The 144179-nt window shown below is 45.5% G+C and overlaps 1 protein-coding gene across 1 annotated transcript; it reads right to left on the reverse strand.

Moving 5' to 3' along the window:
• Nucleotides 1-13455: 13455 nt before the first annotated feature.
• Nucleotides 13456-56166, reverse strand: RASGEF1B (RasGEF domain family member 1B). Its single transcript, XM_054990128.1, has 14 exons — nt 55810-56166; nt 41040-41222; nt 34501-34623; nt 32523-32660; nt 26323-26535; nt 26122-26196; nt 25186-25281; nt 23324-23426; nt 22762-22841; nt 21785-21880; nt 18357-18452; nt 17591-17714; nt 16848-16920; nt 13456-15101 (listed from the first exon to the last, which is right to left on the reverse strand). The coding sequence occupies exons 2-14, from the start codon at nt 41214-41216 to the stop codon at nt 15077-15079; spliced, it is 1419 nt and encodes a 472-aa protein (XP_054846103.1). The 5' UTR covers nt 41217-41222; nt 55810-56166; the 3' UTR covers nt 13456-15076.
• Nucleotides 56167-144179: the final 88013 nt, after the last annotated feature.

Raw genomic sequence — 144179 nt, forward strand, 5'->3', positions numbered from 1 at the left:
TATACTCTGCTGAATCACAAAGCCAGAGGCTGTCCAGAGCTGTGATACTAGGAGGAGCATAAACATCACCGAAGAGACTTTGACATCCACGATTCGGAAGTGGTAAAAAAAATATCCAGCACTGCAAATTCTGAGCAAGTTCTCAGGGCAGAAAAAAGAATGAGGGTAAGATGGAAAACATCACCTTTGGCTTACTGTGGAAGATTACCTGTGCGGTCTATCGTTTTGCTCTCTAGGCCTTCTGAAAACAAACAGAACCAAACCTGCTGGAAAGAGACTGAAGAATCAGCCAAAGTCAGATTTATGGGGCCAGATGGAATTCCGTTGTTCCTTTGGGTCACCTGAGCACATAGCTGCAGTACCAGCTTCTGGCCATCTTCGTAGTGGGATCCAAAGTGCTTCGCTGAGAGCCAAACTACAAGTGACGTCTTACACAGGTTGGACACTAGTCGGCTTCCCTCAAGTTTTGATGGGAAATGTAGGCACCCTGGTTTTACAGCTTGGCTCTCCATTACAGCTGCAAGACCAGGATGCCTACATTTCCCATCATAACTTGAGGGAAGCCGACTAGTGTCTAACCTGTGTAAGATGTAGTTTGGCTCTGAGAGAGCCAGTAGCTCCCCACTTTGGGGGCACAGAGCAAAAAAAATCTGCTTCTGGATGTCCCTGGTTTGCAATCATTGAAGAGGTCACTGGCCTCTTCAACAGTGGTCACTTCAACCACTGAAGAAAATACACCTTAAATTAAGTAATCACCATTGAATGGCCTTGTTAAGCCAACCAGGTATCATATGCCTTTCCCCCAAAATGTAAGTATTCTAACTCATTGTTGGAGAGTGTCCTCAAGTCGTGGGCGACTTATGGCGATCCTTGCTGGGGTTTTCAAGGCAAAGAGATGAACAGAGGTCCTTCGCTGTTGCTTGCCTCTGCATAGTGATCCTCGCCTTCCTCAGAAATTTCCCATCCGATTACTAACCAAGTCTGACCTTGCCTAGCTTCCAAGATCTGTTTTAAAAGCCAATGAAAGGAGTTGACCTTTCAGCATTGCAAAAAGCTACGGTGGCTTCATAGAAATGGTAGAGCCAGAGGTGCACATCTGCAGAAGATCCAAGTTTTTCATCTTAACCAGATGGTGACTCAAAATTCTTTTATAATTTAATTTCCAGACATCAAGATTTTTTTCTAAGTAGAGTTACACCCATCTAAACCCACTGACTTCAGTGGCCCATGGCTTTGATGAATGACGTTAGCAGCTCATACTTAACAAAATGTTAACAGGGCATTTTTCAGAAGAGAAAAAGGGAGACCAAACAGGGTGCAGGTACCAGGAAATAGGTAAACAGAGACAATTGGAATGTATCTTGAAGAACCATCAAACCTATTCTGGCCAAGGGACCTTGAGAAATTTCTTTCTTGTGTGGCTCTCCAGGCCTCCTGTCGGTTCCCCTGCCTGCATGCTAGGGCTGCCAGCTCCAGGTTGGGAAATTCCTGGAGTTATTTGGGGGTGGAGCTTGGAGTGGGTGGGGTTTGGGGAGAGGAAGGGCCTCAAAGGGATATAATGCCATAGAGTCTACCCTCCAAGCAGCCATTTTCTCCAGGGAAACTGATATCTATTGGCTGGGGATTAGTTGTAATTCTGGGAGATCTCCAGCCACCACCTGGAGGCTGGCAACCCTACTTCATGCAGGGCTGGATAGACACATTTGTGATCCTGGCCTAACTTTGCACAGCATGCTCAAATTTTTGGGACGTTGTCAGCTCTCCACCGCCATTGCTTACGGATGCCAATCTCTAGGCAGGGCCTGGAGACCTCTCAGAACTCATCTCCAGACTACAGAGATCAGTTCCCCTGGAGAAAAATGGCTGTTTTCAAAGGTAGACTGGACGACATTATAGATGTCCCTCTCCTCCCCAACCTTCACCCCCAAATCTCCAGGAATTTCCCAACCAGGAGGTGGGACTCTGCTTGACACTTGACACAAGTTAAAAAGATACCAAATCCACTTCCTGCTACAATCCCCTCCACACACCTCTTTATTGGTTCCTTTCTCCTTTGCACCACAAGATGGCATCATTTGATAATCTATACCAAACATCAGAAACTCAGATTTCAGACCTGGGGACTTAGTCAAACATTTAGGGCTGGAGGGGGCGGGGGCGCAATCAAATCTAGCAGTCAGATAATACAGAGGTTAGTAAGGACCTTATACGTTTGGGTTTTTATTAAGACCGATTGTTCACCTGCTTGCTTTGATAAGCCCGAGCGACATGCCATAAACCATTCCTTGCCCCCCTTTTTAATACATTATCAGTGCAATCCTATGCAGCGTTACTCCAATCTAAACCCATTGACTTCAGCGGGCGTAGACTGGAGTAACTGGAGTAAAGGGGGACTGTGCCTTTAATTTGCAAATAATGTATGCATTGGGTCAGCTTAAAAAGCCGTAGAAACTGTGAGGGAGCACCCCAGGTAGTTGCTACTGGAGTCGCTCTCCAGGTGAATGAATCTGTAATGAATGAATCTGTAAAAGACACGGGTAAGTTGTTGTTATGTATCAATACTGTTTATTGTATATGGGAATGTGCAATGTCTTATGATTTGTGTGACTATTATAGTGCAATACTGACATGCCCCTGAGGAAGTCCTTGAGGACGAAAATCTGCGTGAAAAAGAGCTGGCCCCAGTTTTGGGCATCTGGATTTAATCGCCACCAATCCGCCGGTCATATTGAAAACTGGAAGAAGAAAGAAGAGATTACATATTTAAAGACTATCTGCTGAACTTATTTACCTTGTGCCTTGGAGTCATTACCTGTGGAGACAATTACACGTATGTATTTGCTATGTATTGCTGTATGCACATGAGAAACTGAGCACTTGCCACTTTAATTTAAGTAAATTTCGGATACACTTTTGCCTTGGCGGGGTTCTTTCCTCTTTTGGTTGCTAACCTCCCGGTGGAGGCTGGTGATTTCCCAGAGTTACAAATACAGAAACTTGGAGCAAATGGCTGCTTTGGAGGATGGACTGTATGGCATCACATCTCTGCTGAACACCCACCTTTCTCAAACCCTGTTCTCCCCAGTCCCCCCAAATCTCCATGTCCTCAATGTCCCCCCCCCCATTCTACTGCTAGAGGTGACATACAAATTTAAATAATAATAATAACATTCGATTTATATACCCTTCAGGACAACTTAATGCCCACTCAGAGCGGTTTTCAAAGTATGTCATTATTATCCCCACAACAAAACACCCTGTGAAGTAGGTGGGGCTGAGAGAGCTCCAGAGAGCCATGACTAGCCCAAGGTCACCCAGCTGGCTTCCAGCGGAGAAGTGGGAAAATCAAACCCGGCTCTCCAGATTAGACTCCTGTGCTCTTAACCACTACACCAAACTGGCTCTATATTTTCTAAATAAATAAATAAATGACAAAGGAGGTCTAAAGACAAAAGAGCAAACATTCACTAAATTTCAATCTTAGAAAAATACTTGGCACCTTAAAACTCCTTTCATCCAGATTTTTGAAGTAGCTTGGGAAGGGAAAATTGAGCCTGTGCTCCTAAATTATGATCGGGATAGAAAGGGAACTCCTATGTAAATTCAATTCACTATGTAAAAGCAATTAAAATTATCATTTGCAGTGCGGACACAGAGAAGCATGAAAAATACTTCTTTTTTTAATGCTTTGAGACTTCCTAAACCTACCATAGTTTAGGTTGTAGGCCCTGTATCTTAATGGAGGTGTAACATTACAATACATTCAGTAATGTAGATTTTCCAGGAAAACGTGAATTGAGAAATTTTCTGGAAATTTTTCCAGTTTGAATGATGTTTTAATTTTTTTTAAAAAGCAAAAGATGGTAAATGCACCATGGAATCGCCTGGACCACTTACAAACACTGGAGTTTGTTCGTGATTCATTTCCCAAATTTGGTGCAGTTATCTTGAGTGATTTCTAGCACATCAGATCTGATAACTATAAGCATTCTATATTTACATATGTGGGATGGAAATTTTTCCATGAAAAAGTATATCATTAGAAACAAATTAGAAAAATTTCCACCCCACATTGAGTACATAATATACCTCCCCCCCCCCCAAAAAACTTGGTGTTTATGTGGAAGGTGTCAAAGTGATGTTGCAAATGGAAACATGCAATTATATCCTGGGAATACACACCATGTTTTATCTTTATATGCAGGGCTTTTTTCTGGGAAAAGAGGTGGTGGAACTCAGTGGTGGAACTCAGGACTGCACAATGATGTCACTTTGGGTCAGCTGGAACAAGGAAGGAGTTTTTTAAAAGTTTAAATCGCCCTCAGTGAAAATGGTCACATGGCCAGTGGCCCTGCCCCCTGATCTCCAGGCAGAGGGGAGTTTAGATTGCCCTCCGCGCCTCTGTCTGGAGATCAGGGGGCGGGGCCTCCGGCCATGTGACCATTTTCAAGAGGTGCCGGAAGTCCATTCCACCGCGTTCCAGCTGGAAAAAAGCCCTGCTTATATGTGACTCTGGCAGTTAATTTGTAGTTATTGCATATGGAGCAGGGGGGACTGGGGGCATCAAACAATGTGTCACCTCATCAGACAACAATTCCCAGGATTCCTTGGGGGAAGCCATCAGAGCCCAAGCATGGTGGAGCTGGAAAACAAAAGCACCTCACAAGACTGAAAGCCCAACATCACATTATGGTCTATATCTGACCTTCTAGAAATAAACTTATTTCTTTCATGACTTATGAGATATATGGGAGGTGACTGGGGAAGGCGTGCATTCTACAAGCTTGTACCAGCATAGAGAAATTGTGCATGGCTTTCAAAGCCAGGGATGATTAAACTGGAATAAAAACAAATATAACGATGGCCTGTAGATATACTCTGAGATCTCTTCCCTTTTTTAAAAAAAATGAATACTGTATTTATTCAAATGCAAGACTAAGTTTTTCCCCAGGTATGGCATCAAGGAGAAGAAGAATATGGAGGAGGAGGGGCTGTCTTATAGTCACATATACAGTACAGCAATGTCCAGTAATAGCATTTGTATGTGTGTACAACATTTTTAGGTTGATCATCTTACCTTCTGGGCTGCCTTCCTTTCAAATAAATATGGCAATGCAGCTCTTTCTGATGCATAACATTAGGTGGCGCTAGCGTTCCGATGATGGGCTGGCATCGGCCTCTAAATTATTGCTGCAGAGTGACCTTGCTGGCCCTAGTGTGACTTCTGAGAACCCCTGCAAATTGTTTTGTTTCTCTTCTGGCATCTGCTGAATCAGCCAAAGAACAACTGAGCAATAAAGCAGACGAGCCATAAAACGGCCAAAGGTTCATACCACAAAACTTCTCCTTTTCAACTATTTCACCTACCTTTCAGGGCCAGGAGCAAAATCAAAAAGAGTCCAGTAGCACCTTTAAGACTAACCAATTTTATTGTAGCATAAGCTTTCGAGAATCACAGTTCTCTTCGTCAGATGCATGGAGGGCAAAAAGAAACTGGTCAGATATAGAGGAGGAGAGGGGAGGGCGGAGTAGATGCAAACAGCTCCTTCTGATATGGAGATCAGTTAAGGAAATCAGTTACCTCTGATAATTCAATTACAGGACCCAATGGCATCAACTACACTGTCTCTGGCTCTTACAGCTGCTCATCCTCCAATCTGATATATGCCCTCATGTGCCAACAATGTCCATCTGCTCTGTACATTGGACAAACCAGCCAACCTCTATGCAAAGGAATAAATGGACACAAATCTGACATTAGAAATGGCAACGTCCAGAAACCAGTGGGAGAACACTTCAATCTACCAGGACATTCCATCAAAGACTTAAAGGTCACTGTAGTTCAACAGAAACCTTTCAAAAACAAAATCCAACAGGAAGCTGCTGAATTGGAATTCATATGTAAATTTGACTCTGCCAGGCTGGGACTGAATAGGGACTATGAATGGTTATCTCATTATCAGGGGTAACTGATTTCCTTAACAGAAGCAAACTGATCTCCATATCAGAAGGAGCTGTTTGCATCTACTCCGCCCTCCCCTCTCCTCCTCTATATCTGAGCAGTTTCTTTTTGCCCTCCATGCATCTGACGAAGAGAACTGTGATTTTCGAAAGCTTATGCTACAATAAAGTTGGTTAGTCTTAAAGGTGCTACTGGACTCTTTTTGATTTTGCTACTACAGACTAACACGGCTAACTCCTCTGGATCTATGGCCAGGAACGATGATGTGCTTTTTCTCCTCCTCTTTCTGTGACCTAATTTAGCAGCTTATGTCGGGTTGGAGGGAGGGAAGGCAGCCATGGTATAGGCTGATCTCGTCAGATCTCGGAAGCTAAGCAGGGTCAGTACTTGGATGGGCAGCCACTGAGGAAGACTCTGCAGAGGAAGGCACTGGAAAACCACCTTTGCTTCTCACTTGCCTTGACACCCCCTTGCTGGGATTATCATAAATTCATTGAAATTTGACGGCACATACACACTTTGGATTGGATCCAATAGATCCATGCTGCTAAATGTGGTGCTTTCTTGTGACGTGCGCACCAAAGAAAAGAGCTGCCTTTAACATAACGTATCCTTGTGGGATCCGAGACATTTTCCTCAGACACTCAGAGCACATACACAGAGTTTCAAGGTTTGGAAATGCCACAGAAAGTATCAGCAGCAGAAAGTATCCACGAACTAGGAAACTAAAAGAGGAAGGCAGAATGAGCGGTTTTTAAACTGAGGGTACCTTCTAGTTCCTTCATTTCAGTTGAACTTGCCCACATCGCTTGTGGATTTGTGTTATAAAAGCTCACTGCCATGAATGGCCTGCAGGTAGTTAACCTTTTCTTGGGCTTTTTTTCCCTCAGCAAATGATGGATAAAACCACTCGGGAATTTTCTTCAATTGTGCTCAATAATTCCCAGCTCCTTTGCATACATATGTGTCGCTGACTTCACTCAGCAAAATTAGCAGTCCCCAGTATCTGGTTCTTGCTCCCCGAAGTCGATTTAGAATCTGAATGTGCTTTATTTACCGTGTTAGGCTGCAGGCCGCAACTGATAGGATGGCAGCTCAGGGTCAGTTGATAAGGAAAGCACAGTGGGACACTTTACCAAGGAAAACGGCTAGGATTTTCAACCTCCAGGTGGGGCCTGGAGATCTCCCAGAATTACAACTGATCTCCAGCCTGCCACGGAGATCAGTTCCCCTGCAGGAAATGGCTGCTCTGGAGGGTGGACCCTATGGCATTGTCAGGCCCAGATCTAGGGGGGCAGGGGGGGTTGCTGACAACGAGGGGGCGCCAGGTGTGGCTGCCAGCTGGGAGTGTGTGCCGCAGAGCTGGTGGCGGCAGTACTGGCAGCTGAGTGGGAGGGCTGGGAGGCTGCCCATGTGCCGCCCCGGCCACCAGCTGCATCTAGCTCACAGCTGCTGCACCTGGCCATGAGCACGCTGGCGGCAACAGCATGGGGCAACTGAGCAGGAGGGCTGGGCCTGTGCACTGCCCCAGCTGCCTGCCGCACTGATGAGGTGGCCGGCTTGCAGCTGCTGTCCAGGAGCGCACGGAATTGTGGGCGCACTCCCGGGGCTGGCGTGCCCTGCGTGATGATGTCACTTTCAGGAAGTGACATCGCACAGTCTGAGTGGTCACAGGGGTGCCAACAGCCCTGGAGCTGCCCCCGGGTGCTGGTGATCCTTGCTACGTCACTGGACATTATACCCTGCTGAGGGCCCTTCCTAAACCTCACCATCCCCAAATTCCACTATGCAAATCTCCAGGAATTTCCCAACTGGGAGTTGGCAAGCCTGCCATTGCCTCTGAAAAGGGCCGAGTAGAAACTCTGGGCTCATGTGCTCACCTTACGGTATGGCAAATCACCTCGGAACCCTATTATGTTGCACCGATCCCTGAGACAATGTCCCAGCTTCCAGGGGTACCGGGAAGGAGTGGAGTATGACTTTTATTTTGTTACTTCAATGGGACTTAAGAGTCGTGCTCAGCTTCTTCGTCCAGGGTGTGTGTGTGTGCATGTACAGACAACAGGCTGTCATGATTAATATAGGTGCTACGAGAAGGCATCTCGATCTCGTCAGGGTTTACCATGTACTCACAAAGCTGTCTTCCACTGAAGGCTTCCACCATTGGTCCATCAACGTCAATATTGTCTACTTCGCTTGGTAGCAGCTTTCTGGAGTCTCATGCCGAAGCCTGTCACATCATCTACTGCCTGATCCTTTTTAAAATCCTAGAACTGCCAGGGATTGAGCCAGTGACTTTCTGTGTGCTAAGCAGATGCTCTGCCCCTGAGCCATAGCCTGGAGCCAGCCCTGATCGTGCCTCTCTGCTTGGCTGCAGGTTGGGATCTGGAATTCCATCACAGAAATGTGTCTATTCCATATTTTAAAAAATACATACATGCAATTAATCCCATTTTGGGGGGGTTGTGCACAGGTCACGTTCTTTTTTAACCGAGCCTAGTTAATATTATTGATCTTTTATGCAAGATACTGCAAGGATCAAGCTACAACAGATAAAATATAATCAAATGGAATATTTATTATGTAAAATAGTTAAAAACATAGGCCCTGAATGTCAGATTTATTCTAAGGCAAGTTTTATATAACCTATATTTTGCAATATTTGTTTTGATTGAATCAAGATACTCATTATATTTTTATCTGGTGTAGCCTGACCCTTGCAGTATCTTTAGTATATTTCAGGTTGTGTTTAGGTTCTCCTGCTGTGTTTAGGTTGTGTTTAGGTTCTCCTTTTTTTCTTCTTTTTATCCTTTACACAAGGCCATCTCCATCAGCTGCCATCTTTCTCTGCAAATCTGTGAGGAAGGAAATTCCGTTTTCCACTGATAAGGTGCTTCTGCTATTTAGAAATCCTGCTTCATTTGGTGACCTACATTTGTTTCTGCGGATTTTCAATCTTAAACTCAGTGTATTAGATACTAGAAAACCCTTCTCTTCCCTTCATATACTTTTCTACAAATTAGGCCATACTGCATTTCCCAAGTCTGTCCTCAAAAGGTCTGTATACTAGACCCTCCATCACGTACAGAATTCCCTTGGGGTTGTTTCATTCAACCCACAGTTCTCTGGGTTAATCATGGCATTTTAACAGATTAGATGGGGAACCCAATGGACAGCCAGATGGGCCGATCTGCGCATGGATTTGTTCATTTCCACACTTAAGTCTGACTGTCTGCACTTGAGGCTGGGATCCAAAGAAGTTATACGAGTGAAGAAGTGGGAGGAAAGATGTATGCAGTGTTCAGGCTACCTGTTGGGGTGGATCCGACCCTTATACTACCCCTTCGGTGTGCAAAGTTGAAAGCCTTCCTCCAGACTAAGAAGGTTTCCTCCAATTTATGTCTTTTTCTCCAGCTGCTCCATTGAAGGAAGAGCCACTTAAGATGGGAGGAAGGCTCCTTGGAGGCTGGTTGGACTTGGATTCACTCTGTTGGTTTTATAGCCACAGTTCCTAAGACTGAAGAGCCAAGCTGCTCTCTGGTCTAAAAAGAGGCTTGCCTCTTCGGGCAGTAGCAAAGAAACGCATAAGTCAAAAGAATATGCAAATGTATCTTTCATTTCTTTGGGTCTTGGCCGAGTGCTCTTTCTAATGCACACATCTTACATCCCCAGTCTTCTTCCGTGCAATACATCATTAGTGCATTTGCACAGCAGAATGGGGAAGGAGGAGGACAATGAAGAGAGGGACTTTTACAGTTGCAGTCAGAAGCCAAACTGATTTGCATCCAAAGTGAAGGGCCTGCAGCTTGCCTGAGGAAAGAACATTTGCATCCGCTTTCAAAGCAGGGGATCCCACACTGGCGCATCGGGCAGCACCTGCTGGCCATGTAAATGGTGGCAAGACTGATGCCTTTTCATGCACGCTGCCTGTTTTGGCATGCGCACAAGCCTAGTCAACGTCCTCCATCTCACCCACCGGGCGCAAGACTTGGTTCTATTTTCTTTCTTTTTTTTAAAGCTTCTTTAGCCCAAAGGATTTTGTGCAGGTTTCATAAATGAACCATTGTTTCCTTAGTCAGCAGAGGGACCGAAGTGCAGCAATGGCATAACAACAGCACACAGCTTTTCTAAAACATAATTGTTGGTTACACTTGTTAACACAAAAAAAGTCTCCTGCAGCTGTGATCTGTGTAACTGGTGCAGATGGCAGATAGCATCGCAGCATTCAACCAATTCTCATTCAAGGGGGAAAAAACAGAATGGTGCAATGGTTAGAGTGTTGGACTAGGATCTGGGAGACCAAGGTTCAAATCCCCCCTTTGCCATGGAAGCTTGCTGGGTGACCTTGGGCCAGTCACTGAGGCGAGGTACCAAAGTAAGCAGAAGTTTATGGTAAGTCGTGTTGAGTGGCTTCTCTGGACCATTCCTTCACTGTTCTATGACAGTTTCTAGATCTCAGCTTAACTAGGAGAATCGCTAATATTAATTCTAGATCTCAGTTTAACTAGGAGAATCTCTAACACTAATTGCAGAATCAGAGCATGAATGGGTTAACTACATCCTACTACGTTTGTATCATTTTCTCCCACTCTGCAAAACCCCCAAATAATCAAAATGATCAGACTCGCAGTCACAGAGTCTTTTTGTGCACTCTTTCACAGATGCGCACTATGCATTCCTGTGCATTGGTGGAACAAGTGGCATAGCATGGGGGGACAAGGAGGGTGGTTGCCCCGGGTGCAAAATTTGTGGGGGCACAAGAGACTGCGCTGTGCACTTGGGGAGGCCACCCGTGCGTTGATGGGACGGCTGGCTTGCTGGGCGCCGAGCTGGCTTTCCTGCAGCAGGCTGCACAGGACGCTGCCACCCCCCTCCGCAGCAGCTGCCTGTGCTGCCACAGTGAGCTCAGTCTGCTGCAGGAAGGCTGGCTTGGCACCCAGTGAGCTGGCCACCCCATCAGCACACAGGCAGGGAGGGCGGCCTTTCCAAGGGTGTGGTGCAGTCTCCGCTCCGCAGCTGCCCATGCCGCTGTGCCCTTTGGGGGGCCACTTTTGCCACTTGTGGCTGATAGGACAGCCAGTTCTCAGCGCCCAGTGAGTGCCTAGCAAGCCAGCAGCCCTGTCAGCCGCAAACAGGGAAAGCAGCCTCCCAAAGGGTGTGGGCTGCTGCAGTGGGCAGGGGCGGCCACATCCTGTGCGATGACATCACTGGAAGTGACGTCATCGCATGGGCCTGGGAGTGTGCGCGCTCACTTTGCACACATGTGAGGGCTTCCCTTACCCCGGGCCCTCTAGAGGCACGCTACACCACTGGGTGGAACACCAGAACAAAAGCCGTATTATGACATTTTATGTATGCACAATCATATCATGACAGAAAAGAGGACTTCTGATATATCGGCTCCACCTCAGAAACAAGAGCAGGAAGTGGTGGGTCAAGATCTTTTGCTGCTGTCCCCCTAGTCGCTGCTGCTGCTGCTGCAACCACCCGTTTAATTTCCAGAGGGGAGGGGAGGTGGCATGGTGTAGCTTGATCTTGTCAAATCTCAGCAGGGTCAGTACTTGGATGGGTGATCGCCACAGAAAACTCTGCAGAGGAAGGCAACGGCAAGCCACCTCTGCTTCTCACTTGGCTTGAAAGCCCCTTGCTGGGGTTGGCACATAAGCATGCCATCTCCAGAGAGTTCAGAAAGCTCTACAGGACATGAACGGTTTGTAGAGATTCTGGAGATTACCTCCTCTCCCAAGCCACCCTTTTGTTTCACTGGGCACCGGGCAACCATTCATTGTGGCCAAATTTCCACAAGATGGAATCTTGCAGAAGTTCCGGAAATGGCCACGGACAGTCTTAAGAGAGCTGGGAGAGTTTGGAAACCAAGTGAGTTCTCTCTTCCAGCTTCTGGGCAGGGACTGTCATTGGGAGGCAGGGAGCGGATGGAAGACTGGTGGCAGGTGGGGGAGGGGGTTGCTTCTGCTTTGCAACGTGTGCCACCTGAGGAGCCAACACAATACATTTGGCCACGAGTCAGGTTGAAGCTCTCCTGATCTGACTCAGTTTCCCTGTAGCCACACAGCAGCTGCAGGGAACTTACTTTACTTCAGATTGTGACTGAGGCATGGGTGGAAGAGGGGCCTTGGCCTCTCCAGCCCTTCCGTGACCTTTTCTCCAAGCTGAAACAGCTCCGGGGGGCACTTAGCAGGGCAAAAAGTGTAGTTTGGCCCTCATTATAATGGCAGCCCTGAGACCTGGACTGGGGAGAAATTCAGAGACTTATCAGAATCAACAAGAGGGGTGGAACTAGTTAGAATATGTCTTTAGTGTGTTTTTTCTTCCAAATCCCTAAGGGTCTAGTTTATGAAAGAGCACAGAGGAGGACAGAAAACTCCAGAAGGCCATTGGATACTCAGCAAATTTCTTCAGACTGTAAATAAAAGGTACTCTTGCCCTCAAGGTTGCCACTTCTCTGCCAACCTAAGAAATACCTGGGATATTCAAGACTAAAATGACAGAAAAGTAGAGTTCCTTTTAGAATATGTGTTACTAGTAACAAAGCCCATTGTGGGAAAAAATGCAACAGGCTCTAGAAAGAAAGGGCAGGCAGGCAGGTAATGCCTCCCCCTCTGTGGCTGATCCCAGCCAGGTGAAGATGGGAGGTGGCATTGCCACCATCTCCACGCCCGATACTGGCTGGATGAAGAGGACGCAGTCATTACAACCTGCTCCGCGCCTGATTCCAGTTGGGTGAAGGCGGTGGGTGGGCATTGCCACCTGTTCTGCTCCTGATCCTGGGCGGGTGAAGGGAGAGTGGGCATTGCCACCTGCTCCGTGCCTGATCCCAGCATGATGAAGGCAGGGGGAAGGCATTGCCGCCTGCTCTGTGCCTGGTCCTAGCTTGGGCTTCCCGCCATGGCACGCTCTCTGAAGGGATAGGCTGCCTTGTTAGGGCTTCCCTCCATGGCAGCGCCCTCTGGAGGCACACCAGGGTAGGAGGTGAGTTGTCAGGAATACGGGTTGCCTTTTATATAGTAGGATTATGCAGCATAAATAAAAACCAACTACAGCAATACCAGCAGCACTTCTGGTCATCTTTTTAAGTTACTTGCTAATTTTTCTCTCTCATGAGACTCACTATTTTGTAATGCTGGAGACAATATTCCCAGGAAGAGTGCCCATCGAGTACGGCAACAGGAATAGTGACCGATGAAAGAAAAGTCCATTAGTTTTGTTCTGGTAGTCCCCTTGACGCTTGCACCTACTGAGCAATCGAGATTGATTCTGAAGCTCATAAGATCACTGATTTGCTTCATTCTCAGACAGAGGCACAGTTTTTTCTCACTATAGTTGTGATGACGGGGGAAAACTCTCATGTAGCTTCCTGCGAAGCCCTTAAGGAAGTAAAAGCCCTCCCTTTCAAAATAGGGAATGCTTTACTTAAAGACGAACCACATATGCCTTTTCAAATCCACATGAATACAGGGCAAAAAGAAGGGCATAGTTTTTATTTCTTTTCCATTTTGAACAGTGGCACCCATTACATACATGCCCCATTGTTTACAGGACGATTTGTCTGCAGCGACTGAGGGACGCTTGAATTTGCTCAAATTTCCTACAATACAGGGGCTAAGCATTCAGAGCTACTATAGATTTCAGAGGAGGTGTAACAAAGTGACTTCTTCCACAGTCAAAACAATACCCATAAACCTATGAAGCAAGAGACAGAAGGAAGGAAGGAGGTTGTTTCCAATTCCCAGCTGCAATGGGCGCGAAACCTTGGTCGTCTGTCTGTAGGGCTTCACAGGTCTAGCTAGTGTCCAGGGATCGGGTACAATGCAGTCATTTCCTCGAGCGTATCTACTCAAAGTCTGACCTGTGTTTTCCCAAGTTGAAAAAGTCAAATTGCTCAGCCGCTGATGCTAATGGGAGAGGGGAAGGCAGCTAAGTAAGGATATTTGGGGCACATCTACACACCCGCTTCAGAGCTTTTAATTGTTCTTGCTCCCCAACCAAGGGGCTCTGGGAAACTGTTGCTGAGTTCCCAGAGTATTCCATGGCAGAGGGGGAAGACACCTAGTTTATTCATGAACTACAGTTCGCAGAGTACCCTGAGCTAAGCTAAGTGTCTCCTTAATGCTCCAGCATGACAATTCCCAACTTTTTTTATAGAAAGCCAGGAAGTTAAACTGGTTTCATATGCAGATGTACCCTGAAAACAAACACAAATTCTTGGGTGGGTGTGTCACAGAATCAAAGAGTTGGAAGAGGCCTTATAGACCATCTAGTTCAACCCCCTTGCCTAATGCAGGAACAGCCTAAAGCATACCTGACGAATATTCGTTGGGGTGTTCGCTTTTCTACACAATCTAGCTACATTTCGTTATGCTTCCTTCAAGGGCCTGCTTTTCCTATCACAACACTCGATCTCATTATTAGTTTGAGTTTTTAAATAATATGTAAGATGAGTTTGCCAACCAGCAGCTAACTCCAGCCAAAGGGGGAAAAAATCCCCCAAAGAATATCAGAGTAATAATTAATCCTCTTTCCATGATAAATAGTGGAGAAAACAAAAAATATGGAAGTCCATTTCAATTCCGTACGAGCCTTTTCTTTTCCTGAAGGAGGAAAGCCAAGTTCCTAGATGAGTTTCAGCAGATGTCTTTGTGTTCCTTGCCGGACACAGGAAAGAGTTTAAATTAGAATTCCAAGCACTGATGTGGAAGTTTGTTAGAGAATCCAGCTTTCACACTGGAAAACGCAAGTAGCAGCAAGCCGTCAGACATCAAAGGAGCAACGGGGGAGAGGGCAGGGCAGGGAACCTCATCCAGGTGTTTCAAAAGGGCTCAGAAAAGGAAAGTCAGATCTTCAAAAGGGCCTCCTTGCAGTCTTTGATCAATCAGCCATAACAAAAAAAACTTGAAAAAATCTGATGCTCTGACAAGTTTGAGAAGTCGTTCTCTTTGTTCATCTGACATGTCTCATCCGGCAGCGGAGTCTTCACAACTCAAAAGTCACTTGGTTGAAAAGGAGGGGGAAGGAAATAAATAAGGGACAAAAATAACGGCCCCTTCATCGTAATCCCTGTAACAGCAGCAGCAGGAGCAGAAAGCCAGTCACAATTTAAACCCTTCCCAGAAGCGTTGACCTAGAGAAAGATAGAGAGGGAGGAACATTTGTTAAGATACTGAAAATGGCTTCAGACAGTCATGTTTTGCTAGCCTTCCCTCTACAGTCATAGAACTGTAAAGTTGGAAGGGGCTTTACAGACCATCTAGTTGAATCCCTCCTTGATACAGGCAATCCAAATGAGACTCTTCCTAACTGATGGCTGCTTGGACAAGACAGAGCCAACCCAACCTCTAGGTAACGGTTCTGTTATCAAACCAGTCTCAGTGCGAGTAAGTTTCTCTTAATGTTCAACTAAGAACAACCCTCCTGCAACGTAAGCCCATTAGATCTAGCCTCATGCTATGGAGCAGGAGAAGACAAGTCTTTGTCCACTTCTAGGGGAAAGCCCATCAGCTATTTGAAGACTGCTGTTCTCCACCCCCATCAGTCTTCTGTTTTCCAGGCTAAACATTAGAGATGAGCACGAACTGGAAAAAAACTGAACCATGTGGTTCGTCAAATTTCACAAACCATGAACTTTCACGAATCTGCCCCTGGTTTGTGAACCGGTTTGGTTCGCGAAAATGCCACATCCAGGTCACAAAACCATCACTTCCGGGTCAGCAGAAGGTCACTTCCGGGTCAGCAAAAGGTCTGCAGGAAGTCCATCCCGTTGCCTAGGAAACTGATTGATTGGCACCAGGCTGTCTGTAGTGACGAACCAAACGAACCAACCTAAAGTTCATGACTGTTTGTCAGAAATGGGATCTGACAAACCGCTGGTTCCCGAACCATGAACCGGCCTGGTTTGTACTTGATTTTGGTTCGTATTTTGGTTCATGCACATCTCTAGTGAACGTACCTAGTTCCTTCAGCCTTGATCCTTGTTTTCCAGATTCTCTACCTCCTTTGCTGCTTTCCTCTAAACCTGTACCAGATGCTCTAATCAGTCAGTCTAACTTAAGTTGGCCTACCATCCTTTTTTGGAAACTCCCATCTTACTGGGAGATAAAATTGGCTTCTATAAGCCTTTTTAGCAGTGAGAACCTTTGGATTAGGTACTCCAACGAGGAATAAAAAGGCCTTCATTCCACAAGTTATGCAAGGCAGGTTTGTTCTAGCAAATATTTGGCTGAATCCTAAAGATCTGAGGCCTTTCTTTTTTGGTAGCGAATGCCTGTGATCTGCCGTTGATTTTATTTTTTACCTCTTTGATCACTTATTCGAAAAATATGGATTTTGATGTTTTGATTGTAGCTGTGGGATGTTTTATGATGGTTTTTAAGTAATCAATCACAAGTGAAGTAAAAAGAGAATTAAAAAATAACCACCAGCCTCTTGTTCCATCTCTCTGTGCCTCAGTTTCCCAGCTACACAAAGGCTATAAAACAGTGCTTTAATGCTTTCATTGATGCACTCAAATCAATGAAAGCTTCAGTTGCAGACTTGGGGGAGCATACACGATTAACTAGAAAGCCAATTCTTCAAAAAAGGGGGAGAACAAAGAAAAATGTGGATGGGCAGAAATATGCAGTTGATTTTTTAAAGAAGACAGCAGACTAGTTACTAACACACTTGTGGGTGGGTGGGTAGGTGGGGGGAAGATGAAACAGCTTGCATTAATTCTTCCCGAAAGACCAGAAATTAAGCGATAGTTTTTAAAGTTCACACTGTGTTCATCTGTTGAGGCATGCCACAGAACATTTGGCGTGTAAAGATGCCTGACGCCAGAGTGCGTTTGCAGTCTGTTGATTTATTGATGGCAACCCCCTTTGACACTGACCTTAGAGTCTTCCATCTGTCCTTTTCGATGTGATTCTCAGGCCCTTCGCTCTCATAGGAAGCCAAGTAGAGCGCTGCCATTGGAGGAAACAAAACACACGTCTGTCAATAGGCATTTCCCAACCTGCTCTCGCATCACTTTTCCCCGGCAGCATTTTGTAAAGGTCTTTTGCAACAGTTCTGAACGTAAATCAGCTGAGGATGGTAGCAACCCCACCCCCCACTCTCTTATGCAGTTTAAAAGATTAGAATATCTCAGGATAGATGTGTTTAAAATGAACTCATAACGAGCTTCCCTACTTTACAATCAAAGCAGTAGCTAAACATGCTATCAAGTCAAATACAGAAACAAACGGCCATCCTTTTCGCTCCCTCCCGTGGCCCAGCTGGCATGACTGTTTTTAAGTGCCATATATACGTTTATGTTCATCCTGCTCTCAATATTAGAAAAGGGTGGAAAATATTGTGGTGATGTAATGGGAACTAACCAATCAGTGCAGACCCTATCGGGCTTTTCCTTTCAACTTGCAGAACTGTGTATCTTCCCCCCCACCCACACACTTATTTGAACCCAAGAAAAGATGCGCCTGTCCGGAATGTGGGAAGGCCGCTTGCAAATCAGCTCCATCACTCTAAAATATTACACCTGTTTTCAGCCTACGCAGCAACAGCAAATAAAGAAGGGTCAATCACTTCCATTTGAACAAAAAATCAATGGTAACAACAAAAAGGCAAGGCTCTTACCATCTTCGCTGAAGACTGGGACGGTGAGCAGATACTGAAGAATTTTCCGGTCTCTCTCAAAAGGGCACTCCACTTGTTTCCATGTCATAAATTCACTCACTTGTTTAGCCAGTTCCCAAAATTTCTGTAAACCAATGCGGAGAAAGCAGAAGCGCATAAGCAAAAACTACACACAATCCAGTCAGATTCAAGTGAACAAGATTCACAGTGTAAATTCTAAACTTAAGTTCTACACATTTCTGATTGTCAAAGCACACTTTGTTATTCAAAATTTGAACTCTCCTTTAAGCATTAGGCCAGAACAGATATATATATATATTTTAAAAAAACAGGCTATTAATTGAGGGATTCCATCCTTTTTTTAGCTGGCTTCATGGCCTGCTTCTAACCCGAAGATTGCTTTATGGATATCGCCTTTGGCTGCTGAGAGCTGTTTTATACTGCTGAGGGTAAGGTACTCTGTACATACTAGGAATTTGGCTTTCCTTTAACAAAGAAATAAAGAACAGAGCTACTGTTCTCCCCTAAAGACTGCAGTTTGCGCTCTCTCTCTCTCTCTCTCTCTCACACACACACACACACACACACACACACAAAATTGGTGGCAGGATCCTGTGGGCCCAAGGCTACCACTGAGGCCTAATCTTGCTCTCCATTTAGCATCAAGAGAGGAGGCAATAACCCACAGGCGAAGTGTACGGCTCCCTTTGCCAATTGAAGAGCTTGGCAGTTAAACATCAGGAAATTCCGAGATCGCTCTACTTACCTCGAAATTGACATGGCCACTGGGAAGGCGGTTGGCACAGCCCTCGTTGAGGAAGTAAATGTCCTTGATTAGCAGGCTGAAGAAAGGGATCACAATCTAAGGAAGAAGAAAAAAAGAATAGAATTCCAGATCCTGCAGTGGTGATACAGGAAAGATCAAGACAAAAATCCTGAGAAACTACAAGTTTCATGGTGCCCAGAAACTATATTTTCCAGAGAATAGAAGTCAATGCAGACAAGACCCTCACTATTCATAGAGTGTATTGTGATTTCTGATAAGCAGAGTTGGCAGGTTTTCTGCTCTCCAATAAAACCCCATTTGACTGGAGCCAGCTGTGGAATACGAGGGGCGGTATCCAGCCGCTTTCCTTAGCAGAGCTGGAAGCCTTCCTCCTAATCAGTCTAATGAGCCTTCCTCTGGTGTAAGAAACACAGAAATTGAAAGACGCCTCCTTAGGCTGGGGGAAAGTGTCCACCTTTGTTAAGCAGAGTGGTAGGATACAGGCTAAAGAATTCACCTGTGTATTGTAGACAACCATACTGCAATCGTACCCATTAAAATAAGAATTTTAAAAATCCAATGCCCTAGATTGTACCCTGCAGATCGGTTCCACTAATGGTGGGACTTTCCTCCAGTGTATGGAGCCTTCCGCTCATGCAAGAGGCCGAACAACAAAAATCTCCTTGTGCTGGAGAGAAACACTGTTGTTAGCAGAGAGACCATTAGACAGCCAGTGCAGTGCTGTAGTTGGAGTGCCGAATTGGGACACTCAAGTTCAAATCCCCACTTTGCTGGCTGGGTGACCTTGGACCAATCACACACACTCAGCCTAGCCTACTACACAGGGTTGTTGTGAAGATAAAATGGGAAAGGGGAGTAGTGTTGTAAGCCACTTTGGGTCTCCAAAGTGGGGTCTAAATGAAACAAACAATATAACAGCTCTGTGGGATCCATCCCCCGTATCTAGAATCTCAAAGGATGAACAAATATGCCTATTTGTTCCAGGATTAATACTGATAAACTGGATTTTGCTGTAGAAAATCTTAACTGGCTTTAAGACCTCTTCCAACTTTCAGCACGACTCACTAGGGGAGGCAAGAGTCCTGATGAAAAACCAGCAGCCCAGAAAAGCTCTTGAAATAAAGATTTGGGGGTGGAGGATCGCTGAGCCCCCAGGATATACAGCTCCGCTGGAAGGCACCACAAAGAATGTAGGTATTTCAGATTTCTTTGGCCAAGGGGCAGCCTCCGAAAAACCTGCTCTATTTGTTTTTCATCTTTATGCTTTTCGTCCAAAGAGCTTCTTGCTCTTTACAGTTGGCTCTATACCATTTCTGCAGGCAGGCTTTAGAGGGTAAAAAAAAAAACACTTGGAAATGAATTCTTTGTGAAATAACGCAAGACTGGAAGAGGGAAGGGAATAGGGGGAAAAACCCCAACATTTTTATCGGATTGACTGCATGAAATAGGAAGAGAAAGACATAATTAGGACTCTAGCTTTATTCTTCTGCATTACAACAACGAAGGAGAAAAAGCAGCTTTAAAGTTAGAGTGGAGGCTGTCTTCCACTCCTGAGCTGTTATCAATTCTTGCAGGGTTTCCTACTTATCATGCCAGACATTTGTGCTCTGCCTTTTCAAGACGCCCCAAGATGGCCTCCTTTGCAGACAGGACGCTGGTCCTGGAAGTACCTTCCAACTAAAAGTAACCATACAATTGCTGTCTTTGAACGAAAGGTGCCAATCTCATGCATGGAGACTTAAGGTGCAGGTTCAAAGCCACACTTTGGCGTGTCTCTAAAGCTTCAGGTTCACCTTTCAAAGATTTAGATTTCACTTGGTATGTCCGCGGATGAGCCGTCTGCACTCCTCGGACTTACCGCAGCCACAGCACAGCAGGCTCAGTAGGGAGCCGGGTGTGGAGAGTGTAGGAGTGGATGGAGAGAGAGGGAGGGGAGGGAGATGTAGCAAGGAGCAGAGGAGGGAGTGGAGGCAAGTGAAGTAGGCCCAAAAGTAGCTGAGAGGGTGCAAGGGTGGTATCTACCCCTCCTCCTTCCACTAGATGGGAGCCTACGCAGAACCTGGACGTCTCTGGGACTATCCCCTCGGCAGCTCAGGCGCCGGGCACTGCTGCGCCCACGGCAGAACATGACATGGTAAAATTCCATTTTAGCTCTACAGGGGCACAGTAAGGGCAAATGGGTAGATGATGCCACAAGCCCAGGAACCTTACAACGCATTAGAGAAGGTGGCATGCATCAAAGCTTTGTTGCCCTAGGTGAGACAACTTCATTAAGGCATTTCCCTTTGATTTGTCTAGATATATCCACCTCTTCTCCCACAAGGGCTTCAACATCATTCTCCCCACTTCCACTTTATCCTCAGAACAACAACCTTATGAGGTAGGTTAGGCTGAGAGCGAGTGACTGGTCCAAGGCAAGGACCTTCCATAGAAGAGTGGGGATTCGAACTCGGGTCTCCCAGATCTTAATTTGACACTAATCACTAGTTTTTGCATTAACTGCTTCTGCATGACAAGTTCATCCCACATGTTGGATGCTCTGATATGAATGTGTTTGCACAGTCACCATATTCTAGTATAAGGAGGGCTTATGTCTAAGCTTATTGTAGCTTGGAGTGCAAGAAAAACAGGAGTACGACACTGTGCACAGAAGGCAACCTTCTGAGAATCTCAGCTTGCATTTTAAAAGCTATGCTTCTAGTCCTTTTGACTGCAAAGATAGGCCTGAAAGCATGTGGGGGGAGGGCACAGCATGCTAACATCAGGAGCCTGACAGATTTCAGGGATCAGGGCAAAGTATTAGTACCCTGAAAAGGTTGAATCCAGCCAACTTTTTCAATCAACCCAGGCTGTACAGCCCTTGTCCCACATGGCTTTTGTCCATGGATGTCCCATGATCCCTAGTACAGTCTTTTGGGTGGTCAAAGCTGACTCCCTCCAACTTTTTTCACCAATGAAAAATGTGGTTGGATCCAATTTATAGCCCCTCCCTATAACTAGCAAGAACAGAATGATGCAAACGAAGAAATGTTAAGAGCAATAGTCCAGTAGCACCTATAAGCCTATCGCTCTTTTCCACTGCTACAGACAGTCTAACACGGCTACCCATCTTGATCTAAGAGATGTTAGTTAGATGACTTTGCACAATTTATTCAGATTGCAGAATGGAACTTTTCTTAGTACAGAATTTGGATTACCTTCGGCGGGCTCATAATATATCAGTGCAGAACACACAACCCCCTACATAATTACATAAGCTGGACAGCAGGTTTCTCTAGGGCAAAAGCAGTGCTCGTCAACCAGCGGGATGTATTTTTTAAAAGTCTGTTTGTTTGAGCAGCCTAGGAGATGACTTGGTGTACAGATTAACAAACACTCTATGGCTGCAGCGCTATTTACAACCCTACCTTCTCTCTGTTGCTGTGAGCTGTCAAGGACCTTTGAGCTGCTCCGCGTAGAGCTGTGCGGTAATTGTAGAAATTGCTGGAAGGATCCATTTGATGCTAGAGAGAGAGAAGGGTGGAAACGTAGATAACAAGCTTCATGCTATACATACTAAGAAACCTCGTTACTGATGCCTTAAAAATCCAGCATTTAATTCAGCAGGACAGAGTCCAACACCAAGCAGAAATCTGTTTTTTTTTTTAGGGGGGGGGGGGAAATGCATCAACAATAAGCAAAGCATACTAAGAAAAGCGTATTGAGACTACAAGTCGGCCAGAGGCGTACATCAGAGTAACCCATTTTCACTCTTGCTTTATCAGGCTTCCAGTTAGTGAAATTATTGAATGCAGAGCTTGGAATATCAAAATGGTTAACACCAGGGCTTTTTTTCTGGGAAAAGAGGTAGTGGAACTCAGTGGGTTGCCCTCGGAGAAAATGGTCACATGGCTGGTGGCCCCGCCCCCTGATCTCCAGACAGAGGGGAGTTTAGATTGTCCTCCGCGCCACTGGAGCGGTGCAGAGGGCAATCTCAACTCCCCTCTGTCTGGAGATCAGGGGGTGGGGCCACCAGCCATGTGACCATTTTCAAGAGGTTCCGGAACTCCGTTCCACCGCGTTCCTGCTGAAAAAAAGCCCTGGTTAACACAAAGGCCAGATCTTGACAACTTCTGTTTTAATTATTGGCACAAAGAAAAAGTAGGTTACTACAGTTTTCTTGTGGACGAATAACTTTTCTCCTCACTTACTCTGCGATGAACTTATTTCATTCCCTTCCCGCTTCTTTAGCACAAGTAACATTTGGGTACATAATCAACAAAGAACAGTTATACTGGGCAGGTACATTTGCACAAAGAGGTTGGGCTGAAGAAAAGCCCAAGTAAAGATTTCTCTCTCTTCTACCCCATGCAGTTCAATAAACAAGAGCATCAATGAGATTTACCTCAAGAATGTCAAATTTGGCTGTCTTGACTTTCGACCAGGTTTTCTTCAATCGAGAGACAGGACTCATGTTCATTCCGGCTTTTAATTCGGAGGGGGGGAAGGGCAGGAGAAAGGGAGACAAAACAGCACATGAGTATTTGAGTCAAAACACAAGTAAAACGAGGAAACCTTTAGTTAACAGTGTGAAGACAATCCCCACCAGCTGGCACCATAGAAGCAGGCAGGAACAGATCATAACATTCTGGCTTTCCTACAGGACTATGAGAAAGCTGCAGGACTGCCGGGGAAAGCAGCAACCCTGTGTCTCTTCCCTCGCTGCCCCTGGTGTCCTCTCACCTCTGAGCTCTCCTGCCTAGCAAAGTGAAGCAGGGATGGAGAAAGCTCGTAAGACTGAGACGTCACATTATGTATGTGATAGTAGTGGAGAACGGGGAGAAGGAAAATTAGGAGACACGTGGCTCCCGTTTTTGCAAGCAGCCATGCGGCTTGCAAAATGAGCAAGTATCCTTTATGTCAATAATTGAAACAAAAATGAATAGCGGTCTTCTTGTTATACTCACAAATGATGGCCATTAAAGAGTTGAAGTTGCCAATGTTAAAACACTCCCGGGCCACATCGATGAAAAACTCTATCATCCTTGCTCTGTGTTTCTTCTTGACAGGCTGCCAGAAATCAAAGATAAGAGGGAATAATCATTTGCTCTGCTTCTTGCTGGAAACTGAGGGAAAGGTGAGCATTCAGGAAGAAGACACACAAGCATCCTCAGCCACATGGTGCTTGCTCAGCATCTCATTCCCCCTGGGCTGCTTTGATGTGCAAAGCTGCTACATGTGCAATGTTAGCATGCCACAGATCTGCAGATGGGGCTGGCACTGAACAGGTGTGCCAATGGCACACAAGGAGCGACTTTCCACACATGTACAGCCAAGTTTAAATGAGATGTTGAGCAGGAGCAATGGTGCTTGAGTCAGTTCTTCTTGCCTGCCAGCAACACAGAGAATCTGGACCTAAGTGTATGGTGATCCAATGCAGAGAAACAAGGTGTAAAGCATCCTTTAATATGACGAAAACTTGCAGCCATGACAGCCAATGTAGTGTAGTCGTTAGGCTCAGACCAGACAGGTGGGGTTCAGATCCCCACCTAGTTCTGAAACTTACTGGGAACCTTGGGGCATTTTCTATCGGTCTAACCTATCAGAGAGGCTACTTGGAAGGGAAGAACTATAAACATCACCCTGGGCTATTTGGAGGAAGGGCAGGATAAAATATGTACTAAATAAATAAATGACCAAAAGCAAGTAAGTTTCAGCTATTTAGTTTGATTTAAAAAACAACAGTTTTTCTTAGAAGATAGTTTCAGTCGGGTAGCCTTTAGAGGCAGGCACGAACCGAAATATAAACCAAAGTTCATCACGAACTGGCCCGGTTCATGGGTCACAAACCACTGGTTCGTGGAAGCTCATTTCTCATGAACTGCAGCAAATTTTAGCTCAGTTTGTTTGGTTCGTACTTTGGTTCATTACTGCAGACAGCCAGGCACCGATCAATTAGTTTCCTAGGCAACAGTGTGTGGGGGGGTATGGGCTCTCTGCAGACCTTCTGCTGACCCGGAAGTGATGCTTTCACAAACCAAATGTACTGGCAAACCGGGGCAAGCTTGTGAAAGTTCGTGGTTCATGAAACACAACAAACCATGAACTGCACAGTTCAGAATTTTCCCAGTTCGTGCCCATCTCTAGTAGCCATGTTAATCTGCAGTCAGAGAGCAACATCTGGGTCCAATAGCACCTTAAAGACCAACTAGATTTCCATGTTATGAGCTTTGAAGAGTCAAAGCTCCATTCATCAAACAGGGAGCTTTGATTCTTGAAAGCTCTTACCCTGGAAATCTAGTTAGTCTTTAAGGTGCTATTGGACCCAAATCTTTCCCTAGAAAGTATGCTGGAAAGGATACACCACTTCAGACGGCAGATTGTTTTTTAAAAATGCTTCATCTTTTTAAAAAACCCCACACAACAAAGCTCACTGCATGGAGTAAACTAGCGCTTCAGAGAAAGACTTAGGGTGCTCTTCTCCATTATGCGAAGCTAGTCGATTATAGAAACAGGGAGATTTTTATTGAGGAGAAGCATTAAAATATATGCCACTCCTTGAAGTCTGATGAACAATAGTCCAGAACTCTGTAATGGCAGTTTACCACCTCGCTGTGCATCTCACAAAGACTGTCTCTTAAGCCTAAGAATTCTGAACACTTACAGAGAGAAAAACAAAATTTAGACGTGTGAGTGCGCGCACACACATGCGCACATGTGCAAGCAAGCAAGCAAGCAAGCAAGCAAGCAAGCAAGCAAGCAAGCAAGCAAGCAAGCAAGCAAGCAAGCAAGCAAGCAAGCAAGCAAGCAAGCAAGAGAATAGGCTCACCATGCAGATTTCTGTAGCCACCAAGTAACTCAGTCTATTGAACCATTCCACATAGGCTTCCAGGTTCCGAGTCTTCTTCCGATCACCGTAGCAGCTCTACAAGGTTAAGAAGAAAGGACAAAGTATTTCCCATACCTCTTTTCGGGGTGTGTGTGTGTGTGGAATATTCTAATTCTGCAGCTGTGCGGCTGACTAAACTGGATGCTCCAAAGTGTAGCTTAGAGGAGGAGGTTCAGATGTACTCTGTAGTGGAAAATGCCACTAAGGAGAGAAGATGCAGCAAATCCAACTAGCGAAGACTTCAGCCTGCAGAACTCCTGCTGCTTGTGTTCATGCCCCAAGCACCCTCCCAAACTGCCATTTCCTTCATAGGAACTGATTTCTGTACTCTGGAGATTAGCTGTAATTCTGGGAGAACTCCAGTCCCCACCTGGTGGTTGGGAACACAGGAATCTACCTTATACTGAATCGGACCATCAGGGTCAATATTGTTATTCAGCCTGGCAGCAGCTCTCCAGGGCCTCAGGCAGAGGTCTTTCACATCCCCTACTACCTGGTCTGGAGATGCCGGGGATTGAACCTGGGACCTTCAGCATGCAAAGCAGATGCTCTGCCACTGAGCCACAGCCCTTCCCCCTACTTATAACGCATAACCTTACAGGAAGACGCCATTTACTGCTGGGGCCAGCAGACAGAGCCATCCAAATACCCGCGACTTGCTTATACATTGCACCTTTGTATGGAACTGTATCAAGTTACAAGCCCTCGGTCCCTAGCACCAGCTTCATGCCCCCCTTTTTATTTAACTTCTTTGCAAGTGGAACAATGGATTTTGACACATGCTCTGTTTTCCAGCCATGGGACGTGACTTTAACTGGCGACTAACGGGAAGTTGGCACTTGCTTTAAGATTTCCCACAAACCCCTGCTTATTCACCTTATCGTTATCCAATGGATCCTTTTGTACAAATGCTTGGACAAATTCTTGTGGTCCTATGTAAGTGAGTCTCTCCTAAAGGAAAAAAGAAAGAGTTATTCAGTGGCAGATTCCAAGCACAGAGTCACACACAAAACCCATTCCCCAAAAAGAATGCCACTCGGTTTGGGGTTGGGCAAGAGCAAGGGACTCTTTACTCACAAGCTCTATGTGGGTCAACTGCTGAGCCACCATATAGGGGTCACTGCAGATGGTGACGATGTCCCGCTGGATGGCCTGGGGTTTGGTCTTCAGCACAGTTAGCCTGTCCGTTGAGCTGGCAGTGATCTTCGCAAGCACTTCCTCGTACTGGCTAAGCGAGGCCAACTTCCGAATTAGACTTTGGATGACTTGCTGTACGTTCTTCCGGTACATCTGCCCAAGGGAACAGAGCCAAGTATAAATATTTCGCATTTATATCTAGTGTTCTGGGTGGTCACATATTTGCTGCTATTCCGTTAGATTGCTCTAATTTCAGTTCAGGCAACTGGGAAGAGAAGCCAAGGTTGCTTCTAGCCATTAACTGAGTATCGGGCCTTGTGAAAACCTATTCCCATGGTCAATGTGAAATCTATAATGTGAAAGAAGCAGTTCCAGCCACAACACAATTCTGCAATAACCCAATCTCGACAAGACTTCGAGGCCACAGAAAACTTGAGAGCTGATCTAAATTTGGGCATCGACCTTTTCATTTTCTCATCTGCTCCAGCTCCCAAATCAAAATCTAATAGAAATAATGCACTCTTTTATAAAAAGAAAAAGATGTGGAAACGAAAGCTGCAAAAGCTCAATTGGAGGATGTCTTAACCAACTGGCCAGTGAAGGAAAACACGTTCTTTTTCCAGTAAAAGCCACAGACATAATTCTCCCTCTTCCTTTGGTTTAACCTCTTCCTCAAAGTCAATCAGTTTGTGGTTGTGAGGGTAAACTGCTGGGGCACAGCCTGATGCCAACATAAGCAGTTTCTGGACAGTTTTGATGCCGTGAAGCACAGTGAGCATACCAGAAGTCACGCAACAGAATTTAACTGAAACACTCAATTATTTGCAGGGCGGGGGAGAGGAGACAGCATGGGCCACGCAGCCAGTTCTCTTATAGAAACCTGAGGGGGTTACTTTTTTGCCTTTTAGCCTTCGAGTTAAAGGGCTGGACTAAGCTTTTCTGAAGGGACCATATGACAACTTCTAAGACTAAGAGAAAGTCAACTTTTGGTCATGACTAGAGATGGGCACGAACTAGGAAAATATCGAACCATGCGGTTTGTAGTTCGTTGCATTTCACTAACTACAAACTTTCACAAACTTGCCCCAGTTCGCAAACCGGTTCATTTGGTTTGTGAAAACGTCACTTTCGGGGCAGCAGAAGGTCACTTCTGGAGCTGCAGAAAGCCCATCCCCCCCATTGCTGCCTAGGAAACTGATAGATTGGCACCAGGTTGTCTGCAGTGACAAACCAAAAAATGAACCAAACGAACCGACCTAAAGTTCGTGGCAGATCATCATAAATGGGTTTTGACGAACCACCAGTTCATGAACCATGAACCAGCCTGGTTCGTGAAGAACTTTGGTTCGTATTTCGGTTCATGCCCGTCTCTAGTCCTGACTGCAATGGAGAGTTACATAAAGAGCAACCTATAAGGCAAAATAAGGCCATGTCAAATGGTAAGTCTAGCACCAAGGAACAGTCAGTGCAAGGCGGCCGTGCATAAAATATGCACAGAGGCCTACAGCTATAGTGTTACTGGTTTTGCTATATAGCTCATCCTCTTGATCTCTGGGTAAGTAAAAGCAAATCACATGTTTAGGTACACATATTAAAAAATGGAATATATTAAAAAAACAAACATATTCATAATATACAAGTAACACTTGTATATAATATACAAGTAACACTGCAATTGGTTGCTGCAGCTTCCCTGTTAAGCGTACACTTTGTGGCAAACACAGGTTTGCCTGTGTATGTGTGAAATACCTATCAGCATGGGGGCTGAGAAAGGAGAATATAACTTAGTAAAGCAGCAGCTATTTTATTGCACAAACCAGGAAGCTGGGATTTAGCATATTATTTGCCTACACTTAGCCATGTGGGTGTGGATTTAAAATCCCAGAATTGTTCAGTCCCAGAGGGAGGGGAATTCCTCCTCACTTCTGAGAACACTGTTGCTTTCCAATGGACTTTTTGAAGGGACAACTTCCGCATATGAATCTGAAAGAAGATTTATGAATTGAGTTCCTGCTCTCTGACAGGCATACACAACGGACATGCATTTGAACACATGTATCTGCCCTATTTCTGCATTATGCGCTTAGGCCTATTTATTTATTTATTTATTTGATTTTTATTCTGCTCTCCCTACACAGGCAGGCTCAGGGCGGATTACAACCAATAAAAACATTGATAATAAGTTTATGCTTTAAAACTGTTAGAAAACCAGACAGTAACAACAATATAAAATAAATATTTAAAATTCACAAGGTGGCAGCAATCAACTAGTAGGAGGCAGTCAATCCAGCATTTAGAATTATCACTTAAAACTGGGAAAGAAAACTAGATGGTGGAAACCTCTAATCTTTCTTTCTCTCCTCTATTGAGGCCAGTGGGAGGCCTAGCTTGGCCTCAACCATACGCCTGGCAGAACATCTCTGTCTTACAAGCCCGGCGAAAGGATAATAAATCCTGCCGGGCCCTGGTCCAATTAGACAGGGAGTTCCACCAGGTTGGAGCCAGGACCGAAAAGGCCCTGGTTCTGGCCGAGGCCAGATGGGCCTTTAAACATTTAAAATGTTTGACAGGTTGCAAACAAACAAACAAGCAAGCAACCGCGCACATGCATATGCGCGCATGCATGCAGCAGAGTGAGCAATCCAAAAAATTAAACCAAGAACTGCAGACCATACAGCATTTGGACTGTCTTCAAGGGCCAGCTTCCTCAACTGTCACCTTGTTTCCAGTATGGCAGTTATCATTACAGGATGGGGTTGCCAGCTCTGGATTGGGAAATTCCTGGAGATTTGGGGAGTGGAGCCTGGGAAAGGCAGTTTGGGGAAGGGAGGAACCTCAGTGAAGTCTTGTGCCATAGAGTGCACCCTCCAAAGCAGCTATTTTTTCCAGGGGAACTGATCTGTGTTGCTGGGAGATCAGTTGTCATTCCAGGAAACCTCCAGCCACCACCTGGAGGTTGACAACCCTGTTATGGGATGGGATGGCCACTTTGCCACATTACAGTGATTAGGTTATGGGGGAGGACAACAAAATAGTGGCTGTTCTGCCACCTCCGGTAGAAAGAGAGGGCTTAAACCAACAAACTTGTTGGTAGTTATCTTGAGTTCCTCGGTAGGTATCGGTGTGCAGATCTGCAATGCACCACATCAGAAGCAAGGGCACTACAGTCTGCCTTTGTCCTTCCAAGAGAATTACTAGCCAATATAACTCATAATTTACGAGGCCCAGAAGCGTATTGCAACGTTGGCTTTCCCAAGCGTTTTTCCTTTCAAAATGCAATCAAAGACATCACTGACAGGGATCGGAGGTCTCTCCGACACCCAACTGCAAAAATGTGGAAGCCTTTGGGCTGCTCTCCCTAGTGATGATGTGGTGGGGGGGGGGGCACAGACTGGAAGTCACCCACCATCTCTCTCTCAACAACACTCAGCCTCTCCCTTTTAACCCAGTTCTCCTGTCTTTTATCTCGGCAGCGCTCCACCTTATTTCTTTCCCTCAGACATTTCACAGATGAAAATCGGGACATTCCTGATCCAAAGAAAGGTAGCCCTCTTTCCCGGTCCTCTTTTCTGAGGCCTCTCCTCGGAAATGCCCCGGAATAGTAAAATTGACTGAAGTGTTTTTATTTATTTTTTCCCTGAAGAAACTTTTGGAAAATACTTGAGTGACACATTGTCACTCAAATAGCTGAGCTTTGCTTGCTGCCTCGGACAGAGTTGGGAATTGTAGTTCTATTTATAGTAATTCTGTGTAAATTTACACCTATGAATGAGAAGTAGCATACACCAATTCTGTCCTCCCCGCATTTTGTCCTCTCTTTTTTTGGTCACCTTCAGATGTCTACCATAGTACTTGGATTGATTCTGGTAGGTCTGAGAAGCCTGTATCAAGGCCCAAAGTGGGTAATACTAGTCTGGCTAGTTCCTGCCTACCAAAGTGGCTGCTGTAATTTGAACATGTTCTGAAGCAGCTATAGAACAATATTTTAAAGTCTTTAAGCAGAGAATCCTAGGCCATAGAGCGCAGCTGCTACTCAGGGTAGGGTAGGCAATATTGACAGTTACTGCCAGTCAGAATGGACAGTGTCAGGTCAGACAAACTGATCACCGAAAGCGATCGCAACTTACACAGCCTCCAGTTCCCACAGTTTTTCAAGGTGAGAACCATTTGTCAACCACGTGCCTCACGGGGGAAGTGCCTTGCCCACTTTCCTGAAACATGGGGCACGTGCCCAAATGGAAATTTGGTTTTAAAAGCAAAATTCTTACCCTCAAGAAATCTTTTAGACAACAATATATCTAAATCCCTAAACCACTGCCATGAACCTCCATTCAAGTGAAGTTTTGGGGCATACACAACGGGGGCCTCTCAGAACATGCTGGCCAAATGCCAAGCACATTAGGGCCCTTCACGGTTCCCCTCATCAGCATTTCCACTTTACCCTGAAAGCCACCCCTTCCTGAAAAATTATACAGTTATTTTAAAAAAATATGCTTCTGAATGGAGCATAACCCATCCAGGGCCCCATGAATAGGGTGGGATATAAAGCTCCGCTAAGTAAGAGACAGACGGATCTAAGCATCTGTGTTTCCTCAGGCTATCTGACAGGCACCAGCTGGTGAACAGGTGGCTTGCTGAAGGAGATGCAGGCAGCAGGCTGGGGCGGGTGGGACAGAAGGCCCGAAAGAATGTTAGAAGCCGATCAAACAGTGAGCAGAGAAACTGGGAGTGTGGGAAGAGAGCAGTCTGCAAAAAGAGAAAAAGACGCACACAAAAGGCTTCGAGGACGTGATCTGCAAAGCTCATCCACTGATAAAAACAACCTGAGCACTGAAAGGGCAGCATCTCGTGCACGTTTTATATCAGAGGTGCCCCCCCAATAAACTCAGGCATCGTCTACTGTTATAGATAAAGATACAAATCAATTTTCCTAGGATCAGCTCCCGGAACAACATGAAGGCATCTCGAAAATATAGGACGTTTAATGTGACTGCTCCTTAGCAATTAAGAGTGCTATCGCCTGAACGCACAGGGGATAAAGTGTCAGAATACGATTCTGGGAGACCCTGGTTCTCTACCACGGAAGCTCACTGGGTGATCTGCTTGGGCCGGTCACCTTCTCTCAGCCTCACAGGTTTGCAGTTGCAAGGATAAAACGGAGGAGCGGAGAACAATACTCTAAGCCATTTCAGGTTCCCATTGGTGAGAAAAATAAGATATAAATGCAAATGCATACTCTGTAGCATGTGCCTTACAATACCCCTGTAAAGTAGGCCAGTACTAATACTATCATAGTATAGGGTGAGAAATGGGGTCTGATAGATTGTACCTTACCAAAGGCCACCGAGTAAGTTCATGGCAGACTTAAGATTTGGACCAGGAGTCTTCACAAGAGCTACTAGGGCAGAGGGAGTGGGGCGGAGGTGGAGAGCAGGGCTTCTTCCCTGTTCATGAAGTTAGAAGGAAGATGTTGCGGCTGCTTTTCCTTCCTCCAAGACACACTTCCAGCACTTGATTTGGGGTGGGGAAGTGCCCAGCTAGAGCTATCATGGAATAAAACTGTTTACACTAGAGGATCGTATTGGCTTATTTATTTCCTCCATGTTTAATTTGATTGTGGGGTGCAGAAGTAAAGAAGGGAAGACTTTTTCTGGGCTCTAGTCCTCACGGGGACCTAAGGGTGATCTTGGGCCAGTCATTTTCAGGTTACCCTACCTTACAAGGTTGTTGTGATGAAAACAATGGTATTACCCTACCATGCACTCTATGCTGAGCTCCCAATTATATAACCCAATACAAAATCTAACTGTTCAAATCTTCTACATGAGTTTTAATCTTTCTTTGCCTTTTCTGCTGGAAACCTATTGTTCCAAAACTCAATAAAAAGAGGCCTTCACTGAATAAAGTAATGCTGTGATTTGAACTCAGGTCTCCCTGATCAACCACTACAGCACAATGTTTGGAATTATTTGCAAGGCTCAAAAATGCATGTCTCTTGCTCTCTTCTGGCATTAGGGTTCATACATGTGCACAGATAGGAAGAGAGCGCATCAAGCATCACATGTGCAAATGATCTAAGGTAGCTGGCAATATAATGAAACGGAGCAAAGTTACTCCTGTGGCCCACTCAAGAGACTTACCTCATCTCCACTCGCTATTCGATGGGCCAGCTCTTTCAAATTCCTCATCATTCGCTCATCTCGAAAATCATACGGAAACGTCTCTGTCCACTCTGTTAACAACTGCAGAATTTTGGGGGCGATTTTCCGTAACCGACTCTGGGGAGAGAAAAACTATTATCAGAGCAGCTTTGGGAACCTCCAAAGGTCAAAGCTACTGCAGTATATACATGTTTAATACAGCACATTAATTGGCGTACATGACACCACATTCCTATAACTATCAGGTGACAACCGCTTAAAATGGATGTGATCAAGTAAAGATCATCTATAGCCTCCAGCTACAAGCAGAATCTGGGAGAACCTCCCATGACAGCACTGAATACCATTTTCCCGGGGTGGGGGTGGGGGGCACAGATTATCTTCCATGTGGCTTCAAGATGCTGGAATGCTGGGGTTAAGAGGAGACGGAGAACAGATGGTCTGCTGTGCGGCCTCAATACAAGGCTGTGTCTTGAAGTGATGATGTCACGCATTCAAATTTTGCTCCCTGCTGTTTAGGAAAGCCTTTCTGGCAAGCTTGACAAAGTTGAGATCAGGACTGTTAGTAGGCTTACCAGGCCTCCTGCTAGGGCAACCGTGATGCTGCCACATCATTTTACCATAGAGTTTCCAGTGATTCCTAGAGCTACCCTTTATCACTTCCAAGCTGTACCCAGAAGTGATGTGGCAACAGCGGTGATGGGACACACACACCCTTGTCTCTGCTTGTTGCCAGGCTTGCCCAAGCAACACTAACCATTTGAGATGGGGTTCTCCAAGAGTTATGCCTGGAATGCACTTTCAGTGCTAGTGCCTTGACAGTGAGTGAAGAGTGCCTTCAAGTCATAGCTGATTTATGGCAGCCCCTGCCAGGGTTTTCATAGTGAGACTAACAGAGGTGGTTTGCTATTGCCTGCCTCTGCTCGAGGTCTCTCATCCAACTACGAACCAAGCCCGACCCTGCTTAGCTTCTGAGATCTGCCAAGATCAGGCTCAGCTGGGCAATCCAGGTCAGGGCAGTGCCTTGACAACATGGGAAGAAATAAATGACGAACTTGTATAGCTATCTACGTAGTATGGAAAGGGCAATCTTCTTATCATCAAGGGCTGGTTCACACATGCCAGGACATCACTTGATGATTCACATTGCTTTAGCACAGAGGTGATTTCTTTTTTTATCTGCTTGCCTGCCATCAAACCCTATCTTTGGTAGGCAGTAGTTCGCGTAGTGCTTTAAGACTATTGCAATATACCTACTACAGATAATTTTTTAAAACCCTGGTGGTGGAAAGGAAATAATAGGTGGAGGAGGAACTGGCACCAGGTGTGGGCAGAGAGGTGTAGAAATGCACACCTTTCCCACCACACTTTCCCCAAGCTTGCTCTGGGTACAGTTTTTTTTTTTAAAAAAGGAAAGATGGTACCAAAGCAGGTTTGGGAAGAGCTGTGGCACAGCAGATGGGAGGTGGCCACAAGCCCCATGAAGATCTGCTGCAGCCTGGGAGGCAGCGGGCAACCTCAGAGCCAAGCTACATGTGACACCTGACACAGGTTGGACACTTGTCAGCTTCCCTCAAGTTTTGGCGGGAAATGTAGGCAGCTTGGTGGAATGTTGGACAAGTGACAGTTGAAAAGTCCATTGGACAGCAGCCGGGGAGCCAAGCTGCAAGACCAGGATGCCTACATTTCCCATCAAAACTTGAGGGAAGCTGACAAGTGTCCAACCTGTGTCAGGCGTCACTTGTAGCTTGGCTCTCAGTCAAGTGGGCAAGCAAACTCTGTTGGAAAAAGAGGTGCGAGCGAATAGTGGGGAATACAAAAATTCTTCATTCTTCAGTTCTGGGCCAAGGTTTCTAGTTAAGCTCAATTCCCAGCAGTTCACGGTTTTCTCTCTCTCTCGTTCTCGTAAATCAAGCTTGGCACAACACTAAATTCAATTCATTAGCCAGGCACTTACTTTATCAGCTGCAGGCTCCACAAGCCTCTGCTTCTCGGTACACAAATGGCAAACTTTTGCCATTAACTCGTAAGGGTGCACGAAGAGCCGAGAGCTGAGGAGGAAGGTGAATATGTAGGTTCTCTGCGGAGAGAGGGAAACACAAATTAGATTCATCTCTCACCCTTATCTTGGCCGTTCAAAACCAGCAGCGTGCTCGTCCTTTAATGCAATAACTGGTCATATCGTTTTCCGAGACAGCTCAGTGCTGCAGAGGTAAGCATTCAAAACTTAATTGCTCTCAATGTCTCTGTCCGGATATCTGGCCTTGGGCAGCAATCAGGGCAGGAAGATGCACCTAGGGTTGCCAACTCCGGATTGTGAGATTCCTGGAGAATTTGAGGGTACAGCCTGGAGTGGGTGGAGTTTAGGAGGGGAGGGACCTCAGTGGGTATAATGCCACAAAGTCCACCCTTCAAAGGAGCCATTTTCTCCCAGGGAACTGATCTCTGTCACTTGGAGATCAGTTTTAGTTCCAGGAGCTCTCCAGCCAACACCTGGAGGTTGGCAACCCTAGCTGAGCCACTTCTCTCATCTTATACGCATGCAAGAATTCACTGCTTGAGAACTGCCCTGGTGTGCTGTTTGAGCGCACCTCCCCTCCCCAAGTCTTTGTAGCCTGATGGCTCAGAGACACTTGCCTCTGCTCCAAACTGCAAGTGGCCTTGGGCAAACTGGGACTCCTAACTAACAACAATAGGAGGACAAACTACAAAAGCAACATCCCTTATGGGGTCTATGTAAAGATTACTGAGATATTGTATCAGGTGTGCTTTGAACATTATAAAGCACGGCACAAACAAGAGTGTAAGACCAAGACACCACCAAGGCGGCACGTACAAGCATGATTGCTGCTGTGTCTCCCCGGTGTGTCTGAGTACACATACAAGCCTTCTGTCCACACTGTCTCTCTTGTGTGTTTACCAGATGCAGAAATAAGGTCCATGCCCTTGCAGGTTATGCAAATACACACCTGGAAGATAAACCCAGTGGCCAAAAGCTATCCTCGGATCCACGTGGGAGAAATGACAGAGGGAAGAGCAACCATGCTAGTAAAGGGGCTTTAAGTACAGCACCCAGCAGCAAACTAGAATGATTGAATACAAACAAGAAAGTGGTTTTGGAGAACCCACTGAAGCTACCTTCACACACTGAAAAATCCAGTTGCAAACGATTCCCGAAGTGCACATTAGAAAGTGCATCATCTAATGTGTGTGAAAGCAGCCCGGGTGCATTAGGGTTGGCTGTGTATTTCTCGCGAACCACTGGACGAGCCCTCTTGCTCAACGTTAGCAACTGAATCTGCAGTAGTCGAGCATTCAATGACTGTCACAGGACGTAGCAAGTTTTCTGCCATTTTTCTTGGGGAGGCTTGAATGATGATCTTGTTGTCTCCAGAAACAGTTATTTGCACTATTTCTGCCCTTGCAAAAAGTTGGGCAAAATGCTCTTTTCAAATGCTGCATTATCAGCAATGCCTTACTCAATGCTAAGGAAGAGGAGCTTCCTCTTCTCCAGTGTACATCTATGAGACACATTTGCACAGATGTGCTTGTAAATTGGCTCTAACAGCAACTGAAAGAAAAGCCATATAGTTGCAAATGAATTTACAGCTGAAATTCAAGTGCAAAGGATACTGTTGTTTGTATTGACCTCCCCGCCACCACCAAATACCTTTCGATAAACAGATATACCAATTAAAACACTGCATTTATAAAGTTATTTCTGTTATCCTTAAATATTACCATTGATTCCCAGACTATGATTTCTATATTCTTGCATGCAAGACCAACTTTCCTTCCAGACTTCGACCCGCCACTCCATTACTGTTCTCTCTATCACTATCCTTTTTCCCAGGATTGCAAGCTATTCACCTGATCCCCTGTGGTGAGTCAGAACTGACTCCAGGTGATTACGGAGAGAAGTGCCTGAGTGCACATCACCCAAGCTGGCTTTGAGCACTGGAATATGCAGTGAAAAGCAGAGGAATATGTGCTCTTTTGGATTCTGCTGCAGGGTTCACCTTTTCCATAAAAGAGAAATACAAGTGAAAGATTTGCTGAAAGATTTGCTGCAGTGTGACATTTATTTGAAAGTAAGCTCTGCTGAAATAGGAGAGGCAGCCAGTGGTTGCGTTCCTAGGCTCAAAGGACAAGCTTTGGCAGCTCATAATGTTTCCCTTCAATATGAAAGGGAACATCACAACTCTGAATTTCTCCCTGGCTCAGGTTATATATTCAGTCCAGAGGAATAATCCCTTCCCTCGTCTAGTCCCAAAGACTACATTTCCCAGGTTGCCTTGGACATACTGTGGACATTTCCTAAACTTTGGGAGGGGAGATAGAGATGGATCGAGGAAAGAAACTTTCTACTTGTCTGTCAGCCAACCAGCAACAGTGGCTAGTGCCACGGCCTCAAAATAAATGGGGAACAGGAGTGGAAAGAGCACAACAGGTGAATTCCTCTTCTAGGCCTTTCAAATTTTGGAACAGGGCAGAAAAGGCTGGAACGTTTATTATTACTTTGACAATCGTTTTGGCTTCCTTGAGCCCTGCTCTGATACTATCTTATGGGGACAAACCTCATCTCTTTTACTGAAAGCAGCAGAACTTGGTTCAAATTAAACGAGGCAAGGAATCCTCCTGCCAAGGAAATGGGTTCTTTCTGTATAACGGCAACAAGCCCCTTGTGGCCAATAGCAAGAATACAGAATCTCACTCTAGAAGACTTCAATGGAGACAGAGGGGCAGATTCTTCGGTGCAAATTTACCCCCCTCCCCCTCCCCAAACGTATACCAATGTGGACAAAACACTGAGTTTACCTTGAAAAGATATACTTAAATGATACATTCAATTTTTAAATTTGTAGACCCTGGTTAGACTGCAAGGTAGCAATTTGTACCCCATTGTCCTGCGCTCTGCAGGCTGACCTGGACTCCTCTGAAGTAGGGCCACTGGCTTGACTGGCTAAGCTCAAGCGTGGCAGTTGGCCTATGCTGGGAGCTGGACACCTGGAGTACAGAGCTTGTGCCTAGCGGAGCAGCTGATCCAGCAATGCAGCCTTCTCAAGCCTCGGCCTAAATAGGCTGAGCAGTGATCCAGCTCAGCTGCATCTGCTAGCGGGTTAGGATTGACAGGTCCCCTCACCCACCCGGCAGGAGGTGGAGGACCTGGCACTTATCTCGATAATGTCTTCAGGCGTGTGCAAAGTACGCACACACTTCCGCCACAGCGTGATGACATTGTGCAGGCCCCGGGAGTGTTCCCAGGCTTTGCACGGGGCTGATTTGGGTCCCAAGTGGGCCGATACTTTAAGAATTGCCTTTCCATGGAGGCTGGGAGCACTCCTGAGGCCTGCACGATGATGTCACTCCTGGGAGTGATGTCATCACACCACACCAGGAGTGCTCCCCAGGAGGCCCCTCCCTGCGCCATTTCCCCCTGCTGGCCAGGTGAGTAGGGGCAGAGGCTGGGAGCAGGGGATCCCCTGACCCCACCGGGCGACTGGCAACCCTATGGCCAGTGTTGAGGCTCTTGAGGCAGTGCTAGGTATTGGCCAGATGGCAGGATCCTGCGAGGAATTACCACTCCCGTGTTCTGCTCTGGCTCTACAGGGAGGGGGCATGCAGCCAGCCTGGCACTTCACCTTCTCTTTACCATCTCAGCCTATGCCACTACCACTCCTTCCAAGTAGAAGAGAGTCCTGGGGGTGTGTGGGCCTGGGCTTGTGTTGTGTCTGGTAGATGCCTAGTGGTTATCTCAGGGGCAGCAGCTGTGGCTTGCTTGCAGGTTCTGGAAGGTCAGCCTCTGGCATTGCTGGAGTATGATCATCAGGTTCTTCTGCAGCATCAGGCTCTCCTTGACTCCACTGGTCTTCCTGGATCCCCAGCCTTGGCTCCTCAGTGCCTTTCACTTTTCCTAGCATTATTGACTTTTCCAGAGAGTCTTGTCTTCTCATGATGTGACCAAAGTACGATAGCTTTAGTCTTGTCATTTTAGCTTCTAGGGAGAATTCAGGCTTGATTTGATCTAGAACCCACTTATTTGTCTTTTTGGCCGTCCACGGGATCCGCAAAACTCTCCTCCAGCACCACATTTCAAATGAATCAATTTCCTTCCTGTCAGCTTTCTTCACCATCACCTTGTGCAGATTGTCACCATCTACACTTACTTTGCCTATCTCCCCACATCTCCCCACGATGGGGACCCAAAGCAGCTTACTGCACCTTCTGCCCTCCTCCACCTTATTCGCACAACCACGATCCTGAGAGATTTCGATGGTGCCTAAGCCACCCAGCCAACTTCCATGGCACAACACAAAACTACAAAAGAAGGGGGTCTCTGTAAGAAAATAAAATAACAATAGGAGGACACCTCCACTGGAGACTAGATAAATTAACTCAATATATCTTTGACAAATTTGTATCTATAAAGTGCAGGAGCTATAAGTACATGTTACAACGTAAGTACAAATATCTACATACAGGGGCGGCACCAGGGTTTTCGGCACTCGCGGCCGGCCAGCTGCCCCCCCCAGCGTGCACCGGCCTGCGTGACGACGTCACATGTGACGTCATCACAGGAGCGTGCGTGCCGCCGCCGGCCCAATCGCTGCGGCGAGCGGCTGTGACGGTGCTCGGGTGGCCTCTGAGCTCTCCTGCTCAGTTGCCTGCACCGCCACAGACGCCTGCCTGCGGCTGCTGCGCCTGGCCGGGGGCATGTGCTGGCGGTGGCGGCACGGGGCTGGAGGGATAGGAGGCTGCAGCTCTGTGGCGCGCACTACCACCCCCCGCGCCTCCTCTGGCGCTCCCTCCAGCACCCCGCGCCTGAGGCCACCACCTTCCTGGCCTCAATGGGCGCGCCGGCCCTGTCTATATAGCTTGCATAATAAAAAAACCCATTTCCATTACTGAACATAATGCACCATCAATAAATCCTGTTTTCCTTAGTTATAGATGATGCATTCCTTTCAGTAATGAAAACGGGATTTTTTGTTATGCAAACTATATAGAGATTTGCACTTATACCACTTCCACTTTGTTAAAGATATATTGAGTTAACTTCTATGGCACAGCAGGGATTCAAACCTGGTTTTCCTAGTCCAACACTCTTAACCACTATATCACAGTGGCTACGTCAAAGCGTGATGACCTACCAGCAAGCAACACGACAGCCCACTCACAGGCAAATGGATCTCATCAGTGTATTTGGAAATCCCTGTACCAAATGCTTTGAATCTATCTTACTAAACATAAATCTGAGGTCCAGACAGTATATTATAACTATTTTTGTTTCTTTTCGGCACAGAATGCCTGTTGTTAATATTGCTCTCAACCAGCCAATCATGGGATGGAAAACTCCACATAGCTTCAAGAGTCAGCAATTCCCATGTGAGTTTACATCAAGTCATTGGGTCTATTAAACAGCTTCCATGCATGACTATCAAGCACTCATAAAATATGGCATGGAAGTGTCGGAAGCTGTGGAAAAAGAGGTCCAGGACTGTACATTTAGGCCATGTGTTGAATGGACCCAATGCCAGCTTGGCTTGAATTGGGGAATGTTATTTTTCTTATGCAAAGCATCTCAGGAATTTCAAGGAGAAACTAGAAGAACTCTGATAAGACTCTGAAATACTCTTAGGGGAGTCCCTCTCATTCCCTTGATATCAGTCTAAGGAATTGTCACATGTGATGTGGCCTTGCATGATTAACACATACACAGTATGCCGCCTACGTTGTTTAACTTCCCTTCTAATCCTCTAAACCATCTATGGTAATCAATGAGAATGTTAAGGGACCAAAAGCCACCATATCTTAACTCAGCCCACTGTGGCAAAATTAGCCACCTACCAGTCGATGGAAAATCCATTTATTTAACATTTTTACATCACCTTTCCACCCCAAAACCCTTAATAGTGGTTATTTACATGATCTCCACCAGAGTACGCTACAAGGTGTGCCAATGCACTGAGCACAGCTGCACATTTTTCCTACCAAGGTAATCATACAGACCCCACTTTTGGGAACTGAACATAAGCAGACACCACAAAGGGTATCCCATTACTGGGGTACCCCAATAATGAGACAGCCTCAACTTTTCTGATGAATAGCCTACACTATACCGAATGCATAGTCAACGCCAGATTAAAGTAAGTGGTAATGAAAGAAAGGAGACTTTTCAGACTCTCAATCCACAAGATGACCCTTTTGTGATTTTTTATCAATAAACTTTGATAGTCCGCAACATTGCAGGGATTTGGTAAAATGGAAAAGTACAGCAAACAGCACTCTACGGCCAAATTCGTTTTTAAGAGGCCCTGAATTCAAGCTTGACAAGAAAAACAGCTTACGTGATGGCTGGCAGCTATTCACCCTCACCCCAGGACAGGCCGTTCCCTATAAAACGCACAGTCTACCTTGCTGAGCTCGCCCAATCCCTCCAATTTGGAGGCCGATAAGCCAAGCCAATTTAATTTGTAAATGGTCAAGAAGACTTACATCGGGGTAGTAATCAATGGTGGGCACTAAGTGCTGGATGAGGGCTTCCAAGGATCCCGAAAGCAAGTTGTTGTCATGGTAACACAGTCCTCCGCAGCTATCCTCTTTGGACTGATACAGGTTTCGGTTGTAACCGCTGCTGTCAAACATCGCTGCAAAGGGAGGCGTCTGTGGCATGTTTTCCTGAGGGAACAGAGAATAATACTACAGTCAGCACTGAATGAGTAAAATCTTCCTCAATCTCCACAAGGATCTTTGGTGGGTGGGGAGGGGGTCATATTACAGTGAGATTATTAGGAAACTGGCTGGACCATAGAGACTTGCCCAGAATTACACCACTAGTCCACACCAAAGAGCCAGAACCTGAGCCTAAGTCTGCAGGTCAATCTGTTGAGGAGCTTCACCGTGGTATGGTAGGTTTTTTATAAAGAATGTGTAGGATTGCTCATTTCCCTTGTTTTCCCTCAAGATCCAGCCAGCTTTTTCACATGGTTTCTGTCCATACAAGTCTCCTGTAATCCCCAGCGTTTCATTCAAGTGGTCAAAGGGGCCCTGCTCCTCCCCTCTTCACCAAAATGGTTGGATCCAACCCATGGTCATCTTCCTGAGGTCAGACTGATTACTTAAGTTCACCTTTTATTAGTTGTCTAATGATTTAATAGTTTTATGATTACTGAATTGTGGATCTCTCAGGTGCTGTACACCACTTTGAAAAGTGGCTAATGAGTGGACCAAACAAAACACAGCACTCTGCATAGGCTCAGAGATCTGTTGCTACTATTTGCTATTCCCCAAGAAGAATTCAGTGCCACGGATGCACTAACTGATGTTAAGTACTGCTCAGCCTCCGAGTTCTTCAGTGGCTATACAGTGGGCCCAACACTCTAGAAATATATACATATTAGGGGGAGGGTGTCATACATATATTATTTCTTTATTTGCTTCATGATTACAAGTGACAAAAGCCATCTACTCGCATCCAATCTTAATTCCTCCCTGTGGCACAATTGAGCCTGGTCTGTGATCATCCAGCTGTTATACATATGCATTTCTTTATTTATGTCCCACTTTTCTGCCTAGCAGGATCGCAAAGTGTAACATCCAGGCCGCCAGACTCCACCTACAATCTGCTCATTCATGTACCACAGCATTCCCATTTTTATCTGTGAAATACTGGAAGGCACGGGAGTGTCCTCTGTTCTTCCCGAGATTTCCGCCCAGGCTATAACAGGAAGAGGTAGTGAATGCTTTATTGAACCAGGGTAGGGGGCCAGGGTTTGCATGTAGGCCACCAAGAAATATGTAATTCATTAAAGACTCACAAATTTTCTTGCATTGTTTGTACAGTCATTATAGGCCAGGCTAGGGCAGTTACTCCAAATCAGAGATGGGCATGAACCAGGAAGATGCCACGAACCACGGTTCGTTGTTCATTCCATTTCACAAACCGCGAACTTTCACAAACTTGCCCTGGTTCGTGAACCAGTTTGTTTGGTTCGTGGTTCGTCACTTCCGAGGGCTATAGAACGGCCCCCTTGACAGTCAGAGATACCAAACTCACAGGGAGTCTTCAGCAGGCTCTCCTGCAGCCCCCCACCAAGTGGCTGCAGCCCCCCACCATGAACCACCGGTTCACGAACCATGAACTGGCCTGGTTCATCATGAACTTTGCTTTGGATTTCAGTTCGTGCCCATCTCTGCTCCAAATGCAAGTCACCCATCTCTGCAGAAGTTGATCCGTAAGTGCTATTCTTTGCCCACTCAGTGAATACCATAGAAATATACCAGACAATAAACCAGGGTCTTTTCTGCAGTAGCACCCTGCTTGCAAAATGTTTATTTATTTATTTACATCATTTATAGTCTGCATTCCTCATTGAGACTCAAGGCGGATTACACAGAGTGAGCCAGTACAGACAATATCAAAGACATTTGATATTGATATCAAAGAATACCCTCCGAGAGAAGCAGAATGGGTACCAACTTTTTCTTCTTTTAGGTACCATGAACACCTTTCTGTTTCCCTAACCACTGGGATGCTTTACCACCTGTGTTTTGAAGAATGCCTCTGTTGTTTTATCTTTAATTATGGATTTTATGCTCCTTATAAAGGTTTTTGCAGGTGCCATCCTACAATAGGGTTGCCAACTCTGGGTTGGAAAACTCCAGGAAATGTGGGAATAGAGCCTGGGGAGGGACCTTAACAGGGTATTTATCTATATACAAGGGAAACCATGTTCCCGACGATCAGGGCTTTTTTTCTGGGAAAAGAGGTGGTGGAACTCAGTGAGTTGCCCTTGGAGAAAATGGTCACATGGCTGCTGGCCCCACCCCCTGATCTCCAGACGGAGGGGAGTTTAGATTGCCCTCCATGCTGCAGTGCGGAGGGCAATCTAAACTCTCCTCTGTCTGGAAATCAGGGGGCAGGGCCAGCAGCCTTGTTCCAGAACTCCATTCCACTTTGTTCCAGCTGAAAAAAAGCCCTGCCGACGATGCATTTTTATCTTGGTGCACCTGCACAGGAGTACCAGGATAAAAAGTGCATCCTGGCCAATGCGACCTCCAGAGGGAATAGCTGCTGCAGGATGGCCAGGCGAGCTCGCCTGCCTGCCCCTCTGGAGGGAGCCGCCGCCACGGGAAGCCCACCATTCCCGGGTTTTCTAGGGCCCGGTTTTTTTTTTTTTTTTTAGAACGAGCTCTGTTGCTAGTAATGCCATAAAGTGCATAATCCAAAGCAGTCATTTGTTCCAGGGAACCTGACCTCTGTCATCTGGAGATCATTTGGGATTCTGAGAGATCTCTAGGTCTCAACAGGAGGTTGGCAACCAGGTAAGATCAACAACTGCCCATACCAAAGATTCTTTGCTCTGCCCCATCCCCCACCTAATGAAATCAGGAAGGCTCCCATAGAACTATCATTCTATTACAGTTTTAATGTCCATGGAAGTTTTCTAGATAGCTTTTCTTGTATTGTTGTTTAAACCATGTAAACCACATTAAGGCCCTGCAAGAAAGGAGGGCTATAAATTAAACCAATACTCATTTTTAGTATTTGATTACTTTGTTTTTTAAACCACCCTAAAGACTTTTAATAGGGAAGTGGCAAGATGCAAAGTGTTCAAAAGACAAATGTGAATTGGGGGGGGGGATTTTTAAAAAAGAAAATGAGCAAAAGGAGAACAGCTGAGACCACTGCCCTGAATGCCCCGAAATAGAAGCAGGAAGAACTTCCATGTAAATGAACCTCAAGTTACAGTCACCTTAAACTGGATCGCATGTCCAGGATTTATCGAAACTTCATTAAGTTGCATCCCAATTTGAAATGAAAGGCACTGCATTAAAAAAATATTATCCCACAGATTAGATTCCGCTGTGCAATTATGCAGGGTAGGAGATCCAAATTGCAGGGCTAATTCATGCCAGCCAGACGCCGCACAAGCATGTCGGCATTCTGCAAGTGCCCATGAAAAGCTTCAGAGCTATCGCTGAAAGGACAGATGCCGTTGCTTCCCTCTCCGTATTGTGCATCAAATCCTCTTAAAGAAAGCCTCCTCTTTAAAAATAAATGCACGGGCCTCCTCTCAAAAAACACCTGATCCCGGAGTCCAAACTGTACAGGCTGTGGATAAGCAGGCTCTTTCCCTCCCTCCATCTGTGCATTCTGCCACCCCTAACAAAGCACGCTTTTTTTCTCTAGAGGGAGATGAGAAGCTATTAAGTTATTAGCTGGATTCCTGGGGACAAAAAAAGAAAACGCACTGCGCACACCACGAGCCAAGAGGCTCGCTTGCTTCTGGCAGCAGGTCAGGACAATGAAGGCATTCAAAAAGGCTCGCACAAGACTAGAGGATGCGGAGAGCCAACAATAAAAGGGAGCAAAAACTTGCTGTTCACCCCCTCCCCCGGCTCGTAAATGGAGGGGTCTGCTGAGCAAAGGCTCCCTGGCCTACATGACCCCTCCATGCTAATCCCTCTTTTCAAGATGCCAAAGGAGATTTGCATCAAAATAAGGCAGGGTGGCAGGCTCAGCCTCCGAAAAGTCACATTCGTCCCTCCGAGCAGCTGTTCGGGCAGGCATTGGATTCCACTCAGCACAGAGAAAGAATCGGAGCAATCCACGTGCCGCAGCAGAAGGGAGAGAAACGTGCCGGACTCCAGCAAAACAAGGAGCTGTTGTGACCGTAGCCCAGCAGGTGAAACTCCGACGGCATGAGAATGCCACATGCTGCTCCGAAGGGAAAGGAAAAAGGGCCCCTTTGTTTTCGCATCTGATCATCAGGTCAACAGTTGGAAAACGAATAAGAAGCTGAAGGGAAAAGGGGGCGACTGGACGCTTAAGACTGGATGGCATTCCTTATTCCTTCTGTTTTCCAGTAACCCTTCCTATCAACATTTCATGCCAAACTTTGCAGCCGGAATTCCCATACCATTTCACATCACAAAAATAAAGGGTGAATGTTAGCGTAAGCCTGCACCGGCACTCCTTGGTTCCAGTCTCCCCACCCGTTTCTGTTTTGCCCTGCCACCAATATTTGTATGTCTTCCCCTTTTGGGATAGCAAGGTTGTTTTTTTTTTTTTAAAGCTTTTAATATGCTCTTGCACCATACACAAACATTCTAGAAAAATGGCAGTGGTAGTGGTGGGGAGATCTTGGGCATATTGCAGAACTGAGCTATCGCCAGGTCTGTGCAAGTTGAAACACGAGAAGCCTCTTGCTGCCTGAAGTGGTTGCAGAATCCCTAATCCTAGCCATCGAGTCTCCTTGCTTGTGATCCTAAACAAACACGGCTGCCATAACCAGAGGTCCTTTGATGACTAACAGACTCACAACAAAAGAAAGCTCAACGACAGTCCCAACATTCATAGAACAAACAACATTTTTCAAAGCAGCACAGGGAGAGCAGGCAGGCGGGGCCTCAATATCAGTACTGTAATCTTATTTCTAAAAGAAACCACTTTTAAAAATGGACATAGATTCAGAAGAGTTAGCCATGTTAGTGTCTGTAGTTGCAAAATAGTAAAGCGTCCAGTAGCACCTTTAAGACTAACCAACTTTATTGCAGAATAAGCTTTCGAGAACCACAGCTCTCTTTGTCAGATGCATCTGCTACTGGACTCTTTACCCTTTTAAAAAGATAGGGAAGGAGGGAGTGATCACAGAATCACAGAGTTGGAAGGGGCCATATAGACCTTCTAGTCCACTCCAACCCCCTGCTCAATGCAGGATGAGCCTAAAGCATCCCTGACAAAAATTCATCCAGCCTCTTCTTGAAAACTGCCAGTGAAGGGAAGCTCACCACCTCCCTAGGCAACTGGTTCCACCTTTGAACTACTCTGACTGTGAAAAGGTTTTTCCTAATGTCCAGCCAGTACCTTTCTGCATGTAATTTAAGCCCCTTGCATTCGGTCCTGTCCTCTGCTGCCAACTGGAACAGCTCCCTGCCCTCCTCCCAATGACAGCCTTTCAAATACTTAAAGAGAGCAATCATGTCCCCCCTCAATCCCCTCTTCTCCAAACTAAACATTCCCAAGGCCCTCAGCCTTTCCTCGTAGGGCTCAGTCTCCAGACCCCTGATCATCCTTGTCGCTTTCTTTTGCACCCTCTCGATTTTGTCCACAAAATGGGAATGGAGCGATAATCCATTCCCATTTTGATTTTTTAACAACATGCATCCAGTGATGCTACAGCAGCACAACCCATCTGCTAGAACCAGAGTTGTGCCAAGCAACCGCAAAATGGGGGCAGGAGGATTTAAAGACAGAAGGGCCAGGTGGCAGGCGGGAATACTAAAGCCTTCCTCCACTTGTACCCTCCAAATGCTCCTCCATTATATTCTTAGCAAGGCGGAGAGCAGCACACACTCTTGATGTTGCCCTCTACCCAGTCAGGCCTCTGGCCTAGCAAGGTCCATATTGCCTGCCCGGACTAGCATCAGCTCTCCAGGGTCTCAGGAAAAGGTTTTTCAAATTGCCTACTATTACCATTTTAGTGAGAGATGCTGGGGGGCAGGGTTTGAACCTGGGACTTTCTGCATGCAAAGCAGAGGCTCTTACAGTGAACCCCTCCCCAGAAGTACCTCCTAGCAAGAGGAAATTGGCTAGAAAGAAACTTTCTTTGCAGAGATGGGAAAGGTTCAACCACCACTTCCTCTGGCTTCAGTGCCTAAATTCCACCCAGACACAAAAGAGGGGATGTGGCCGAGTGGCAAAGCACATGTTCTACACACAGGAGGCCTCAAGATCTGTCCCAGAGTGTCCGTTTAAAGGAGATAATGAAGAAATTATTGAAAAAGTTCTCTCTCAATCCTTGAGACCAGGGAGTGGAGTTGCCAACTCCAGGCTGGGAAATCTCTGGAGATTTGGGAGGCGGAACCTGGAGATGGTGGGGTTTGGAGAAAGGAGGGACCTCAGCAGAGTATAATGCCATGGAGTCCACCCTCCAAAGCAGCCGTTTTCTCCAAGGGAACTGATTTCTGTTGACTGGAGATCAGTATTCATTCCGGAAGATCTCTAGGCACCACCTGGAGTTTGGCTATCCTACCCCGGAGAGGTGCTGCCAGTCCGAGTAGACAATGCTGAGCTAAGAGGGCCAGGAGTCTGACTCCACCTACATCAGTTATACACATTCATTGCCACCCCATCTATAACTCCTAATTCGTCCCTGTGTGACTTCAGAGGAGAGAGAGTTTTACGTTGTTTCATTCACCCTCGCCAAAGATCACATGAGCTGAAGCACTGGGCATTTTTACAAGTGTAACTATACAAAAAACCCTTATGACCACCGCAAGAATTGAACATGCCACATTTAGAATACCGAGCGCGAGCTTATTTAGACTATTACCTACTTCATCAGATGTCAGAGGAGCTGTTAGTACAAGCTAGGGAAATCAGCATCTGATGAAGTGGGTATTAGCTTGCAGAAGCAAACGTTTTGTAAATAAAACATTAGTCAGGCTTTAAAAGGTGCAGCTGGATTTTCTTATTATTATTGTCAATCAAGGAAATAACACAGCCGCACTTGAATAACAAGCCAGGATGCATTCCAAGAGGATAGCTGGTCTGCTGCAGCCAAAACAAAGAGTTTTGTAACAGTTGAAAGACAAGACAATTTATTGCGGCAGTAACTTCTGAAGATCCCAAGCTCGGATCACACCAGGAATGGACCTGGACGGAAAGACGTGTTTCGTCTGTTCCAAAGAGACATCCTGCCATTTCAGTGGGACACCTGGATACACATCTTCACATGCCGCACAGGTGCAGCATTAATGTAAAAACAAGAATAACACCTGTGCAATACTTTTTATAGGGGCCAACCAAACTGGCACAAAAACACTGTGCAAGCTTTGAAGCTCACCAGAGCTCTTCACCAGGGTGGATGTTACAACATTTAAAAAGACAGAAAGATAGAAGGTAGAATCGTCAGGCCAAGATCTTAAGGTCTGGTCTTACAGGTATCCTTCTTGAGATGCCTGCAGGCGGTTGGCTTCTTCGCTTTGTTGCCAAGGTGCAGAGTTACAGTGGGGTCTCTAGGAGCCTGCATTCATTCAATGTCCATCCAAGACTAGTGTGAAACACAAAACGAGATGCACTGTTCCCTCACAGGCCAAGAACCACGGGAAAGCACTTATAGGCAAAGTGGCATGGTCTGTCGCACAACTTAAATAATGCACAGCTTCTGTGGAATGGAAAGCAAGGGGAAGATCACTCAAAGTCATTTGTTTAGACTATGGCAAATGGTCAGGCCTGATGATTGAGGGAGATGCACGATATACTGCCCAAAGGACAGCCAACATGGAAGCAAGAAGGGGACCAATACAGACTGCCTATTGAGGGCTTCAACTAACACTTACCAGAAAGAGCAGGTGGGGGAAACTGTACATAGTCTTCCAAATACTCCGCTTGTTAGGCTTATTCAAGACAACGGGCCTCCACAAGGCATTTGACAGCAGGAACAAGATTTTGGAACAAAAAGATGTGCAAAGAAAGCAGAGTAGAAGACAGGGAGAAGCATAAAGTTATGACAGGGAGAAGCATAAAGTTTATGAAAGTTATGCAAGAGCTCTGTCTTATAATCAGATGGGGAGTAGAGATGGGCATGAAATTGGGAGGGGGGAGAAATGAGTGTTTCGTGTTTTGTCGCATTCCACGAATCACGAATCATGAACTTTCACGAAACTGTTCCGTTTCAGGAAACGATTTGTTCGTTTCGTGATTCATCAGAACCCAGTGCACTTCAATGGCCCCCTTGATACACAGATATGCCAAACTCGCAGGGAGACTTCAGCAGGCTCTCCTCTACCCACCCTCACCCAACAAGAACAAATGTTCTAAATAAGAATATAAGCAAAGAAAATTAAAGAAAAAAAAGGTAGGCCTCAGTCAAGCTAGGCCCCAGAGCCAGGCAATGCATTGAGACTGGGGTTGGGTGGGGTGGAGGAAAGAAGGCACCCTCACCCAACAACCTTCCCAGCACGGCCAAGAGCTGAAAATAAGAAAGAGGCTTTTCAGTCTCTTTTAAAGCAGCAGCAGATCCAACTAAAAGCTCCCAATCCCACTCTCTCACTCCAAATCCCAGCAACAGGTCCTCCCTCTTCCTCTGTCTACTGGAACTGAAAAGCACGAGGCAGAGCTGTGCTTTATATAAGAAATGCTCACATAGAGCAGAATAGGAGGTCTCTGGTTGGCAGACGGACCTGCCTAACAGGGCTTGGAGGGATGAGAATGGTGTTCCCATGGCAACAGAAGGCCCATCTCCTCAGTTGCCTAGGGGATTAACCCTCCTGCTCTTTGCTGTATAGGGCCTAATGAAAGCTCTCCAGCTGGCAGGGAGAGCTGCCAATCAAGGTTATGTGCGCTAAGATTGGGGTTTCTGATGGCAACAAAAGGTCTGCTGACATTCTGGGCCTATGCTGCCTAGGGAATCAATGGATCGGCACCAGCCTGTCTAGCGTCATGAATCATTCATGAATCGAACGAATTGGCCTAAAAAGTCGTGACTTTTGTGAATAGAAACAAAAGCTCCCTAAAATTCAGTATAAATCAATATATAATCAGTATGTAAAGTGCTCTGTGCTCAATATAAATATTACATCAAGGTATCATCAATACAATCAATACAGTATGTCAAGAATATTGAGTGCAAACAATCAATAAAGGTACAATTCATTCACAACATCTAAGGTGTGTCCGGTAATCAATTTAAAGTACAGTCCGCGTGAGGTCTAATAGTCATTCCTTATTGCACTAGCCCGTTATTCTCCCATAGCTTCCCAGCAGCTGGATTAATTAAAGAAGAGCTCCATGGCAGAATTATTCCGTTGTCCAGCCAAGCAGTCTCCGTGGGAAGTTAACGGTTCCAAACTAGCCCGACAAACTGCTAGCTCGGTTTGTTTCACACACACACACACAAGATTTTTCAAGGGCGATGGGAATCGTATACAAACGTATTTCAAGCACAGGACGTACTCTTTTCACATTCCGACGGACGACATTTCCGCCAAACGCGGCCCCACGAAATGTGTTTTGCGAAACACGTATCGGCTCAATTCGTCACGAAATTTGATTCATATTTTGATTCGTGCCCATGTCTAATGAGGAATGGCTGATATGCTGCCCTCTAGAGTTTCTCTTTGCTACCCCCTGTGCTTTACTTGGAAAGAAAGGCAACATTCCAAATATTCCATAAGGCCCAGAGCCCTCTCTTCCAAAAGTGAACTAACACAGGCCCTGGAATTTCTTGCTTGTCAGGGAAGCAGGTCGCATGGAACAATACAGAAGTCCTTGCCCACCTTTGCTCCAGTGTGCTAAAAATGCCTAGGCATTCCTTAGCCATATCCATTTATGTTACCTATTTATGTGACATTCTCTTCCATTTTATCCTCATAACAACCCTGTGAGGTAGGTTAAGCTGAAAGAGCATGACTGACCCAAGGTCATCTAGCAATCTCCATGGCAGAGTGGAGTTTTGAACCAAGGCGTAACAGATCCTACTTCGATTCTCTAGTCACTAAACTTACCCTGGAAGAATGCTTTTGTTCCCTCTATACAATTCTGCCTCCACACAGAGATCTTTTTTGCTCCCTTATAAATGTTAAAAAAAATAATGCTTTGGACCACTGAGATCTAAGCCAGTGTATACGCCTCGGATTAGCAGGCCAATAATTACTGAGGTGATGACATATTATGATCCACCGAAGACCCTGGAAAAGTTCAGCCTGCTGCCCATTCTGTCGCAGGGAAAGCGTGGGTGATTTATGGAATGAATTAATTTGAAAGGCATGCATAATAGACCGCAGCTAGTCTAAGCACGCAATAAAATACTGCCCTTTCCCTATGAAGCAGGCGGCCATTTGAGGCAAAAGACGGTGCCCTGCATGTCATTATTTATGATCAAGCAGCTGGAAGACAGAGAAGAAAGCGCTTTTAGACAAAGGCCCATCTAAAACGTGGGGACAGGTAGGCTGCCTTTTGCTTCCACGTAGAGATGTCCCCACGTGCATCAGAAATGGATTTCTGGCTAAGTGTTTTGCAAGGATCTCCCAGCATCATAGCCATCTGTGAGCTCTCTCCTTTAGCCTACTTTGTTCTTTTGAACCTGAGCAGTCAACGTGTCTTAAAGAACATATTTAAGTAGGTAGAGCCCATGCATTGGAAGCAGGGAGTCCAAAGTTCACCCCACCCTCCTCTCCTCTGCATCCCTTAGGTAGCAGGTCTGGGAAACACCCTTGGCCTCAGGTCCTTGGAGAGCATTACCTGCCAGTGTCGAGAATACTGGACTAGACAGATCAAGGGTCTGAGTCAGAGAATATATATATATATATATTATGAATTCAGACCATCTGGGCAGGTATAAAATGCCACAACAGACAAGATCTCCGTATCAGAAGCTACTGTTTGCATCTACTCCACCCTCCCCTCTCCACCTATATATCTGACCAGTTTCTTCTTGCCCTCCATGCATCTGACGAAGAGAGCTGTGATACTCGAAAGCTTATGCTACAATAAAGTTGGTTAGTCTTAAAGGTGCTACTGGACTCTTCTTGATTTTACAACCGACAAGGACATCACAGTCTGCCACCTATTCCAAAAGGTCATTTGACTGTTGTTTCAGCCTTTGAAAAACAAAAACGAACCGCAAATGGTTTCTTTGCTACGGTGTTGATACCTTAATACAATCCTTTGAGGAGACATGGAATTTGGGGACAAAATGCAAAAGTAATAAAGAAGGAAAACAGGTTTGTGCCACTGAAAATGCATTGGCAGGGACCCACTGCTAATTGCATTATCTAGGGAACATATACGATGCAATGCACATACAAGTGTTCTCCCCACCATACACTCGTTCCTACGGTACATTTTTATGTCCATACGTCAGACGCTTTACAGGTCAATGTCTGAAAGAGCTGCAGTTGTTGAGAGAAGAAGGAAAAGCACACGGTAGAGGTTGGGAAACAACGAGTGATAGAAATGCGCAAACCTAAGTCGTCCTGGCTCAATGGAATCTCATCCGGTTAAAGGCATGCTAATTTCTTCCAATGGAACTCAGTAGAAAGAGGGAGGGGAAGAATCAGTTACGCCACTCAGTATCTGTTGGATTATTTCTGCTGCCAGCAATTCTCCTGCTGAACAGAAGGTGGAACTTGATTCTAAACCCAGGGATCAAAGTCTCAGCGCTTCGAAACGATCACGCCTATGAAGTCAACAGGCTAAAAGATTTCTAAACAAACGAAAGGCAAAGTTGATGGGAGCAAGGAGCTGCTCATCTCCACAGAGGATATTTTTAAGTTTATGGGAAAGGGTGAAATTTTTATAAGGGAGGGGGAAGGGGAAGCACTGATCTGAGATGAATAAGAGTCTTAAGTATGTCTGCATAACGAGGTCAAAAGTTAAGACACCTACACGTTTCTTAGGAACACTAGCAAACAAAATTCCTTATGGCAAATAAAGCAGAATAGATCTGAGTCACTCCAGGGCCTTGCAAAATATCTCTGGACCCTGCTTTCATTCGGCCAATTTTTGTTAAACATTAAATTGGACAGGCGTGCACAGAAGTCCACATATGGACTCACCAGGATTTAGTTCTCTATCTCACAGCAAACAATTAAAAAGGAGAATTTTACAGCATCTTGCAGCTACAGGTAAGAGACTTTCTGCATGGAGGACAGGAAGAGAGCTGCTCTGACAAAGAATTCTGTATTACTCTTCATGCCCTTTCACTGGCAGAATTTGGCTAAGAAGATATTTTGTCTCTCTGAAAGTCAAAATTAAAAAAATCTCCAAACAAACACCTCTCTCTTGCTCCCAGTTATTCTGAAAAGTTATACATGCCCAGCTATTAAATCCTGCTTCTACTGGCATGTAAAATGTCTTATTTATCAATGTGAACACTGGGGCAGTCTTAATCCAGACATCAGGTGCAACAATGACCTTTCAAGTTAATTTCAGGTGGGTGGCTGTGTTGGTCTGTAGCAGAAGAGCAAGATTTGGGTCCAGTAGCACCCACCTAGATGTCCAGGGTATTAGCTTTTGAAGGGAACTTTGACTCTCGAAAACTCATACCCTGGAAAGCTAGTTGGTCTTTAAGGTCCTACTGGACCTGAATCTTTCCAGTTAAGCTACTCACATGGGCTAAGGGCATAAAGCAAGGGGTGCTGAATAGCTTGGATACTCGGTCCCTTTGTCAAAGGCATATTTTATTCCTATATTCTTCTGGAAGTCTCTTTCTATGTAAGCAAATCTTACCCCTATGCCAACACACCTTTGGGGAAACTACCTGTCACTTACAGGTAAATGCAATGAAAACACACATGGAAATTCGGCAGTATGTTACTCAAAAGTTACCCACGAAGGCCAAAGGTGCTAATTTCCCGGACTGCACAATCATCTGAGATACACTGATGGTTTTTTTTTTAATTTTCACTGAAATCAACAGGACCTACTTTAAAGAAAACACAAGACCGTATTGCCAATGCCTAAGTATTTCCCATATACCATAATTGCTGAATGTTGGACAGTACAACTTCTTTCTGCATTGATACTTCCCCCTTTTTGAGATGTTCCTTTTGCCCACCAACAGCTGTATCACGCACCCATATATAAATCATTACACGCTGTTTGCAGAGGAACAAACAATCACTAGTTCATCTCTCACTTGCCAGATCACCATCCTATGACCAAAGCAAGGCAGTCGCTTCGCCCGTTCTCCCTCCTCTCCTCCCCTGTCCAGAGATTTCTCTCTGACTCTTTTCCCCCTCCCTATCAGCTTTCTTTGGTCTGTCTCATCCGAGCCTAAATTTAGAGGGCTTAGCACATGGGATGAGGTCGCTGCATCACTGAACTTGGCAAAGCCAGCCAAAACAAACCCATTAACACCGATTCAGAGCTATAGGGAATTATTTACTGGCTCAACCCACTCAGCAGAGCAGCCTGCGGGGTTTTCATTTCTGACAAATAAAAGGGGTAGGTCCTGTCCCAGGCTCCTCCACTCCTTGCAGGTCGTGCTAGTCTGGGTTCTTCTATTAAGGAAGGGAGTCTGTTAGGATCCTCTGTAATATACGTGGCCCTAACTTTGTAGGGTCATTCTAGAGGGCTTTCTGGTGGCTTCAGATTTTGATTTACTACTTATTTTATGTAATAGAGTGAAAGAGAAGAGAAGCTGGGATGAATCAGACCAAAGGCTGGTATTGCATTAGCATCTCTGGAAGAATCAGGTCAAAGGTTCTCCTAAGTTGTATGTTCCCAATATTGCAAGGTAGACTGCCTCCAGACATGGAGGTTCTAGAATGGATAACAGCTGCCAGCGTAACTCATGTTGTCAGGAATTCACCCAGCCCTGATCTTAAAGCTTTATTAGTTTCTAATTTTCAATTAAGAGATGTGCTGATAAACTTTGAGGCTGCGGTTCCAAACATTTGGCAGTCGACCAGCGGAATTTAATTCTGAGCAAACATCAGCTTGCAACTCTACTCCAGTCTCGTTCTCCACCAAGCAGCCAACAAACAGATTTAAAGCACCTAGTAAACTTGGCTCAGCACATGTGACATTTTACACGCATCACAGGGGAGGGGAACGCGCCCTAAGTCATGGCTGTGGGTGACCTTCGTATTCAGCTCTGGTTTACAGACACTTCATGGGCACCTTGAACCTCCCTGTTCGCCTCTATTTACAGAAAACGCCAGCCCAGTTCTGGAGGAAGTCATGGCCAGTATAGATGCTGAATAAAACACTTTCAGCCCACTTTCAATGCGCTTTAGTGATCGTTTGCAAGCGGATTTTCCCATTTGGCACACTAAAATCCAGTTGCAAAGTACACTGGAAGCAGATTGAAAGCGTATTAGTCAGCATGTGTGAAAGCAGCTCTTTAAAGCAAAAATGCAGAAGCAAGGCAACCGCGCCAGCTTTGCTAACGGGCAGCGTGTTCCGATTCAACCGGGGTCCTTAAACCAGTTGAGGCCAACCGCAATCACAGGCGAGTTCTAGTTCGGCTCCGCCGCGTTGAATCGGGACGAAAGAGAAGCACGCAGGACGCATCAGCTCCGGAGCAAGTGCGTTCGCGACGCTCCAGCGATGAGAAGACCCGAAGACCAGGAGACCCCGGGCAGTGTCTCGCGAGTAGAGGCGGCTTGCAGAGCCAAACGCACACCTTCTGCCTAATCCACAACCAAGCAGCCTGGCCAATCAAAGCACGACCCCAGGCAGGAGTCCCGAGGAAACGAAACCACTCAGGAGAAAGAAAAAGAAATCGCAGCCCCAAACGCCCAAGAGGTTTACCTGGCCCGAAGCACGCAGGACGCCCCGCTTTGGGCAAGCCCTCGCAGTTCGACCTGATTCTTCTTAGCGCTGCAAGGGCTGGGCAAAGATCGGTGGGACGAAAGTCCCACGTTCCCTCCTTCCCGCGTTGAAAACAACTCCGATCCCGTCCTCCTCGGGAGCAAGCCGCAGCCCCGACCCAGCGCCGCTCAACAGCCCAGCGCTTCTACCAGCTCTTCTGCAACAGCCGCGGCAACCGCGCGCGTTGCCAGGAGCGCTCAGCGCCGCCCTCTAGTGTACGTTTTCGGACGCGTAAAGTTGCAATCAAGAGAAGGAACCGGCGCCGGCTGGGTGGAGCTGCGCGCAGCCAAGAGCGGCTTCTTGGTCACAACTGCTGCGCTCCTTTTTCTCGCCGCTCCGCTACTAGCCCGCGCGCCCCCTTCTGCTCCGCCCTTCTAGGGGTCTCACCAATCGCAGGACAGAGACGGCTGGGGGGCGTGGAAGGGGGGGGGGGTTAAGCAAGGAGGGAAGAGTGCTGGGGAAGAGCCTGCTGCGTTTCCGCGCTCGGTCCATTTCTCCTCTGGCTGTTTTGTGAGACACCATCCAGGACGCGTAGGAAGAATGGGGACGGGGTTTAGCAACGCATTAGGGGAGGGCTGTGGGTCGGTGGAGCAACTTTGCCCGCAGCTTCACACGGTTGCCAACCTCCTGGTGGGGTGTGGCGACCTCCTGGGATTAAAATTGATCTCCAGATCACTTCTCCTGGAGGAAATGGCTGCTTTGGAGGGGGGACTCTGTGGTGTTGCCTGACCCTTTCCACTTGTACGATCTGCATTTTATGGTTTTCTGTACAGCCCCTGATATGAATACTGATGTCTTACTGATTTTTATCTGTTTTAATGTGTATTTTTAACTGTGTATTTGAATGTTTGCTGTGAGCTGCCCTGAACCTGCTTGCGAGGAGGGTGGGATACAAGTCTAATAAACGTAACTATCTAGTGTGCTCCTGCCTCAAACCCTGCCTTCCCCAAGCACCACCCCAAATCTCCACGAATTTTCCAACCCAGGGCTGGCAACCCAAAGATTCAATCTTGAGATAAATGATGTCAACTAAATTTTACCACCAGACAACAATGGTGCGAGTCATCTTAAGGCATCTTCATGTGAGCTAGGGAGGCCTTAAATCCCAGAGGCCCTGAATGCCCACCAAGTCATCTTTTGGGCCAGTCAGTCTCTCAGCTTAACCTACCTCAAAAGGATTGTTGTTCTGGTGAGGATAAAGCCGGAGCTCTTACTCTGTTGTTTTCTGCTACTGCAGTTCCATGTTCTGCTTTGTTTGACATAATGCCCGATACTTTTTGGGCAGTTTCTAATTTTTTAATCCTAGTCCTGTTGCATGGCTTACTAGATGGCTCATACTGTTTGCACTGTTTTATACCGCCTTGAGTCTCAGTGAGAAAGGCAGGTTATAGATAAAGTCAGTAAAATGAAATAAATATACACCACCCTGATTTCTGTGAAAGGAGAGCAGGATAAAAAAAGCAAGATTCGGGTCCAGGAGCATCTTAAAGACCAACGAGACTTCCAGGATATGAGCTTTTGAGAGGTGAAGCTCCCTTCATCAGATACAAGGAGTGGAAAAAGAGTCCTTAAAGAGCAACGCGACTATCCATCTGAAACTATCTTCAGGATAAAAAATGTGATTGATGACTTCACTAAAATTTTCCCCTCAAAACATCCACCCTATGTTTATCATTCCTGGCTGAAGCTGAGAGCTAATGGCTAGCCCAAGGCCATAGGACAAGGCCATTTATCTGGTATTTGCCTTAGCTGTTGGTGGCATTTCCTAATCTTGTAGCAAACATGGAATATGAATCACTGACACTAAACCCTTGTGTACAGGGCACCAAGGAGTGCCCCCCCCCCCCAGTCAAAGCTCTAAGGCACAGATACATGGTGCAAACAGCAGACACTATGGTACGTGTTTTCTGTGGGTACCTTGGTATTACTTTGGGGTTTCTTTGGTATTTTTGGTATTTGTTATTTCCCGAATACCTGAACAAACCAGAACAACATGTGAAGAGTGATATTTGTGCAACTTAAGGAAAGCCATTGGCATTTAGCCTCAGTTTGCTATCTTTAAAACAGAAATAGTTTAGAAATCCCGTCCCACCTCCCAAATTCTCCCACCAGAATTCTCAAAAATTTCAGGACCTTCAGAGAAGTGCTTTCTTCTCCCCCCCCCTTTCCCCATGATCTAACACAAAGCTGCCCTCATCAGTCTAACCTTCCCTGGGCATAGTTAAGCCACAGATAATTTTTAAAGGTTCATTTGATCTGTTTACAGAATCCTTTTATATATATATAGGGACCGTAAACTTTTATTTATTTTGGTAGACTTCATCACTATATTGCCTTACATATTATCTGTGGCTTTAAATATGTACTCCTATGTACCACCTGTTCTCCATGTTGTCTAATGTCAGTCCTAGAATTGATTATGTCCTGTTTCAGTATTTTTTCTACTCTGTATTGGATTCTTGCTAACACTATGTCTTTTAAACTTGTGTCTGTTTACCCTATGGCATTGTTTGTGGAAATGTCCTTGATACTGTATTGAAATGTCCTTGATACTGACTGTACTAATCTCATACTGTGTAATCCGCCTTGAGTCTCAGTGAGAAAGGCGGACTATAAATGACACATAAATAAATATATCTGGACAGTCCATTGAGTATATAAAGACCTCTACATTTTCTGATTGTTCAGTTTCCCCATCCGTACCACAGCCAGCCAGTTTGCTGTCATAGAGTGATTGTTATGGATGTGTTGTGAGGGAAACAGGTTCTACATAAATAATCCATAGGAGCAGGGCTCATTTTGAGGGGGAACGCGCAGGAACGCAGTTCTGGTAGTTCTCCAAAGAGGTCACATGTCAGGTGGCCCCGCCCATCTGATTTTTGGCCATTTTGGGCCTGTTTTGACCTGAGTTGGGCCCAAAATGGCCAGAATCGGGCCTAAAACAGCCAGGATTGGTTCCAAAATGGCCAGGATTGGGCCTCTGGCAGGTGGTGGATTACTCTTCCGCTCAGCAGCTGCCCAATTCTGACAATTTTGGGCCCCTTTTCAGCCATTTTCAGCCCCTTTTTGCCATTTTGGGCCCAATTTTGGCCCTGAATGGCCAGGATTGGGTCCAAAACAGCCAGGATAGGTGAGGTCAGGGGGTGTGGCATATGCAAATCAGTTCTGCTAATGACACACTTCTGGTGCTGGCAAGGGCGTGGCGTATGCTAATGTGTTATGCTAATGAGTTCCTGCAGCTCTTTCTCTATGGAATGACGCCTGCATAGGAGTAACCAGGATTCTGTATGACTTGAGAGCTAATGTATGCAATCACACACAACTCTTAAGGAGGACGGGGAAGATTGCCAGCTTTTTCCATCCACAATCCTTCTGTGCAAAGAAAATCTTCATCTGTCAGCACAATGACTAGGGGCCACTGGTTTCTGAGATATTTGTGCATCAGATGATAAGCTTACATGTATCTCAGCATTTCTATACAGTAGGTCAACCATGCGAGAAGGATCTTTGATGTATCTCAATGGCTGATTCCACACACGTTGGATAATGCACTTTCAATGCACTTTATCAGTTGTTTGAGGTGGATTTTTTGTTCCGCACACATAAAAAATCCGTTCCAAATGATCTATAAAGAGGATTGGAAGTGCATTATCCAACGTGTGCGGAATCATTACTGCACCAATTGAAAACATATTTTCACAGGAACTTCCAGGAGCCAATTGGTTGTATTTTAAGCCTTAATGTATCCTAGCTGTATTCTAGCTAAACAACAGCAGAAGGATGAGAGGCAATTCTTCCTCTTTTTCGACTTCAATGGCATGGCATTTTTGGACCCTTCAGTTTAGCGCTGATCTGTACATTTCAAAAAACATACGTTAACTTAAGTCTTAAAGCACCACTGCATTTATATGATGGTTTGGAAGTAAAAATCCTTTGCAATGACACGGTCGGCAAAAGGGGATGGGTTGAAACGGGTCTTTCTGGAAACCTGTTGCTGTTAAAATAAGAGGAGACAGTCCAGTAGGCAAGCCATTAACCCCAGTCTTTAAAAGGCAGAAATTTAGCAGATGCCATCTCTTTTGCCCTGGAAAAGGAGTGATGAGGAGTTGCTTTACCTGCTAAAATTTTTGCCAGGTGTTAAAAAGACAGGGAATGATAACTCATGAACTTGATGACTTCTGGCGTTCACATTATCTAGGGCAGCTGCCATCGCCTCCTGGTTGGCCCTCCTCGTGATAAGAAATGCAGAATGGCTTTCTTAAGAGAAAGCGGTTGTAGGAAAAAGCTGCAGGTGCTATCCTTGTGCTGCGAATAATATGTGTATTGTGAGTTAGCCATGCTGCCTAAGAATTGCATACAAATGCTGCAGTAATGCTGAACAGATCAGAATATCATTCTGTGGTTCCCACGCCTGCGTGGTGAGAAGTTCCAGGCGCTGCGTTGATGGGTTTTGCTACATTGGGATGAGAGAGCACTACAGACGCACAGTCTCCCTGTCATAGTTACTAATATGCAAACAGAGCAGAGTCCTGCAAGCAGACAATGCACTCATCCCGCGTCAGGTCCCCAAAGAAAACAATGGCACCCCTAGGAGACTTCAGTTAACTCTCAGCATTCTCATGTACCCAAACACTGCGATTGCCAGTCTGCTTTTCTTGGCGATGCTTCAGACCCTGTTGAAGTAACGGATATAGCCTAGAGTGCCCGGGAGACAGTTGGGGAAAAAGGAAAATTAAAAGACGCTTTGGGAACTAGAAAGAAGTAACCAGATTCTAAGCCTGTGGCCAGAATCACGTTGGTTTTAACCGCTGCGCCGCACCCAGAACATCACAGACACACTTATAAATATTAGATGAGATGGGGATCGTAGAAGAATGAAGATTCCCAAGGTCGCACTGAGATTGTCAAGGTGAAAAGATGCTATCCCGCCTGCAGATGAGAATGTCACTTCCAAATGGCACTTGCTGCTATATGTGAGCCCACCCCGCAAAACCTGTGTGTCCCTCCATTTCTGAACTATTTTTATCCATATACAAATTGATGTACAATGACTCAAGGTGGTTTATTAAAATTCAAAATAACTGAGGCTAATATTCCTTTAATCAGACAACAGGATATTCAGATTCTGTTTTTGTTTGTTCTGACCTCAGAACTGAACAAAGATGGTTGCAACCCAGAGCAACCAATCTGGTCCACGTGATTTGGTGGTGCCCCAGAATTGCAAATTTCTGACAAGACGTTTTATCTAGGGTTAATCTCACACTATCCACCAAATTATGTCTCTCGGCCAATAATCTAAATCCTAGGCACAGAATGGTAAACTGCAGTACTGCAGCCCAAGCTCTGCTCACAACCTGAGTTTGATCCTGGCAGAAGCCGGGTTCAGGTAGCTCAAGACTGACTCAGCCTTCCATCCTTCCGAGGTCAGTAAAATGAGTGACCAGTTTCCTGAGGGTGAAGTGTAGATGACTGGGGAAGGCAATGGCAAACTACCTCGTAAAAAGTCTGCCAAGAAAACGTCGTGATGTGACGTCCCCCCATGGGTCAGTAATGACTCGGTGCTTGCACAGGAGACTACCTTTACCTTTATATGGGCACTTCCCAACCATCAAGTGCTATGGACTCAAAAGGCAGCCTTGGTAGCCAAGCCCTGGAAATCTGTTCCTCCCTTTGTGGATGATTGTTAGATCTCTGTACAAGGAAAGGAATTGCATTCAACAGATGAAAAACTTCTGAGACCTTCACTTCCATCTGGCAAAACTTCCTGTATATCTTTGAGCAGTGATGCCTCAACTTCTCCACTCCTTGCTCAGCTGGGACCATATTACTGCCTCTCACCTGCCCCCCACCCGTTCTCATTCCCCCCATGGAGATGGGGAAAGGGTGGAACTGAACAGCAGAGCCAGGACATGCATGAGGTCAGGGGTCCCAGCAAAATTCCAGCACCTGAAATGCCAGCAGAAGAAAATTGGGGGGGGGGAGATTGGGGAGTCATGGCATGACTTCCAGTAAAAATGGACACTCCTTTTTTCAAAAACTCCATGGTTTTACCATAGATTTTGGAAATCCTAGAGCATCCGGTGATGTCTCTTTGGGGTTTTACTAGCCCCTGCCCCCATTTTTCTCCTGGAGGTCGCCAGCTACAGCCTGGTTACGTTGCCTGGGCCATTTCTACGAACAAGTCAAAAAGGGTCCATATGACCAGGGCTTTTTTTCTGGGAAAAGAGGTGGTGGAACTCAGCGATGGAACTCAGGACCGCACAATGATGTCACTTTGGGTCAGCTGGAATGAGGGGGAAGTTTTTTAAAGTTTAAATCACCCTTGGCGAAAATGGTCACATGGCCGGTGGCCCCGCCCCTAATATCCAGACAGGGGAGTTTAGATTGCCCCTGTATCTAAACTCCCCTGTATCTGGAGATTGGGGGGGGGGGGCACCAGCCATGTGACCATTTTCAAGAGGTGCCGGAACTCCATTCCACTGCATTCCTGCTGAAAAAAAGCCCTGCATAAGACCATACAGAACAGCTATCATTGGTGATAACACGCTAACTAGTTATTTCAAGAGACTGAACACCTGCGGCGGCTCTTTGAAATAAATTTGAATCCAGCAGTTTCTCACCGGAGGAACTTTGGCCACCCTGCTACAGGCAGACAGACACCTCTGATTCAGAGGGTAGACTTCAGCGGTTGCTCATGTGCCCCAAGGCTCTGATAGGTGAGGTAATTTGAAAAAGCTCTGTTGGGTTGAGAATTCACATCCAAAAGTGTATTTGGTAAGACTGTCGGTGGAGGGAAATGAGGCGTAGCAAGCTACAACGTCAGCGTCTGAAGTGCAACAGCCAATCACACTGCCTCCTCACAGCTGTGATTCTGGACAAACTACAAGATGATGAACCAAGCAGCACTGACGAAACATAGACATCCAAGTGGAAGGTGAAGAAGAGCAGAACGGACAAGGAAGGCACACTCTGTCTTGCATTCATGTCTTCTAAGGGATACACGTGTAGAAAGTTCATTTGCTCCGGTAACAGTTTCACGTCTGGCTTTGGGCTGCTCTGCTAACAGATATTTGCCCTCTTGAACAATGCTGATGTGATCTCCAGCCACAAATGCTTGCAGCCATATCACTGAAATGGACTATTTCACACATAAGCAATCAGGACTAATTAGGATTGCCAAATCCAAGCTGGGAAATTCCTGGAGATTTGGGGGCTGGAGCCTGGATTGGCAGGGTATGGAGAATGGAGGGAACTTAGCAGGGTATAATACCATAGGATCCCCCTTCCAAAGCAGCCATTTTCTCCCAGGGAACTGAGCTCTGTGGGCTGGAGAATAGTTGTAATGCTGGGAGATCTCTAGCCACCACCTGGAGGTTGGCAACCTGAGGAGCAATCCTGGACAAAATGGCACCCCATATGATAAGAGCCTTGGGACCTTCCTCCAACTTTTGAAGACCTTACTGTTTTATTCCAGAGGTATGCCTGAGTTAGTCTGCTGCAGCCGAAATGCCTTCTGCCTGCCCCATTCCTCCATTTGTAGCCAGCTGGGAGACCTTGGGTGCATCCTTGGATTCGTGCAGTGAAGTTACTTGAAATGTCAAAATCACGTGATCTTCAAAATGGGAACAGAGGGGAGTGCGATCGGGCTGCACGATCAGCTTCAGGGGAATGAAAGTAAAAGTAAATTCTAGTGGGAGTGGATTGGCACAGGAGAAACACGCTTCAATTGTGTTCACATATACGGGGGGGGGAAAGAGGCAAGAAACCCATCCGAAATAGGAAGCGGAAGAATGGATAGGATTTTGCGGAACATGCACGAGATGATCACGAAGAGGTGTGGAAAAACCAGCAAATGATGAGACACGGACGATAGCATGACGTGACGATAAGGTAGTGTGAAAACAGCCAATGACATTGGGTCAGTCACAGCTCTCTCAGAGCTCAGCCCCAACCCACCTCACAGGGTGATTGTCATGAGGATAATAATAACACACTTTGTAAACTACTCTGAGTGGGCATTAAGTTGTCCTGAAGGGAGGTATGTAAATCAAATTTGTTGTTGTTGTTGTTACAACTGGCACATTTATTGCAGCCGAACCTTTCATGAGCCAGACTCCACCTCATCAGACTGGCCTCTGACATAGTGGGCTCTGGTTCATGAAAGCATATAAGGTACCAGTGTGGTGTAGTGGTTAGAGATTCAGACCAGGATCTGGGAGACCCAGGTTCGAATCCCCATTCTGCCATGAACAGAGACAACTTCGAGCTTTCCTGCATAAGGCAAATTATTCACATCCTTTCCAGTCTGGTTATGGGATTGAAAAAGCCTTGGTCTCCCTGGTGGATGACCTGTGCTGGGAGATGGAAAAAGGCAGTAATAAGGCCAGGGCTTTTTTTCTGGGAAAAGTGGTGGTGGAACTCATTGGGATGACCTCGGAGAAAATGGTCACATGGCTGGTGGCCCCGCCCCCTGATCTCCAGGCAGAGGGGAGTTTAGATTGCAGCGCGGAGGGCAATCTAAACTCCCCTCTGTCTGGAGATCAGGGGGCGGGACCACAGCCATGTGACCATTTTCAAGAGGTTCTGGAACTCTGTTCCACCGCGTTCCCACTCAAAAAAAGCCCTGAATAAGGCTATATTAGAACGAAATACTTCAGGAAGGTGCTTTTTACAAGCAAGACTGTGGACTAAGCCGCTATATATAGTATGCAGTACTTGTTTGCTGCAATCCTACTTTCATTGCTTACGCAGTAGTATTTTCTGCACTGTCTCACATATCAGGTCTAATAGGTTTTGCTTTGTTTTCCGTTTTGGTAATCCTAGTCCAATTACGTTGTTTATTAGATGTCACATCCTATTGATTTACACTGTGTAATCTGTTGAGTCCCCGTGAAAAAGGTGAGCTATAAATAAAGTAAATAAATAAATATATAAACGTGGTGGCCTTTTGATTTCAAATGCTGAGGGCAGTAAATGTTTCCCCAGGTTCAACTCAGGCGGAGGCAGAGGATGAAAAGGGTGAATTTATTTACAGGAATTTCCTCTCACCCCCCCCCCCCCAAATATTAACCCATGGCCAAAATAAAACCTTTAGAATTTGCATAAGAACGTTCCTATTTCTAGAACTGTGACCAATTTCCCTTTTTCTGTTCCTGCATTGCAACCCTAAACAGACTTACACCCTCGAAGTCAACGAGCTTAGAAGAGCGCAAGTTCTGTTTAGGACTGAAGCCCTCGAGTGCATAATAATTGAGAGGAAGTATCGGACCCCGTTTCTGGGCAGGGTGGCTGCGTAATAGCTAAATTTAAGTTCTGCAGTGTCTAAGAATGTCACTGTCCAAAGGAGAAAACTGTCTTGTGGTTTCATTTAAATCCTGTGTTTAACTGGGATTGCTGACCGTACTACAAATAGATTGCTAATTATTTAAGAACTGCTAAATACTGTCCAAAGCAACGACCGGTCTTTAGAAGAGCCCCTTGGAGAAAATGGTTTTATAACCCCTAGTGCACCTTAGGGAGCGTTTGTTAATGTAAGCAGCCTATTAAACAGAGCAAAAGTTTCAACTAATCTGTTAGAATACTATTAAAAGATGATTTTATAAAGATGGCAAATAATTTTTAAAATACAAAGCATCTAAAATGAAGCTTTTCCAATCTTTTGGCTACGCCAGAATAGAATTCTGTCCTGGAGCAGGTCTGAGCAAGCAAGTTGTCCCAGCAAGTTCCACCTGTGAGTAGCTACTAATAATTCTAGCTAGCTAGTGTTAGTTGTTAGAAGCAACTGCTTGGGTGGGGGCAGGGGTTACTAATCCTCTTAATTAGTAATTTCCAGGTCCATTTGGCTGAGAACATGTAAAAGCAATACTATAGATGAGGCTATAGTTAAGGAGAGGTCATAGCTGCATTATAGAAAAATTGTTTTTGGTATATAAACCAAACCCCCTTGTGACTGTGTGTGTCTCTCTCCTCCCTTTCTAAATCCACTCACACTCATTTTTCTCGCTCATCCACAGTCAAGTGCTTTTATTTCCTTTGTCAAGCTATTTCTATGTCCATGAAGGCTGCCCTCCCCTTAAGATTCACTTCTGGATCACCAACATCAAGTTGGAAGCTGGAGTTCTCCTGGAATTATTACTGATCTCCAGATTTCGGGGATTAGTTTCCCTGGAAGAAATGGCAGCTTTGGAGGGCAGACGCTATGGTATACCGTAGAGTCTAGGAGAAATGGAAGTCCTAGAATGTCATCACATCCCTCTGAGATCCCTCCCCTCCTCCAATTCCATCTTCTTGAAGCACTTTCTCCAAATCTCTAGGAATTTCCCAAGCCAGAGTTGGAAACCCTGTTCACTACATAAATTGTTTGTGAAAACATCTGTGTTGTGCCAAAAATTATGTCATTGGCCAGTGGTACAGGAGCATGCAGGAATACGTGCTAGGTAAGCACCAGCCACCCCACCGCCCCTTCCTGCTCTATTCCCAGTTTGGTCCCCAGGGGACTTGGCAACCCTACATGGAGGATGAAGAAGACAGGGCATGACGTACTTTTTGTTTCACACAGCTAGTGTTTTATCTGAAAAAAAAAGAACTTATGGAGGGGAGACATGTACGCCGTGCCATATTTGGCAGTTGCATGTCTTCCTTATGCTAATTTCTAAAAGATACATTGGCTAAGACCAGGGCGTTTTTTCTGGGAAAAGAGGTGGTGGAACTTAAGACTGCACAATGATGTCACTTTGGGTCAGCTGGAACAAGGGGGGAGTTTTTTAAAGTTTAAATCGCCCTCGGTGAAAATGGTCACATGGCTGGTGGCCCCGCCCCCTGATCTCCAGACAGAGGGGAATTTAGCGCTGAAGGAAATCTAAACTCCCCTCTGTCTGGTGATCAGGGGGCGGGGCCACCGGCCATGTGACCATTTTCAAGAGGTGCCGGAACTCCGTTCCACCGCATTCCCGCTGAAAAAAAGCCCTGGCTAAGACACACAAATTACTTGCATCTCCTCTCTCCTCATATCATCCAGGTAGCTTATAAAACTAGCCATCACCCATGTCTGCCTGCTCTTCTAATCTTGTCTGTCAGCGCAGTCAGTTGCAGCCATGTAACTTCTATCTTCTCTGGATAACACATCAATGATATTAGACAACAGCTAAGCTGGCAATGGGAATAATGGAGCTATTAAACTGTAGGGTTCGGATGGAGACCTAGTATAATGTATAGAATGCTGAAAGCGAATGGACCAAGATCACCCAGCAAGTCAGCATGGCAGAACTGGGATTTGAACCCAGGACTCCCAGATCCGTGACTGACACTCTAACCACTACACAACACTGGCCTCCATGCCTTGATTGTGGGCTTTATTTATTTATTACGAGCATTTTCAGACTGTCTCTCTGAAACTGGACTCAAGGCAGGTTACAATGAAGAGATGGATAGACAGACAGACAGACACATGTAAATAAAGGCAAGGTGGAATTGTCCAAAGACCTCCTGAAAAGCTCACCTTACACAATTTGTGGAATCTTTCTGGTGGACATCTGGTTAGCTTTTTTTGTGAAACAGGAAACTAGATAAGATGGGCCATTGGCCAGACCCAGTGTGGTTGCTTTTATATTCTTATGATTAAAATAAATACTTCCCCCCCTCCCCCCAAAAAAACAGGCTGTTGATCTAAATGAGCACATGAAGCTGCTTATACCGAGTCAGGCACTTGCAGTGAAATCCTAAGCAGAGTTACTCCAGTCTAAGCCCATTGATTTCAATGGACTTCGACTGGAGTAACTCTGCTTAGGATTTCACTGTTCGTCTCTAGCAGGTGGAAGCTTGACTCCAGCGGAGTTTGGGGGCGGTTTGCTGGCTTTGGCCTCTGTGGTTTGCTGTTGTGAATTCCGCAGATGGCTCCAGATCGTTTTAACACCAAATGTCTGCCAAAAAAAAAAAAAAACCATCGGAAGCAGGAAGGCTAGGAAAGGATTCTTGTTCCTCTTTAGCTCTTGATTTATGGTGGACATGGCTAGAGCCCACCCTTCCTTTCAGCCCTCCCTCGTTCAAAACCTTGCAGCCCTTCCTCCCTTCCCGGCAGCTTTCTCCTTTCTGTCTGACAGCCGAGCTCAAATGCTGCCTGACAGACTGCAACAATCACTTCATGAATGGTAAGTAATTTCCTCACTGACAGGCTCCCACTTACCCTGACATCTGCCGGCTCTCACTGACACTTGAATAAGCATTAAGACATTAACAGTCTGCCACAGGTTTAAGAACACGAATAATAATATTCTGTGGACTCAGAAGGAAGCGGAGGGAGCAGAAATCCTACAGCATCACCAGGATCAAGTGACTTCCACTTTGCTGTCTGTCCGCTTGGGAGACCCTGATGATGAGCTTTTAGACAACTTTTTAGAGTGTTTTCAGTCACCAAAACGAAACACCTAGACCGTTATTAATCCCGGTTTCTTTATCGGTTGCATTTTAGCTACACTTCTTCACCAAAGAGGCTAGCTGCTTATAAAATGTTCTCATTCCATGCTAGGGTTGCTAGGTCTCCTACTAGAGCAGGAGAGCTCCTACTGGCAATCTGCTCTGATGGGAGAAAAATCAACAACAACAAATTCATAGCTGGACAGATGGTTTTACCATAGAGTTTCTGGTGATTCCTAGAGGGGTGTGCCATCATTTCCAGGTTTTCCCTGGAAGTGACGGCACTTTGTTGCTGGCGGTACTTTCCAACCTCCACCCCTTCAAAAGCCCGCCAGCTGCCAGACCATGCCTAGCAACCCTATTCCATGCTCACAACAACTCTACAAAGTTGTTGTTTGGTGGAGTGGTTAAGGATGGAGTGGTTAAGTGTTGCCAGTTTGGTGCAGTGGTTAAGAGTGCGGGACTCTAATCTGGAGAACCAAGTTTGATTCCCCACTCCTCCGCTTGAAGCTAGCTGGGTGACCTTGGGTCGGTCACAGCTGTTCCAGAGCTCTCTCAGCCCCACCCACCTCACAGGGTGTTTTGTTGTGGGGATAATAATAACATACTTTGTAAACTGCTCTGAGTGAGTGCTAAGTCATCCTGAAGGGTGGTATATAAATCAAATGTTGTTGTTGTTAAAGTAGATTAGATCAAGGCCAAGGCTGACAGTATTTCCCCCCACCCATGGCTGTACCTCAAAATTCCAGTCAGTGATCCCCAATGCACTCATCTCCTCCTTCCCTAAAACTTCTCTTCCTCAAAACAAAGTGCTGCCCCTCATTTTCTTCCACCTCATTGGAGTGGGATGTCCTTCAGAAGACCCCAGGAGGTGTCACCTTTGTGTATGCTGGGACCACTCATTGGAAAACAGCTCTTTCCACCACAGGGGGCTGCTTGACTCAGAAGCACCCACTATTTTTATGACTGGCCTTCCTCCCATGGCTAGGCTTGCCCCCACTTGCTTCCCTCACGGCCCAGGGGAAAAGACATGGAGGGGGGGAGAGAAGTGCATGCATGCACTTCTGTGATCCCCTTTGCGCCATCAATGGAGGAGCTACGGTGTGCACTGAAGCCCAGGAGGGTAAAAATCACCCCCTAACGGGCAATTTTTACTGAACTGGGCTTCAGCAAACCCGCATCTCCCACATCATGACAGAAATGGCACCATTTTCCAACACGACAGGGGAAGCTGTGGGTGCACTGAAGCTGAGCTCAGTGGAAATGGCCCATTTGGAGACAATTTTGCTCAACGGGGCTTTAGCATGCTGCTCGGCTCCTCTGTTGCACCCGAAGACGATGTCATTTTTTGGAGTGATGAGGGAGTGCTGGAGTGCACATGTGCAACCCCTATGAGGTAATTGTTTCAGGCCAGTAGGGCGGAGCCAGTAGCTAGAGCCAGAACATGCAAATGATGTAGATACTCTGAAGGGGCTTCTTTAGTATGTTGATAAGTCTCATAAAACTTTGCTGTCAGTTCAGAAACAGGGACACTATTGCCATATGCAGTTTCTAGTATTGCAAAACATTCTTCTGCACTAGCTTTCCCCCCTGCTCCTAAAGCTACATGCAAAGCTGGTGGAAGCAAACTGTCTATAATTTTTCTCCTTTTTATATTTGCAGGAATGTTTTCTAATAACTCTCTTGCATGTACTTTCCAAACACAATAACCTATTTCTCCAGTAGGTTTAGGTGTAACTCCTGAAAAAGTCTTTGGCTACACTCTTAGAGGTCTGCTGGTGCACAAGCACTTTGTGCATGTTTAGTAGCTGGGTACACCACTGCCCCCCTGCTCCTGCACCCCCACTTTGGCCCCTGGGGGTCCTGACAACCCTACCCAGGTCAGCCATTTTGTGGTTGGTTACCTCTTCCTAGCAACCATTTTGTGGTGGTGCTCACTCAATGACCTCAAGATTCGCACAGCGCCCACAAGTTCAACCAGTTGGGCACCCCTGGGTCATTGTAATTGACTGAATGCATTGATGATGTTGCCTAGGTGGGTGGGATCAGCAGAAGACCAAATTAGATAAGATAGAAGCAGACCTGGGGCAAACCTACCGATTATGTTGGGAAACCCATGGCCAGATCTCCCAACATGGATTTAGCTTTTAAAAAGCAGTGGAGTGGAGGGGCTGAGTCAGGATGACCCTGACCCTGAAGAAGAATTCCCTGGATTAATCCCTGGATTTCTCTACCAGCCCTGCTGAGACTGATTTTATTTATTTATTTATTTATAACACATCTGTACAGCCTCCCCACTGAATGGAATGTGCAAACCAACAGCTGTACAAAATCCACCCAACAAATCAGCAGTTTAAACCAAATTAAGGCCACCCAACCCACAGAGACTGTTGAAAATGACAAAACAACAGTCACAAATAGTCACAAACGAAAGCAAAAACCAACCAATCCACCTCAAAGGACCTGAAACAGAAAAGGCTTTGAGCCTCTCTACACGAGACGCCTCGGTGCGTGTTTGTCCAGTCGTGTAGAGAGACTCTTTGGTGCCCAAAGGTGTCCAAAAAAGGCCCAGAGTACAGGGAGAGGGAGAGTGGGAGGGCACTCCAGAGCTAGCCAGGGAGACGTGATTTTGCGCAAAACTCCTACATAACAGCGTCTTCCTGGCATGATTTCGCACGAGAAGACACTGTCTTCCGGGTCTTTCGCAGCCGCTAAGTTCTCCACCCCTCAAAGCCAAGGAGGAGATCAAGAAGCATTCCTGGCATGATGTGGAAGCAACAGATTGTAAGAAACCAGCCCCCAATCTCGTTTTGGCCCATTCCCTGTGTCTCTCCTGCCCCCAGCAAGGTGAGAAGGGGCAAGGATCGGAAGCTGGAAGCAAGGGGTCTCCCGCCCCAATGGGGGCTGGTAACCCTAACAGGGACGGGTGTCTGTTTTCCTTCCATTTCCCTCCCCCAGACCAATCCTGAAGCCTGGAAGGTTCCTGTTGGAAAACCTACACAGTGCCCCAGGCTTTGTGGAATGGAGGCTTCCCCATGGTCTACAGGCCGCTCCTTCTTCAGCCTTAGGCCCAGAATAATAACAATTGGATGAAGAATACTTACTTTCCCTTAAGGAGAAGCTTGTACCTCTCGGGAAGGTACCTGGGCATAGCCAGGTATAAAGAATTGGCGTAAGATGGGAGGGGATGATGCTGAATGGGCATGGCTGAAGGAAAAGGGAGGGGCTATGAGATCAATATCAACAGTACTTGCAAGAAATCTGTACCACTGGCGTCTTTCTCCGTTTGTACCTTAGAGTCTCTCTACACAAGACGCCTATTCGTCAAGTGTAGGAAACGCAACGTTAGCTGGGAAGCGTAATTTAAAAAGACCAAGCCGGTGGAGGTCTTTCCTCAGAGGGTTTGTTAATGTCATCTTGGCCTCCCCGAAGGCTCTGTCAATTTCACCTCTCCAGTCTAATTCTGTGTGGGATAGCAACCAGAAGGCAACCAGGAATGGAAATGGGCTGGAGCTGCCTTCCAGAGCCGGGCTTGGACCTGGAGTGGTTCTAATGGGCTGAAGTTTCTCTTCTGGCCTTTCACAGCCCCTTCACACAGCTCCAGGGTATAGCAAAGCCATCGGCTCTGTCTTTTTAAACTACTCTTCTCGGTTACCATTGCATCTCCTGACACATGTTCTTCGGCTGTCTCGTGTAGAGAGACTCTCCGTCTTCATGCTGTATAAGCTGAAGAAGAGTTCAAGTGAATTCTTTGTTTCCCCGTTACAGAGCATGTCTTCTTGGGAAAGAAGACTAGGGATATGAGTTCATTCACACTCCGCTAAATTCCATGGGATTTCCAAAGAAATGTCTCTAATCAAGATGTCCCTGACGTTACTCATGCAATGGAATCCAAATTTAGGACAAGAGCCTTCACATTCCTGGAATTTCTGCTCTTATTAGGATTGCCAGCTCTGGGTTCAGGAATTCCTGGACATTTGGGGAGTGGGGCCTGGGTATGGCAGGTTTTGGTGAGAGGAGAGACTTCAATGGGGCATAATGCCATAGAGTTCACCTTCCAAAACAGGCATCTCCCCTAGGGGAACTGATCTGTCACCTGGAGATCAGTTGTAATTCCAGGAGATCTCCAGGTACCACCTGGAGGTTGGCAATCCTAGCTCTTACAGAGTTATGAGAATTCTCTTTGGGTCCACTCTTTGCCTGGTTTTACATACAAAGCTACCTTTCCCACAGTTATCGTAATACAGAAGTATTCCGCAGTTATCCTTAGGCCACACACAACATCTCTGTGCTCCGAGTTATGGTTTGTATAGCCTTTGAACGCTGTGTGCCTTTGAGGGTGGAATCGACTGAAGTGCATCCAGAAAGAACTTTCAGAAGGCATGGAGATATTTAATAAACATCTGGGAGGAATATTAGGTTTCCTGGAAGTAATATAGAACAGAATTCACTTCCTTAGTTCTGCCTTTTGAAATCCAGCTAGGGAGTTTTCCCTTTCCAGGCCGCCAAAGTGGACTTATTACATTGAGGAGTCTTGCCAACAGCCCTCTTGTATGGGTCAGAGGTCACCTCTGTCATTGGGTTGACCTCCACAGCACAAAAGTCCAAACTGGAGCCCCTGCTGTGGAAGGGGTTCCCTTAATAAAAGGATATAACATGGGCACATTTGAGTCAGGTAAAAGCTGCCTTGGCAAGGCTTGTCCAAGTCTATGTGCAGGTAATTAAGAGGGATTTCAAAGCCTAAAGGGAAATTCAAAGGCCATTATGGGCAGCTTTCACTTATCCACTTTTATTGCAGTTTAAGCACCGCACATTTGTCCTGCAATCAGGTGAGAAGGATGCTGGACGAGCAGCTCTGCACAACCCATGGGATCCTCATGTCCAACCAAAGTCTTGCGCTTCCATGTCCAGGTTTTTAAATCTGTCTTTGGATACCAGAGGCTTTAGAAGCCAAAGGCTGGCTCACGCAGAGGGATTTCCAAAGCTACCAATGAAAGAGATCTCCACCTCAAAATCAGGGTGGCATAGGGAAGAAAGGAGGGGAAATATTGGGAACATGTCTGCCAGGAAATAAGATCCGGGCTGAGCTGTTTCCCTCCCGTTGCAAGTATTTAAGCTTTAGTAACTTTTAATCTGTTTTTTTTTAAAAGATCCCTCCTCTTTTTGGAATCAAGCATATATACAGTACCACTTTAAGTAGAGTTATACACTTCTAAGGCTTAAATATGTGTTATAATATTCCTTAAACATAAAAGGTGAGCTGTATTCCCGACGACTCACCTTTTATGTGGCACAGGCACAGTCTGTGCGCCTGTGGGAAGGATGCCCCCCCCAGCCCTTCACCACCGCGATAGGCTGGTGGAGGGAATGGACTGCCTACCTGCAAAGTCTCCGTGCCCGGATTGGGGTGGGCAGGAGCCAGATGGACAGGTGCGCCTCCAAGTCTGCCACCAGTTGATCCCAGTGGTCGAGGGAAAGGCTTGCCCACCTGCTAAGCCGCTGACCCCAGATCGGGGTGGCCAGGCTGCTGGACAGGCAGGCATGCCTCCCAGCCCTTCCCCACCATGATTGGCCGGTACCAACAGCAGAAAAGCCAGCCCGCCTGCACAGCTGATTGGTGGTGAAGAGGTGGCGGGCAATCCAGCAGCCTCCCTCCCCAGCTGATCAGCCATCAGAGGGAAGGGCCCACCGGCCTGCCTTGCCTGGGTTGCCTCAGGGCGAGGAGGTGGCAGGATGGGCAGTTGCGCCTCCCAGGGCTTCCCCACTGTGATCGGGGCGTTAGGGAGGGGGCATTGCCCAGCCCCACAGCCCTGCCCTTTCTAGAACCCATTGTATTTTTTGCCACAGTGGGCTTTGTTGCTAACAACAACAACAACAACAACAACAACAACAACAACAACAACAACAATCAATTCATATACCGCCCTTCAGGACAACTTAACACCCACTTAGGGTCGTTTACAAAGTATGTCATTATTATCCCCACAAAAATCACCCTGTGAGGTGGGTGTGGCTGTGAGAGCTCTGAGAGAGCTGTGACTGATTCAAGATTACCCAGCTGGCTTCAAGTGGAAGAGTGGGGAATCAAACCCAGTTCTCCAGATTAGAGTCCTGCTGCTCTTAACCACTATACCAAACTGGCTTAAATTTGCCCTGTTCGTTGTCCCCCATTCAAGTGCTTAAGATTCGCAGGTTAACACAGAGCCAATCTGTTCATTACTCCAACCTGGATGGAAGCCCAATCTCATAAGATCTTGGAAAATAAGCAGAGTCGGCCATGGTTAGTACTTGAATAGGAGACCACCAAGGAAGTTCAAGTGAGCAATGGCAAACCACCTCTGTCAGTCACTTACCCTGGGGGGGGGGAGTGTCCACCATAACTTGTCTGTGACTTGACAGCACTTTACACACATGCAATTTGCCTGTCTGGGATGGGGGGGGCATTGTCCCCCTCCCAAAGCTTCTCTTTCTCCTTTGCAGAGGTGCTAAGATACACACACTTATGGACACAATCGGAACGGTTCTATTTCTTTTCCCTTTCTGAATTGTTAGGAGACAGGGAATAACTTGGGGTGGGGTTTATATATTGTTATGATCTGAGAATGTAGGAAAATGAAATATTTATAGAAAACTCTTGTTCTTTTTAGCTGCAGTTGACTTCTGCTGTGAAAACGGCTTAGCGGATGTTGCCCTGACTGGGAGGTGATCCGTGTTGCCAAAGCAATTTCATAATTACGTGGATGGCAGGTTTGATATTCCATTTTTTTAAAAATCCTCCCACCTGCACCAATTTCTGAAGGTTAGAAGAACATTATTATGTACTTTCCCAAAGCAAGCGACTCTCTGTGTTTTATAGCACAGAAACTTCCCGTAGGCAGGAAGCCATGCAATTTATCAGCATTTATTTTACAAGGTACAACAGATTCTCTTAAGAACATGAAGCAACAATTAGCAGCAGACAGGCCAGAGAGGAGAGTTTGGTTTGGTTATGCCTGGAGGTTTAGCCCTCCGATATTTTAATGAGCCAGTGTGGTTTACGCGTGGCAGACGGTCACAGCTGAGAGCCAAGCTTCAAGTGACGCCTGACACAGGTTGGACACTTGTCAGCTTCCCTCAAGTTTTGATGGGAAATGTAGGCGTCCTGGTCTTGCAGCTGTAATGGAGAGCCAAGCTGTAAAACCAGGACGCCTACATTTCCCATCAAAACTTGAGGTAAGCTGACAAGCGTCCAACCTGTGTAAGGCATCACTTGTAGCTTGGCTCTAGGTTAAAAGAAGTGGGCACCCCCTGTGGGAGGTAGGGATGGGACAGCAGGAGCAAGCCAACCATCAACCATCACTCTCTTCCCTCTCAGGCTAAATTTGGGCTCAATTACATATCATGATATCTTCTGTGATTACTTTAAGCCTTTTTTTCTTTTGCAAATGGGGCTGTCAGAATTGCTTTATCAAGGACAACAGCCTTGAGGGAAAGGGAAAAACACTAGGAGGCAATCACAACATGATTGCCTCTTGGAGCACTTCACACAGGAACGTGGGGAAGGTCTGAACCACTAGAGATATTGCCCAAGAAGAAGACGTGGTACGAAACCGGAATTGGAGAATCGTGCCTGCACCATCCCGTCGGCAATTCTGCCTCTTGGCATTATATTCACCTAGTGGAGACCAGCGAGTCAGAATTCCATCCCCCTTACTTCCTGGTGCTCTCTGTGATTACAAAACATTTCAGAACTTTTGAAATTCATTGGACAGACAAACAAGAACTGATTTTGCATAGCAATATTTACTGATATATTTATTGATATATTTATTGTATTTATTGAATGCATTGTATTGCACTTTTGCACTTTAACACATTCTAAATATATTAATTGAAGAGTTTTTGACTGCACTGTATATCCCTGCTGTTCTTTAGTCTACCTTGGGGGAAAGGGAAGCAACTGTTTCCTCCTCAACCATTTTCTCAATGGAAATAAGACACCAAGCTGCATTTGTTTGCTTGCTTGCTTCGTTTATACGCCGCCTTTCTCCCCAACGGGGACTCAAAGCAGCTGACGTCGTCCTCCTCTCACCCATTTTATCCTCACAGTGACCCTGTGAGGTAGGTTAGGCTGAGGGTGTGTGACTGGCCCAAGGTCGCCATGGCAGACTGGGGACTCGAACCTGGGTCTCCCAGATTTTATTCTGACACGCTAACTACTACAGCATACTGGTACCCTGTCTGGAGGAAGAATAGGGGTATCTGTAAGTTTTCCCCAGCAGGAATAAATGTAGGTTGGGGTACATTTTTCCAGAGAGAAAACAGCCAAGGAGGAAAAGTTAAAGCTTCCCACCCTTCTTCCTTCTTCCCCACATTGAGTGATTCTGCACATGTTGAATAATGCACTTCCAATCCTCTTTATAGATCATTTGGAATGGATTTTTTTGTGTGCGGAACAAATAATCCACCTGCTTTATCCAACGTGTGCAGAATCAGCCATTGTTTTCCTCCTTGGTAAAACAATACCGAATTTGCAAAAGGAAAAAATTCAAAATATACACCGAAGAAAACTTAAAAGTTCAGCTGACCTTTAAGTAACTGGGATTTATATATTCTCCTCAACCCTACTTTTGAAGCCAGCAGCCGTGGACTGAGTCCATTCCATAAACGCCTAACCGTCCCATTCCCTTTGAGAGGTGAATCTCAAATGCTGTGGCGGTTCAGAGGAGCAGATGTCAGGAATGCAGCCTCAGGGCCAAGCTACAAGTGACGCCTTGCACAGGTTGGACACTTGTCAGCTTCCCTCAAGTTTTGATGGGAAATGTAGGCAGCTTGGTGGAATGTTGGACAAGTGACAGTTGAAAAGTCCATTGGACAGCAGTCGGGGAGCCAAGCTGCAAGACCAGGATGCCTACATTTCCCATCAAAACTTGAGGGAAGCTGACAAGTGTCCAAACTGTGTCATTCGTCACTTGTAGCTTGGCCCTCAGTGAGCGCACAATCTGTTCTGAAGATGGTGGAGCAATGCTGAGTGCAGAGATACATCACAGAGATTTGAGTAAGCAGCGCCGTTGGGAAATGCTACCTGTCAGATTTTGTATCACGGAAGCAGTTTATGTTATTGGCTGCCATGACATTGGAAGTTGAGAAATGGGTGGCCTGCTAGGCCCACCCAAATTGGTTTGACCCGTCTTTCTCCTGAAATCATACCATACATGTATTTTGGAGAATTTCAACTTAATTCTGCCGTGGTTTTCATCTGGAGAATTATTTTTATTTGTTTTATTGTGGTTGCTTCGGTTATTCTAAATTTATACACGGAACTTAAAGTTGCCCGCTGTCAAGATTTGGCCTCAACACTCAAATTTTGGGGCTTGTTCTCTGGACATCAAGGCCGCTGGTTGACATCTTAGGGCCATCAGGTAATTCGCACGCCAGATGGTTTCTTCTGTGCATGCCAGCTGATGGTAACCATTACACGTGTAGATTAGGAGGCACTCACTGCTCAGCTACATTTTTCTTTAGCGCACAGTGCTATATGACATCATCAGGTTCCACCCCATGACATCATCAGGTCCTGCCCCATTTGTCAGCCCTATTGAGCCACTTTGACAACGTCAATAAGCAAACAAGGAAGGACAGTCTCAGCTGCTGCAGTTTCAGCTCTTTCCAAACTAATAAGCTTGCATTGGGGTTGAGCTGCTAGATTTCCAGAGGATCTGAGCAAAACTGCAATAGAAAACTTCCCAAAGGGATGAACTGCGTTGGAAAGAGAGAGAGAGAGAGATCCATCTAGCAAACTTAGTTCTTGGGCAGGTTAATGAGAGAGACTGTTTAGGAAAATTCATTGAAAATGAAGCTTGCAGAAGAAAGGAAAGGGGGGGATCAGGAAGCAGGAAGGAGATCATCATAAAATTGGATTAATTATCTGCTCCCAGATCGAAGTGCAAGAATTAAATTATTTGGATGTGTTCCACATGGGACTGAGTCTCATTTTGCTGCAACCGGGACTCTAAGGTTAAATCAGCAGCCGAAGAGCGGGACCGAGCCTGAAGACCTGTCTCGGGATTACACGTGTGCAGGCCTCAAAGCATCCCTCAAGGCTCGGAAGGGAATGCGCACGGATGCAAGATCGGTCCATTCAATTGACAGGCAGGCTGAAGCCTCTGGAATTGGCCAGGCCTGGTATAAAGGCACTTGCCAGGTCAACAGAGCAGAACCACCTGAGTTCTGCACCTAAACCCTTTCACGATGCCCGGCAACGGACCTCAAGGGCCCTGGGCTGGAAGATAACCACATCTGAGGTATGAATATGGGTAGGACCATCCATAGCTAGCCTGGCCATTTCCTCTTTAGCACTGACACTTAAAAGTTCTGGGCTGGATCCAGCCAGCTTTTTCACAAATCCGCTGCTTCTTGCAGCCACATGGCTTTTGTTCAGTATTGCTTTTTGGGTGGTCCAAGAGGACCCGATTTTTCCTTTCTCACTACTGGAAAAATTGGTGGGATGCAACCCTCTGTTTAAACCCTGGATCATCAGATGAGCTCGCAGCATTTGGTGAATCAAGGCAAGCTGCTACCACAAATCTGGACCGTGCAAAAAACTGGCAAGGGGAACGGGATGATCTCGGGTCGGATGATATCTTTCCCTCCCCCTTCACAGACCAATGCTCGAAACCGTGCTCTTAGGCGTCCCATTTGCAAACACTGGATTTGCCAAGGGTCTCTGCGAATAATTTAGCACAGGTGGTTCGTAGGTTCAGCCTTTGCAAATGAGGCTTGCTGCGTAAACAGCGAGTGGAGGAGGGTGTTTCATCATTTCTGGAGAACTATTAATGCTGCGCTCACATTATCGCTCATTGTGACTAATGCTGCCGTGAAGAAGATTTCTACGATAGCAATTCAATTTGCTGTTTCTCTACACTGATGGATTGCATTACAGATAAAGTCAACGTTGCTCACTGTTTTGATTTGTCTCTCAGAAGCTGGCCCAGAATATGTTCTCTCTTCGTGTGTGGTTTGGCACACCAGCTCTTTCCCCCACAACTCCCCACCCCAAGATAGCTTTTAGGAATAAAGTCCCAAGCGGGACAGCTCCAAACTGCCCAAAACAGGACAAGAGCCTGGCGATTAGTGACTTCCATTCATTCATTGCTTACAGTCCAAAAAGATGCTTCCGTTTCTTGTTTGCATAAGAAAACATATTCAAAACTAAGCCAAACATATGGGGAGGGAATACCAACCACACAAGAAATTCATTAACTGGGGGATCATCTATCAGTATCACATTATTATTCCACTCTAACTCCAAAAAGCTCAGCACTATGAACACGGTTCTTTATACTCACAAAAAACCTGTGTCATGGACCAACCTGGCCCAGCAGAGCAGAGAGACTCAGAGCCAAGCTACAAGTGACGCCTGACACAGGTTGGACACTTGTCAGCTTCCCTCAAGTTTTGATGGGAAATGTAGGCATCCTGGTCTTGCAGCTGTAATGGAGAGCCAAACTGTAAAACCAGGACGCCTACATTTCCCATCAAAACTTGAGGGAAGCTGACAAGTGTCCAACCTGTGTCAGGTGTCGCTTGTAGCTTGGCTCTCAGAGGACTCTTCTGAGGGAGAGGCAGCTGGCAAACCTATCCCAGATCCACAGCCAGTGGCAGAGGCACCGCAGGAGGAGGCAGTTTCTGAACGCTCAGATATAGATCCACAGCCAGGTCCCAGCACATCGGTCCCTCGGCTTCCCAGCCCGGGACCAGCAGCAGAGAGCCGGGCACCAGCCAGCTCTCCCCCTCAGCTTCCCAGCCCTGGGCTGGCAACAGAAAGCCAGGTGCAGGCCAGCTCTCCCCCTTCATCACCAGAGCCTCGGGAGCACTGTCAGAGGAGGGCTAGGAGAGCCCTCCAAGCCAGAAGGCGCAGTGCCAGGCTAGCAGCACAGCACCGGCCCAGTATCATTAGTGATGAGGACTGCTTGCAGGAGCAGGACTGAGACAGCGGGCAGGTACTTGCTGTAGCACAGGCAGCTGAGCACTGTGAGGGTTAAAAGCAGCTGAAAAGGGAGTGGCTGTCTGGAAGCAACCTGTCCCGCTTACTACTGACCTTGCTGCTGTGTTTGGAACTGAGTCTCTTGTCGCTGACCTTGGCCTGTTCATGTGGACGTGTTTCCGGAATACCCCTTTGGACTCGAAGCTGTGGGTGTTGCCCAGTTGGTGCCTGAACTTTGGAACTGTGCTTTGCCCTGCTCAGACAATTTGGGAGTTTTCCCTTGCCTGCTGCCTGTGTGAGTCTTCAATCGGGACACCCTGTGAGTTCGGTTAGGCAGAGATTCCCCCTAAGGTCACCTTGGGAGTTTCATGGCAGAGACCCAGGCAGGCTTTTTTTCTGGGAAAAGAGGCAGTGGAACTCAGTGGGTTGCCCTCGGAGAAAATGGTCACATGGCTGGTGGCCCCGCCCCCTGATCTCCAGACAGAGGGGAGGTTAGAATGATTGCCCTCCCTGCGAGCGGCACGGAGGGCAATCTAAACACCCCTCTGTCTGGAGATCAGGGGGCGGGGCCACCAGCCATGTGACCATTTTCATTGAGGGCAATTTAAATTTTAAAAAACTCCCCCCTTGTTCCAGCTGACCCAAAGTGACGTCATTGTGAGGTCTTGAGTTCCACCACTGAGTTTCACCACCTCTTTTCCCAGAAAAAAAGCCCTGGCTAGAACCTATCTAAATTCAATGTGCAGAACCACGATTTCCTTATCTTCCTTTCCAGCTGCAGCCCCAAATGCTACTCCTTGGAGATGGTGGCTCCCAGAAGCAGCAGGAAGGGAGCGTTTGAGAGCTACCGGGGTGCACACGCATGCGCATGGGCGTATGTGTGGAGAAAACTGCACTCCACCGTGTATGTGCAGATCTTTTGACAGGAATGAACCCATTGCGCCGAAGAGTCAGTGGAGGAGTGGGGCTTGGCCAGTGCACTCAGTTGAAATGCTTAGCACTTAAGAGGAAGCAAAAATGCACCTTTGAAAATGCTTGGTTAGCTGCATTACTCTGCAAAAGTGCTTAAAGAATTGGAGTGTTTTTTCCCTCCTTTGCTCAGTCAAGATGGCATGTTTATACTTAACTGAAAACAGCCTGAGCAGCCCGGCTACTAAAGTTTTATTGCAGCCCTGGAGGGGGGGAAAGACAACATAATGTTTGTTGCTTTTGGAATCCGGTCCTTGAGAGGGGCACACACATGTGTTCTTCGTGTGGGGCACACACATGAAGTGAGAATTTTCAGGCAGAAGGAGAAAGGATGCCAGACAAGGCAAATACCGCCTGCAGCCAGCAAAAGCAGGTTGCAGGGTTGCCCACCAATGGGCAAGCCAGAACTGCAAGCTTTGATTGGATTCCGCTACTGTGTAAGCACATGTGGAAGGATCTGTGCAGGGGACAATGTCAAAAGGTTGGCACGAGTAGGGAGAGAACCCAGCACCAGGCAGAGATGCTTGGCTTATCCATTCGTACCACAAAATGACAGATCTATCAGTTCCATGTTTATCTCTCCCTCCTTCTTCCAAGGGCAGCAAACATGGCTTTCCCTGCCTCTCTTTTATTCTTACACAACAGCCCTGCAAGGTAGGTTAGGCTGACAGAGAGTGACTGAAAGTCCAGGGCCTAGAGGAATTTTCATTGTCTTTCTGGCCCCAGTCCTAGTTCTAGTCCAACACTACAGGCCGAAATACACAAGACACGTGACACAGCTTGGGACAAAGGTGTCCAACTGACTCATTGCCATTTATGGGGTCGGTGTAACTCATCTCTAAAGCTTTGTGTTGCTTTGTGCGGCTCCAGACACTGTGATGGGGGGATGAGAGGCTTCCGTCCTGGATTCTTTTTGCCAGTGGAAGGGGCAAACGGCCCCCTCCCCACAGCCATTTCTGCTGGCGAAAACTATGGAAAGGGAAGCCCCTGCTCCTCTCTTACAGCATTTGGCAGCACATGGAGCCACACAACGCTTTCAAGGTAAGCTGCACCAATCTCACAAGTGACAAGGAGTCAGATCAGGCATCCGTTCCTGACTCACATCATGTGTATCATGTATTTTAGCCCTACATCATGCTCGTTCTCTGGGATTATGGCAGATGCTCCTGTGAGCTCTCAGTGATCTCTGCGATGATCTCCCATTTCTCAGATAGAGATTTGCTGGTGGGAATGGAGCAGTGAGGGGCTTCTAGCTGGAGGGGCTGTGGCTCAGAAATAGCCAGTTTGGTGTAGTGGTTAAGAGCAGTAGGACTCTAATCTGGAAAACCGGGTTTGATTCCCAGTTCCTCCACTTGAAGCCAGCCAGGTAACCTTGGGTCAGTCACAGCTTCTCGGAGCACCCTCAGCTCTGAGAAGCTGGGGATAATTATAACACACTTTGTAACTGCTCTGAGTGGGCATTAAGTTGTCCTGAAGGGTGGTATATAATCAAATGTTATGACTATGACTGTGGTTGTGGTTATGGTCAGGGCTTTTTTTCTGGGAAAAGAGGTGGTGGAACGCAGTGGTGGAACTCAAGACCGCATAATGACGTCACTTTGGGTCAGTTGGAACAAGGGGGGATTTTTTAAAAGTTTAAATCGCCCTCAGCGAAAATGGTCACATGGCTGGTGGCCCCACCCCTGATCTCCAGACAGAGGGGAGTTTAGATTGCCCTCTACGCTGCCGAGCGGCATGGAGGGCAATCTAAACTCCCCTCTGTCTGGAGATCAGGGGGTGGGGCCACCAGCCATGTGACCATTTTTAAGAGGTTCCAGAACTCCGTTCTACCGTGTTCCAGCTGAAAAAAAGCCATGGTTATGGTTATGGTTACGGTTACGGTTATGGTTGTGAAGATTACTACAGCATCTACTTTACATGCAGAAGGTCCCATGTTTAACTCAAGTAAAACAATCAGGTACGAGGTGATGTGTAAGACCTCAGCCTCAGACCTTGGAGAGCTGCTGCCGGTCAGAGTAGGCAATACTGACCTTGCTAGACTAAGGGTCTGGCTTAATATAAGGAAGTTCCATGTGTTTGTGTGTAGCATCCTCTAGTCCTGCTGGTACTGACCATTTAAGTGTTGTGCCCATGTGGAAGGACGGAGCAGTGGCACACTCGGTAGTGCCTGGAGACACTAACAGGTTGTCTCTTTTCACTGCACCACCAGCAATGGTATGCTTAGTAGGAGAAAGAAGTCCCTAAAGCGTCCAAGCATCTTGTTCATAGCCTCCGGGAGCCATCCTTGCACGTTCCTCTGATGATATGCACACATTGGCTGCTGAGGGGTGTGTGAAGCAGCCCTTCGAAAGCAGCCGAAGGCCTTTTCCAGAGAGCCTCCTAGCCCACTCCAAAACTACATGGCAATCAAACAATGTACATTGTCTACTGAGCCAGCAATCTGGAAATGACTAAGAGCCAAGCTACAAGAGACAAATTACACGAGGAGGAGCATGTGAAGGGAGTCGCAATGTTAGCAGGGAGGCTGAGTTTTAAAAGAGATCGGAAGGTTTTGTCAATTTTCCCTCTCTACAGAGCCAGGGAAGATCACTCCTCAGAGGGTTTGCTAATTTCCTCTTTGCCTCCAGAAGGCTCTATCAGTTTCACCTCCCCTTCTAAGAGGCAAAGAGGAAATAAACCTTCTGAGCAGGGATCTGTAGAGAGGGGAAATTGACAAAGCCTTCCAATCTCTTTAAAACTCAGCTTCCCGGCTAACATTGCAACTCCCTTCACGTGCTCCTCCTCTTGTAATCCGTCTCTTGTAGCTTAGTTCTTAGAAGAGCTGACATGCAGATGTGTGGGAATATTGAATGTAGTTTCCAGAAAAGCCCTCTGTGAAATTTATGACTTCGAGAATTTACTTGAAGTTATCTTGCTTGTTTTTCATGTGCTCTTCCTGAGAAACACTGTTCAAGTAGGACCTGAAGAAGTCTTACCAGACATTTATTTGAAAGAGATTTATATTTCAAAAAATGTTGTCCCATGTTATTTCTGAACTCTCTTGTTCCATGCACAACGAATGTACTATGCACATTTGCAAAACATTACCAGCAACATTGTTAACACATGGATTTCTCCTCCAACGTTCATAACTAGCAGCCAGGCATGGATGTGTTTGGTAGCCTGGTTGAGAAAAGAAAACTCTTTTTATTGTCCAGTTCTCACCTGCTGGACAGAGCCCTAACAAATTTTTCCTGTGCTGTGCTCCACGTTCTCTTGATCTTGACAATGGCAAGATTGCTTGAATTGCATCTATTTGCAGCTAAGTATGCATATTTAGATCCTAACAATATGCAAAGTAATCTCCTATTATCCTTCTACTGCATCAGTCCGTTTATTTCAATAGGTACATAGGAACTCTCCCTTATGCTCTAGTTGTTCCTATCTGCCAGGGGTGATCCCAGTTTTCTAACATCCATCCTTAGTAAGTCACTACCCTGAATTTTGTTTTCATTTTAGCTTGGGTTGCCAAATTCCTGCAGACTTGGGGGTGGATCCTGGGGAAGGTGGGGTTTGGGGAAGGGAAGGACCTCAGTAAGAGATTATGTCATAGTCGGGGCTCATTTTGAGGGGGAACGCGCAGGAATGCAGTTCCGGCAGTTCTCCCAAGAGGTCACGTGTCAGGTGGCCCGGCCCACCTGATTTTGGGCCATTTTGGTCCCATTTTGGCCTGGATTGGGGCTGAAATAGCCCAGATCGGGCCTCTTACGGGTGGTGGATCACTCTCCTGCTCAGCAGTGGCCTGATCTTGACCATTTTAGGCCCATTTTCAGCCATTTTCAGCCCCTTTTTGCCATTTTGAGCCCAATTTCGGCCCAGAATAGCCAGGATCGGGTCTAAAACAGCCAGGATAGGTGATGCCAGGGGGTGTGGCACATGCAAATCAGTTATGCGAATGACACACTTCCGGTGATGTCAAGGGGCATGGCATATGCTAATGAGTTATGCTAATGAGTTCCTGCAGCTCTTTTTCTATGAAATGACCCCTGGCCGATGGTGATTTAAACTTTTAAAAACTCCCCCCCCCCTTGTTCCAGCTGACCCAAGTGACGTCATTGGCCCTGGGAGCATGCGTGCACTTTGCACGCACACATGTGGTACCAGAGGCACCACCTCCCACCAAGAGTTGCCCCCTGTGCTGGCAACCCACTGAGTTCCACCACCTCTTTTCCCAGAAAAAAGCCCTGCTTATTAGGGTACGCTTCATGGTGCTTGGCTTGTTGTCCCTATTCCAGGATTCTTGGTCTTGGCCATAGCACCAGCAAGGTTATTACTCTGGGTCCCCCTTCCTGTCATGTGACTCTGACATCACATAACTGGCTTGCAGCTCAGTAAGTCCCATGCTCAGTAGACATTGGGGCTGAAAAGCCTGAAGGGTGCCAGTATAGAGCCAGATTGTATAAAACACGTGCACAGTTACACATCCACACATGCACCCTGCCTAGGGATTGGAGGCGGGTCGTCCCCATATATGTACACCAAGTTTAACGCTGAGGTATAAACATCTCTTTGCCGCATCATGCCCTTTGCACACACGTCAGGTGACACAGGTTCCCAGTATTGCTATGCGCTGCTGTTAATGTACATTAGTGATTCAGCCACAAGCGCATTTCTGAAAACCACTTTCCTAGTAGGTTAGTCTTTTATTGGAAAGCGTGAACGAAGCAGAACGGGGAAAGGGAAAAGAAGGCAACAGGAGGGAGACTGTTGTTTTCTTTAAAGCTAATTGAGTGGAAAGTGGGAAAATGTGTTTCTATCAGGAGGGGTTCCGTAGCCGAGGCTATGTGCTCCTGGCCGAGAAACTAGGACACTGGTGTGCAGCAAATCGAAGACTGTTTGCCCACATCTCCTCCTGGCTTCCTTCATTAGTTTCTTCCTGCGTGGTTCCCACATGCTTTATTAATAGATGAGATTGGAACCCATGGAGAATAATTCACTCCACTTCATGCCAGCATTAAAATTCAACTAGAAAGCCACCCACAGAAGATGAAGAAGAAGAAAATGCCAACAATAATTATGAGATTTCTGTCCCGCACTCCACTTTGTGGCACGGCTGTAACAATGCCTGTTATTCTTAATACTGAGCTATCGAGCAATTATTGTGGAATGTTCCCATTTTAGAAAGTGCTTGCGCTTGTCATAATGTACCATTTAAGAAAACACTGGTGTGCCATGGGAAGAAATAACAAGGTACTGAAGGGTGGGGGGACGAGACAAGAACTGCTATCCAAGGGCCCGTTTCCCTTCTTATTTCTAGATGATTGATCTGATTTTAAATGTCTTTTCGCAAAAACATAACTGAGTGTCTCATTATTATTCTCTTATGTTGAATGAGAAGGGTTGAATTGCACAAAATGGAAATAATGTCAACAGGTTTGGAATTTTTCTCACCAGTGAATTCAGAAGTGTGCATTCATTTTTATGAACCATTTTCGTCTAATAACCCTTTCAGTTTCAGCTACCACAATGAGGAGTCAAAAACGGGGAGCCTGCACATCAGCAATGAAAATTCATGGGATCCTTTTATACCTGAACATAATATTAACATTACAACTTAATGAAGTTCAGTTCTCAGTGGGGACAATGAAAGCCAGTGGGGTCTAGTGATTAGACTTTGGAACCAGGATCTGGGAGATGAAGGTTCAAATTCCCACTCTACTGCAGAAGCTTACTGGGTGATCTTGGGCTAGTTGCACCTGGTCAGCCTAACCTACCTCACGGGGTTGTTGTGAGGACAAAAGGCAGGAGACTAGAATGATGTGAGCTGTTTTGGGTTCCCATTTTGTCAAACAAAATGTATTGAGCAGAGTGAGCGGGGGAAGGTATAATTAGAAAACGGGTCACATACAAACCTGAGCAAATGTTCAGATTGTTCTGAAATGATTCCATTCCAATACTATAACAGTAACAACAACGATAATGATATTAATAACAACAATAACATACACCGCCCTTCAGGACAAATTAACACTCCCTCAGAGTGGTTTACAAAGCATGTTATTATTATCCCCACAACAAAATACCCTGTGAGGTGGGAGGAGCTGAGAGAGTTCTGAGAGAGCTGTGACTGACCCAAGGTCACCCAGCTGGCTTCAAGGGGAGGAGCGGGGAATCAAACCCGGTTCTCCAGATTACAGTCCTGCCACTCTTAACCACTACACCAAACTGGCTCTCTAGGAAGGCATGTAGCCTTTACCAAATGTGGAATCCAACCCCAATATTGAAGTCCCATTTAATTTTAACCAACAATGTGCTTTCTATGTCCACTTTATCGTTCTCTCCCCACCCCAAAAAGGTAAAAAAAAGCAAAAGGAAATGGGAGCTTCAGATGAATAGCCATGTTGGTCTGCAATAGAACAGCAAGATTCAAGAATGGTGGCATCTTAAAAACTAACAGGATTTCCAGCATATAAAATGCCAAGAGTCAAGCTTCCTTCGTCAAATACAAAATACAAATGTCTCTGAGATGACCCATCGCAGGGCAGGGCATGACATATAGCCCATGCAATTACAGTAGTACTTGTCAATCACAACCCACAAAAAAACCCCAGTTATTTAGGCCAACCCTGAACTGCTGGAAGCTCTGATTGCTTTGGGAAATCACAGTGCAGTCCTACGAAGAGTTACTCCACACAGTTTCCAAGGTCCACCTTTCCAGAATGGTTTTTAACAAGCTGAGGTCAACCTAGGATGCTTTTTTGAATAATGGGCTCTGTCAGATGCGCCCTGCTTATCTGCCTTGTGTGCCTATTATACTCTGTATTATATTCTGAGAATGTGAGTGATTCCACACACGTTGGATAATGCACTTCCAATCCTCTTTATAGATCATTTGGAACAGATTTTTTTGTGTGCAGAACAAAAAATCCACCTTAAACGATTGATAATGTGCATTGAAAGTGCATTATCCAACGTGTGTGGAATCAGCCTGTGTAAAGAAATATCTGCGTAGCTGTCTAACTCTGTAGCTGTGAATCACTTATCTTGCAGGCGCCTACTTTCACTTTCTTGACTGGCATGGGAAAATGTCCTTGAAGTGCCGGTCGGAGAGTATCTCCTTGAGACATGAAGTGAGCTCATCCTTGCCTTCCCCTTCCCTACCCCCTCCAACCTTCTAGGCCCTGCGTGCCTAAATTCTAACGGTCCTTATCCCAGGGCGGGAACCTTGCCCTATAACTAACACTGCTTTTCCCCTTTACGTCACTTCTGCCAATGCTGTTGTCTGAGTGCACTGATACTGATGGATCTCTAATAAAGAAACTTTAACTGGACTCTTGAAGTGTCTGCAGTGAAGTGACTGGGGATCTAACTGGCAGAGCCTGACAGGCTCCACGCTGAACCAATCTCACAGATGGCTCTACCACGTCTATATAGCAAGTCTGCATTCAGCTTGGTTTCAGGATGGTTTAACATGTGACCTGAACCTTTTACAAGAGCAACCAAAATTGTGAAAGTACACACACACACACACACACACACACACACAAAATTAACTTGTGTAGATTTCAATGTGTTAAAAGAGCTGAAAAAGTCTGCCCTGAAATGTACTCAGACCCTTTTCTTCTTTACAGTAGGGTTGGTATTTGATACTGTTGTCTCTTTCCCATGTGGCTACCATCTGCGTGCATTCAACTTCCTCTGCCTGAGGTTTACCACCAAATTACCAGGCTCTCTTTGACAGAGCTTTTGCACTGACTTCAGGCAGCTCAATTATCCCAAATTCTGCACCCAGTACGCTGAAACATTTCTACATCAGGAGTGCTCGGAAACCTTTCTGCCGATTCCTTCTTTGCAGTCTGTTACTAGATCAAACTGGGGCTTCAGTTCTGTGCCAAAACGTAGCTCTCGAACACTGCTCACGCAGCAAAGAATAACAGAACCAACCAATACCAAAATCAGGACCATCCGTCCTTATTGTTTTGCAGACCCCCCATCAGCTCCTTCATTGCCTCTACCAGCCTTGGGACATAAACATTTCCCAACCATGAAGGGCCATTGAGGAGATATCTACGATCATTGAAAAGCATTACCGTTCCTTGGCCATTTCCACACGCCCTTAAAGGGACGGCTCACTCACTGAACGCTGGTGGCTTTCCCCCAGGAATCCAGACGTCTCTGTTTGCAAAACGGTTGCGGTCCATTTGGCTTTCATTTTTGGGTGCCTTTTCTGGGAACGCACTTTCTGCAGTCACAGGAAAGGCACCAAAAAAAGGAAAGCGAAACAGCCACCCTAGAATCATAGGTCATCGAGTCCAACCCCCTGCACAATGCAGGAAATTCACAGTTACCTCTCCGCCCCCCACACACGTAGTGACTCTGTCTGCATGCCCAGAAGATGGCAAAACCTCCAAAGAAGGAGAGCCCACCACCTCCCGAGGAAGCCTGTTCCACTGAGGGACTGCTCTGTCAGGAAGTTCTTCCTAATGTTGAGCTGAAAACTTGTTTCCTTTAATTTCAACCCATTGGTTCTGGTCTGACCTTTTGGGGCAATGGAAAACAACTCTGCATCGGCCTCTATATGGCAGCCCTTCAAGTACTTGAAAATGGTTATATCACCTCTCAGTTGTCTCCACTCCAGGCTAAACATACCGAGCTCCTTCAACCTTTCCTCATAGGACTTGGTGTCCAGACCTTTCACCATCTTTGTTGCCCTCCTCTGGACACATTCCAGCTTGTCTATATCCTTCTGAAATTTTGATGCCCCAAACTGAACACAATACTCTAGGTGAGGTCAAACCAGAACAGAGTAGAGCAATACCATCAGTTCGCATGATCTGGACACTGTACTTCTGTTGATACAGCGCAAAATCGCATTTGCCTTTTTAGCTACCTCTCAAATGTTTTGCAAACAGAGACGTCACCAGTGTTCTGTTAGTGTGCCGCCCCTTTAAGGGCATGTGGAAATGGCCTGTGTTAAAAGCAAGCAATAAGTAGGTAAAATATTCATAGTATACTTACATACATACATGTTACCCGCTGAGCAAAAAGACCAAGGCTACTCAGCGCAGCATTGGACTAAGTTGGTGTAGTGGTTAAGAGCACAAGACTCTAATCTAGAGAGCTGGGTTTGATTCCCCACTCCTCCACTTGAAGCCAGCTGGGTGACCTTGGGTCAGTCACAGCTCTTCCAGAGCTCTCTCAGCCCCACCCACCTCGCAGGGTGTTTTGTTGTGGGGATTATAATAACACACTTTGTAAACCGCTCTGAGTGGGTGTTAAGTCATCCTGAAGGGCGGTATATAAATCGAATGTTGTTGTTAAGTAAGGGTATGCTCCAGCAGAAAGTTAAGCACTTTTCAGCCCCACTGATTTCAATGGAAAAGATTTAAACGTGCTTAATGCATCCACAGAAATTGGCGGGACATAAAAGTACTTTCACTTTGTTTGCATGGTGCCCTCAGATGTTTAGCAATAGCAGCAACGGTGTTAGTAGAGCTAGCAGTAATGAAACCCAGATGAGTAGCCAGTAGCAGCAAAATCAAATTGCAGACAAAGCAATTTATCTGATGATCCTTTATTTATTTATGGTTTTCTACCCATCACGTTTGCCTTCTGGGACTCATAACACTGTCCAGGAGGGAGGTCAGTTTCAATTGGCAAAACTGCATGGGTCGTGGAGGGGTTAAGCTCTGCCTCCTCCGGCATGGGTGCTGCTTAGCTTGAAAAAAGAATGGGAAGATCTGGTTAAGGACCTCCCTTCCAGCATCTCCTTTAGCAAGGCCCAAAGGCTACAGCCGTGTCAGATACATGCAAATTAACAACAGCAATAGCACTAAAGAAACCAACCTTCATGCTACAGGAGAAGGAAAAACAAATTAACTCCCCGCCCAAGCAGCGTTTCTGAAAAATTCTGAGCATCTCAAAATCAAATATCTTTTGCTACGTGATCGAGTGGAGGGAAAGTGGAGCGCAAGTGAACAGGGAGGAATACATGTGAGTCTGTTCACTTGCCATTCAAGTGTCATTCGTCACTTGTAGCTTGGCCCTGAGTATCTTTCCCCTAGTTATTTGCCCTTGATTTCTTTTCTTCCAGCTTCATAGCAGATGTCCGCTTCAAAAACATTCAGTTACAGCTGTTAAATATTCACCAAGTTCAGTGGAAAAATTGGCAGTTTCAGTGGAGTAGATATTTTTCCCTGAACGACACTTTGATTGTATGAATATTTTATCTTTCGCAAATCCTACTTGGTGCCCTGGTTTTCCCTGGCAGCTGCTGCTTCCTTATCTTTCTAGGGTTGGTCACATAGGCAATCCATCTAATCAGGGATCAATACAGTGAATTGTATAGCTTCATGACTCTATGTAACAAATCAAGTTTGGCTATGTGCCCTGAGAGCACAGTTGAACAGCTATAACAACAACAACAACAGAATTGCAAAAGACAGTGTTACTTAGAACAGCATACATATTGCACCAATACCTGGCTGATAGTTAAGGTCTCTGGCGGAAACTTGTATCAGCTCAGCAAGGCCAATCAACGATAACATGTGATCTTTATTTATTATTGATGGTGTTGTGTGTAATTTGAATAATAGTAGTAGTAGTAGTAGTAGTAGTAGTAGTAGTAGTAGTAGTAGTAGTAACAATATTCAATTTATATACTGCCCTTCAGCACAACTTAACACTCACTCAGAGCAGTTTATAAAAGTGTGTTATTATTATCCTCCTGACAATCACCCTGTGAGGTGGGTGGGGCTGAAAGAGCTCTGAGAGAGCTGTGACTGACCCTAAGGTCACCCAGCTGGCTTCAAGCAGAGGAGTAGGGAATCTAACCTGGTTCTCCAGTTTAGAGTCCCACTGCTCTTAACCACTACACCAAACTTTGTAAAACACTCTGAGTGGGTGTTTAGTTGTCCTGAAGAGTGGTATATAAATCGAGTGTTGTTGTTGTTATAGTATTGGAACAGAATAGTTTCAGAACAATCGGAACATTTAGGGTCACCTAGTTGGCTTCAACTGGAGGAGTGGGGAATCAAACCTGGCTCTCTAGATTAGAGTCCTGCCGTTCCTAACAGCTGATGGTATAGTGGCTTGAGTATCAGACTAGCAGCTGGAGAACCCAAGTTCAAATCTCTATTTAGCTATGGAGATTGTTACTTCCTTTCAGCATAACATATCTCACATGGCTGCTGTGGAGGCAAAATGGAAGAGCAGAAAACTATGTTCAGAACCTTGAGCTCCTTGGAAGAAGGGCGGGGTAAAAATGTGATTAATAGATAATGCCCTGACCTGGATAGTCCAGGGTAGCTTAGTCTCATCAGATCTTGGAAGCTAAGCTCTGGGTTGGCCCTGATTATTACTTGGAAGGGAAACCATCAAGGAAGGCCAGGGTTGCTACACAGAGGCAGGCAATGGCAAACCACTTCTGATTGTCTCTTGCCTTAAAAACCCCAGCAGGGGTTGCTATAAATTACCTGCTGCTTGATGGCACTTTACACACATGCACCGACAAATAACATTTTCACATCGAGAGCTGAAAATTGGCTAAAATTAGAGACAGGGTTTTTTGGCACTGTTAAAAATATTTGCAAAAAAAAAAGCTTTAGTGACTTGGGTTCAGCTCTATATTCAGCTTTTTTCATTGTGCTTAAATTCTGCCTGACCTTTTGGCACTCCGGCAGTCTTCCCACACATAAGAGAAAGAGACCAAACATCCTCCTTTGGAAAAGCCAACAGATAACCTTCCCCAGTGACCCTACTGGTAGCCACAAGGTTTATAAGAACAAAAGAAATACATAATCCTTCTTTCTCTGTTCCCAGAAAGTAGGAGTTTTATTTTCCTTGCTTCTGAGTCAGACCACTGAATTACCCCGAGAGCAGTCTGAGCTCTTAAGAACAACACATAATGCACATAATTATTAAAAAGGCCAAGGAAAACCAAATTAAGGCAAAAGCAAATAGGCCAAAATAGCTTCCCTCCTACTGAGTGCAGTCATTTAATTCAAAGCGTATATACACGGAGCCTGGGTTTTTCCAATCATGTGGACTTTTTTTGAAGGACTGTTTCCAAGTAGTAGTTTCTCCCGTGGAAGGCATGGGGGAGAGAGGACGTTAAAACCATGCAAACACGGACTGGGATGACGCATAACGTTGCATAGCGCCCTGGTGAGAGCTGAAACGCATGAAGTAGGTACTAAAAAGGATTATTTTCCATATCATCTCAAAACAAATGTCTGGGAAAAAGTACAAATGGGAAACCATTTGTCTCTTTCTATTGGAAAGTTGGTGAATTGTATTGGAGGAAAGGTGGAAGAAAAATGCAGAAAGAGAGAAATGCACCACAATCTTAAATTACAGTTTGGTGTAGTGGTTAAGAGCAGCAGGACTCTAATCTGGAGAGCCGGGTTTGATTCCCCACTCCTCTGCTTGAAGCCAGCTGGGTGACCTTGGGTCAGTCACAGCTCTCTCAGAGCTCTCTCAGCCCCACCCACCTCACAGGGTGATTGTCGTGAGGATAATAATAACACACTTTGTAAACTGCTCTGAGTGGGCGTTAAGTTGTCTTGAAGAGTGGTATATAAATCAAATATTATGATGCTCTTATTAATTTAGCTATCATGGCTTTTTCTGATGGAATTATCAGACAACCTAAAGAGTAGAGTTTCCAACTCCGGATTGGGAATTTCCTGGATACTTGGAGGTAGATCTTGAGGATGGCAGGGTCGGAGGAAGGAAGAGACCTCAGCCGAATATAACGCTATAGTGTCCACGCTCCAAAGCAGCCATTTTATTCAGGGGAACTGATCTCTCTGGTCTAATTCCAGGACACCTCCAGACTTCTCTAGAAAGTAGCATCAGTTCCAGGGTTCTTTAGAGGAAAGCTGTAACAGTTACATGGGTACAGCCTATATATACTTCTCAGAAAATGTGACCCTGCATCAACACATCAGAGTTTTCATGTGAAGACTGCTTAAAACCCTTCCCATGCCATCCACATGTGGAACCACTTTGTGTGATGCAGCTCACACAAAACGGATCAAACACTTTCTTCAATACCACCACAAAGTCGTCTTTTTTGGGCAACTGTGAGGGCACAGTGAAAATTGCCAGTCCTCATAGCGAGCCTCTCCCATGAACTGAGGTAGTGATTTCTGCCAGATGAAGCAATAATATAAGATCCATATGGCCTAACAGTTTACATGTCCTCCTACCATTTCCTTCAACTTCTCTGCATTGCCTACAAAGTAAGGTTTCTGTTTCTCAAGCAACTCCATATCTCTGAAGTATTTTGAAAAACAGCTGAAGTCTTTTCAGTCCAACCTGAGCGTGGGCCATAACATCTCTGAAGTATTCTTTCATAAGAGAGGCTAAGGACACTAATGTTGTCTATAATGTGTTTTTTGCCTCCCTGGAACTGCGCAAATAATTAATCTGGTACCTAACTCAGGAAAATCAGATGCAAATTCTTTGAAACAACATTCTTACTTTTAATACTCTGATGGGTGACAATCAGAAATCATACAAAATTGTATCTTACTTCTACTACGCTTGGTTTCTGAAACCAGGTCACAAAGCAATTGCTCAAATTCTTGTTTGCTTTGACAAAGGCAAGCTTCATTCCTTTGTCAATTCTTGCCCAAATATCAGTGTGTTGCCTGCATCCCCTGGCGATGCCCTGATGTCACTGCTGAGGGCACGGGGAGTGATGTCAATGCGGCACTGGCAATGTAATGTTGCCAGTGAGCCCCCCACAATCTGGTAAGTCATCCTACCAACCCCCCCCCAGTGGTTGCCAGAAGAGACCTATCTGTCCTAGCTTTGCTTGTTCATCATTGTTTCAGAATGAATGCCATATGTTCTCGGTGGGTATGTGTTTCTTGTTACTGAGCCATATGTGCATGCAAAAAAATAGTTATCTATAATAATAATAATATTTGATTTATGTATCGCCCTTCAGGACAACTGAATACCCACTCAGAGCAGTTCAATGTGTTGTTATTATCCTCACAACAACAATCACCCTGTGAGGTGGGTGGGGCTGAGAGAGCTGTGACTGACCCAAGGTCACCCAGTTGGCTTCAAGAGGAGGAGTAGGGAATCAAACTCCATTCTCCAGATTAGAGTCCCACGCTCTTAACCATTAATAATAATATAATAATAACATTCAATTTACATACCACCCTTCAGGATGACTTAACATCCACTCAGAGCGGTTTACAAAGTATGTCATTATCATTCCCTACAATAACAATCTCCCTGTGAGGTGGGTGGGGCTGAGAGAGCTCTGAGAAGCTGTGACTGACCCAAGGTCACCCAGCTGGCTTCAAATGGAGGAGTGGGGAATCCAACCCAGTTCTCCAGATTAGAGTCCCATGCTCTTAATCACTACACCAAACTGGCTCCAGTCACACATGATGATGTACACGTAAGTAAATGTACCCTTCATGTTCAGGAGTAGTATATCTCTGAACAGGGCTCATTTCGTAGAAAAAGAGCGGGAGAAATAATTAGCATAACTCATTAGCATATGCCATGCCCCCTGACATCGCTGGACGTGTGTCATTAGCACAACTGATTTGCATATGCCACACCCCCTGACATTACCTATCCTGGCTCTTTTGGACCCAATCCTGGCCATTCAGGGCCGAAGTTGGGCCCAAATTGGCAAAAAGGGGCTGAAAATGGCCAAAAAGGGGGCCAAAGTGGTCAGGATCAGGCCACTGCTGAGTGGGAGAGTGATCCACCACCCATCAGAGGCCCGATCTGGGCTGTTTCAGCCCGAATCCAGGCCGAAACGGGCCCCAAATGGCCGAGAGTCAGGTGGGCGGTGCCACCTGCCATGTGACCTCTTTGGGGAACTGCCGGAACTGCGTTCCTGCGTGTTCCCCCTCGAAATGAGCCCTGTCTCTGAATATCAATGCAGACATCCGTATAGGGGAGAACAGTTGCCTTCATGCTCTGTTTGAGGCACTACAAGAAGCAACTGACTGTGGCCGCTACTAGAAACAAGATACTGGACAGAATGAACCCATTTTATGATCTTATTTGCAGCCCCTGAAATCCCTGTAAAATATTTTGTCTCGTGTAAAACAGTTCTGAATTCGAGCTAGGAGGAGAAGAGAGAAATTTCTTTTAGCACCATAGAATAGCACAGCTTGTTTCTTCCTTTGTAAAGATAAGAGAAAAACTTAACATAGGCGTTGCTTTTTAAAACAGCGAAGCATTTCTGCGCTATTCCATAACTGCAATCAAGAACAGATTAATCTTATTAGTCTTCATGAAATAGTATTAGCGTGCATAAGAGGCCTCAAATAGATTTTGATAACATCTACTGGCTGGTGCCCTCACCAAGACTGCTGTTTCATCACAAAGGTTTGGGGCTTTGCAATTTAATAAATGGATAGCAAAGGCTAAATCATTAGTATCTGTGCAAATAAATTCTCATTATCTGTCTTACATCTTTTCCCTAGGCATCAAGGTAAAGCGAAAATGAGAGAGACGATCTGTGACTGTGGCCAAAGGCAAAATGATAAATCCGAAACCCGGTACAGTTTGGGGGATAGGCCTTGATACGAATCCTTATAGTTATAGACCACCCAGAGACAAACTGTATTGCCCCAATAGGTAGGATTTCTATCCATCCCCAGAGTTTCCTGAAACTTTCAACTTTACAGTTTCCACGCATAGAAAACAATAACCAGAAGTGGAAGGAACTCTAGATCTCTGAGAGTCTCTCTACACAAGGTGCCTCCGGGCATGCTCGTCAAGTGTAGGGAAATACAATGTTAGCTGGGAAGCATAGTTTAAAAAGACAGAACCAGTGGAGATCGCTCCTCAGAAGGTTTGTTAATTTCTTTTCCGCCTCCTGGAAGTCTCTGTCAATTTCACCTTTCCCACTTGTGATGGATTGTAATTAGAGGGCAGAGAAGAATGGAAATGGGTTGGTGCTGCCTTCCACAGTCGGGCTTGGTCTTGGAGAGGATATAATGGGCTGAAGTTTCCCTACTGGCATCTCACAGCCCCTTCACACAGTTCCAGTGTATAGCAAAGCCTTTGCCCTGCGCCAGCCCTGTCTTTTTAAACTACCCTTCCCGGCTAACGTCGCATCTCCCGATACATGTTCTTCACGTGTCAGATGTCTCGTGTAGAGAGACTTTGACTCACCAATAGATCTGTTCCTCAGCACTGAATCTTCTCACATGTCAAATTGCTTGATAAGATGCACAAAGTGTATGTCCATTGGTGGTTACATTTATACGTAAAGCTACAAACAACCAACATAAGTGTACATCTCATGCATGCAAGCTCTGACTCATGAAAGCTTTTCCTGAATTAAATTTTGTTAGTCTCCAATGGGCCAGGGGTTTTAATGTGACGGAAGGCATCGGGGAGGGGGGAAGGAAGGGAAAATGGCCCTGGAAAGGGTCCTCAGCTGGGCATAATGGCAAAGAGTCCACCCTATAAAGGAGCCATTTTATCCCGGGGAACTGATGTACGCCACCTGGAGATCAGTTGCAATTCCAAGAGATCTCTATCCACCACCTCTTACCTCTGCTTCGCCTGTGCTCTCTGCTCCATATCAGGTATTGTGTGGGAAATGTGAGGATGAGTATACCGTATTTCCCATCACAATGCATCCTCAAATTATTAGCTAAACAACCCCTTTCTCCATCACTTCATCTAACTGTGTCCAGGCCTCAGCTTCCAGGGTTGTGCTGTGGTTCATTAACCCACGTCTCACCCCAAGCCCCCCAGAGTCCTCCGGGGCCCACTCCCACTGTGAGCCCTCCGTCTTTCTTTCTTCACGGCCTTCTCCTTCTAGCAGTTGTTTCTCACTTGCTGAGTTGCCAACCTCCAGGTGGGACCTGGATTTTCCCCAGAATTACAACTGTGTTCTCTAGGCATCATATCCCTGCTGAGCTCCCCAAACTCTGCTCTCTCCAGACAATGTCCCCCAATTCCCAGGAATTTCCCAATGCACATTTTTTGAAGCAAGAGGATTGCTGAACCTCACTGCATCCACATCAGACCACTGGGAGCTTAGGCCAGGGCTCATTTTGAGGGGGAACGCTCCGGAACACTGTTCCAGCAGTTCCCCCAACAGGTCACATGTCAAGTGGCCCTACCCACCTAACTTTTGGCCATTTTGGGCCATTTTGGCCTGGATTGGGGCCAAAACGGCTCTGATTGGGCCACTGCCAGGTGGGGGAACACTCCCCCGTCTGGCAGCAGCCAAATCCTGGCCATTTTGGACCGAATCAAATCAATTATGCTAATATCACACTTCTGGTGATGGCAAGGGGTGTGGCATATGCTAATGAGTTATGCTAATGAGTTGTGCTAATGAGTTCCAGCAGCTCTTTTTCTACAAAATGACCCCTGGCTTATGCTGCCTCTACATGTCTAACCCAAAACCATGGCTTTGCCTGTTTCTAATCTCTGCTGTTCCCTCGTTGCTCCTGTCCTTCCATTTGTAATGGCAAGCAAACTACTCCAGTTGAATCCCAAGAGGCTTTGAGGTGGACTGAACCAGAACTAGAGTTATGTTTGTAAATACACACTACCTTTGTACAGTGTGAGGCCTGGCCAGAACAGCTTATCAAGAGGAATCCTTATGAAACTAGAAAGGATGGTGTCAAGGAAGAACAAGGAAGCAAATAGCACAGTCCTTGGATATGTAATAAATAAGAAGAAACACCATGGAGCAGAAACTCTTGACCAGCTGTCGAGTCTTTTTCTGCCTTTGATAAGAACAAATGGAATAGATGTGACAGATACAAAAAAATTGAGGGTTTTTCTTTTCCTTTTGAAAACAAGGAGTCCATGCTCCTTAGGGGTTCATCTGCTTCAAAATATCACAAATGCCATCATATCTCTTATAAGACTAACAAAATTTGTGGTAGGGTATGAGCTTTTGTGAGCTGTGACTCATAAATACTCTACCACAAATTTTGTTAGTCTTATAGTGCTACTGGATTCTTGCTACTGGACAGACTAACACAACTACCCATCTTGTCACATCTCTTGACATGCTTCTTGGCTACATTCTATGTAGACTATCAGGCATGTTTGAATAGACAAAATGGTGCTGGGTGGAGCTGGTACTTGGTTGGACCTTTGGCCTTTGGGAAGGGAGCAACCACAGGACACTCCCACTGAAAATATAAAAACTGGGCTTTTATCAAACGCCTCTGTAACACCAAATGAAATGTACAGGTTTCTGAAAAGGTTAACAGCAGAGAGGGAATTGTGGTCGTTGTTATTACAACTATAGTGGATGTTCATTTTAGATGATGTATTTGGTAAAGGAATATGCATGCACTCCCAAAATCAATTTAAGAAGCATATTTATGAATGCAAAACATGATGTCCCGGTTGACTGAATGGCCAATTTTTTCTTTTATCTTTCTACAAGGCTGTAGCAACTGAGGGCAAGAGGGCAAAATGCCTTTCATACATTCAAGGTCAGAGGAATTATACTGGGAAAATTCTCAGCTCCCGACTGCAACGAGCATCTGCTCCTGAGCTTTTCCTCATTCTCAGCCAACCACCAAATGAGCTTTCAGAATGCAAATTGGGTACTCTAATAGCCAATTCTAATCATAGCCCCCCACTAATCCCCCTACTGCACATACCACAGCAGGTGGGATAGAGTGGCAGAATTAATATAGAATGATACAGAGAAAAATTTCATTGCGCTATGAAGTCAAGGATTGCAGGTCTTCAGAGGAGACAGCTGGAGCTGTCACTGGTCCCCGAGAAGAAGAAATAGCCAAAGCATTAGGATGACCTTTTACTGAACAGCTGCATTTGAAATATGGAAGCATTCATGTAACCCAGAACTCTAGCTGATGAAAGATTAAGAGTCTTGTGTAGCATGAAAGCTTGTGTAGTTCTTTGCCAATGCAAGCTAATCCAAGGCTGCGTCCACATGGTGATGATTCTTCATGTAGCTGTTGTTGCCGATGCAAATGCAGAGGCATTCACAGTGTCAATGGAGCAGCCAAAGAGCACTTTCCCTGACACTTCCCTTGCCTTGGCCGCCACCCCCACCCACGACTGCCATTCTCCACTCACACAGCTGTATGGCTATTTCTTAAAAATCAGAAACTGCTACATTATATATAATGTTTTAACAATCTATTGTCATGATCCAGTAGCTCTTCTGAATTCCCAGCCTTCATTTTAAAAGTCCCTAGCACTTTTTAAAGTAAAGATGTAAGAGCATCATCTTTCCCCTTATCTCTCTGCAACAAAATGGGCTATATACGTTAAAAAAACCCAAAAACTGGGAATTCACAGGAACTAGTAGGTTGTAGCAATGGATCATTACAATGTTAATATGTTACAGTGATGTAGTAATTGCCAATCTTTTAAAAAGTCAAAGAAAGGAAAGAATGGTGGCTATGGGGACTGAGGTAAGGAGAATGGTGCCAATATGGGTAGGACCTTCAAAAATGCATACCTTCTCATCCACATGGTATGCAAATGAGTTTTGTTTGATATCTTTCCAAAAAGATCCTATCTGGCCAGATTTAGGAAATATCACATCCAAGCAGAGAAAAATCCAGAAGAATGGAGGGTTGGAGGATGATATTTTGTCCAATAAATAAGTAAATAAGCAAATAAATAAATAAATAAAAATCTGACACCTGTTTGGATGACAAACCAGAGCAAAAACCTCATTGTGGAAGCAACCCAAGACTAGAAAATGTACTGCTACCTAATTTGAACTTCCTGGCAGGCAATTTAGGAGCACGCCTGTCAGATGGCAAATTGTGCAGGACCGTCTAGCTAAATAGTTGATCAGCCCTGAGCTCACAAAACAGCTTAGGAAACTGGGCGCGACCTAGTATGCAAGTTAGCTCTTTTCAACAAGAATTAAATGCAATTAACTGCGTATGCCCCAATTGCACAAACAAATCAAATCGTAGCTTGAGGGGTAGCAACATTGTTAGGAGCGCCAATAAAGCAGCATGAAAGCAGAGAGCGAGGGAGAGCTGCTCCAAGAGCTCTTGAAATGTTACAGAAGATGTTGGGACGGGACAGAGTGAAACTTCTTTGTTTCTTCTCTTTTTTACCATGGGATACCACATATCGTTCTGCACTCATTCTGAAATAATGAAGAGAGCTAACATATGGATGTGGGTAAGCAGATGGTGTTCATTTCCTTGGGGCTTCAATCAAATCTGAGCCACGAAGGTTAACATCCGAGGTCAAATAGCAGAGGCAAGAAGAAGGCTGGCGAAAGGTCGTGGATAGCTATGTACTTCAATTACTTCCAATTACACTAGAAACAGAGTAACAGCTCCCCAGGGGAGTCCATCTGCCTGTCCCCTCTGTTCCCAATCGTGTCACCCAACTCGGTTCAGACACATTTACAAGGTAACCCTAGAGCGGTATTGATTGAGCGACAGAATGGCTGAACAGCACTGTTTCGATCATCTCTCACTAAATAAGACTAGGATTGGCTGATCCTCTTACTGGAGAGGATTTCGTAAAGTGTAAAATCAATGCAGCTTGTTTTCCCGATGAGATCTTGGGTGGCACCCGGCCCCACCCAACCCATCACACTCCTGAGGAGCCACCCAAGATCTCATGGGGAAAACAACCTGCGTTAATTTTACACCTTATGAACTCAGTCCCAATTAGGCTGGTGCTGAACCAATTCAAGTCTTATTAGATGGCAGGCAACCACAGCCGTGCTCTTTAGCCATTCTGTCAGCCCAGTGATGCCACTTGGGGGATAATTCCCTTGCAAAAGTGTCTGGCTAGAGTTGAGATCCGGTGATGGATTTCGCATGTCTCCGCCACATCTCCCACTCTTGGCTTGACCTACTGCCTACTAGACATGGGCACGAACCAAAATACGAACCAAAGTTCATGATGAACCGGGCTGGTTCGTGGTTCATGAACCGGTGATTTGTCAGAGCCCATTTCTGACAAACCACCATGAACTTTAGGCTGGTTCATTTGGTTTGTTTTTTGGTTCATCACTGCAGACAGCCTGACGCCAATCAATCAATTTCCTAGGCAACAGGGGATGGACTTCCTGCAGACCTTCTGCTGACCTGGAAGTGACAATTTGCTGACCTGTATGTGACGTTTTCACAAACCAAACAAACTGGTTCGTGAACCGGGGGAGGTTCATGAAAGTTCATAGTTCGTGGTTTGTGAAATGCGAAAAAACAACAAACCACACGGTTCGTGTTTTTTCCGGTTCGTGCCCATCTCTACGGCCTAACAATGCCTGCGTCGTTTTGGATGATAGGTCATGCCCAGAAAGCACAATGAAACAATGTAACAGCAATTGGAAAATGCATGTATACCATTTCATCTCCCAAGAATAGAGGAGACATTTATCCTGTCAAGGCTACATATTTGCTTTCTTGTGTGTGTGTGTGTGTGTGCTATATACCATAAAGTTGACTCTGACCTATGGCAACCCTATGAACGAAAGACCTCCAAAACATCCTATCATTAACAGACTTGCTCAGAACCTGCAAACTGGAGGACGTGGCTTCTTTTATTGAGTCAAGTCATCTCATTTTAGGTCTCCCTCTTTTCCTACTGCCTTCTACTTTTCCTAGCATCATTGACTTTTCCAGAGAATCTTGTCTTCTCATGATATGACCAAAGTACGATAGCCTCAGTTTCGTCATTTTAGCTTCTAGGGAGAATTCGCTTATTTGTTTTTTTTGCCATCTATGGTATCCACAAAACTTTCCTTTGCTTTCTTAAAGAAATGGAATTTTATATTCCCTTCATTGTATCCAGAATGTGGCTGTACATGTAAGATGCTGAAACGGGGGACAACAGGATTTGGGGACAGAATAGAGGCTGTTTCAAGGGCCTTAGCCAGATATTTTGTATAGGTGGAAAGAAATCGTAAATTAGCAGTTCTGTGTGCGTGTGTGTGTGTGTGAGAGAGAGAGAGAGGGGGGGAGGGGGAGAGGGAGGGGAGGAGGAGAGGGAGAGAGGGGGGGAGGGAGGGAGAGGGAGAGAGAGGAGAATACAGCCAGGGATGTTAAATGCAGGGAGTACAGGGTGAAATATAATTATGTAAAAGTCACATGCAATCAAGAACAGTACAGAGACTATTCCCAATAGCAGTCAATGGCAATTTCCCTGGTTTTACTGTACTTATAATGCACTGAGTGAGCTTAAATACAATCACTTTATTTATTTGTACAGCTGAATAGCTACCAAGAATGGCTTCAGTTCACAGCAAAACAGGAAAAAGTGTGGCCAGTTGCCTAATGGCTGCATGTAAGCCTGGGTTAAGGAGCAGGTGACCCCAGCTATAGCCCGTGGCATGCGGATTGGCCACTAAAAAGCTGTACAAAATAGTCCAAACAAGTCATCTTTATTTGTCAAGTTGGCAATATTGACCTATGTTACTTGCACTGTGCCAACATGCAGGGTTGTTGGTTAAATAGGCAGGAAAATGTACAAACTATCCCTCAAAGGATGTGCTTGGGAGCAATTGTGAGATTACCAATATGTTCGAAACAACCGTTTACCGTGAAGTTATGTAAGTATCCAGTGCAAAAACACTTCTTCTTGTGTTCTTATATATGACATGAATGAATACTCACTAGAGAAGCTGGTGGGCAAATTTATTGTCTTATACAGCAGAGATAAATCTTGCATGCAAATTGCACGTCAAAGGTGTGAAATGGTCTACAAATGAAATAAAGCAGAAAATATTCAGAAGCAGAAAAAGTGGAAAGGAGGTGCTGAAGATGTTCCTTAAAGGGAGTGTAGCGGCTCGTTGGTGGAGCATCTGCCTTGCCTACCAGGGACTCAGGCAGAAGGTCCCCAGTTCAACCCCAGCCTCAGGTTAAACCCCAGGATCAAATTGTAGGTAACATGAAAGACTTCTGCCTGAGTCCCTGGACTGCTGCTGCCAGTGGGACTGAGCATCAGGCAGCTTCATGAGTTCCTGTTCTCCTTGACTGGGGTGCTGTTTGGTCTAAGGCCAGCCTCGGATGGATGTCTGCTTGCCTCTGTGGAGCACCATGCAAAGAAGATACTGCATCTGCTCTGAAGTTGATTTTGCTGCTGCTTCATTGGTTGTGAACTTCATTGTGGTCCCATTGTCAATGTGAAAGCATAGCCCAGGCACCATCGCCAACAGAAATTAGAATGGTGGCACTGGAAATGTCCCTGACCTGGGCCGTTTTCACACGGCCTTATTGTAGCGCAAAACTAGCGCATCCTATCGCTGTTCTTCCGCTTAACCCCATGAATATCTGTATTATCCCGTAATCGTTTATTCCGCTTAGTGACGCTTATTTAGTGGTTTTGTTGCGTTGGTGGGAACGCCTGGAAACGATTGGCAACGATTGGAAATGGTTCCTTCCCACTTAGCCCATTCCCCTTTTTCCCTTCCTGAATCATTGGAAGTGATTTTTGCACCCACGACCAGGAGTCCCGCAAGCCTTTGCGGGCTCCCAGACATAGTCACGCCCCCCTTTTTTCTAACGTTGCTTTTGATTACATTCAAGTTCTGTACATTTACTGTTTGCTGTTAATTATGCACTAAGCAAAAGAGAACCACCACTTCCTTTTTAAAAAAGCACAATTGTCTTTTTAAAATCACTGTTAATTATGCACTAAGCAAAAGAGAACCACCACTTCCTTTTTTAAAAAACACAATTTCTCTGGGAGACAGTGCAATAGCGCAAATCTGCAGAGACGGCAGGGGCAGCCCGGTGTTTGGCGCCTTTCCTGAATCTTCCACATCAGGCTGCTTTCATTGGTGCAAATGCGCTAGCAGCAAGCTCTGCAGACACTGGAGGAAGCCCCCTAGAAGAGCATCGCTTTGGGTGTCTCCCCCCCAGCTACTTTGCTTTGTCATACACCCCTTCCTCTTCCTTCTGCCCCCCCCCCATCATGTGTGTGCTTTGTTGTAAGGCAAGGAGAGGCAACCGTCTTGGAGGTAGCAAGGAGGACAGTGAAGATGACAGGTGCCTCCAAAGTTCAGAGCACTCTTTCCAACGGGGGTGGGTGGGGGAAAGCGAGTCGGGATGGATGTGAGGAAGGAAGCCGGGAAAGCCTTTTCCAGCCCCCAAAGCCTTGGTCGGTTCCCCCCCCCCCCGAAAGTTAAAGGAGCCTGGCGCGTCAGGCTGCTGCCCTCCACTGCCTTTGTGCACTGGGTTCCAACATGTACGGTCCGGGCTAGCGGCATTCGTGTGTGTTTGTCTCCCCCCCCCCCCCGCCTTTCGCTAATTGCACAGAAATAACTTTACGATTCCCGGTGGCTGTGAGGGAATCAGAAGCGGTTTGGTGGAGGTTGGCGCGCAGTAGGACGGTGCTTCACTGTTATTGCGATATTGCGCAAATCTTGCAGCCTTTTAAAAAAAAAGGTGAAAGTGGGCAGTAAGGTGCTGTTGTCAACTGTGATGCGCACACATAGACCGCCCACTATTGTGCAATTTCTACAGAATGTGAACTTCTGAAAGTGCAAGGAAGCGCAACGAGGCAGAACAAGGCGAGGCAATGCGGGATCGCAGTAACGGAATCATGGCACAAGACTGGCGGAATATTTGGATGTGTGAAAACGGAAAGCTCAGGCTAGCCTGTTCTCGTCAGATATCAGAAGTTAAGCAGGGTTGGCCCTGGTTAATATACGGTTGGGAGACCACCAAGAAAGACCACAGTTGGTACGAAGAGGCAGGCAATGGCAAATTACCTCTGATTGTTTCTTGCCTTGAAAACCTCAGCAGGGGTCAGTATAAATTGTCTACGGCTTGATGACACTTTGCATACACACACACACAGAGAGAGAGAGAGAGAGAGAGAGAGAGAGAGAGAGAGAGAGAGAGCTAGGAAGATGGTGGTAGTGAGTGTGACAGCAAAAGGAGGTACAGACACTTATCAATGGCCAGGAAGACCTAATCTTCTTAGAGTATTCTTGAATTTTCTAAGTGAGAGAGGAAGTCACCCATGGATACCCCTCCTTTAGAAGAGAGAGAGATTGTGGGAAGATGGCTGCCAGCTGTAGAAAATCAGGGCTGAGCACTTGTCTCCCTTCCTGGTTGAGGCATTGTGCCTGGCAGGAGGCACAGTCTTTTTGCATAAACTGAAGGTCAAGTGCCAAACAACTCTTGGCCCTCGGCTTCTAGCCCAGAGCTCACAGCTTGTGGCTTTGACTGGGCCTACTCAATGGAGTCTAAACCAGCTTTGGAATGAACTGCCCATTTTTTTCTTTCACTGATTGTTTGCTTAATCCTATTTGTGTCTTTATGTAAATATCATCTGATGCCTTCTTGGTCTTCGTTGGAGGTCTCCCATCCAATTACTAACCAAGGCCGACCCTGCTCAGCTTCTGAGATCTGACGAGATCAGGCTCACCTGGGCTCTCCTGGTCAAAAGTGGCACAGAAATATTCGAATTTTAAAAAGGCTGTGTCCCAAAGTCCACACTGATTAACTTCAGATCCCTGTGGAATAATGTTACGAGATTTCTTGCAATGCAGCTATTAGGGATCCTTGTACCAGTATTATTACCAGTTGTAGATCAGGGCATAAATTTCTTCTGCGAAAAAAAAACCATGAGAAAACCTAAACATTTTATTATTTATTTATTTTATTCAATTTATATTCTGCTCTCCCTGCAAGCTGGCTCAGAGCGAATCACAAAAGGCAATGAATACAGTAAAAACATGGTAGAGTGATTTAAATCTTCAGTCAATCAATAAAAGCTATCTAAGACAGTCGCGCACATATTGCACATCCACCAGACATTAAACAAGCGTCCACAAAGCAAATTTCTTAGCAGATTTGTATGTGTATGTGTTAAAATCTCACCAGGCGTTCAGGATAGCATTATCATTTCTCTCTCGCCACTTTGTCTGTTTCTATGATGTTTTTTTATTGCTATATATTGTTCTTTGTGGTGGAAAAGGTGGGTTAGGGAGGCCCCCCTGATATTAAAATAATAAATAAAATCACCAAGTCGTTTTCTCAGAATTTATTGGTTTTAAATGTCACAAAATCACCACTGAGAGTGAGCACCCAAATGCTGGCCAATTTATTGTTATGTGAAAAACTTACGCTTGGATGCTAATTACAATTGCATAATAAAATCAAATCCCCCAGGGTTTCTCTGTTGACATCCACCATCTCCTACATAATATTTTAGCAATAAACATTGTCTTTGCTTTTGGCAGGAAAATTGTTTTGCTTTTAGGGTTTCAAAGGAAGGTTTCTGTTTTTTTAAAAAAAAACATTCTCAGAATTAATACCAGTGTACAAGACATCCAGACAGACTGAACCAGGAGCAAAGGGCTAACTATAGTCCATCATGATGTTAGCCTTCTAATTAATAACCAAGGATTTTTTAAAAGGGAAATATAATTTTACAATTAATTTAAAAGAAAATATCTGTCTGGTAGTAGACCAGCTCCCAGTATTATTTCAGGCACTGAAACATGATCACAAACTATCCTTGCCAGGTTCCCTCCAACGATGGGTAATCTCCCGGAGATTGTAGCCTCTGCCCACCAATCACTGGTGATTGGTGGGAGGAGACAGGCTGCCTGGAGATTGCCACCATTGGTGGAAGTTGGGAGTCCAGTCAGGGAAACGAGCATGAATGCACCTGCGTCCCCAGCTGATGATGTCATTTCTGGTGTGACGTGGAAGTGAATGCGTTGCACCGGAGCTGATTCTTTAGGAGTTAGCCCGAAACATATGTTTTGGCCTGATTTCTAAAGAATCATCCCAGTGTGAGGCCATCGCTTCCAGGTTGCACCAGAAGTGGCATCGACACCACAGAGTGCTTGTGTGCAAGGACAGGAAACAGCAGCCCACTCAGCTACCCCCCCAACCTCCACCTTCTGTCAGTTCTTTGTTTAGCTAAACTGTCTGAAAGTGAGGCCTCTGAAACGATATCCCATGATTTATTTACTTACAGCTCTTATAATCCATCTTTCTCTGCAATGGGGAGCCAAAGCAGCTTTCATCATTCTCCTTTCCTCCATTTTATCCTTACAACGACCCTATGAGATAAGTTAGGCTGAAAGTGTGTGTGTGACTAGGCCAATGTCATCATCAAGCTTCTATCGCAGAGTGAGGACTCGAACCTGAGTCTCTCAGATCCTAGTTTGACACTCTATCGCTGACATCATGCTAGCTATTGATTAGTCAATTGGCTTATCAGGTTGCTTCTATGGCAGGAAACCTCCCGGCCTTACAGTTCCAAACTCCATTGCCAGTTGATGCAGCAGCAGAAGGTTAACAGCAGTGGGATTCTAACCTGGAGAACCAGGTTTGATTCCCCAATCCTACACTTGAAGCCAGCTGGATGACCTTGGGTAAGTCACAGCTTCCCGGAGCTCTCTCAGCCCCACCCACCTCACAGGGTGTTTGTTGTGGGGATAACAATAACATACTTTGTAAACCACTCTGAGTGGGTATTAAGTTGCCTTGAAGAGCGGTATATAAATCGAATGTTATTATTGCTCAGCCAGTGATGTCACTTCCAGGTGAAGACCTGGAAATGATTCCACCACATTAGGAGACATTCTAGGAATTCACACAATCTTTGTGGTAAGCTCCAGGAATTTTAATCTATCATCTCACCAGCCTGTCTGTGCTAAAGGGGACAGGAACTGAGTCTTACTTTCTCATCTAGCACACTGTCTCAGCCGCTGTAGCCAGCAGACATGCATACGTTGTCGTATCATCTGATTTGCACAAATAAACTCTGTATGACTGGTAGAAATACTCCTTGATTTAATCCAATATCTAACTGCCCTTACAAAACCACTGGCTTGGGAAATTCTTGGGGATTTGGGAAGAGTGCCTAGGGAGGAGCTTACATTTCTCCTAAATTCTATGGCAGGGATCTCCAACCTTTTGAGCCTGTGGGCACCTTCAACATTCTAGCACATGGTGGTGGACACAACCACAATATGGTTGCAATGAGAGGCAGAGCCAACCACAAAATGACCACCATGGGAGGTGGAGCCACGCAAATACATAGAGGAAACCTGTATGCAGGAGACAGGAAGAATAATTTTTAACAATACACAGGGAAAGAGAAGTAGGAAAGAGAATAAAACCAACCCTGTAGGGGCAGCCGCCACCAAAACAACATTATTTTAATCTGCAGAGCCAATCAGATTGCCAGTGGCCAATCTGAAGCTCTGCTGTTTCCATCCACTTTCTAAGAATGACTTGGTAGGCATCAGGAAAAGTGTTGGCAGATGCCATCGCTCCCACAGGTGCCACATTGGGGACCCCTGCTCTATGGTATACCATAGAGTCCACACTCCAAAGCTGCCATTTTCTCCAGGGGAACTGCTCTCCGTACTCCAGAGATTGGCTGTGATTCCATCAGAACTCCAGGCACACATGGACGTTCATACCCTAGAACCACCATGCACTAAATAGGATGAGATGTGATTATCTGGTGGTGGAGAATGCCCTCAAGTCATAGCAGACTTATACCCCTGGTGGGGTTTCTATGGCAAGAGACTAACAGAGGTGGTTTGTCATTTCCTGCCTCTGCAACTCTGGTCTTCGTTGGAGGTCTCCCATCCAATTACTGACCAAGGCTGACTCTTCTTAGCTTTTGAGATCTGATAAGGTCAGGCTCACCTGGTCAGGTTATGTGATTATCTACAGCCAGTGTTCTCCCAATGGACTCAAGGTTTGTTACATTCTCAATAATCAAATAAAAATATGGGGAAATAACAATAACACCACAAGACAAGATAAAAACAAATCACCTTCCAGGGTCACACATGAAGGTACCTTCCAATGTTGGAGCCTGGGCTGGTGTAGTATTAGGGGAAAAGCTTTCTGTCATATTTTGTCCCTAAATGTGACTCAATATGCTCACTTAATTCTCCAAATGCTCACTGAGCAGTCACTGAAGCCCTTTGTCCTTTTGTTGCCTGTAATGGGAGTCATATTAATCATGATTTTGCTAACATTACACTGGCATAGCAGGTGAACATAAGACATGCTTCCTCCCCTGGCCCCTTCACGCTGCCGTATTCTCCAAACTGGTCTAGTATTTTGCCCTGCTTAACTTGTCTTCCTTGTCCAATTCCTTGATCACTTCATGATGTGTCAAGTTAAGTTTCACAAGCACCTAGGAAAGAAGACAGAAAGAGAAGCAAACGAAAGGAGAAGAAAACCAGAAATAAAGAAGCCAGGATGCAAACACGAGCCGTCTTGGTGCCCGGGCACTGTAATTTTCTTTCGAGCTGTGGTATTGGCTGTGTTCCACTCCACTTTGCTCAAAGTGACCAGCAGTAACCTTTGCCTGACAAAACTAAGCTATCCAGAAAGTATGCAAAAGTTTATGGATGAGCCCTCGGAACACTGTGCTACCATGGATGGAAAAACACCAAGGAGCAAATGCCCTTCCCTGCTTCTCCAGAGAAAACACAAAAACACTTCCAAAGAGATTCCGGGTCCCTTATCCTTTCTGGTCTTATTTAAAGAAACATTTATACTCCAGGTTGTTAAGTCAGATGTACAGGAAAAGCTTTCAGGTTGGACAACAAATGCCGCAGGTTCCTTTAAATGAGATTACTAAAATCTAATAGAAACAGTTTCCGATACACAGTAATTTTTTAAAACCACTTAGGCAGGCTTAAAGCTCATTTTGTATGTGTCATTTATACATCAGCCTCTGAGGAGTTAGTCAAAACATGCATATGCTCATCCCCCTTTGGAGTTCTTTACGAGTGCTTTTCTGGAGCACATCGGGTCCTTTAGTGTACACAAACCCAACCCACACTCTTACTTCCTGAGTCATTCCCCATCCTACTCCATGTGATAAAACATGTAAATGTGTTGTTTGGATGACCATGAAGTTTCTCTGCACTGGAATTTATATCTCACTGCTGAATGTCAGAACCTGTGGGAGGAGGACCAGAGCTCCTGGGTATTTAAGATTACAAGCTGGAGGCCTGCAAGGAAGAGAAGAGCCAATGAGGAAATCACTTCCCACAGCCCAAACTGGAAAGCCAGTTTGGTGTAGTGGTTAAGAGTAGACATGGGCATGAATGGGGGAAAAAACCCTGAACATGGTGTTCATTGTTCATTGCCATCCACGAACAACGAACAACGAACATTGACGAACATGACCTGTTCACGAACATGTTCGTTGTTCGTGGGGGCTAGCAGGCTCTCCTCCAGCCATCAAGATCCCTACCACACCACTCCCAGAACCCCTACCTGAGCAGGCAGCAGGAAATGTACCAATAATAAATAATAGCTTGGCCCCAGAGCCTGGCAGCAGCCCTGGAACCTAAAGGGGTAGATCCCTACCGGACCACTCCCAGAAACCTTACCTGAGCAGGCAGCAGGAAAGGTATCAGTAATAAATAATAGCTTGGCCCAGAGCCTGGCAGCAGCCCTGGAACTTGAAGAGGTAGATCCCTATCCTACCACACACAAAGAAAATTCAAGCTCCAATGCACTCTCCCTGTCTCTCTCTCAAAATGCCAACAGCAACCGTCTCTCCCTCACTGTCTGCAAAACCAGAGCTGGGAGCCTCCCTCCCCCCTGCTCTTTGCTTCCTTGAAACAAATTTGGAGCTCCACACTTGAAAAGAAGACCTGCCTATCAAGCTCAGTTGGGCTTAGATTGGGATTTCCAGGGCAACAGCAGGAGTTCAGACAGAGTTCAGGCAGTCCCTGCCTCTGGTTGCCAAGGGAATTGATTGCAAGTGCCAGACTGTCTGGCTTGACGAACAGCAAGGAACAGCAACGAACAAGGCTTGCAACAGCCACCTGTTCATTTAGAATGGGGCCTCACGAACAGCTTGTTCGCGAACAGCTGATTGAGCTGTTCGTGGCTTTTTTTTAGTTCATATTGCTGTTCGTGCCCATCTCTAGTTAATAGCGGTGGGACTCTAATCTGGAGAACAGAGTTTGATTCCCCGCTCCTCTGCTTGAAGCTAGCTGGGTGACCTTGGGTCAGTCACAGCTCTCCGGAGCTCTCTCAGCCCCACCCACCTCACAGGGTCGGGGGATAATAATATACTTGGTAGACCACTCTGAGTGGATATTAAGTTGTTCTGAAGGGCAGTACATAAATTGAACATTATTACTATCACTATTACTATGACTATTACAAAAGCTAACCTTCCCCTCCAGGATCCTTTAGCCCTGAGGCTTCTCAACAAGATGAATTCTCCCACCCCTTTTTATTCCTTTCCATGACTTGCAGCAGCTGTCACACACGAAGCTGCCTTACGCTGCGTCAGACCATCAGTCCATCAAAGAGAGTACTGTCTACTCAGCAGCTCTCCAGGGTCTCTGGTGAAGATCTTTCACCTCCCCTACAGACTAGTCCTTTTAAGTGAAGATGCTGGGGGCTGAGCCTGGAACCTGCAAGCAAAGCAGAGGCTCTTCCATTAAGCCACAGCCCCTCAACATTCCATCACTTAGGGAGAGTTTTCTGTCCTCATCTGGACATTATTAACATTTTGTTTTCTTTTTCTTTCGGTTAATTTGCAATCATATTTTGGCATGTGGATGGCTCTGCTGTGCAGCTTTCATTATCCATGCAGGCCAGCCATTGAGTGATTATGGTTTTAACCAGTGTGGTACCCTTTTACACTCACACACTCATCACGCTTACTCCTTTGCCTGGCAACAGGGATCTCTTAGCTGCTCTAAGCATTAAGGTAATGAGGGGACAGGAACTGTTATGCAAAAGTAATAACCAGCACCTTGAATTGAACTTGGAAACTAACATGCATAGGGTTGCCAGCTGCTGTCCCCAGCTGCTGCCCCTTGGTCATCACTTCCCTGGCCGCTGGCAAGGGGAAGGTGTGGGGAGGCAGGTGGAGCATGCGGCGAAATGGAGTGTGCTGCTCCATGGATAGGGCCAATTCCTAAAGAAACGGTCCCTCTAAGACACCATCACAGTTTGAACCAGAAGTGACACTGTTTCAAGCCATGTGGAGCGTGCACACAGAAGAAGAACTGGTGCTCCCCCTCCTGCCCAGCGTCCCCCCTCCCCCAACAATACCTCAGAATTAAAGTATGAGGACCTGGCAATTAGGGTTGCCAAGTCCCCTTACCCTCCTGGCAGGAGCGGGGGAACCAGCACTCACCTTTTTTGTTGTCTTCGCATGCGTGCAAAGTGACGTCATGACGCCTGGGAGCGCTCCCTTGCTTCGCAGTGGGCCAATTTGGGCCCCCAATGGGCCTAATTCATCCTGTTTAGGACACAAATCATCCTGCTGCAAAGTGCGGGAGCACTCCTGGGCCCTGTGCGATGACGTTAGTCCTGGGAATGATGTTGTTGCGCTGCCCTGGGAATAGGGTTGCCAGGTCCCTCGAGTCCCCTGGCAGGGAACTGGGAACCTTGCACTTACCCTCTACAGTTGTTGTTTTTTCTCCTTGTGCATACGCTCCTGGTGTGTGTGATGACGTCACTTCCGGGAAGTGACATCATCATGCAGGGGTTAAAGGGTGACCGAGCATGAGCTCCCGCGCTTGCCAAAGGGCTGAATTGCCCCCCATGGGCCCAATCCAGCCCAAAACAGGTCCATTGCATACCACAGTGGGGTGTGGGGGCGCACTGTGCCTCCGAGGGGGCACCGCAGGGGGACGGTCCACTGGCTAGGTAAGTGGAGTTGGGGGGAGGAGGTGGGAGCAGGGGATCCCCATCCCAGGCAGGGGAATGGCAGACCTACCTGGGAACACGCCTGGGAGGCCTGTTCCTCCACCTTTTCCCCCTACTGGCCGGGGGGAAGTAGCAGGTCACCCCCTGTCCCTACCAGGGGACCTGGCAGCCCTATTTGCAATCCTGATTACATACAGCCTATTTTGGACTCAGGTTATAGGCCAAGATACAAAGACATACTTCAGGCGTGCCTGACGAGGTTTTTTCACTCTGAACAAGAAACCTGCTCCTTAACCTCCAGCTGTGTTCCTTGTCACAAAATGGCTGTTTTTGGCCTCTCCTCAGAACTCTTCCACAGGAGGGCCCTTGAGTAGTCTTATTCTTCCGGAAACAGCTAGAAACAGAAGTAAAACCATGGCTCCACATAGCACTTAATATAGGGCCTTTTAAGCCTTCATTAATATGTGTCCTCTATAGGGCATTCTCAGGGATTTATATCAAAGAAAATTAGAGGCAATTAACAAACATCTGAAACCATATAAACAGTAAATGCATTTATATATGCACTAAGATATGAATTATGGTATAATTCTATTACACTTGAGTTGCTCTGCTGTACGGTCCAGACGGAAACACCACTCATTACTGGCATCGCCTCTCAACGTGAAACTGTAACTTGGAAATCTTCAGCCTTGTGAACATAAAACCCCGCATCGTTGTACAGCGTTTTGAGACTATCTTGAGAGATTACTGTTGGAGTACAGTTTGCTAGGAAATGAAAAACAACCCAAGGCCTTTGTGTTGAATCCTAGTACAAGACAGCATGAAGCATCGATGGAGAAGGCTACTTTTCATTTACAATGCATGAAAGTTTACTTATAAATTCATTGAGAAATGTTATCGTTCTTGTTTTATGTTAATGGAAGTCCTGATATTGACAGACCTACTTCGTTGCTTTTGAGCCAATACAGTTACTAGTTAATTGGAAATGTCAAGAGCTAATTTTTAAAAAAAATAGATTATAGCTGTATGCTTAGGTTTGTATTTGGTATGATTTAAAGTGCCATCCTAAATAGATCTATTCAGACTCCCACTCCTGCCTTTTCAATGGGGTTATGACCAGGAAACTGTTCCTGGGTGTTCCTACACGAGACACCTGACACGTGAAGAACACATGTCGGGAGATGCAATGTTAGCCGGGAAAGTTAGTTAAAAAGGCAGAGTTGGCGGCAGGGCAAAGGCTTTGCTATACACGGGAGCTGTTTGAAGGGGCTGTGAAATGCCAGAAGGGAAACTTCAGCCCATTATAACCTCTCTAGGTCCATGCCCGTCTCTGGAAGGCAGCTCCAGCCCATTTCTATTCCTCGTTGCCCTCTGGTTGCGATCCCACACAGTTTTAGACAGGAGAGGTGAAATTGACAGAGCCTTCAGGGAGGTGAAGATGAAATTAACAAACCCTCTGAGGAGCAATCTCCGCTGGCTCTGTCTTTTTAAGCTTCTCGGCTAACATTGCGTCTCCCTACGCATGACAAACATGCATTGAGGCATCTCATGTAAAGAGACTCTGTGTCCTGACAAGATGGATACAATCCTGGTTGAGAAGGCTAAAATCTTGAAAGACCTTCCCCCCAGCCTTCTTGGAGGGTAGATGAGGCTCACTGACTCATCAAGCACCGTGGGGTTATCCTGGATCCAGCATTGTTACGGGATAAGCAGTGGGTAAGTTTCCAGTGCAGTATGCAATAAGTTATGTGGATGGGCTCCTTGCTGAGAAACATAAAGCCCAATGCACTTTATTTTCCGGGATCTTTGCGTTCTAATTTCAATGTGCCTTGCAAGATTCCGATGTGTCCAGGGCAGGCCCTAAAATTGGGAAATGAGTGACTACTTGCAACCCAGGCAATACTTTTTATGGTAGGTGGGAACCAAATACGTTGTCTGACATCATGGCTCCCTTTGTTCTAATCTGTGATGTCTCAGAGGAAGTGAAAATCATGAGCTTTTATCATGGTTCTATGACCTTAACGGGTGGCCTCTAGCGAAAAAATGGGCCAGATTTAAAAATATCTAAGGCTGACTGAGTAAGCCGTTCTCCACAAGGATTTGTCAGTGTACACAAAGAATAAGAAAAGATATGCTTCTGGAAAAGAATGGGAATTCCCCTGAACGGAGAACGGGAAACCCAGCATGCCTTTTAAAGTCATTGTCATAGAGCTTTATCCTGGTGATTATTAAAGAGTTGGGGGGTGCATTTCTTGTGCTGTAAGCTATTCACTTCCCAACAGTGAGGCAAAGAAAAATTATTCTCTATCAGACAGACAAGCCATTCCAATCAAGACATTTGACTGATAAAAAACCCTTTGCTGGTTTAACACTGTAGTGAGATTGCACTGTCAATGTATTATTTGTTCTAGAGTAAGGCTGAGCTAACGTTCCATGTTTTTATATTTTATATGCATTTGCTTTAAAAACAAGTCATCGTAAAAAAACAGTAGACCTTTTCAGATGCTTCATGGGGATAGAATTCAACTACGTGAACACATGCTACCCACAACGCTTCTGATATGCAGGGTTACAATTTTGTCTGAATAAGGAAATGTGTGCGTTTTCTCTACCCTGAAAAATGCAGCATTCCATCCACTGTACCAAAGCTTGAAAATATGTATATTGCCCTAGTCAGAAAGAATGGCAAGCATGTGTACTGGGAGTGTCCCAGGAAGTAGTGGGAGTGTCCCAAGAAGTAGTATCACAGGACGTGCATACTTCCAGTATGCATAATTAGATTCCTCCCAAATGTAACATCTGAACATGTCGAATGTTCCTTATTACAAATGTTAGTTAAAATTTATTGCAAACATTTTAGGAGCATTTTATTACAATTTTTAGCCAATTTTTATTGCATTGTTTATTGTATGTATTATATAGGGTTTTTATTGTGTTGCTTTTTACTTTTGTAATCCACCTTGAGTGTCCTTGAGAAAGGTGGATTACAAAAGGTAAGAAATGAAGCATATGCAAAAAAAGTTGCCCTGGGGAGCCAACAAACATGGCATAGAGGCTAAGGTCATTCCCTGACACTGACTTCTGGCACAGGCATTCAAAGGTTTGTTGCATTTGTTTATAAAGGTTTCCTTCACCTGCCATGGCTAGTAGCCGTGGATGAAGCAATCTCCCCTAAATCAGTTTAACTCCCTCTTAAAGCCATCTATATGGGTGTCCATCACTATGTCCAGTGGCAGTGAATTCCGTAACGAGAATGACTCATAAAGAACTAGTTCCATTTGTTGTCCAGAACTTATTGCCCACCAACTTCATTGCATGCTCCCAAATTGTAGTATTGTAGTTTGCCTAATTTTATAAACCTCTATCATGTTCAAAATTTGCGTTCAATAGCATTTTAAAGACCAATTCGATTTCCAGGGTATGAGCTTTTGAGAATCAAAGCTGATAAAGGGAGCTCTAACTCGGGTCTTTAAAGTGCTACTTAAAGTGCCCCGAATCTTGCTCCAAGCTAAACTCTCTTGCTTGAGTGCCTGTACACGGTGGTAGGGGACTTGCAGCATATGTGGCACATGAGTCAATGTGGAGCAGCTTTATTTTCAAAATCGGAACAATGGACCCCCCCCTTCCCCCCAGGGCTTAATAAGAACATAGGATCTGACCAAGAGAGCTTTGACTCTTGGGAGCTCATGCCCTGAAAATGTACTTGGTCTTTAAAGTGCTACTGGGCCCGAATCTTGCTCTTCTACTGCAGACCAACATGGCTACACACCTGAAACGATCATGTTCAAAGTCATAGAAAAATAGGGGAGAGGAATATTCACCTTATCAAGCCCATGAGAGTTTATATAATCCTGGAAGGGGAGAAGTTTGTGGTACAGGAGATTTCTAATTTATCCCTCCCCACCCCCAGCCACTCACACATACATGTGATTGCTCACCATCCCCACCCCAGCGTGTTCCTTTCTATAGCTCAAGCTGAGGATGGATGCATATAAAATATAAACCTGCAGACGTTAATTTTCTGCTACAGGTAACTTAACCAGATCTGCTGTGCTGTGAGTAATTCAATGCAGCAGGCTGCTCCCTCGATTGATTTCAATCCGACCTGCAAGGATTCATTAGCTTGTTACCTGGCGTTTTCTTCCATTGCATGGGTGGCCTGTTAGGCAGAAATCTGATAGTTCTCATGCTCCCTGGGCCAGCTTGTACAGCAGGAAGAGACATTGCTAATACAAATCTGTTAACATCCTGGCGGATGAGATACGGCTTGTCAGGCTGAAAGAAATCAATCTCATTTCATTTCGTTTCAGTCCTGATTTCCCCTCGGTGCCCACTGCCTTTGTGAAGATGTAAATCTGTAATTAGCCTTGTTTGAATGACACCCATATTCTTTTGTGTCTCGTTTCTCCGTCCAGAATAACCTCAAAGGATCTCTGTTACCCATACAATAGTAAGCCATGCCAGCCACAATCAACTGGCAACAGTCATTTGTGCCAGAAAAAGGGGATTTAGTTAGGAAAGAGTACAGACTTATTAGTGCATAAATCTTACTTACATATATTGGGGTGGAGTAAGAGATGCTCTCGGTGGGTTGAGCCCAAAGTAGGAATATTCCAAGTTGGAATACGGCACTATTTCCCAGAAAGTTGCCAGATACGTGTCCCATGGTGCAGAGTGGTAAGTAGAGATGAGCACGAACAGAAAAAAAATAATGAACATGATATTTGTTGTTCATTGCCATCCATGATCAGGGACTCACGAACAACCACAAACATGGTCCTGTTCACAAACATGTTCGTGGTTGGCTGTTCGTGGGGGCCAGCAGGCTCTCCTCCAGCAATCATCCAAGTCAAGATCCCTACTGCACCACTCCCAGAAACCTGCCCTGAGCAGGCAGCAGGAAAGGTACCAATAATAAATAATAGCTTGGCCCAGAGCCTGGCAGCAGCCCTGGAACTTGAAGGGGTAGCTCCCTATCCCACCACACACAAAGAAAATTCAAGCTCCAATGCACTCTCTCTATCAAAATGCCAACCAACTGTCTCTCCACTGTCTGCAAAGTCAGAGCTGGGAGCCCCCCTCCCCCCTGCTCTTTGCTCCCTTGTAACAAATTTGGAGCTCCACACTTGAAGACTTGCCTATCAAGCTAAATTGGGCTTAGATTGGGGTTTCCAGGGCAACAGCAGGAGTTCAGACAGAGTTCAGACAATCCCTGCTTAAGTTGCCATGGAAATTTATTGCAGGTGCCAGACTGTCTGGCTTGACGAACAGCAATGAATAGCAACGAACGAGGCTTGCGACGACCACCTGTTTGTTTAGAATGGGATCTCATGAACAGCTTGTTCACGAACAGCAGATTGGGCTGTTTGTGGCTTTTTTGGGTTCGTATTGCTGTTCATGCCCATCTCTAGTGGTAAACTGCAGTACTGCAGCTCAAACTCTGCTCACAACCTGAGTTCGATCCTGGTGGAAGCCAGGTTCAGATAGTCGACTCAAGGTTGACTCAACCTTCCATCCTTCCGAGGTCAGTAAAACGAGTACCCAGTTTCCTGGGGGTAAAGTGTAGATGACTAAAGAAGGCAATGGGAAACCACCCCGTAAAATGTCTGCCAAGAAAACGTCATGATGCAACGTCCCCCCATGGGTCAGTAATGACTCAGTGCTTGCACAGGGGACTACCTTTACCTTTTTATCTGCCAGACTATGACCCAGAGATCACCACTGCACTTTTAACAGCATGATCGTAAGAAGAGTTACTCCAGTCTAAGCCCATTGAAATTGACTGGAGTGACTCTGCTTAGGATCACAGTCTCGAAGTACCAATGAAGTGAGAGGCAAAAGCAGCTGCTGCTTCTCCTCCTACCTATTACTTCCTTTTTGGCCCCTTTCTTCTCTGCCATGTGGCACAATGATAGGAGGCAAGAAAGGTGTGTGTATGTGTTTGTGTGTGGGGGGGGGGCTGGATTGTCTCCTACTTCATCTTCAAGCTTTAAAGGCACACAACAAGTCTCCCGGTTGCAACCTGACAGCTCCATTCATCAAAAGACTTGACATAGAACTTATGCACTTAAATTAATACCACCTTAAAAACTAATAGAACTGAAAATAAAAACATAACAAGAACTAGGGTTGCCAGCTCCAGATGTGGAAATTTCTGGAAAAATGTGGGTGCAGGGCCTAGAGATGGTAGGCTTTGGGGAGGGGAGGGACCTCGGCAGGATATAATGTTGTTGAGTCCACCCTATAAGGCAGCCATTTTCTCCAGGGGAACTGATCTCTGTGGCCTGGAGAACAGTCGTACTTCTGGGAGATCTCCTGCCACCACTGGGAGGCTGGCAACCCTAAAGACCCTTGCTGGATCAGACCAGTAGTCTATCCTGTCCAGCATACTGTCTCACACAGTGGCCAACCTGGAGGGCAACTAAGCATTTGGATTGAGTTTGATTGGACTGCTTCTATTTACGTCAGTGACATACAGTCACTCTACACATTACTTCTTTTTATGAGATCTCTATGGAACCAACCCATGCTCTGGACAGACACACATCATCTCAGGGATTGGTGTCTATTAAGAAAACGTATAAGTATTGTGTGCACATGTGGCAGCAGAAAGGGGAAAACTCTCCCACCTTGCACTGTTTTTGCACGGAGAAAAAAGCGTTAGAGAAAGGTAGGGGCTTTCCCTCCCATGGCAGCAGCTTTCTGCACCCATCTGCATTCGGTTTTTTTAACAGAAGCCAATCTCCAGGGTGATGTGTGTCTGCCCAGTGCATGGGTTGGCTCCATGGAGAACGCATAAAAGAAGTAATTTGTAGAGTGACTGTAAGATGGTGGGAAGAAAGTACTGTGTATAGATCCAAAGTCCTGTGTATGCTAAGTGCACCTGCATACGCGTCTATCTATTGCAAAGAAATGTGTGCATGAGATTGTTCACTAAACTGAAGGAAACAAGGAAGCACACTGGAACACAACACACACCGCCATAATAAATGTCTAGATGGGAGGGAGGGAGAATGGGGGCCTACAGAGAGCTGTAAAGAAGAATACAGACTCCTCGGTCCCTCTACCCAGGCATATTCCTTCTGAATCTTCAGCATACTAGAACATTTCAAGTCTTTTCTCCACAACCATGAAGATCAGAAACATAGTCATTTTTTAAAAGCTGGGTTTCCCAATAATCTATACAGAGCAGAGATTTTCTGGAAATGGCATGTTGATCTACAGGCATTAAGGGTGCAAAAGTTCTGAGCCCCGGTTTAGATCTCTGTCTTTGGTTACAGCGAATTTCCCCACTAAGGCAGCTTTTTACATTGCTATAAATCCACATCTGAAAGCTGTTGACTTGAGCCTGCAGATGAATTGATCAACCTTCCACCGAATCCACTCCACCAATGTGACGCTGACCTCAGGGACAGAGAGCCCATCCCACTCGCTGGGATTTGCTGAGTCAATGCAATCTTTGCAAGTCACTGCTTTTCTCCCTTCATGAGGAAGGAATCTGCCGGGTGTTTGGAGGAAGAGCGTGTTAGACCTGTTTCCTTCCCTGCACGGAGGCAATTAGCAGGGGCAGTGCGAGTTCCTTTACTCCAGTTTGCGCTTCCTGTTTTCCCTTTAGGAGTTCCTTGCTTGTACCTTTTTGGCTCATAACCCAAGAGTTCTCTGTGTAGCAGAGGGTGGGGCCATATCCTGTGGACAGCATCAGAGGGAGGGAGGGAGGCCACAGCTGTAATAATACAAACCAGGGTGGGTTTCTCCTAAGGCACGCTTTTGCAGATGCTGCCAGACTGAAGATCTATGTGGCTTACTGGGAAAAAGTGACCCTGCAGCCAAATGACCTTATTGTGCAATACAGCCCCACATACAGTTGCCAACTCTGGGCTGGGAAACCAGGACCCTGGGGTCAAATGGGGGAGGGAGCACAGGGGGCAGTAAGTACTTATACCTGTGCCCACCCGTCATGCCAGAAAATGATGCCATTTTATGGCACAAGACGGAAGTGACAGGTCACACAGGAGGGCAATTTGCTAAAAATCAGCTCCAAACATTAAGTTTGGGCTGATTTTTAGTGAATCAGCCCTGGCGTGACCTGTCACTTGAAGAGCGCGCTCCTGCTGGCCGTGGTAATGTCATTTCCTTAACTGACATCATCACATCTGGTGGCGGGCATGCTCCCGTGCTTCACAGGGGTCCAAATTCACCCTATGAAGAGCGGCAGCATGCCTGTTACCGGGCATGATGACATCACTTCTGGAAGTGACATCATCACACCTGGTGGGAGAGTGCAAGTGCATTGCATGTGCTTGAAAACAACTTCCAGGTAAGTGCCAGGTTTGCCCCCCCCCTCCCATCAGGAGGGTAAGGGGACTTGGCAATCCTAAATCAGTCCCTGGATAGAATAGCACCTGTGGCTGATTAAGGAAACTGCTCAGAACTCCCTGAAGAAAAAATGAAATGTATGACCGGGATAGCCCAGGCAAGCCCAATCTTGTCAGATCTTGGAAGCTAAGCAGGGTTGGCCTTGGTTAGTAATTGGATGGGAGACCACCAAAAAAACCCACAGTTGCAGAAGCAGTCAATGGCAAACCACCTCTGTTAATCTCTTGCCATGAAAACCCAACCAGGGCTTGCCATAAATCAGCTATAACTTGACCGCACTCTCCACCAACAATCATTGTAATAGATAAGCTTGCTGGGCATTCTTCCATGAGAAAGTACATCCACCTACCTCACAGGGCTGTTGTGGTGACAAATGAGAAAAGTATTCTAAGCACTTGGCAACATAATAAGGACAATAGAAATAAGTAATAACTAGGGCTGCCTACAGCCTAGAGAGTGCTTTGTTGATTAATTGCCTGTATTTTTAACCAATTAACCAATTGATGGCTGTTGTGGGTTTTCCGGGCTGTATTGCCGTGGTCTTGGCATTGTAGTTCCTGACGTTTCGCCAGCAGCTGTGGCTGGCATCTTCAGAGGTGTAGCACCAAAAGACAGAGTCTCTGTCTTTTGGTGCTACACCTCTGAAGATGCCAGCCACAGCTGCTGGCGAAATGTCAGGAACTACAATGCCAAGACCACGGCAATACAGCCCGAAAAACCCACAACAGCCATTGTTCTCCGGCCGTGAAAGCCTTCGACAATGCAATTAACCAATTGATGCAATTCAATACACTTATTTATTTACTTATGTACTTATTTATTTATGTCATTTATAGTCCGCCTTTCTCACTGAGACTCAAGGCGGATTACATAGTGTGAGATTAGTAGAATCAATATCAAGGACATTTTCATACAGTGTCAAGGATATTTCCATAAACAATGTCAGAGGATTTTATAAAGATACATCATCAGCAAGGATCCAACACAGAGTTGAAGAATTGCTGAAAGTGACATAATCAATTCTAGGACTGACTTGCAAGTTACAAATAAGTGAGAGAACCAGCAGTTTAATAAACCACAAGCCAATTAATCTCCATACCAAGAGGAGATGTTTACATTTACTAGCAAAGGAATGTTTTGGTTCCATCCCTCTCCCCCCCCCCCTAACTGCATCTTCTCTCTCCTCCCTTCCTCCCCCCTCCTCTTCTATATTTGACCAGTTTCTGTACCGTGCATCTGACGAAGAGAACTTGATTCTCGAAAGCTTATGCTACAATAAAATTGGTTAGTCTTAAAGGTGCTACTGGACTCTTTTTCATTCTCCATTAGCATCTCTAGTTCTTCCTTTTGCTTTCTCTGTTACAGGAGAACCCCAAATACTTGTCAAAAAGCAATCACAATCAGTTTGCAATCCCACCAGCTAAGGCAGGCAATCACCAACGATTCAATTAAAGCTGTGGCTGATTCATCTAGTGATTTAAACTTTCTACAATAGCCAAATAGGGGGTGGCTCAATGGTGGAGGGTCTGCTTGGCTTGCGGAAGGTCCTAGGCTCACTCTTGCACCCCCCCCCCATCCTTCACTATAAAGGGATGCTTGTTAGAATACACCTTCCAGTAGGATCAAAGGCAGAGCACAGGCATCCATTAACTCCATACCTGGCTCCTACACATAGGCTGATGGTTTAAAGTGGCAGTGTGCAGTTATTGTGCAAGGTTGACTGTGACCTTCAAGATTCGTATCTTGCCTCTTTGGGCGCCTGTCATAAAACTGTAACACACTTAAAAGCATGTTAAAGTTAAATGAGGAGGTTTGATTTGTTGCTAATTACTCCCTTCATGGGAGCCAGTGAAAACTCAGGGCAACGTTAATGCCCTTTTAAACTTGTTTGCCTTTTATTTAACGCATCCTACTTTTCTCCCCAGGTTCAAACCCACTCTCAGAATTACCTAGAGGGCCTGAGATCAAAGAGCCTGTAATTATCTAGGATTCCTTCTGAACCCAAGCCCCTCCCACTCAGACACGGCTGATGGGGGAGATTAAACGCCATTTGGAGAGAGGACTCACTGTTAAGTACTGTCTAAAGCTGTTTATAATACGTAATATTGACTCTGCTTACAATATAAAAAGAATTGCTGTTCCTTCCTTTGAAGAAAGGCTTTAAAACTAGTTGCTGCTTACTCTAATTACCAACAGCACTTGTTGGTCCAAAGCGGCAGCCAGGAGAAAGGATTTATAATATATAATCAGGTAGTCAGTGCAGCAGTCCCTGTTTACCAGGGATAGCCCCTATTTTCTGGCACCCCTCATTAAACTAGAGTCCAGTGGCACCATAAAGACTAACATTTATTCCGGTATAAGCTTTTGTAAGCCACAGGTCACTTCATCAGTTGCACTGAAATATATGCTACCTCCTACCCAGCAGCCCCCCAAAACCACCATTGTTCTGGCAATGAGACGTCACTTCCAGCTCAGACCTGGAATTAACATCATTGTGTCAGAGTGGCACTCTAGAATTCCACTGAAACTCTGTGGTAAAACCATAGTCTCAGTGGAATCCTAGAGCACTACCTTGACATGAGAACATCAGAGCAACGGCATTTTACAAGTTTTATGGCAAACTGGTGTGCTACTTCCGGGAGCCCTCCTAATGTCCATGCAGGTGTGTGTTACATGCAGGTGGTTTAAAGGCAAATCGCATTCCCTTCCCTCTAGGGTAATCAGCTCTGGGTTGGGAAATGTTGGAGACTTAAGGGTGGAGTCTGGGGAGGGAGGGATTTTGGGAGGGGAGGGACCTCAGCTGGGTATAATGCCATAGAGTTTGCCCTCCAAAGCAGATCAGATCCGTTGTCCAGGGGAACTGATCTCTGTCACCTAGAGATCAGTTGTAATTTCATGAAATCTCCAGGCCCCACCTGGAGGCTGGTGGTCTGAGCAGAACCACAGGTGACAAAAGGCACAGATTGGACACTTGTCAGCTTCCCTCAAGTTTTGATGGGAAATGTAGGCATCCTGGTCTCGCAGCTTCGCTCTCCGACTGCTGTCCAATGGACTTTTCAACTGTCACTTGTCCAACATTCCGCCAAACTCCCTACATTTCCCATCAAAACTTGAGGGAAGCTGACAAGTGTCCAATCTGTGCCTTTTGTCACTTGTGGTTCTGCTCTTAGCTGAAGATCCCTGCCTGAGTCATGAAGCTGGAAGGGGCGATGTGGCAGACTGGAGGCTGGGCAAGCAGGAAGAGTCTAATTTATGCAATGTTGCACAGACCGAAGAGCCAGGCCCACTTTTGTCAAATTATTAATTGGGCATACACAACTTTTACCTCAGATGTGCAAATGCTGTATACATAGTGGGCTTGCAAGCATAATGGCTGAGTTTAAACCACCTTGTTCAGTTTCTCAGTTGGTCTCATGGGCAGGATACCTCATGTACAAAAATACCACGTCTTAAAATAAAGGAAAATCAATACAGAAACAACAAACATATCTTTTCCTGCTCTCTTAGTTTTAAAAAATCTCAAACATAAGGCAGAAAAGTTTTGCTTAAATTAGGAGAAACACACTGAGCCAGTTTGGTGTTGTGGTTAAAAGCGGCAGGACTCTAATCTGGAGAGCTAGGTTTGATTCCCCACTCCTCCGCTTGAAGCCAGCTGGGTGACCTTGGGACAGTCACTTAAGAGCAGCAGGAGTCTAATCTGGAGAGCCAGGTTTGATTCCCCACTCCTCCACTTGAAGCCAGCTGGGTGACCTTGGGCTAGTCACAGCTTCTCTGAGCTCTCTCAGCCCCACCCACCTCACAGGGTGATTGTTGAGGAGATAATGATAATAACATGCTTTGTAAACTGCTCTGAGTGAGCAGTAAGTTGTCCTGAAGTGTGGTATATAAATCAAATGTTGTTGTTGTTGTTATCAAAATCCTAAAAGATTGTATTTTATCATACATATTGCATTTTTTGGGTTCTCTCTCGCTTAAAAAAAAACACAAAACCAACCTATTATACACAGGGCTTTTTTTCAAGGGGAACAGAGTTCCAGCACCTCTTGAAAATACTCGGCAATAGTGCTTGAAAATAATATGATTTCAAAGAATCCCATGTGCTTCTTCCTCATTTCCCTCTTGAGAGTTCCACCACCTCTTTTCCCAGAAAAAAAACCCTGATCATACATATTGCATTTTTGAGTTCTCTCTCACTTAAAAAAAAAGCACAAAACCAACCAGAACTCACAGTGAAAGGGAAGCTTCTATGTGAAGCAGAAGTTTCTCCTTTCCTCCTCCAGCTTCCCCAGTGCCGCTGAACTGCGGTCTTGGGGTCTCCCCTTGTCTGGTATATGTGAGTCACAAATTAATTAGTCTCCAAAAAACCTTCTGAATCATCTTAAAGCTGTCACATATTGAGGGTGGGCCTCCACCAGCAATTTTTTTTTTTTTGTTTCTCCTTGCTGTTCATTTCGGTTTTGTTTATACATCCAGCCTGAGGAAGAGTTCTGTGAAGCCTGAAAAACAACTCACTGGTTTATGACTCTTGGAGAAAAACAACACATTCAAAATGCAGATAGTGGAGAGATTTTTCAAGAGGGAGAATGTTTCACCTAGGGTTGCGCCAACCTCCAGCATTCTACATGGGGCCTGGAAATCTCCCATAAGGGCAACTGATTTCCAGACTACAGAGATCAGCTCACCTGAAGAAAATGGCTGCTTTGGAGAATATGCTGCATTATACCCTGCTGAGGTCCCTCCCCACCCCAAACCCCACCCCCCTAGGCTCCACCCCCCCTCAAATCTCCAGCAATTTCCCAACGTGGAATTGGCACCCCTATCTAATAAGAATAAAAGTGGCGGTGAGGGAGGCTTATTTCATCAGGAAAACAGCATGGGACGAAATGGTTAAAGAGCTCCTCTCCTCTCCCGGCTGAAATAGTAGCTGCATTGGAAGAAAAGGTCTTTTCGAATGATCACAGAACTAAATGTAACATGGGCCGTTTCCACACACGTTGAATAATCCACTTTCAATACGCTTTAGTGCACATTTGTAACTGATTTTCCATGTGTGGAACAAAAAATCCACTTCTAAAGCATAACTAAAGTGCATTGAAAGTGCATTATTCAACGTGCCCTCAATTGCTTCTAATACAGGGATTAATGCTACAACTGTGTGCATTAATTCTGGTGAACCAAAGGAGCTGCCTGCATTTTGTCTCCTCTGTTGCCTTCACCCCAGTAAATGTTTAGACTGTAAGCTACTTTGAGCAGAGACCTGACTCCCCCCCTGCTCCGCTATTTTTACCTGTTACACTGTGACGTGCCATGAATATTATTGATGCTCTATGAAGGGAAAGGAAGAGGAAGAAGAAAAACAAGACTTTAAAGAACATTGTCTAGTGAAAGAAACCGTGTTCAATGAAGTTTTTCTCTCATCCTGCTTTAAGCACACGGTTTAGAAACTGAAGATAACTGAGTACAGCCGAGTGAAAACAAAATAGCCCCAGCATTGGCCATAATGAGCCTGCTATCGAAACCTCGGCTCTCTGTTCTCAGTCCTATTATTATTTCCCTGCACTTCAAAGTTCCAATGTCAAGTCAAAAACAAAGGATAAATCCAAAGGCTTGCTGCTCTATTTGCTAGCAAAGCTTGGCTGAACTTTTACCTTGGTTTGGACAGGCCTAGCTGTTCTGCATTATGCCGTGCACTCTTCTGTGTGTGACTCTCTCTTATTAATGTAGGGGACTAGGTCAGGGGCAGGGAACTTAGGGTTGCCAGCTCTAAGTTGGGGAATTCCTGGAGATCTGGGGGGTGAAACCTGGAGAAACCTGGAGAAAGTGGGATTTGGGGAGGGAAAGGACCTTGGCACGGTATAATTCCATAGAGTCCACCCCAAAAGTAGCCATTTTCTCCAGGTGAACTGATCTCTGTGGCCTGGAGACCAGCTGTAATTCCGGGAGATCTCCAGCTACTACCCGGAGGCTGGTAACCCTAAGGCAACTGCCAGCGCATATGCCCTACATTGGCATGCCAAAAGTTGTGCTTGTTATGCAGGGCTGGATCTCTACCCAATCAACTAATGCAAGCCCCGGAGGTGCTGGCAACGTCATTGGGCCAATAGCATGGGAGAAGGCATGGACATAGCTTATGCTTATCATGCCCCACCCATGCAGCCGTCGCTTGGTCCGAGGTGAACCGCTGAGGTGCTAGAAGTATGGCTGGGATGTAGTGTCTGGGCAAAGAAAACCCTTCTCTAGGATTGCCAGCCCAGTGCTGGCATCTGGGGGGAGATTGCAGGAACATAGAGGAGACTGGCATGGCTGCAACACCACAACATCACTTCCAGTGCAAAGCCGGAAGTGACGTCAGTGCAATGCACTAGGTTATGGGGGAAATCCTAGAGTATTGTGCCAATTCATGCTGGAAGTGGCATTTGTGGCATTGGCATGATGCCTCTCCCCATTTCCCCTCCATTACCCTACCAAGTACCAGCAGGGATGCAGGGCTCAAGGGCAGAAGGTCTCCTATCAAAGCAAAGATCGAGCAGGCCGACCCTTATCTCTCCCTTCCAGCAGTTTGCCAGCACACTAACATCTTCCCAGATGCATGCTTGCTTGGTTGGTTGGTTTTTCTTTCTTTCTGAAATCCAAAATGTTACTTATCCCAAGACTAACTATAGTACATTTCACCTTCCAAACCACAAAATGGTCACTGTCTCAGATCTTACGCACATGAGCCTTGCACCACATGACAGCTGTGGACAAGGCCTCTGTAACATTTCAGTCATGCATATGTGCTCCCATACACGGAGCCACAGGAGCTCAGCAGTGTTGGCATGGAGCACTCTCCCAATGGCAACTACTGCTGTTGAAAAAAATTATAAGAAATAACACCTTTCATGTGCAGTGCAAAGTGGTCAGGGCTTTTTTCCAGCCGGAATGTGGTGGAATAGAGTTCCGGCACCTCTTGAAAATGGTCACATGGCCGGTGACCCCGCCCCCTGATCTCCAGACAGAGGGGAGTTTAGATTGCCCTCCGCACTAGGTAGAGAGGGCAATCTAAACTCCCCTCTGTCTGGAGATCAGGGGGTGGGGCCACTGGCCATGTGACCATTTTCGCCAACTTTAAAAAACTTCCCCCTTGTTCCAGCTGACCCAAAGTGACGTCATTGTGCAGTCTTGAGTTCCACCACTGAGTTCCACCACCTCCCCCCCCTCAAAAGCCCTGAAAGTGATACAGTCCATTCTACCACTCCAGGACTTTCCATCCTTCCTATCCCATTCTGCTGCAGGTGTAGACCAGTCCTATTTCTTGTCCCTCCACAGATCTCCTTTCTTTTCCTACTTCTGGACCCTTTTTATTCTGCACAATGCAAAAGCACAGGCTGCTCCAAATGAGAGAGAAGTGAATGTTTAAGATCTCCCTCCTCCTATGAGAAAGGCTACACAGCACAGAATTTCTAAGATACCTGTGCCAATCTTTTTCATTGTACACATTGTACACTCCCTTACTTCAAGATTAGGTTTTAGAAACAAAAACCAAGAAACTTAAACTACAAACTAAAAAAACAAGTCAAGTGGCTGCCAAGATCCTCTCTCCAGACAGTAAAGAGTCCAGTAGCACCTTTAAGACTAACCACTTTATTTGTAGCATAAGCTTTCAAGAACCACAGCTCTCTTTGTCAGATGACGAAGAGAGATGTGATTCTCAAAAGCTTATGCTACAAACAAGTTGGTTAGTCTTAAAGGTGCTACTGGACCCTTACTATTTTGCAACTACAGACTAACATGGTTAACTCCTCTGGATCTCTCTCCAGACATACTTCTATCTGTGATGAGCCTTTGTGGTCTAGATGAAACTGCAAAGACATTTTCCTGTGTCGGCCTCCAGTTTGCATTTGGTGACATCCTAGCATCATGGAAAGCTGATATTTTCTCAATGGCTGATATTTTCTGAAATGGGTCATCTACCTGCAGGTTGAGGCCAGAGACAACTGGCAAGTTGGTTTCGGCCAAGAGCTTTGCATTTAAGGATGGAAGGAGCCAGACAGAGTTTGAGGTTTAACTGCAGTTAGCTAAACAGGAAGGATACAGCCTTTGGGTGGGGAAAACGGCAAGGACAGTTCGTTGATACAGGATTGATTGTTATGTTGCCTACATGAAGGAGTCTGCTTGCGTCCGTTATGCTCTGTTTGTACAGTTGAAAATAAGGTACATGTTAACAAGAATGGTCTCCAGTGCTTGCATTCTCAATACAAGATCACACTGTGAAAATGAGGACACCTCTGGAATATCCCACTGCTCAGGGAAGTGGGGCAAGCTGCCCCCGGGCCTTTTCACACTGCTTACCTGCTCCCGGGAAGATAGCGTCTTCTCGCGAGAGCTTCTCTCTCATTCTGATACCAATATGCATTTTACACTTATGTGGGGAGGCTGAAACGCTGGGATACGTCCAACAACAGTGTTAACAGCTTCAGCAGAAGAAGGCATACAGGCCAGCGAAGTACACACATGATCCAGGCTGCTTAGAGCCACTTGGTACAACAGAAATCATCCCACAAGGGATTACCCTTGTGTTTCATACGAGAGGCAGCTTAGTCCAGGAGACAGGCTGGCCAATGGAAAATGAGGATTCAAGTCCGTGATCAGCCACAAGCCTACTACGGCAAGCGGCTCTCTCATAGCTCCCATTTTTGCTTCGGTGCAATGGAAGTGATTACAATCTATTTTTCTGATGTTGTAGAGATAAATATTAAGCATACTTTGTTAGCATCATCGAGCTTTTAAAGGGCCAAATTTGAACCCGAATTCCATCCCAGTGCCATGTGCCTCTCTCTGTGTGTGTTGCATGCTGTCAAGTTGCCTCCGACCTATGGCAATCCTATGAATGAGAGACCTCCAAAACGTCCTACCGCCACACGTACAATGCAGCATAGGAGTGAGTCTGAGCTTATGCAGAATGTCTTTTGCCACTGTGGTGCCACCTTTTTTGCTAGCCCATTTCTAATCCGTGAAGAAGATCTCAATACGCAGCCAATATGTTTATTTTCCCAATTGTGAAAAAGCTTCCACTTTTGATTTCTGCAAATCAAACTATTCTAGTAGATCAGGTAAGTTTTCTTCTGCTTGGTCAGCAATCTGATTTGCGCTAAGAAACCACCCAAACTTCTGAGCTCGGAGGGCCAGGCTTTTCGGGGCAAACAATAAATCTACAACACTGAATCCAAGTTCTCTGATTTTCTGGACTGAATTGTACACATGAAGTATTTTTACACATTTTAATCCTGCAACCTTTGTTAAGGGACAAAAGCATGTAGTACTACAACACTGCACAGCAGAGAAACCCTCCACTTTAAGCAGTGAAACGTAAATATGAGTCACCGTTCATTATTCAAGATGACGTTTCACATTTCCCCACGCAAAGCCCACAGTCACCTGCTTTGCTTTATAAAGGACACCCTCAGGTCTCCACGTGAGCAGAGCCTGCATAAGGAAGGCAGAGACAATCAACCTTTGTGGCAAACAAAAGGACCTCAGTTTTTCAAGAAGAACAAACTAAACAGACTGTTTCCTCCTACGCCTTATAAATATCTGTAAGAATGGCCTCAAAATGGGCAGGTTTAGCTATGCAGGAACTGTTCTTTGAAAGCTGAGCTGTTTATTTCCTAATGAGCAGTGCTTTTTTTCTGGGGGGACGCAGGGGGACGCATACCCCTAAACATTTTGTGAATCTAACAGGAGAAAGTAAAAAATTTAAAATGTTGGAATCCCCGCTAAACCAACTCCAAACGTATTATGGATATTTATGTGATTTGTTAAGTTTTATGTAGTGTTTGTTGGCAACAAAGATGTTTAGTTATATTTAAACTCACTAGCAGCGCTGTTCGTCTTACAAAAAATGGAACGTCTTTTAGCATTGAACACGCCACCGAGATCGCTGGCATAATCGGTGATCGTTAGGGTGCAGACAAATACAAACAAGTCTTCTCTAAGCCACTTGGAGCTCTGGTAGTTGGAAACTAGCACGGGGATTGGTCAGTCTTGTTGCTACCCCCGATGGTGGTGACCAATTTGTGTATGTGTGTATGCTTTGCGCAAAGAGTGCAAAGAGTTTGTCTATACTGAAACTCTTTGGTTGTGCACATGTGTCACTATAGAGGGGCTTGGTGGGCAACATTGATACCCATCGGGAAGATGTTAGTGAACACAACCTCATGCCAATCTGGAAGTTATTGTGAGCTGTGTAATATGAGGTAATGCATGCTCTTGATAATTTTGTCCACTGACTGCATTTATTTTTTCCGATTTGAACTATAAAATGGTGATTTTCTTGAGTCAAGCTGAGAGTACCCCTAAACATTTTTTTTGAAAAAAAGCACTGCTAATGAGTATATTTTTCTCAATATAATGGCACAAGTTGGAACTTCCCTCACCCCCTCTTTTTCGATGCATGTAGCAAGCTTACAATAAAATGCAACACGTTTCAGCAGCAAAGACATAAAATGGTCACTATGCTATTTGGCTGATACTTGCCTTGCTTCCAATAACCAGGCAGCAGACTATGCAGGAGAGCTTCAGAGAAAGCATTTGCAATATCTGTGCCACGGTGCACCTTATGCCACATGTAACATTAGCATGAAGCATGCTTTTCTCCAAAGTAGTGGTACTCCCTCTGTGGCTTGTGCAGAGCCACATTTGCAAACACAGCATCAACCAGAAGAGCCAGATTTACTTCCAACCCTGGCATGAGGCCTGCTCCTCAGGTGTTGGCCACCCCAGCGAGCAGCCAAAGAGCCAACTCACAGAAAGACAGGAGAAAAAGATGAGCTCCCTTCCACTGAATAACGGAGGGCTGAGTTAATTTCAACCTTGTTATGTCTGTTCTAAGATCCCCAGGAGAAAACGGCTACGTTGGAGGGCAAACTCTTTGGCATTATACCCCACTGAAGTCCCTCCCCTCCCGAAACCCTGCCCATCCCAGGCTCCACCCGCAAATCTCCAGGAATGTCACAACCTGGAGTGGGCAATCCTAAAAGGATGTGAGATTAGGGACTGTGTTGTTGCTCCATGCTCCTGCCTGCTTGCGAGGCCACAGCCAACACCGGGCCTTGATGGTAAGTGAGGAAATGGGGCTGAATGGGGGAGCATCTGGTAGGGGGGTGGCTGGCATCTGCCAGTGTTGATACTGATGTTGACTTTGGGCAGTAGGCAAGGAGGATAAGCTGGTTGCAGCTGATGCCTCCTCATGCACCAATTACCAGGCAACGGAAGGAGCCGTGCCACTTAGGAGTATGTGGTGGATCTATCTCATGGACTTTTTTTTTTAAAGTAAAGGAAGAGTGGTAAAGAACAAAGTAGTAAAGAGTCCAGTAGTGCTGTTAAGACAGAAGAGAGCTGTGGTTCTCGAAAGCTTATGCTACAATAAAGTTGGTTAGTCTTAAAGATGCTACTGGACTCTACTATTTTGCAACTACAGCCTAACATGGCTAACTCCTCTGGTAAAGAATAGGAATACTCCTCTGGGATAACCAAAAAGGTTGAAAAGAGATAAAAATATTTTATATTTAAGTACCAAGATCAATGCAAAGAAGCAAAAAATTAATACAAAAATCTTTAATAAAATTCCAAACAGTAAAACTGTGTGGTTAAAACAAAATCAGTCGGGTTCAACATATTAAATAAAGACCGGTGAGGAAGGCTTTGCTGTTGAAATGCATCTAGTGACACGTCTACTACAATGTGTATTATATTACCTGATCTTTTATAAGCTGCCTGTAATGTATGACATTCCTATGTGTATCTGTTCAATAATTTGTGCACACAGGGGAGATAATTATATGTGGAACCAGACTGACATTGTTTTAACCACACCGTTTCGTTGGTTGGAATTCTATTAAAGATTTTTGTATTAATTTTTTGCTCTTTTGCATTGACCTTGGCACATGTGCTAAAAAATGATTTTACCCAGTTTTATTTGGGTTGAAATTCCCCCTCTTTCTTTTTTCTTGCAGGAATACTCCTCTGCCAAAGTCAGCAACCTATGATGCTAACATATATATATTATAAACAAAAATAACAATGCCATCACTGTACGTGGGGTTCTTCAGCATTTCATAAGCCCAGCTTTGACACCAAAGAGTTTACAGTCCAAAATCAGCAGAGAGGAAGCAACATTGGGAAGAACAAGCAGCGAATGTGAACAAATGCATTTGCACATCCTAAATGCAATTGGGAATGAGGACTCAAGGGGTTAAGCCAAATGTCTGGCAGAACGGGTGGCTTTGAAGATGGAGACAAAGCAAGAGAGTGAGAGCCGGAAACAAGCCCAAGTTCAAGAAGAGACCTCCTTGCAAGGAGCACAGCAGGAGAGAATGGACCTTCCAGTCGCCTTAGAAGCAATCAGTGCAAGATTTCATTGTTTAACCAATTAGGTAATTATAATACTTCATTGCCAAGGATTAAATAAAACTACACCTGCAGTCAAAACAAACAAGGTACACACATGCGCTCCAGATGTTCTACAGATGATCGGCACACATAATAACAGGCTGTTTAGCAAGCTGTGACGTTCCTTGTTCTAAACTTGGTTCTCTCTGCCATTATGAGAATCCTGCAAACTTATTAGAGGGATCACATTTTTTTAACATACTTCTCTCCCTCCAAGGAGCCCAGGACAGCATGCATGGGTTTCCCTCCGGCATTTTATCCTCAGAACCTCCCTGGGAAATAGGTTAGGCTGAGAGCGCCGGGGCCAAGGTCAGCAAGGTACGTGGCTGAAGGGAGATTCTGAACCCACATTTGGATATTTATACCCAACTTTTCTCCCCAATGGGAGAAACAACAACCCGGGGAGCCAGGTGAGGCTAAAAGGTGCGACTGGCCCAAGGTCACCCAGTATCTTCCATGGCATACGGAGGATTCAGATCTGGGTCTCCCAGATGCTAGTCTAACTGCTACGCCGCACAAAAACGAGGGACCTTTTGGCAGCTAAGGCTGGTCAAGTTGGAAAAAGAATATAAGAGGAAACCAGGGATGCCAGATAAAGTGGGGCAAGAATGTAGAGTTCTAAAAAGGAAGATGCTTGTGCGAAAGGGGATGGCGTGGACAAACTCCTGTGTCAGTCGAAGAAGAGTCACATGTAAATAGCAGGATGGATAACTAGGACCAGGGCTTTTTTTCAGGGGGAACGCAGGGGAACGGAGTTCCGGCGCCTCTTGAAAATACTCGGCAATAGTGCTTGAAAATAATATGATTTCAAAGAATCCCGTGTATTTCTTCCTCATTTCCCTCTTGAGAGTTCCGCCACCTCTTTTCCCAGAAAAAAACCCCTGACTAGGACTGTCATCCCCCAGTGGGGGCCGGAATCCCCTACCCCCAACCTCTGCCCCCCCACTACTCACCTGGCCTACAGGAAGGGAGGCCTGGGTAATGGGCCCTGGAGGCAAATAAAGAATAAACACAAAATAAATAAATAACAAAAATGAACAGGTGACAAATAAACAATGCTTCACACTTGGCCCACAAACTGTGGCTCATTTCCAGTTTGCAGGGCAAACACAAACCATAATTTGCTAGTTCAGATGTAACAACAACCTACAGGTTGCTGCAAGTACAGGAAATTAGCTATCAAAATGCAAGAGGAAGGAAGGGGAAAAGTGACCAGGCCACTTCATTACTAAAACGTTTTTGGGCATTATTTCTGAACCAAGTCTCAGCCCAACTTGCAGCAGGCGTTGTGACAATATCACTTCCTTAAGTGACATCATCACACCCTGGCAGGCATGCTCCTATGCTTCACTGTGTAGCCTTGCACCATGTCCACTGCCAGGCACAATGACATCATTTCCTGAAGTGATGTTATTATGGCCGGCAGGAGCACACATGTGAGAACGTCAGTCCAGTAAGTGCCAGGTTCCCCTCTCTCCTGCCAGGAGAGTAAGGGGACCTGGAAACCCTATGGATAACAGTGGTTGGGGAATACTTAGTATGATAAAGGATTGAACAGGGACTGTTTTTTTTAATAAACAAGTTGTTAGCAAAGTGCCTAGGCTGCAATCAGGACATTGAACTGATTGGCAGTAACAAAAGCTTTTTTAATGAAATTAACAAACTGGATAGAAAAGATCAATTTTGCTGCCATGCTACTTTAGAGAATGTGTGCAAAGTTTTAGAAGAAAGAGAATAGAATTCTGCAGACAGACAAGGAAAAGCTTCTTTAGAAAGAAGGTACTCACCCTGCAATCCAGTCTAGCTAGAGCTTGCTGTCCCCTCCAAGATCTTATTTTGTTGTTCTTTGTACACAAGACGTTGCTATACTCCAACAGAAGTGACTAAGATAATAAACTGCTAACTTCATTGGATGTTGGAGTGATCTCACCAGTGGCTGATCCATCCTGCAATGCAGGTTTCATGAACAGGTTGTGCATCAACGTGGAATCCATGGTCAACCAACTAATGGCACAATTAATAATCACATCGATCAGCTGTATGTTGCTAAAGAGCAGACACAAAGGAAGCGGATGGGTTTGCCAAACATTCCTATCCAAAGGTCACCAAAGGAATTATTTCCCATCAGATTAACCTGCTATTATAATCCACACAGAGTCAAAAACCGTATCGCTTCGTGGCCTTTCGGCTAAGAGGCTAAACATTATCAAGTGTAGAGTCAAAAAACAATTGACAGGGACCTTCCTGCTTTAGCCAGTGGATGTGCACAAGGCAAGTCAGTGCTCTTGAACACAACGTGGAGGAACATAGAAGACCTACCTACAACATCAACTTGATAATTCCATGTACAGAGCTCCCAGTGCGTTTTTTTAAAACTCGGTTATCAAGGGATCAGGGTCTCACTCTCAGGCCTTATGAGAGGGGGGGTCAGCAGGTGCCTTGCACTGGGGCCCATGAGCCCTGAGGGGGCCCAAGGAGGCCCCAAGGAGGCCCAAGAATTTCCTGCAGTTTGCATATGAAGACTAGAATTTATATCTTGTGTTGTTGGCCTACATAGCATAGTTTTATCCTTTACACTGTTGTTACATTGCGTTCTCAAGCTGTTCCACTAGGGGCAGCATGTGCCGGTTAGAAGATCACGTGACTTCCACTCTCCAGCCAGGCAGACAGAATGTTTAAGCCATTGTTGTAGTGGACGTGTTGGTGTACATAGGTGTAAACTACGAGAAGGCTGAGGGGCTCAAGCCCCCCCCCCCGGATTTGGCCAGGGGGGCTGAACTCCCCTGGGCAACTAGTGAATTACATGGGGGCTGAGGGACTAAAGGCCCCTCGGATTTGGCCGTGGGGGGCAAGCAGTGACAAGCTCACATGAGGGTCTCGGTTACAATGGCAGAAGAAGCACAGGACTGCCCACTCCTCCTGTTGTATCTTGTTACAATTTCCATGATTCTTTGGGGCTTTGTTCCTGTTTTTTGCTCATATGTATTTGTGTGTTTATTAAGAATTTATAATTTAAAAAAGGAATTGCAGCTTATATAAAAATTTACAAATAAATGTTACAGAAGAATTAAGAGACTCTGACTGAAGATATATGATTTTGAAAATCAGGCTCCTGGAAGGCAAGATTTACACACTAGCAACAACATACGTGCCAAACAACACAAGAGAAAATTTGATGAAAATGTTTTCCAATCCATTTTCAACTTTCAAGAAGATAATGATCTTCGGAGACATGGATGGGGTAATGGATCTGAAAAAAAATATAGGTGAAAAAAACCCAAAGAAGGCAAACTTCCCCAAAATGTGTTTAATTATATAGAAATGTTACAAATGGAAGATGCTTGAAGTATCAAAACTCTGAATATTGGAGACTATACTTTCCTTTCTGACAGACACCAAACACATTCAAGGATTGATATGTTCTGGATATAAAAAACCTGAGTTATTTATATTTTTATTAAAAGTTTACTCTTCCTTTTCTTTTTCTTTTGATATAGTTATAATTGTGCTATCATTGTTATTTTCTTTTTTCTGTTCTGCTTATATTTATAAAAAATAAATTTTATATAAAAGAAGAATTTATACACTGCCTTAAAATACCTATGGCTATAGCCCATGCTAATTAGCTTCATCCTTAACCCTGGATGGCTGTACCCATTTTCAACGTAGCAACAGTCAGATTGCAAGGCCTCTGTTGGACATAATTGCAATATAATTGCTTGGCAACAATTTACATTTAGGGAATGTTAGAAGACTCCACTTCTGGGAACCAGTTTGGTGTAGTGGTTAAGAGCGTGGGTCTCTAATCTGGAAAACCGGGTTTGATTCCCCACTCCTCCACTTGAAGCCAGCTGGGTGACCTTGGGCTAGTCACAGTTCTCTGGAGCTCTCTTAGCCCCACCCACCTCACAGGGTGTTTTGTCGTGGGGATAATAATGGCATACTTTGTAAACCACTCTGAGTAGGCATTACGTTGTCCTGAAGGGCGGTGTATAAATTGAATGTTGTTGTTGTTGTTGTTCTAACTCTGTCTCTCTTCTCAGGTTTCAAATGGGGAGAAACCAGAGAGTTAGAAAGACAGGTCAGAGCATCTGTTTACTGTTTACTCTTTTACTGCCCTGAACTATCCTTTGATGTGCAGATTGCTAATCTCAGGACTTCCTCCTTAGAATAGATTGGTAGATAGGAATCGCTCTCTCCAATTTTCTTATCAAAGTATGTAGTTCCTATAATAACGATCTCTTCTTTTCTAAAACTAAAACTTTTCTAAAACTTTCACACTCACACCAGCCAGCACGCTCCAACCACCCATCATCACATTTTCTCTGCAATCAACGCTACTCTGTTAAGGACCAGTTTCTGTTCCTTTTAATAGGGAAAAACTAAGCCTCTATTTTATTTTACTTTTCAGTTATGTTATCATTACGTTGTATTTTGGAAACAGAAAATTGGGAAAGAGTAGGCCCTATGTTTCCTTGTTGAAATAGCTTTGGTTTTTTGTTGCTGCTGTTTTCTGGGTTTTTAGGGGGTTTTTTTTGCTGGGTATGGAAGAACAGTTTTTTCATGGTAATGTGTGTGGGAGGGGAGGCTACTTCTGCCAACCCTAAGCTCCTCTTTAAATTTACATTCCATTTTTAAATGGAGAAGTGATACCTATTGCAGAAAAGGACAATTTCTAAAACTGAGTGCTGTCTTTTGGAAGCAATGAGAAACCCCATCTGCATGAACAGGATTTGGTGGGGAGGTGCTGATCAGAGGACTTTTTAAAATTTCCTTTTGCCCTGTGTGCAGCCTGGAGAGAACATTAGCAAGGAATGTGCACTCTGTACACGTTCATGCTCTCCATTTTTCTGGTACCTAAAATGGTGTGGGACAGTTTCAAAGGGGTGACCAACTAACTAATGCCTAGAGAAGAAATAATAATAACAAAAAAACCAATTAAGTAGCACTTTCAAAACTACAGTAATGTATTGGTATAGAATTTAGGGATTCTTTCAATAGATAGGTATTTTGTGTTGTCTTCAAAACAACTGGAAATGCATGTGGAATGGAACCAACATTGCTGCATCTACTCTTAGGCACCGAGTGGTAAGCTGCAGTACTGCAGCCCAAGCTCTGCTCATGACTTGAGTTTGATACTGGCGGAAGCTGGGTTCAGGTAGCTGGCTCAAGGCCGACTCAGCCTTCCATCCTTCTGAGGTTGGTAAAATGAGTACCCAGTTTCCTGGGGGTAAAGTGTATATGACTGGGGAAGGCAATGGCAAACCACCCCATAACAAAAGTCTGCCAAGAAAATGTCATGATACGATGTCCCCCCATGGGTCAGTAATGACTCGGTGCTTGCACACCTTTTTTACCCTTAAGATAGAAATAAAATTCTCTCATGGATATGGTGGAGTTACACACAAGACCTGATGCTAACTTGCTAGAAATGATAGATGATTCACCATAGATGATTCACCAGAAGAATCCTACTTCAGAAAGTCTGTGTTTTATGTTTTGGTAGACAGTGTTATAGCAGGATTAACTGTAAGATTCAATGCTGTGAAACAGTTGGCTGAAAAGTTCAATTTCTTATGGAAATATCTCACCATGTCTGAAAGTTACTTGAAAGAAAAAAGCCTTATTTTTATCAAAACAATATCCTAATGACCTTAATGATGAGGATATTTTGACAGAAAAGCAGCATTTACCTTCAGTACATAAGGCAAATTTTGGAAATGCACAGTTAAAACCACTCTATCTGTTGAACGTATTGATAGAATACAGACTTGGTGACCTGTTTCCAAATATTTGTGTCAGCTTACGAATTCTCTTAACAATTCCAGCAACAGTAGCTTCTGCAGAGAGATCATTTAGCAAACTCAAGCTGATTAAGAATTTTGTAAGGTCTATTGAGGGGAGGGGCGGAGGGGCATACACCCAGTGAACTCTTATTACCTCTCCTCCCTGTTTGTATTTGTCTATCCATTTTTATTGTACTGTTACACTTTATGTATTGTTACCAGTTTAGTGCTGTGGTTAAGAGCAGCGGGACTCTAATCTGGAGAACCGGGTTTGATTTCCCCACTCCTTCACTTGAAGCCAGCTGGGTGACTGTGGGTCAGTCACAGCTTTCTCAGAGCTCTCTCAGCCCCACCCACCTCACAGGGTGATTGTTGTGGGGATAATAATGACATTGACTTTGCAAACCACTCTGAGTGGGTGTTAAGTTGTCCTGAAGGGTGGTATATACATGAAATGTTGTTGTTGTTATGTTGCTGTTGTTGTTGTTATTAATATTAAATATGGTCTTAATGCTTTAAACATTCTAATGCTTGATGGTTGCCGCCTTGGAAACCTTATTTGGGTGGAAAGGCAGCATATAAAGGTGATAGATGATAGATGGGTAGCAAAGCAGGCCCTACCAATCTTGCTCTGTGAGTCTTTGGCTTGGAGATCTCTCTCTTACTGGCACTTGAGCAGTAATCCCCAGGGTACCTGCCAGTGATTTTCCTGGTGCCCGCTTGCTTCTTGAGTCTTGGGAATAAAATCCAAATTTTCTGAACTGAAAATGGAAAAACAGGGAGTTTGGGGTCTCTTCCTACTAGCAAAGGGCTGAGTTCATTCTAGTGCATCACAACTGTGCACTCTCAGGTTAGCAATAGGCATAGACTTGCTTACATCTCTGGATCTGAAGTCCTCTCCCTATGGCTACAGTCCTGGTGCTACATTTTCCTCCTGTGCTGGCCTTGAATCACTTTGCTATGAATCCTTCCATGAACTCGTGCACTTCACTGGTGGCATTTTTTATCCCACAATCTGCAGGTTGATACAGAATCCTCCGGATGGAGATCCAGAATGTTAGAAGGTTGACCTTTCTCTCCCAGTGGTGTGTATCAGCCACAGGTGACGAAGCGCTGCAATTATAGGCGAGGGATGGGGACCAATTATGAAGTTTCAACTATATACTTTACCACGCTCAAAGGTCTCTCCCATTATCAGTTAATAGGAAGAATGGGTGAGGGATGAATGATCCATCAACACATGTTCCTGAGTGATTAAAAAAAAAATCTCCTTTGTATCTAAAAATCTGTCAAGGTATAATCACAGGCATTATTCATCAAATGAAAAGAGGGTGTTTTAATTTCCTCATTAATGGGTACCACCCGCTGTTTTGCCTCCCACACCACTCAGCCAGTGGCTGATTTAAAGAGTCAAAAATTGATATATTTTTTAAACTTTTCCATTCGTACATGGCAGATGCTGAAATGGCAAGTAGTGATTCATTTTTTGAAAAGCAGAGGCATCAGGAATTCGATTCCAGCTGGAGCCTGCAGTCACTTCATTTGGAAGTTTTTCTTCTTAATCATAGAGAACTGTAGTGGGTGGTACAGGAGGAAGCGGCACACACCTGCTGTCATCACTGCTGGATGGGGCTTAGCCAAGTGGCTCTTGTAGGACTGCCAAGTCTTCTTGTATTGCTCTTGGCCATGATCAGCCCTTCAGGGTTGTGGCCCACTGGAAACTTCCCTGGAAAGTTTAAAGGGATCATCCATGGGAAGCAGGTCTCTTAAAGAGTTCATACTCTATCTGGGAAGTCTCAGAGCCGAACCACACGATACAAATTACACGCAAAAGACACGAAAACTTACTTACACGTGTTCCAACGTCATTTTCAACTACACACGCCAGGACTGCAGGACCTCCATCGAACCCATGTTCGCGGTGGCACGGGTTTTCTCTGCGTACCTCCAAGATATCCCATCATGCATCTCCACTTTGCACAGATAGGAAGCAGAAGATATAGGAAATAAGAACACTCTGAAGTGCCGGCTTACTGATCGTGAGTGACCGTGTACACGCGCCGTCACAGCTACACTGGAGCAGAAAATTTTGAATGCGTGCCTGGACCAGGACACATGCTCATCGATAGAATGCTGGACACGAGCATTTGGGCTAAGACAGGACTCCTGACACTCGCTCGGTCTCGTGTAATTCATATCGTGTGGTTCAACTCTCATTCTTCCCTTGATCTCTGGGCAGCCCAGTTGGTGTCTCAGGCAAAGGAGAGAGCAGGTCAACACAGGGTGGAAATTACATGTTATGAAGTACCTAGGAACACTCAAGTGAACCTCACTTCACGTGTCCCCCCTCCAACTTCCCAAGCACTCACTCACATTTGCACAGTCACACTTAAATTTGCTCTGCACGAGTACATTCACACGTTGGATATCAGTTCCTCCTCAACTACTAAAAGTATCCCCATTTCCCCCACCTCCCACCTCCATTCACTGAAATGCAGATCTTGACAGTTTCTCACACCTTAAAGAAATGCAAATTGGCAAGTCAAAGGAGCCTGCAATTGTTCTGAAATAGGTGTTTATGTGATTGTAAATGTTTGTTGACATTCATAAGCTGTCTTTAAGGGCAGCCCCATATATAGTACATGGCAGTAGTCCAGCTTCCCTGCTACAGCAGCATGGATCACCATGGCCAGCCTCTAGCTGGAGACAGGAGATACAATTGAAGGAGGTACAACAGAGGCACCATTGTCTATGGGGTGTGCCCTCATTTCATTGCCCTCTCGGTTTTATAGGCTTTTGTGGCTTTTTGAAACCTGTAAAACACGTTTGACCAGAAATGACAGCTGAATAAGAAACAATATATGGCATGAGCCAGGGAGAAAAGTGCATTTTGTCTCTCTCCATTCTAAAATGCATATTCTATCTGAGGCCTATCTTTTCCATGCATTGGAAAGTAAATTAGTACGAAGGGTATGTTCTCTCTCTAGACACACACCAGTGCAAATACACCCCTGTAACTTTTTAAACTGTAGTTCTCTAATAAGTGAGAATTCTATTCTTATGCTGTTTTCAACCCAGGGCATTATTGAGTCAGCATGGTGTAGTGGTTAGAGGGTCAGAGTGGGATCTGGAAGAACCAGGTTCGATTCCCTGCTCTGCCATGGAAGTTCACTGGGTGACCCAGTCACACTCTCTCAGCCTAACCTACCTCACAGCTTTCAAGTGGGTAGTTTGCAGTAGAACAGCAGGACTGGCTGGGATATGGCTCAGGGATCTCAACTAGAGGAGGGCATGAACCAAAATTCATCATGAACCAGGCTACTTCATGGTTCGCGAACCGGTGGTTCATGAGAGCTCATTTCTCATGAACTGTGACAAATTTTAGCCTGGTTCGTTTGGTTTGTATTTCAGTGCATCACTGCAGACAGCCTGACCCCACTCAATCAGTTTCCTAGGCAACGGGGGAGTGGGCTCTCTGCAGACCTTCTGCTGACCCGGAAGTGATGTTTCCATGAACCGAACAAACAGATTCGCGAACCAGGGCAAGTTCATGAAAGTTCGTAGTTTGTGGTTGGTGGTTTGTGAAACATGACCAACCACAAACCCCATGGTTCAGAATTTCCCCCGTTTGTGCCCATCTCTAATCTCAACTCCTCTCTGTATCAGGAGCTTTGACTCTTGAAAAGTTATACGCTAAAAATCTTGTTTGTCTCTAAGGAGCCACTGGATGCAAATTCGGCTGTTCTACCTCACAGGGTTAATTACATAAGCCACCTCGGGTCCCCA

The sequence above is a fragment of the Eublepharis macularius genome, chromosome 10 (assembly GCF_028583425.1).
Source record: "Eublepharis macularius isolate TG4126 chromosome 10, MPM_Emac_v1.0, whole genome shotgun sequence".
Lineage (NCBI taxonomy): Eukaryota > Metazoa > Chordata > Lepidosauria > Squamata > Eublepharidae > Eublepharis > Eublepharis macularius.

Bases quoted from the DNA above. Each gene is read 5' to 3' on its own strand.
- RASGEF1B (XM_054990128.1), bottom strand. From the start codon at position 41,216: ATGCCACAGACGCCTCCCTTTGCAGCGATGTTTGACAGCAGCGGTTAC. The intron at 23,427-25,185 runs GTGAGCCTATTC...GATTTCTGGCAG, and splicing joins TGGCTACAGAAATCTGCATG to CCTGTCAAGAAGAAACACAG. The intron at 17,715-18,356 runs GTAAGTAGAGCG...ATTGGTTTACAG, and splicing joins GTGGCCATGTCAATTTCGAG to AAATTTTGGGAACTGGCTAA.